The sequence below is a fragment of the Cyprinus carpio genome, chromosome B21 (assembly GCF_018340385.1).
Source record: "Cyprinus carpio isolate SPL01 chromosome B21, ASM1834038v1, whole genome shotgun sequence".
Lineage (NCBI taxonomy): Eukaryota > Metazoa > Chordata > Actinopteri > Cypriniformes > Cyprinidae > Cyprinus > Cyprinus carpio.
In genome coordinates this window covers 19760119-19904297 of record NC_056617.1, presented here as the reverse complement: position 1 = coordinate 19904297, position 144179 = coordinate 19760119, and the positions used below count along the sequence as shown (strand labels likewise).

General features: G+C 37.5%; 6 protein-coding genes across 16 annotated transcripts in view; 1 reads left to right on the top strand and 5 right to left on the bottom strand.

The window, feature by feature from the left end:
• LOC109053038 (lipase member H-like) overlaps positions 1 to 4052 on the bottom strand; it is a 15818-nt gene extending 11766 nt beyond the window's left edge. Inside the window, exons 1-2 of one of the 3 annotated variants that reach the window (XM_042747573.1) lie at positions 3902 to 3995; positions 3544 to 3609 (exon numbers count right to left, since the gene is read on the bottom strand). In XM_042747573.1, the coding sequence (XP_042603507.1) occupies positions 3544 to 3609; positions 3902 to 3904 (69 nt within the window). In that variant the 5' untranslated portion in view covers positions 3905 to 3995. Of the gene's footprint in view, positions 1 to 3543; positions 3610 to 3901 lie in introns of all 3 variants that reach the window. The other 2 variants (XM_042747574.1, XM_042747575.1) reach the window with 2 other exon arrangements.
• A 1962-nt stretch (positions 4053 to 6014) lies between these two features.
• poglut3 (protein O-glucosyltransferase 3) lies at positions 6015 to 14298 on the top strand. Its single transcript, XM_042747580.1, is given in 8 exon segments — positions 6015 to 6499; positions 7874 to 8068; positions 8505 to 8800; positions 9616 to 9826; positions 10139 to 10335; positions 11069 to 11263; positions 11448 to 11552; positions 12786 to 14298. Coding segments are annotated over 8 exon segments (1572 nt in total). The 5' UTR covers positions 6015 to 6267; the 3' UTR covers positions 12927 to 14298.
• A 9721-nt stretch (positions 14299 to 24019) lies between these two features.
• On the bottom strand, positions 24020 to 36404 carry LOC109050975 (E3 ubiquitin-protein ligase RNF14-like). Its single transcript, XM_042747935.1, has 7 exons — positions 36210 to 36404; positions 35896 to 36056; positions 32380 to 32510; positions 30104 to 30595; positions 27657 to 27885; positions 25956 to 26125; positions 24020 to 24712 (listed from the first exon to the last, which is right to left on the bottom strand). Exons 2-7 carry the CDS (start codon positions 36044 to 36046, stop codon positions 24578 to 24580), a joined length of 1308 nt encoding a protein of 435 aa, XP_042603869.1. The 5' UTR covers positions 36047 to 36056; positions 36210 to 36404; the 3' UTR covers positions 24020 to 24577.
• Positions 36405 to 38687: 2283 nt separating this feature from the next.
• On the bottom strand, positions 38688 to 46445 carry endou2 (endonuclease, polyU-specific 2). 2 transcript variants are annotated; one of them, XM_042747936.1, is made up of 7 exons: positions 46284 to 46437; positions 45902 to 46013; positions 45194 to 45299; positions 41522 to 41643; positions 41238 to 41349; positions 40534 to 40688; positions 38688 to 39127 (listed from the first exon to the last, which is right to left on the bottom strand). In XM_042747936.1, the coding sequence occupies exons 1-7, from the start codon at positions 46394 to 46396 to the stop codon at positions 38876 to 38878; spliced, it is 972 nt and encodes a 323-aa protein (XP_042603870.1). In that variant the 5' UTR covers positions 46397 to 46437; the 3' UTR covers positions 38688 to 38875. The 2 variants fall into 2 exon arrangements, with proteins under 2 accessions (XP_042603870.1, XP_042603871.1); XM_042747937.1 differs by having other exon boundaries at positions 38989 to 39123; positions 46284 to 46445.
• A 6609-nt stretch (positions 46446 to 53054) lies between these two features.
• Positions 53055 to 117881, bottom strand: LOC109046927 (gamma-aminobutyric acid receptor subunit gamma-2-like). 4 transcript variants are annotated; one of them, XM_042747926.1, is made up of 10 exons: positions 117528 to 117881; positions 107125 to 107267; positions 102943 to 103010; positions 100414 to 100634; positions 89624 to 89706; positions 78184 to 78321; positions 63282 to 63434; positions 60544 to 60749; positions 58975 to 58998; positions 53055 to 57038 (listed from the first exon to the last, which is right to left on the bottom strand). In XM_042747926.1, exons 1-10 carry the CDS (start codon positions 117644 to 117646, stop codon positions 56757 to 56759), a joined length of 1437 nt encoding a protein of 478 aa, XP_042603860.1. In that variant the 5' UTR covers positions 117647 to 117881; the 3' UTR covers positions 53055 to 56756. The 4 variants fall into 4 exon arrangements, with proteins under 4 accessions (XP_042603860.1, XP_042603861.1, XP_042603862.1 ...); XM_042747927.1 differs by having other exon boundaries at positions 53055 to 57035; XM_042747928.1 differs by lacking the exon at positions 58975 to 58998.
• A 17401-nt stretch (positions 117882 to 135282) lies between these two features.
• LOC109046570 (gamma-aminobutyric acid receptor subunit alpha-1-like) overlaps positions 135283 to 144179 on the bottom strand; it is a 22840-nt gene continuing 13943 nt past the window's right edge. For all 5 annotated transcript variants that reach the window (XM_042747933.1, XM_042747931.1, XM_042747932.1 and 2 more), the window contains exons 9-10: positions 137377 to 137579; positions 135283 to 136336 (exon numbers count right to left, since the gene is read on the bottom strand). In XM_042747933.1, coding sequence (XP_042603867.1) covers positions 136019 to 136336; positions 137377 to 137579 — 521 coding nt within the window. In that variant the 3' untranslated portion in view covers positions 135283 to 136018. The remainder of the gene's footprint in view (positions 136337 to 137376; positions 137580 to 144179) is intronic.

Below are 144179 nucleotides of genomic sequence, written 5' to 3'. Positions count from 1 at the left end.
GACTGTGGTACTTGACACTGGACTTCAGGCATTTTGGCATTTCCTTCTCCCCAGTCTTCCTCCAGACTCTGGCACCTTGATTTCCGAATGACATGCAAAATTTGCTTTCATCCGAAAAAAAGTACTTTGGACCACTGAGCAACAGTCCAGTGCTGCTTCTCTGTAGCCCAGGTCAGGCGCTTCTGCCGCTGTTTCTGGTTCAAAAAGCACACGCCTGTGCACGATGGCTCTGGATGTTTCTACTCCAGACTCAGTCCACTGCTTTCCCAGGTCCCCCAAGGTCTGGAATCGGTCCTTCTCCACAATCTTCCTCAGGGTCCGGTCACCTCTTCTCGTTGTGCAGCGTTTTTTTCCACACTTTTTCCTTCCCACAGACTTCCCACTGAGGTGCCTTGATACAGTACTCTGGGAACAGCCTATTCGTTCAGAAATTTCTTTCTGTGTCTTACCCTCTCACTTGAGGGAGTCAATGATGGCCTTCTGGACAGCAGTCAGGTCGGCAGTCTTACCCATGATTGCGGTTTTGAGTAATGAACCAGGCTGGGAGTTTTTAAAAGCCTCAGGAATCTTTTGCAGGTGTTTAGAGTTAATTAGTTGATTCAGATGATTAGGTTAATAGCTCGTTTAGAGAACCTTTTCATGATATGCTAATTTTTTTGAGATAGGAATTTTGGGTTTTCATGAGCTGTATGCCAAAATCATCAGTATTAAAACAATAAAAGACTTGAAATATTTCAGTTGGTGTGCTATGAATCTAAAAAATATGAAAGTTTAATTTTTTTTCATTACATTATGGAAAATAATGAACTTTTTCACAATATGCTAATTTTCCTTTGATACACTTCTGAACCTAAAAAGATGCCTAAAAACTTAAAACCATCTTCACATTTCCAGGAATAACAGGTAAAGGCATTGTTCTTTTATCATTACAAGAAAAAGGCTTCTGTTTTACTCCACTTCAGTTTTGCACATGGTGCTTTCTCATATAAAGAGATACTGTAATTAACAATATCAATATCTCTTTGATCTTTCACAATTACAGTAATATCATCTGCATTGCTGTTAACTTAAACGCACTGCAGTTCCCATCAACCTTTAAACCAGACAGATCTTTTCTTAATAAAGATAGGAGTGGCTCCACTGCTAAAGCATATAATTCACCAGACAGTTGGCCTCCTTGTCTTGTACCTTTAAATAATCTTATTGGTTTACTTAACCCATCACCTGTTTTTAAAATACAAGGGGCATTCATGTATAAGAGTTTGATCCAAGAAATAAAAACATCTCCAAACCCAAAAGCACTCATTGTTTCAAACAGAAAGCCAAAACTCAGAACAATCATCCTCCATCAGTTCTTCTTCACTATTTTCATTCTCCACAGACGCATTAGACTGTGACCCGCTTACACTCGGAATCACCTTAAACACCTTCATTTTCCTTAACAGCAACAACATCATCATCCTTCAAAGCATTCGGGCCAACAGCATTATCACCAGCTCACATAGATTAAATAAACTCACTCACCTCTAGTTTTGAACTTGGATCTATAGCACTTTGCTCGGCTGAAAAACCAGCCTGGGGAATAACGCTGGGTTCACCTGCCGAAGCCTAAGCCTCCAAATCCTCATCATTAACCCCATTTGTCTTCTGGTTTTTTTTCTGGAATCATTACATCCTTTACAGCTATATGCTCTTTTCCTTTATCTCGACTTTCACTATTTTCGCTTTGATCGGTTTGCTCATCATCATTTCTAGCATTCTCTTTATTTTCTGACTGCTTCTTATGCGGACACTTGAACTTCTTGTGTCCCAAATCGCCGCATTCAAAACAACGCAAACTATCTGTCATTGCAAAAATCATATAGGAACCATCACCGTGTTGAATGTGAAACGAAATATCCAAAGACTCAGACTGACTTCAGACTTCGAAAAGACAGGACATGTTTTAAAATGGCGTTTTTACACCTGAGCAAACCATCTTAATGGATCCAGAAAACTTTCCAAAACGACTCAGTTCTTTTTGAATTTGCTCATTAGAAATGAATGGAGGCGCGTTTGAAATGGTGACCTTAGTAGCAGGTACACGCAAAGGCATTACTTGCAGCAGTGTGTTGGAAACAACAATTCCTTTTTCAACAAGGCTGTTTACGAGTTTCTCGTCTTTAAAAAACACCACCACAGCCTTGTTCATTCTAGAGGCCCACACTATATTTGCATGCCCTACAAACCCGCCCATTGCTAGAAGCACGTCTTCTACCATCACTGCTTGATCTGAAAAAAACTTTACATCCATTCCTGATAGAGAACCCCGGCGCTCCCTCACCTGAGAGAGATGCCATGGCTTCCCTTATCAAGGAAGGAAATCACACTAAACTAAATAATAAATCAAAAAACGTGATAAATTACCCCCCCCCCCCCAAAAAAAAAAAACATAAATAGAAAAAAAGAGAAATTAACCTTGAAAGCCAATTCAAGTGTGCCGCTCTCACACCCCACACCACACTTCCGCTCCCAGCATGCAATCCACGCGCAGAGAGAGTGAGAGAGAGAGAGACAGACACAGACACGGACTCAGACAGAGAGAGAGAGAGAGAGAGAGAGAGAGAGAGAGAGAGAGAGACAGACACAGACACGGACTCAGACAGAGAGAGAGAGAGAGAGAGAGAGAGAGAGAGAGGAACCTCAGAAAGTGTGCTGCGGCGGATCTCACACACTTCTCATCTAGCAGCCTTTTCTCTCACTTTACATGCTATATGCTTTTATAGAGCAATATTAGAAAAAACGCCTTTGCTTTCTTATTCAGTAAAACTATTAAGCAGTTTTTGGAAAGCCACATATCACATCTTGCTCATGATGAAACCACAAGTTTCCAAAGACCCATGCTGACACACATACACACACACACACACACAAACACAAACACAAACACAAACACAAACACACACACAACACACAGTTTCCATGAAACTCATTACTGTACAATAGGGTGTGTGATGTTTTAGTATCATTGATATACCATTTGTTCATATTTTGAATTAATTTAATTTTTTTGTGCTCTTTTTTAGTCATTTTGTTGTAAGTTTATTTTGTTTATTTGTTTCATTAGTTTTTTAGTTTTGTACTTAAACTAAATAGAAATGAGAAATGTTACTTTGCTGATTAAATATATATATATATATATATATTTATTTTTTTTTGTTTTATTTGACTTTATTTTAGTTCTTGTTTATTTATACATTTATAAAATTTTTTTAGTGGTTTCAGTTTTAGTTCTCAATCGTTACCCTGACGTGTATGTCTCAGGTTTTGCCTAAATTTTGCATTTTGGGGACCAAATGTAGTACAACTAAAACATTTCCAATGACAAAAACAGCTTACTAAATACAAATAATGTTTACTTTAAATACTGATAAATAATGTTTTCATTAAAACGTGAAAACAAATGCAAGGTTTGTGTGAGGAGCAGGTTTAAGGGATACAAACCAGACTAAATATTATTAGCTCAGGATTAAAACCACAGAATTCAACAGAACAGTAACTCACAAACGTCTGTGTGTTTGGAGACTCATTGTGTGGTTGTGTAAAGGATTTTTCAGGGACTCTGAAAAGCTGAAAAGAAGACAAACTGGTTTGAAGCTGCTGTCATGGGGAGGAAATAAGAATGTGCTTTCATTCAAAACAGGCAGAAGAAATCCCAGGAACATTTACATCAACCCCGTCCTCAGTTCAAACCTGAAACAGCATGCAGTGAACCTGACTGACCACTCATGAGAACAATCACACAAACACACACAGCCAGCCATGCACTCATACGACCAACACACATGAACACACACTCAGACAAAGAGCACATGTAACAACTATCTGCTACAAGACAGAGTTCACAAGAGAGACGTCTTACCATGTTGGACGAGCGAGCAGAGGTTTGTGTCTGACAGTGAGGCTGTATACTGTCAGGGTCGCTGACACTTCATCTGAAGACTCCAGGAAACAGTAAGATGACACACTTACACAGCTCCACCCACCACCTCCACAAACATCCGCCTACAGGTGTCACATTCCTGCGCTGAGGAGCAGCAAGACCAGACCAGACGCTCAGACTAGTCTCAGTACGGGACTGCGGTTGCTCAGATGCATTGCATGCAGGACCAGCATAGCTTTTAAAAAACTATCCAATTCAGAAATTCTTAATACAGGCTGGGGGTGTGCGATAGTGACAAATAATCATATCTCTATATTTTCTGGGATTTTATCAGTAATGATACTTACACGAGTGTGTTATTGTGCTGGTATCTTAAGGACTGCTGTGGACATATGAATCCTGAAGTTTTTCATATTCTTCATATTCTGTGTGATGGTCAGTTCACACTGAGAAAAATGAATCTTTTCCAATAACTTATTTTTACATTTTATGAGCATTTTTACCTTTATAAAGCCATTTTTTTTTCTAAAAGTGTTCATTATCTTACATTTAATCAGTGAATTATAATAATAAGACATCTGGGCTGTTACCAAGCAAATGAAATCAACACAGAAGCTGCGTCTGAAGAGGGGTTTAAATGCGTTTACACACTGTTTAGTGCAGGACATGAATGCATTTAACCTGCAGTTACTAATGCTTAGATAATACTTTGATATACTAAACATAAAACATTGAATACTGTTATTTGAAATTATTTAAATAATAAAAGATACTTTAAGTGTGAAATTAAAGCCACCAGTAGGTGGCAGCAAGTCACTGTTAATAAGTGAATCATTGTGATTGAACCGAATCATTTAAACGATTGATTCATTCAGGAACGAATCACCATCCTGTTGCTCAGATGTTTCGAAGTCGGGACGCCCGTAGTGCAATCAATGTCGCTGACTTTTATTGTAATTTAAATTTAAATTCGAGTTACATGTTTATAATTTTTGTCAAAGTTGTTGTCAATATTTATAAGTTCACACTGAAGATTTATCAGAGCCACAGCAGGTGTAGTTCATCACAAACTATGAACATGTTCCACTAGAAGAAACAGAGATTTAATTTAAATTTCACCAAGATGATTACTCACTAAAAACTCATGTTTTCAGGCCGTTTCGAGTCTTATTTTGGGGCTAAATCTAAGTGTGTGAGTTGTTTACTTACTGTTTTAAATTAGTCTTCCCATCAATGCCTTTATATTGTTCTTTCAGACTGATTCAGGAACGCGCATCAACACAATCACAGACGAGTAACAGTCAACAACAGTATAATAATTTGTGTAAAATGTGTCTGTTGACACCTTTTCAGCTTTGAGCAGAGTTTAAAAATGCACAACTTAATGAAAAAAGTCAGATCAAGCAGTGCATTTCTCACCTAATGAGGAACACCTCAAGAATGTGTTCAGTCCGTGTCACATTTTACCTAAAATAAAATAACATTTTCTAAAATACAAATAAATAAAAGATAGGCGCATGCATTTTGTTCATTAAGCACCATTAAAATAACTGCATTGCAGTTTTATTGATGGAAACAAAGTTTTTCGCAGCTCTGAATTAAATGAACAAATTACAAATTAAAACAGCTGCTTAAAACCTTTCAGAAACAATGAAAAAAAAAAAAAAATGCATAGGCGACATGTATGTTATATGGTTGTGCATAATGATGATGCCTTTTAAAAACTAGGCTATAAATGTTTTAATGAAAGTGTAACACATTAAATAAATCTACAAATAATTAAATACCATTAACTAAACATGATGGCTGTGTAAAAGTAGTCTTTTTTAATTTCTAGTCCTTGTTTTGTGTGTTATTGGGCTGGGCTTGGCAAACGAAATATAAATATAAATAAATAAGTGTCATCCTTTCTTTGTGTTATTCACGCATAACTATTAAAATGTGTGAAATTATTTAAAAACAAAGCTAGAATGTAAATCTGACCCAGCATCAGTTAAAACCAAAGGCGCTTCACATCCAGCGGCGAATCATCGAAATGAATCGGCTCCGACTCACTGATTCGAAACAGAAGATCCGGAACTCTTAAATACGTTTTGAATCTCGCCGGATTTATTTTTGAGGCGCACCGCAGCGCAAGCGCCACACTCAAAACCCACCCTAATGATTTCTTAACGTGTTATTTTCTACTTTAATGCAACTAATCCCTTTCTAAAACGCTCAGAAAAGCAAAACACGTCTGTATTTATTATGCCAACAAATCATTAGTATTTGTGCAGCGAGCTTTAGCTGTAATTGAGTGTTTTTTCAGTGCCCCGGTGCTCTGATCCACCGGAGCTGCAGTGAAAATGCTCCCTCATATAAACACCAGAAGCGCGTGCTCGAGTGTGTCTCGTGTCGCCGTCGCCTCGCTCGTCGCTGCAGTCTGTGTACATGTGGGGTGTAGTGTGAGTCCAGAGATAGATGCGCGGAGATGTGTGGTTTGGGGTCCTGGACTGAGTCCCGATGCTGTACTTCCGGTCAGATACTTCTACATCCAGAGCGTGGACTCAGAGGGACACAACCTCAGCGCGTCTCCCGGTGAGAGATACACTAATATCTGCTGGAAACACTTATCAACACATACTGGAAATATATGATTTTCTTTTGTGACCAAAATATGCCAAATATATTGTGGAGCTCAATGAAATATATTGTTAAAATTGAAAATATGTTTAGTTTCAACCCTCATATACAAATAATAAATAAAATATATAAATAGTAAATAAAAATATATTTTAAAATGTATTTCTAGGCTAGATTCAAATGTGGATGGAATAGCCAAGAGATAAAAATAAATAAATAAATAATAAATAAAAAATATTTCTATATATATATATATATATGTATGTGTATATATATATAATATATATATATATATATATATATATATATATATATATATATATATACCCCAAAATATATTTTTCAATGTTTAATATATGAATATATTTATATATATATATATATATATATATACCCCAAAATATATTTTTCAATATTTAATATATTACTATATATATATATATATATATATATATATATATATATATATATATATATATATATATATATATATATATATATACACCCCAAAATATATTTTTCAATATTTAATATCTTACTATATATATATATATATATATATATATATATATATATATATATACCCCAAAATATTTTTAATGGTTAATATATATATATATACCCCAAAATATATTTTTTCAATATTTAATATATTACTATATATATATATATAGAAATATATACCCCAAAATATATTTTTCAATATTTAATATATTAATATATATATATATATATATATAGAAATATATACCCCAAAATATATTTTTCAATATTTAATATATTACTATATATATATATATATATATATATATATATATATATATATATATATATATATATATATATATATACCCCAAAAAATATTTTTAATGGTTAATATATATATATATATACCCCAAAATATACATTTTTCAATATTTAATATATTACTATATATATATATATAGAAATATATACCCCAAAATATATTTTTCAATATTTAATATATTACTATATATATATATATATACACCCCAAAATATATTTTTCAATGGTTAATATATTAAAGATATACATACATAAAAAAAGCAAAAAATATACTGATAGAAAATATATTTATGCAGATATTTTTGGGTCTTTTTTATGTATATTTTAAAATATATTTAAAAAAAAAAAAGTAAATTATGTATATATATGTTATGCTGTTTATGAATGTTCTGAATAGTTTTATTAAAGATGACCAGACTTTAGTTGGTGTTTGTTTGTTCTTCTTTCTTAAAAAGTAAATATTAAATAAGTGTGGTGTTGATTTCCTTCGTGCGGTGTTTATGTGTGTTCTGCTGGTTTCAGCTGCAGACTCGTTCAGAGTGAAGATCTGGTCTCTGGAGAAGGAGTTTGTTCGTGTTCATGTGCCGGCTCCGTTAGACCGGGGCGACGGCTCTCTCCTGGTCAGATACAGACTCTACGGAAGCTCCTCGAAGGGTCTGAAGATCGAAGTCTTGTATCAAGACAAGCCCGTGGCAGACTCTCCATACACTCTTCAGGGTAAAGGGATTGTTTCTAGCATTGATAGATACGGTCCATAATATAGACTCAGTTTTGTTTTCACACAAATATAGGTATTCTTTAAATAGCACACATACCCTTGTGAAAAAGAAGTGAACTTAATACTCGCAAATATAATCCAGAAGAACAAAATGCTTCCAAAAATGAAAAAATAAATAAATAAACAAATACATTTCCCCTTAATAATGCATGCAACATAATGAGTGCTATTGTTCTTTTCATTGATGTGCAAACTGTAAAAAAAAGCCTTTTAGTGTTTCCTGACTCTTTAATGAAATAAAAGGGCTCTTGACAGCTCTCGTCTTTAAAGTTGAGCTAATTGCATTTAATGTAAATTTAATTGCAATTAAGTGATGGCATCTAGTGTGTTCCTCTCGGATGATGTGCAGTTCTCCTGGTGCTGTGTCTCCGTCAGGTCCGGTGTATCACGAGTCCTGTGTGTGTCCCGAGCGGGATCCGTCCGTCTGGAGGAGCGCTCTGCAGTGTCCCGAGGACGAGCCGCAGATCCAGCAGGACTTCCTGTCCTTCCCGTCCATCGACCTCCAGCGGCTCCTGCGGGAGGTCCCTGAGCGCTTCTCCAGACGCGGAGGACTCCTTCACTACAGCCTCGTCAATAACCAGCTGCACCGCCGCTCGCTGGGCAAGTACACCGACTTCAAGATGTTCTCCGACGAGATGCTGCTCTCCCTCGCGCGCAAAGTACGACTCACAGCTTTTAGTGTTAAATTAGTGTTAGTGTCCATGACCAGCGCAAAATACTGCCTGCTTTAAGACATGCATTTATTTTTCAAACCATTTTTTTTTTTTCTTTGTTGTTGCTGAAATTGTAATGAAATTGCACTGGGTGGCAGTTCAGAAAAGGCTTGATTTATTCGTGTATAAAGCTTTTGATAGTATTGCACCTACATACATCACTGACTGTCTGTCCAAATCACAGATTAACATCTTCTCACGCTGGTTTGCTGTTAGTCATTCTGAATGTTTGGAGTTGTTTACCTGAAGAAGTGAAACAGGATCCTAGCATTCATGTTTCTGAAAGACGAGTTGAAACACGTCTGAACTGATGCGGTGTTCAGGATTTATTCAGCTGGTATTCTGGAGTTTTTAGACAGTTTCTTAGTTTAATTCATATTGACCACACAGTTTCACACAATATCAGTGTTTTTTTGTTTTGTTTCTGCGCCCGTGAAGCACTTTGAGTTGCAGTCCATGTATGAAAAGTGCTATATAAAATAAAAAAAATATATATTATTAGAAAAAAAAAATATTATATTTCATTAAGAAATTATACTACTGTTGTAGCAATTGTGAAAAGTAAAAAGTTGCATTACATTTTTTTTTTTTTTTTTTTTTTTTTTTTCTCAGAATCCAAAATAATTTTTTTATTTCCAGGTTTAAGTCATATTCTGAATGCCCCCCTTGTCCTCAGACGTTTTGGGAATATTTGTACTGGTTATGGTGGTTATTACTGGTTATTTGCGTGGTTGTGGTGGTTAATGTCCCGTCTCCACCAGGTGAAATTATAGGATGTTGTGTTGTTTTTTATAGTAGTAGGAGTGTGGGATGTGGAGCAGGAGGGAGGGGGGTGAACTGGACCCGGGCCGTTGCCCATCATCTCGTGGTGTGGCTCCACAGACACGCGTGACATCATCCTCCCCACGTATGACATCACACACTCGTCTCTGGAGGCCATGAGAGGCGTCACCAGTGACCTGCTGTCTGTCCAGGGCCACACAGGTGCACATCTTCAGCACTGTCCAGCAGGGCTCTAACCATTAATACTGCCATGTGAAGTCCAGCAGGCCATATAAAAAAAAAAAGACAAATGAAGAATTGGAAAATTTTTTTTATGATTTTATACATTTTAAAGTTAAATTCTTCTATCTAGTGTACTTTGAGAGTTCAAATCTTTTATGTAAGAATAATACGTTTAGTGATATTCTAAAATTGTTTCAAATCGTCATGTGACCTGATAATATCAAGGCTGTTATCAGGATATTGATAATACTGTTACGTCCAGCATCTGCGGCCTCTTCTCCGGTTCTCCAGGTCCTGTGTGGTCAGATAAAACGGAGAAGGCGTTCTTCAGAGGCCGGGACAGTCGAGAGGAGCGCCTGCGTCTGGTAGCAATGTCCAAAGAAAATCCAGAGCTGCTCGACGCGGGAATAACTGCTTATTTTTTCTTCCGCGACCGGGAGAAGGATCTGGGAAAAGCCCCGCTGGTGGGATTCTTCGACTTCTTTAAGGTAAGTGACGCAGTGGCTGGGAAGTTACCCACAAAATATCATTATTGTGCTGAATGAGAAAGTATCATGTAGACGAATATTGGTTTTAAAATAAATACTTGATTTGATTTAACATTAAATGTATTACACATAAACGTTCAGGCCTGACTGTGGAACATAAAAAGATGATTTGAGAAAAATCTCAGTATGTTTTGTTCGTACAGTGACATTAATAACCAAACAGCTTTGTTATCAACAGTCTTCAATACCTTCTTTAATGTTGTGCAAAAGTCATACAATGTAAGGGTCATTGATGACAGAAATAATTTTTTTTTGTAAATAATTTTTTTTTTTTTGTTTCTGAAATTAAATTATATTTTAAATAAGAAACTAAAACTAAATGCATTTTTGAGTCATTCATTCTTTTGATTCATTCAAACAAACGGCTGATTCATTCAGGAATTAACTGATTCACACGATTCATTCAAAACATGGATTCATTCAGACACTAAACCATGCATACATCTCAGTTTCAGAAAACTGACCCTTATGACTGGTTTTATGGTGACATAAATATGAGACAGAAACTCATACAGGGGGATTTTTGCCACAATATCTATCTGCATTTATGCATGCATCATATTAGTAAACAGCCAGCTGTATGAAACGTAAGATGACATGCATGAATAACAAATTAATTAAGTTAATGCATTAAACTGACAGCCCTCAGAAAAGCTTTGTTCTTGTCTTGTAGTACAAGTACCAGGTGAACGTGGACGGGACGGTAGCGGCCTACAGGTTTCCGTATCTGATGCTGGGGAACAGCTTGGTGTTCAAGCAGGACTCTCCGTACTACGAGCACTTCTACACGCACCTGAAAGCAGGAGTGCACTACATCCCCGTGAAGAGAGACCTGTCTGACCTCCTGCAGAAGATCCGGTGGGCTCAGGTACAAACACTGCCCCTCGGACCCTCGGACGTCACAAGTGTGCATTCCACAATGACAGGATTGCAAAAGCTGTGTAGTATTTTGTGAGCACACACACACACACACACACACACACACACACACACACACACACACACACACACACACACTTGTGTAAGTCTCTCGTGGTTTGATATATATGCAGAAGAATGACACGCAGGCAGAGGCCATAGCGAAGAGCGGACAGTCGCTGGTCAGAGATCTGCTGCAGCCTCACAGACTCTACTGCTATTACTACAGCGTACTCCAGGTAAGAGACCCTCGTTTACAGATATATGAGGGGTGTAACTGTACACAAACATGACGGTTCGGCACATACAGCAGGGGGGAAAAACTAAACATAAAACATGATTTTGATTTTAATTATTAAACAGGTCAGTTATAATAAAAATGCTAGGTTGTTTCAATCCAACTTTGGGTCAAATATGGACTAACCCAACTTTTGGGCTAAAAATTAAATGTAAAAAATTACATTTAACTCCATATTTGACCCAAAGTTGGATTGAAACAACCTAGCATTTTTAAGAGGTTAAACTTAAATTACTATTTATTTTTTAAATATAATAATATGAATATAAAACAATAAGCACTCAACTTAAAAAAAAAAAACAACTATGCAAATGTAATATATAATGCAATTTTTAAATTAACTTCTAAATCATACAGTTTCTATTTGTTGGTGAAATATAGGCCTGTTCATTTCCATGAAGTCATAACTTGTTTCATAACAGATTTATTTAAAGATACATTGAATAATTAAGACATCACTAACAGTTGAACACCTTTTAATTAATAAAAAAAAGTTTCTAATTTTAATCTATTTCTAATTTTACTTGAACGACAGTGAAACCACTGTAAGATTTTTTTTTTCAATATTTATGAGAAATTTTATTTTAATATATCTTTAGTCGTTTTTAAAAAAGTAATTACTTGATTGAAATCAGTTGAATTCCTTGCTGCTCGAAACCACTGCAAGTTTATGAAACCTACATATTATTTTTCTAACAAAACCAGAAAAATAAAATTTCAGAATGTTTGTTTTCTAAGAAAAAGCCCTGTTGTTCATCTGCGTTTGGTCAGTTACAGCGTGCAGGTTTAGTGTAAACAAATTGTCTTTTATAATGTACATATTCAGGCCACATATGATTTATGAAAGTATTTTTTTGAGACCGGTATATAAAAATGTAAAGCTAAAGTTGATTGCTGGCTGGGTCGAAATGCACCTAGAACATGAGAGGTGTGTTACAGTGTACAACATAATGATTACATTTCTTAAAAAAGAAAAATATGCAAAAAAATGTTGTATGGTTTAAACCCGCAAATGTGAAAAAGGTCTATAGGAGGGTTAAATGCTTAAGGCACACAAAAAGGAATTCTTGCATGAAACATGCTGCTGGATCAGTTTTCGAACCTTGCGCACCTGTTTGTGTCCAGATGAAGGTCATATGAGGTCAGTGGTGTGTTATTTTCTGTGTTTGGTCAGACGTACGCAGATCGTCAGAGCACACGGCCTGCGGTTCATCCAGACATGGAGCTGGTTCCTCAGCCGTCTGATCCCAGCGCTCTGTGTGACTGCCAGCGGTCCTCAGAGGAGCTCGACCCCCTGCAGAAGAACGAGCTCTGAGGACAACACTCAAACAGTGACACACATCAGAATCAAGCTGCGCTGGGAGTGATTGTGTGCATTAATAACCCCACCGGTTTAAATTATCTTCTTTTCTTTTTCTTGCACCTGATTTCTGATATCGTTTGTTTACTTTACAGAACCGAGTTTGTTTCTGTTTCGCCTCTTGTTTAACCTTCCTAGGGTTTATTGGTGTGTAACAAGGATGATGGATATCATGTCACATGAAATGAGTTTGGTTTTAAACTTTCTAATGAATGCTTTAAATGAAGCACATGTAAGCTAAGCATTATTTTGTGCATGGGCCACACACAAGCTGATGATCACAATATCACACTGAAGATATCGAACATGCTTTGATTCTGATGATGTGTTTTCGACTCTAATTTCCGTCAAAGGTCTGTGAACAAAGCGAAGTCTGACTGAAGTGATGTTTTATGCGCTTGCCTTAAACTTAAACACATTCCATTGGTTTCCAGTGTTCATTTGTGCCAGATCAGCTCCAGCTCATGGGAAAACAACTACAGTATTTTACCATTTTGTATGAATTTGTGCTGTGTGAATCATACAAAAACGTGATTTTTAGAAATGTAGCAAGATTAGACAAAGTCATACAAATAGCCACCAGTTCGCCAAAATGTGAAGGAGTTAAACTGCCATGACTTTTGAAAAACTCTTATTTTGTTGTGATCTGGACATACTTTTGTATTAATGTTTCTATGTTTGCATTAAAGAAATATTTAACCCTCCAAAAATACAAATTTGCTGAAGATTTACTCGACCTCAGGCCATCCAGGAGTAGGATGTTTCTTCATATGAACAGGTTTGGAGACCCTCTGCAGTGAATGGGTGCCGTCAGAAGAGATAATTACAAGAAATAAAGACTTGTAAGAAATACTCCCGGCTTAAGCTAGTCCCAGCCTAAAATGCACGTTTGAGCCGTCTCAACGGAAAATATCTTGCTTAAAATATGTCCGTGTCGAGATGCACACCTGTAATGTTTTCTTCGAAGGCATTTTTATTAAAAAAGTAAACTCACAAGGGCCCTTCATGAAGGAATTCAGTCAGATGTTTACTTTAGTTTGCATCATCTCATAGACATGGCATCCCCTTCAAGGCACAAAAACACTGGAATTCACCTGCTGAGAAGAAAAAAGTCTGCAATTGATGATTTTTATTTTTTTAAGTAAGTTGCAAGACCAGCTCCTGCCGCATACTTGAACAAGGAAATACTGTAATTTCACGCTCCTTCCGAAGACACCATTCTTTTCACCTGCAACGGAGCGCTGCGCATTAACAAAAGCCTGCAGCATTTTATTTTCTGGTCACCAAGAGATGAAAAAGCCACACACTCAGACAGATGCATTCTTGATTTGACTCGCTCCGCTCACGGTCACACAAAAACACCAAACCATTAATGGGTACAAAGAAAAACGTGTGTATTGCAATGCAGTGCTTCTGTAACACGACCAACTGCAGTCTCTATGAATGGATGACTGAAAAAAATGTGTTGCTCTGAGAAACAAACTGATCCGGCTTCGTTTGAAACTATTTAAATTGGTAAAACATGAAACATAATAACAACATTGTGTCTAAAATGTAACTTGCTCAATATTAACTTCTCGTTTGTTGAATTTTTGTATAAAATCGATGCAACATTCATGATCACGATGACGTGCTGATAATCAGGAAAACAGCACTCGTGTGTGATATCACTAAACTACATCTGGTCTCAAATATATAAAAATTATCTTTGCTTTCATAAAGTAAATTAAGGGCATTCTAACAGGCTTCATCACACAATCAATGCTTTTGGACTGTCAAGACGTGTTTTTTTTTTTTCTGGTTTGCATATACTCAATGTCAGCTGTTAAAACAACAGTTATGATACGATCATAGATGAGAAATATTATATAATATAAACTGACACCAGTATGAGATACAGAAAAAGTATTTTTGTAATCTGCTGAAGCAGGTTGTGAGGAGATATAATATTCATTAACAGGTCTACTCTTATTAAAAGTTGATATTGTTTCAGAACATTTTCAAAATGTGTTAAATAACATTGCTACAATGTACTTCTTTGTTTAGGAACAAGAGCAATGTCTACGGTAACATTCTAAACTGTAAAATGAACCAAAACAGCGTTACAGTTCAAATAATAGTGTTGACAAAAACATATTTCACTAAAATTAACTTTTTACATTTCAGCCTTCAACCCATTTTTAAAGAAAAGGGGAAATCATAAATGATATTATAAAACGGATAGTTCCGGTCCTTGATTCTGATTGGCTGAGCTGTGTTTGAAGCTGTTGTAAATTACTCTACAAAGTAACACACACCTTTGTTTACTTCTGTGTGTTGCTCGGCAACCGCTTGTTGCAACCACAACTGTGTCTGAGGAACTACATTGTTTGGCGGAAGAATATTGTTTTTATTAATATCATAACACTTTATTTGCTCTGTTTTATTTTATGAAACCTTACTAAGTATATGGAATAACCGTTTTATAAAAGCAATAAAAACCCTTTGAAGCCGTGGTTTACAGTGAATTTATAACAGCTAAAAGGCTTTGACAGGCATGATGCGAAGCGTCTTATTGCTTTAATTTATACTTGTATGGTGCTCATGGAAAAGCAGAATTGAAGCCACGACTGCAATTATAAAGCAGCACGGTGATTATTACACAGAGACAGGCTGAAAGCAAACGCCATCAGTTCCCGTCAGAGAGTGTGTTGAGGACGCTTCACACGCAGAGACAGATCTGTTGAGAAAGTGTTGGGCCGTCATGAGATCTGCTGGAACTCTCCAGCTGCTTCTTCACACTGTAGTGTTCCCACACACCGGCCTCTCCTGCGATCATGGGCTCACCTGCACACACACACACACACACACACACACACACACACACACACACACACACACACACACACACACACACACACAGGAGCACCAGCATCTCAAACAGCTTCACAGGTGCTGTGTTTCAACATGTGGAGGCCTAAAACAGTCATTTAACTCATCTTTTAATCAAATGAAAACCAACTTTGTTTAGGTCAAACATGGGAGAAATATTCCTAAATCAATTTGTAATAATGTATTAGTAGTAGTAGTATTACGTACAATCTACTGCACAGTAATATATTTCTGACACAGGGCTCAACAGTGCAAGCATTTCACTCGCATTTAAGACTAAAAATAGATCTGTATGAACTAGAAAATGTATTTAGGAGCATGAGTGTGAATACAGTAACAGCCCAACTTACACAGTACCCTATAACAAACGTATTAATGTCTTCAGTTTATTTATGGAAAAACAGTGATACAGCCTCATATGATTATTAAACTTTTAAAAAGCACAGATGAGAAGAAAAGCGGAGAACACAATGTTTATACGCTATGTACTTATGCACTCAACCATGTCGTGTATGAATTATGTACAGTTATTCTCTGATAGCCCGTAATTAAACCTTATTTAAGTGCATCATCCAGGTATTTAAAGTGCACTAAGCTATTTATTTTCAAACTTAAAAATGTTTTTCTTTTAATCTAACCTAAAAACGTGGCCTATATATCAATTGATTTGTTATTATTGTTCGGTAACACTTAACAGGTGCCATTTACATTAGTACACTACATTAGCAGAAATAACAATGACTGCATTTATTAATCTTAGTTCATGTTAATTTCGACTTATAATACATTACAAAATCAAAAGTTGTGTCTGACTGTTGTGAAAATTTGATACTGTCACATACCTAATGTACATACAATTTAATAGAGTAGATATAATTACATATTTAGCCTATTAAATACAGTCTGATGGAAAATTATTTTAAAACCTTTAAATAACTTAAGTACTTTCTGTATTCTGATAAATTAAATAATTGTGCTGGTAAATGTCTCCTTATATCCTAAAGCACTTAATTGGAAAAATTTGCATTGTGCCCCCGTTGTTCATGTGTTTATGTCCTCATTTAGTGAGACGGCAGACGCTGAAATCACTTCTTATTAATTCATCCAAACTTTGACAAGTTCCATGACATTCCGTGTTATACAGTAAATCCAGTTTTTACGACATGGCAGAAATCATAGGGCCCTAATACATGTTTAAAGATGATTTGTGTTTTCCAGTACCTTAGGGATGATGAGGAGGGCGTCAGCAAACGCCTGCACACCCAGCTGCGCTCGGCCCTTCACTTCGGGCTTGTGTTTGACCAAAGCATCAGCTGCAGCCACCTCGAGCGCACCGTGAGAACACAACGCTCCACATCAACCTCAGCATCTCTACACAGCGTTACAGACATCTGATAAGAGTGGCAATGAAAGTGTTAAAGCAATATAGATATTTAAAATGTATATGCTAGCTATGGAAGGAAATGGAACACGTGCATATCAAAACCATTCTAAATTTCCAGAAGAGTCATCACTTCTAAAGGATTTTTTATTTTAATTTAATCCATGAGTTTCACCTATAATGTTAATTTTTTTTTTTCAACCCTTGAGGCCTTTTCACACTGAACGCAAAAATTCAGCACAAATGTTTGGCACGATGATGCTTTTAAATCTAAACAATAGAGCCCTATTGGGCTTCATCGGCAATTCGCCTCGCTTTTTCACCTTTATTCTGAGCCTCCGTATGAATGATCAGTTCAACATCAGGGAGCAGAGCCATTAACCATCCAGGGGTGCGTTTCTCAAAAGCATTGTTAGCTAACTATGGCTGTTAGTTCCATTGAACTCCATTGGTAACAACGGAACATTGGTTCCTTTTTGGAAAATGCACATGTTAGTGGGCGGATCCATTGACCAACTGAATGCCAGTGGGCGGAGTCATCAACCAACAAAACATCAGTGGGCGGAGCCACAACCATCCTGGGGTTGCTTTTCCCAAAGGCATCGTAAACAAACTATAGTCGTTAGTTCCACTGAACTCTATTGTTAACCATAGTTCCTTTTGGGAAACAAACCCCAGAACGCCAGTGGGTGGAGCCATTAACCAACTGACTGCCAGTGGGCGGAGTCATCAACCAACGAAACATCAGTGGGCGGAGTCATCAACCATCTTGGGGTTCGTTTCCCAAAAGCATCGTTAGCCAACTATGGTTGCAAGTTCCATTGGAGTCTTATTAGTTACAACGGAACTTGTGAACGTAGTTGCTTTTGGGAAACGCACCCCTGAAAATCAGTGGGCGGAGCCATTAACCATCCTGACTGTCAGTGGGCAGAGCCATTAACCATCCTGACTGTCCGTGGGCGGAGCCATTAACCATCCTGAATATCAGTGGGCGGAGCCATTAACCATCCTGAACGTCAGTGGGCGGAGCCATTAATCAGCTGTTGTAATGTTTGTCTCCCTACCATCTTCGATGGCATTCTTGACAGCTCTGAGTCCGTCTCTCACGGCGTGTTTGATCTGAGTCAGGGTCTTCTTGTTGGGTCCTTTCACCAGCAGCATCACAGAACCAGGGTTGCCGCTCTTCTCGATGAACGTGTATTTCTCCTCTCCCTAATGCAAAAGGCCAAATAAATGAACAATGAACTAACATTCAGATAGTTCTGAGCATTTAGTTTAGAATGAAAGCCCAGTGCTGACCAGTCAGCCTTACGGGAAAACAACACATTTCTTCATTGAATAATCACGACATAATTGGTCAGACTATAAACATAAACTCTTTCCCGTCATTGACGCTATTACACATCTTCTGAGAGTCTCTGCATCAAAACACTTACAGCAGCAGCTCAAACAAGCGATCGTGTACGTAAGCAGATGCATATGCAAAATAATACAATCATCAAAAGCATGTAAATCAAGACTATCTAACGTTACTGAATGAAATGAATCCAGGAAGTGGTTTAGGACTGAACTTTGAGGATGTTAATGGACTCAATCTACTGTGCCATTTTCTCAGCTTTTTGTTTAAAATGTTGCTTTTGTTTATTTATTTTTTACATGAAACTTACATTCAGGTGTTAATGAAAAAGAAAAGAAAAAGCACGAAGCTAGAATAAAACATTGTTTTGTTTAAAAGCAGAGGCTCAATTGTTTTGACACATTGCACGTTCAGATAATCATACAATAAAATATTCTGAAGGCCATGAAAAGTTTAAGATGATGATCAATTCTGGCTAATTTAAAAAAAAAAAATGGTGGAGAAAGACTGCATTCTTAATTATATATACTTAATTATTTCATAATAAAATGTAAACATAATTAAACACTAACTTGATAATATTTGGATTGGTACTTAATATACTATGTCAGTATATTCTAAAAACTAAAAGAATAAATCTCGATTACCTTCTGGTTGATGACCACAAAGTATCTTAGTATCTGCGCACACTTTATTCTTCAGCTCGATGATTTTCATCACGCGATCTTCGATGAGCTTCCTCTCGGCCTTCACCAGCTTGTCTCTCTCGCCTGCGCTCTTGTAGAAGAACCCAGAGTTCACCTCTCTGAGAAATCACACGATCACAGATTTACTAAGTCACAGAATCACCCAGCAATCTAAACACGAGCGTCCGCAAAGCCTACGTTTTCTCGTATTCCAAGGAAACGTTGCAAGTGAGAACGAAAGCGACCTTCAGTGTGTTACAACACAATGAAAATACAGGAATCGGCGAGCAACAAAAATGAAAGCATCGGTTATCGGACTCGTTCTGAAAAAAGCGGTATCGGTGCATCCCTAATATATATATTTTATGTGATAGTATGGAATTTTCATAGACTAAATAGGCAATTTTAAATGGATCACTTACACTGTTTTGGACTGTTTACTTGCCAGACTGATATACTAACTTTTTAAATATCTATAGAAATAATAATAAAAAAACAGCTTTTTAAATATCTGAAAGTACACTCTTAACATCACTCGGTCAAGCATTATAATATTACGATAATCAAGTATTATTTATATTATTTAATGACATAACTTCAGTAATTATAATTATAACCATGTATGAAGACCATGTATGAATACAGGATTCTTAGACGTTTTTCAAAGTAAAATTCAAGCACTTTTCCAGCACTTTACAACTGTGGTAAATCACGTTTACATAGACAAGATGGTTTCCCGTAACAACTTTATATAAAACTGCACTGCGCTCATTAAAGATACACTATCAGACATTATCCACAGGCAATTTCATTTCCCCTTTAAAAGCAATGCAATAATCACAGTTTGTTAGCACAGAAACTCATTGTTGGACCAAACAGGATTCATTGCTTGCATCACATCACACCTGACTGATGAGTGTCTCTCTGTCCATCTCCTTCACCACCTTCACCTCCTCCAGCACCTCGAGAGCCTTCTCCTTAGCACCCTCGAAGCCCTCAGCGATCACCCGGGGGTGAAGACCCTGTGGACAGATGCACACGACTTCCAACTTAAGAATAAAATAAATGAACACTGAAAGTTTCAACCGTTTACTGACAAAGAGTAAAATGGGAGAAAATCAGACGCATGTCTGTGTCCCTGGAGCACAAAAGCAGTCATAAGTAGCACAGGCATATTTGTAGCAGTATCCAACAATACATTGTATGGGTCAAAATTATCCGTTTTTCTTTTATGCCAAAAATCATTAGGATATTACCGTATTTTCCGGACTATAAGTCACACTTTTTTTCATAGTTTGGCTGGTCCTGCGACTTATAGTCAGGTGCAACTTATTTATCAAAATTAATTTGACATAAACCAAGAGAAATGAACCAAGAGAAAACATTACCGTCTACAGCCGCGAGAGGGCGCTCTATGCTGCTCAGTGCTCCTGTAGGACTGAGAAAGACTGAATGCAAACAAAATGCCCCCCAAAAGAAAATCGTATTTTTGACGTATTTTTGTGATATCTACCCTTATGACTGGTTTTGTGGTCCAGGGTCACGTTACATCCATGCATTAGGTCTTAAAGTGACAGCAGCCCAAGTCATGCAGGCCTGGCAGTGACAATACAATGGAAGTCAATATGAAACAAAACAGTTTGCTCACCAAAATTCACAATATCTTCCATTAGGTCCCACAGAACACCAAAATTAACCAGTTATTAACTGCATTTCAAGTTTTCCAACTTAAAAAAAAAAAAAAAAATAACTTGTTCGGTTCTGAAAGAACTACAGATGTGTTTTTTCTGGTTTTCTATTATGTCCTGAAAAAAATAAAAGGTGATTCCTCATTTAAAGATTAGAAGCAATCCGTGCCATCATTGAAATACAAAATATCATTGATAAAAAAAAAAAAAAAGAAACAAAAATGTTATCTTTCACAAGACTTGTAACTGTTCAGTTCTAGTGTTGTCAGAAGTACTGACTGCAAACAGACAGAGACATGAGATGAACTGATTCTGGAGAAACTCACGCAAGTCACAGCCCCACTGCCATCTGGGCCAAATGCCACAATTTTACAAATAAATGCACGCACCAACATGAAGCGCAGCTCTTAGCATCTCATGCAGCAGAACGTTCCCATCTTTGGTGAGCTTGATGTCTCCTGCACCAGACACAAGCCTGTGAGAGGAACACAACAGACGTGACACCTTCAGCAAGTGTGCTTTCACTTCATACACATTCACTTCATAATCATTTAGGAAGCAATCAAAAAAGGTTATTTCTGGACTTTGAAGTCACGCTCAAAGCACACACCTGTAAACTCAACGCATCAGTGTATGACTGATCTGTGTACATACTGCTAAACATCACTGAAGACCTACGTCTCAGTTAAAAAGACAGAAGAGGCTCCATACCAGAAGGAAGAGGTGCAAACTCTGAAAAGCGCAAATCATAAATGTTCTGTTCTAGGTTGTACTCACCATTTTCACATTCTATGCAAGAAATGTAGAAAATACTTTACAGTAGTAGTATTTTTATTTATTTATTTTTTGCTCCATAACACTACAGTACAACTGTTTTCAGAAATGCATGCTGTCTTTTGTAATGCATATATACAATTAAGATGAGTTTTTTTGCTATATTAAGTAGTAGTAGTAGTCCTTTTTTATTTAACGCCATGCATCAAAAAAAAAACCTATTTGTAAAATACAAGTACAACAAATACAATAAAAACCAGCAAACAAACAAACAATATTTTGTACTTTTGATATATTAAAATGTATTATCAATTGTTTTATTGACTGCGTTAACAGGACACCTATTTATTTATTTATTGACCAATAACAAGGTGTCCTTGTTCCAGTGTAATTATACACTGATTAATATCCATAAACTGCATGTACTTACTATATGGTTAGGGTGACTTGCATGCAATTATGCATAATCTATTGTTATTATAATAGCATGTACATATAACAAGGACACCTGAAAATAAAGTGTTACCTAAAATGATGAAATTAAATAGCCTACAGTTAATTGCCCTTGATGCATGTGTGTGGTATTTTGGTTCATGCATTCTAGGGATAAAATGACTAATTAACACATTTGATGAGAACGCTAAATGATGCTAAATGATAAAGATAACAATATATGTATTAATAAACAAATATGCATTTCCATAACAGCATGTAAAATGTGTCTCCAGGACATCTGAATGCGTGAGGAGCCAGCTGATGCTCACTAACCTACGCTTTCATTAAACAGACAGATTTTGGTCTTTCTCAGTAAGCACCGGAGCACGTGTTTCCAGCTGTTCGCAGTCTAGCTCGAGGATAATAACGACTAGCTTCCGCAGACCCCCAGCCACGCCTTAAACAAAATAAACAAACATTTATTTGATAAAAAAAAATAAAAAATAAGAGGTTTATTTTTTTTCATGATCTACTATGTGCTCTTGACTACCAGAAAAAAACAAAAAAAACACGGTTTTGTGAATTCAGTATTTTGTCACGTCATTTCATTGTTTAGAGCACAAGGGAAAATAAAATTGTTGAAAAATGATATTTTTATTCATATGTTATGCCATTTCCTCTGCAGAGGACATCGGGACTTTAAAAAGTTCTATTTAAAAAATAAATAAATAAATAAATAAAAAATAAGAAGAAGACATGAAAAGGCAACTTTTTTTCTTGTTTGTTTGTTTGTTTTAATCACACATCAGTTTTCATTTATTTTATACCAAACTTTATATAAAGATGATTCTCAACTATGCTATTTTTTTATTTTTATTTTTTAAAAACATTTTCCTTTATGCAAAATGTGTGTAAAATGGCCATAAACAAGTTTTCCCATACAATGCATAACTATCTAATTTGCATATGAATGTGTTTTTGGGACAACATAGATCGAACAAATTAGAGCAAAAATGGGAGTAATAATTTGCAAGATTTTAAACAATATCTAATATTTAATATATTGTCTATTAATGTGTTGTGTAATAAACATGCTTTAAGTCCTGGAGTATGAAATTTATGTCCTGTCATTTTGATTTGAAACCCCATCACATATTCCTGAGATGTTGATTTATAGAAAACTATTTGAAGATTACAAAATATGATCATATTTAGTATCTCTGTACAGTACTCTGACCTAAAACTGTGACACGTGACATAATGTCATAATATAATGTCCTATATTAGTCAGGAGGATATAAGATCAGTGTTTAAAGTAGGAAATATCAGTTAAGATTTCCAAACATTCAATGTTTCATTAACTGTAATATTCCAGTGAGAAACACAAAGGATGCTCCACCAAATGTTCATAGAAGTTCATTGATAAAGAAAATCTATTCATGACGTTAGTTTTGACAGCATCTTTATTTCCCAGCGTTTTTACACAAGTGACTAAGCTTTTAACAGCACTGGAGCTGTCTGCTGTTGACTCATCCCATACAGAAACACACGTGTAAAAAGTTATGAAACATATCAATCAGGAATTCAGCTCTTCAGACCATGCTGGCGAAGATCAAACCTTTTTAAAATCTTGAGGATATTAAGTAAAGATCATGTTCCATGAAGATATTTTGTAAATTTTCTACCGTAAATATATCAAAACTTAATTTTTGATTAGTAATATGCATTGCTAAGAACTTCATTTGAACAACTTTAAAGATGATTTTGTCAATATTTAGATTTTTTTGCACCCTCAGATTCCAGATTTTCAAATAGTTGTATCTCAGACAAATATTGTCCTCCTAACAAACCATACATCAATGGAGAGATTATTTATTCAGCAACAAATAGTCTTGATGAAGGTCTGTCCACCAGTGTTGGGCTATAGTTACTAAAAAGTAATATATTACTAGTTCATCTCATTTCAAAACTAATATTATTAGTTTACTAGTTACTTTTTCCTTCACCCCACACATAAAAATCCTCTAAAATGTTACTAACAATATATTTCTGCCTCATCATTTGACCAAAAATCCACATTGGATCACAGTCAGATGTTATTACACACTTTCTGAAGATCATGTGACACTGAAGACTGCAGTAATGATGCTGAAAATACAGCTGCGCATCACAGAAATAAATTACAGTTTAACAGATACTCACACAGAAAACAGCTTTTTTAAATAGTAAAAATATATCACAATTTTACTGCCTTTACTGTACTTTGGATCAAATAAAAGCAGGCTTGGTGAGCAGAAGAGAAAAAAATGCTAAAAACGTTTGACTTGTTGTGCATGATAAAGAGTTCCTGTGATTTGAGCAGAGATGGTTATGTCTGAAGTGAATGTAAGAAGCCTCAGCAGTGGAGACGGTCCTCACTTTAGGTAGCAGGGCAAGCTGGGGTCGTTGTAGTGACTGTAAGGGTCCTCCCTGCCGAGAACTGTCATACAGATCCAGCAGAAATAACTCTGACACAACGAACAGGTCATCTTATTACAGCCCTTATTCTTCTGCACCAGCGGGAAAAACCAGAACACATGTCATTCAGGAGCATCTTCACGAGAACATACACAAAGAGCAGAGCTTTGCACAACACACAAGGTTTTTCTTTAAATTGTTTTATAGAGATCTCTGGCGGTTTTACACGGATTTAATAGGTGTATATGAAGTACTATTACTATAGCAGTGACTAGTACTTTTCCACTTAAGGACCTTTCTCAGCAAGTCGTCATAGTTTGGTTAACTTCAAGAGCGGGACGGAAGAGAACCACAGATCTATTTTTTGCATCCCATTCGCTGCGTTAGAAACACCAGCGCATTAGCAAAAACTTTTTTTTACATTTGTTTTGTTTTTGTAATTTGATGCAAAGGTATTATAATACAAAGAATAGAGTTATAAATGTACATACATTTTTTTTTCTTTTTAAACACAAATCTAAAAAAATTCAAGGATGTGCAATGCTATCAGTTTTGTGGAAAAGGTCCATAGCTCTTAATCACTGGACCAAAAACATTCCTAATATACAATTTTGATATAATTTTAACTTTACATATTGAAATTAAATACATTGGCCTAAAATTGGATGAGGTGCTCTTTCTCAGCAACACCTTGATTTATCAAAACAAAACTTCATGAGGACCTGCTAAATTTGGCACCACCTACAGGTCAAAATATCCAAAAATAGCTATTTTTGCTCAAAAGTCTTAAACGCTTTGGCGTATTGGCATTAAATCACTGTCAGCTTGTCCTGAAGAAGCCTGTTTAGTTTAGACAGCAGCACCTAGCATTCAGAAAGATATAAAGCGTTCTTTGTTGATAGAATTCTTGGATTTGTTATGCAATGGGTTGAACTGAAACACCCTAAACCCTTCATTACTTGGAATAAAATTGATTTATTGTTTACCATGACCTTCCTTACCAAGTTTTGGTTTTGTGGACCATTCTTCATGCCTATAGGCAGTGTTGTGGAAAGTTACTTTTGCATAACAATACTGCATTACTCCATAAATAACAACTAAATTCATTACTTAGTATTTATTGAAAGTAATGCATTATGTTGCTTTTCGTAACCTGAAATAGTTTTGCTTATATCTTATAAAAGTTATATTTTATATATCACACCAAAAGTGAAATTAATAAGCCTCAGGCTGAAGGAAGTGCTTTTACACCTCACTACAGAGTTTCTCTCAGGACAGGAAATATGTCAGTGAAGAAATGGGAAATCAATGTATGCACACGTCTTTAGTACTGACCTGTATGTTAGTGCCACAGCAGGGGCACTGTTTACAGTTATCCTTTAGCCAGTCTGTGCTGAAAGAGTCCAACACCTTCTGAATGACCTGCCGGCCAAAACGCTTCTCAAGGAACTTCTTCCTCTCTTCGCTCGCAGAATTATACTCAGCCCGCATACTACGATAATCATCTGGTAAAGAAACACACAGCTTTTCAACAAACTAACAAAGTGTGTGAACTTCACATTCTGTAGCACTGAGCATCTAATATACTAATATCAGACACAAGCTACTTATTAAGCCTCTGGTGTTGGGAGTCAATATTACTAATAAATATATATGTAAAAAATTATGATCAATTGTCCAATTTAAAAATTCTATTTTTTTTTATTACTTTTCCATTATGGCAGTATTTCATGTTAAAATAGAGACAATGGCTATATTTACATGCACACTTTTTGGTTCAATCGGACTGAATTCATTACGATTGATGAATCTGATTGTAGTATTTACATGAACGCTTAATAAAGTGATCGGGGTTGATGTGCGCGTTTATATGTCACAAGCTTCAAATCGGAATAGATTTTTTTTGACATGCGTACACTGCTCAAATAGTGAAAGTGAAAAGTGAAAGTGACATATAGATAATATCGAGTTTCTCACTGTTTGCACATAATAATTCTCTCCTACACAAGTGTGACTATTTTTTTTTTTTACGACCGTTTAATTTTTTCGAATCAAGTCCACAATATTTTTTGTGTGTGTGGTTACATAGCGACTGCCGTAAAAGCCATTCTCAATCAGTAATAATTTTTTAGGGATGCACCAACATAAAAATTTTGGCCGATACCGTTAACTGATAATTTTTTATATATAAAAAGCCGATAACCGATATGTTGGCCGATAAATCTAAATCCCAATTTTTATGTTATTTTTGAGAGCTTGATTACAAAAAAGTCTCAACATTAAAAGCCACTAAACACTTCAACATAAATCAAACATAAAGCAGCCTTACAAATAAATAAAACTATGCAATCAAGTCACTGGACAACATTACTAGGTATCAAAAAAAAAAAAAAAAAAAAAAAAAAAAAAAAAAAAAAAAATCATACGCCATGGATACATTTAATGGAATAGCCTCCACACTAACAATAATAAAATTATTTTAATTAAACCATATGAAACTAATAAGATAAAAATAAAAGTGGTGGTTATAACTAATAATATATCAATGATTTTGGAAAAGAAGTATCTTAAATGAATAGCTACCATTGTTTCAGATAGCAGCATTTGTATTTAAGCTGCGTGTGTTGTTGCTGAAGAGCTGAATGAACAATGGTAAACTGTAGCACTTTGTTAGTGGGTTAATTATGCTATATGACGATTAGATATTTATAAAACATAAACATAATATAACAACTTATATATGTACAAAAAGACACAAATGCACAAGTGAACTCAAAGTAAGTTACGTGCTAACCAGAATATAACTTCTGTTGTGAAATAACATTATTTAATATCGGCTTTAATATATCGGCAACATTTTCTTATCAGTTCGATAACGATAACATTAAAATGATCATTTATCGGCCGATACCGATATGGTGGTTGATATATCATGCATCCCTAAATTTTTTAAATGTAAAACAAAAATACAAAATCCAGTCTAAAATGACCGAACAACACCAGAGGGTTAAGCTGCAACAGCTGTGAATATCTCACCATCAGTCGGTTTGCAGTGATTGAGGCCGTGATAGCTCCGCTTACAGAGCGTACAGAAGGCATATTTGCAGGCGGGACAGATGCCCATGGTTGAGTCCGGCTCCACCATCACCGCCATACAGCAGCTCTTACGAGGACAATACACCACATCCTTCATCAGGTCCAGACTCGACTGCAACAGGAGACGATCATAGCGGGCAAACTCGTCTTCGCCCACGAGAAGTTTCACCTGTTATATGAGCAGACTGATCTCAGACTGATTCATTCAAGGTTCAGATATTTACTGCCATTGCCACAAAAATAAATAAATGGAAAGAATTGCTTTGTTGTCTTTGACTCATGATTGTAATAAATAAGGTTAAGGAATCAAAATTGTAGTCACCAGTAGGAGTGTGTGATATTTCTCCGATATATAGCCTCTTAGAACAGAATGTAGTTAGAATGCACAGATAAATATCCCTGTATGGGTTTTTGTTTTTTTTATATTGGTAAGTTATGATGTAGTTAAGTAATATCATACAAGGAAAAGTGACGCTAATTTTCCTGAATATTAGCGCTTGATTGCGATAGCGAATGTGATATTAATTTTATACAACAGTTCAAAAAACTGTTCATGAAGATAGCCACTTGCTTTGTTTCTAAATGAATCGCTGTTTGAATGAATCACTTGAATGAAAGATACAGATAAAATAAAGATTGCTTTTCCAAAGAGGTCTAACAAGATATCCTACAGAAATTTAATAATCAAATATAAAATAACACTACAGTCTGCACTGCATAGATTAATGCTTATTAAAGCCACAAAATTATTCAGTCATGAGCAGTAAGTAACTATCTTTTCGTTTGTTGATTAATGAGATAAACAGCAGCAAGTACAGGTGCTTCTCAATAAATTAGAATGTCGTGGAAAAGTTCATTTATTTCAGTAATTCAACTCAAATTGTGAAACTCGTGTATTAAATAAATTCAATGCACACAGACTGAAGTAGTTTAAGTCTTTGGTTCTTTTAATTGTGATGTTTTTGGCTCACATTTAACAGAAACCCACCAATTCACTATCTCAACAAATTAGAATATGGTGACATGCCGATCAGCTAATCAACTCAAAACACCTGCAAAGGTTTCCAGAGCCTTCAAAATGTTGCACAAAAAGATGCACAACCAACCGAGAGAACCGCAGCCTTATGAGGATTGTCAAGCAAAATCGATTCAAGAATTTGAGTGAACTTCACAAGGAATGGACTGAGGCTGGGGTCAAGGCATCGAGAGCCACCACACACAGACGTGTCAAGGAATTTGGCAACAGTTGTCGTATTCCTCTTGTTAAGCCACTCCTGAGGCGTCTTACCTGGGCTAAGGAGAAGAAGAAATGGACTGTTGCCCAGTGGTCCAAAGTCCTCTTTTCAGATGAGAGCAAGTTTTGTATTTCATTTGGAAACCAAGGTCCTGGAGTCTGGAGGAAGGGTGGAGAAGCTCATAGCCCAAGCTGCTTGAAGTCCAGTGTTAAGTTTCCACAGTCTGTGATGATTTGGGGTGCAATGTCATCTGCTGGTGTTGGTCCATTGTGTTTTTTAAAAACCAAAGTCACTGCACGCTTTTACCAAGAAATTTTGGAGCACTTCATGCTTCCTTCTGCTGACCAGCTTTTTGAAGATGCTGATTTCATTTTCCAGCAGGATTTGGCACCTGCCCACACTGCCAAAAGCACCAAAAGTTGGTTCAATGACCCTGGTGTTGGTGTGCTTGACTGGCCAGCAAACTCACCAGACCTCAACCCCAGAGAGAATCTATGGGGTATTGTCAAGAGGAAAATGAGAAACAAGAGACCAAACACTGCAGATGAGCTGAAGGCCACTGTCAAAGAAACCTGGGCTTCCATACCACCTCAGCAGTGCCACAAACTGATCACCTCCATGCAACGCCGAATTGAGGCAGTAATTAAAGCAAAAGGAGCCCCTACCAAGTATTGAGTACATGTACAGTAAATGAACACTTTCCAGAAGGCCAACAATTCACTAAAAATGTATTTTTTTTGTTATTTTTTTTTTTTGGTCTTATGAAGTATTCTAATTTGTTGAGATAGTGAATTGGTGGGTTTTTGTTAAATGTGAGCCAAAATCATCACAATTAAAAGAACCAAAGACTTAGACTACTTCAGTCTGTGTGCATTGAATTTATTTAATACACAACTTTCACGATTTGAGCTGAATTACTGAAATAAATGAACCTTTCCAAGACATTCTAATTTACTGAGAAGCACCTGTATATTACACTGCTGTCACTTTAAGACCTAATGCGCAGATCTAATGGACCCTCGAAATTTGAAAGTGTTTTATATTTGGATTTTTAAAAAAAATTATGTACATTTTTAACACAGTATGAATAGATTACATAATCTATTCATTCTCACACTAAGGCAGAATTATATCAGAGCAGACAGGAGATACCTGTGAAGGAGTGGCCATGGACACACACTTTGCCTCAGGGCAGTTAAGGCACTGGACTTTTCCATCTCTAATCTGGATCTGAAAGTATTCCTTCATGCAGGCCTTGCAGTACACATGCTGACACTCTTTGAAGAGCAGTGAGTCGGATCCGAGCTTCTCAGAGTAACAGATGCCGCAGCAGAACACCTTCCCATCAAACACCTTCTGCTTCTGAGCTTCGTCAAAATCCAGCAGCTGACTCAGTATATCTGTGCGAGCGTCGACTTCTTGCACAGCTCTTGGGTCTAAATCTTGCACTTTACATTTTTCTCCAGAAACGTCCGCTGCTTGTTGTTGGCCAGATTCACTCTCAGTGCTCTGGATTTCCAGCGGTGACTGGATTCCCAGGAAGTCCAGAGTCTCTTCCTTGAGGAACCGCATCCAGGTAAAAAGAACCACGTTGCCTTGGTTCTCCTCCCAAAGCTCATCCAGTCTCCTGCAAAGCGCAGTGATCTGATGGAGTGAGAGCAGAAGGATATTGTAATCAACCATGATTAGAAGTGGCTAAATGAGACGTGTTTCAATCACTATTTTTATATTCATTCCGTTGTCTTGACAACAGAAACAGCAAAATATATATATCAATGAAAACAGTTTTATTGAGCAGTTGGCTGCATCAAAATACAATATGTGGGCATAGAGAGGCAAACAAAGGTAATAATAAATAATAAATGTACATTTTGCATGTTCAGGAGAATAGCATGACAATCATGCTATTAATTGCAATTTAATATTTTAATCGACTGACAGCCATTATAATGTTACAAAAGATTTCTATGTCAGATAAATGATATTTTCTGAAAAAAAAAAAAAAAAATACAATAACTAAACATAATAATAATAAATGTTTTAGAGCAGCATATCAGCATATTAGAACGATTTCTGAAGGATCGTGTGACTGGAGTAATGATAATGAAAATCCAGCTTTAAACTCACAGGAATAAATTAGATTTCAAAATATATTCAAATAGGAAACCATTATTAAAATAAAATAAAAAAAATAAACTAAAAATATTTCATATTACTGCTGTACTTTGGATCAAATAAATGCAGGTTTGGTGAGCAGAAGAGACTCAACATAAAAAATCTTGCTGTTTAAAAAGTGACTGGTAGTGTACTCTTCTAAAAAAGCTGCCTTATCTCAATTAGATGTAATTAGTGTAAATTAGTTTACACTTGTTAGAAACATTAGGATAGAGAAAACCATTGGAGAGTTTTAAAATCATGATGACATATTCTTTACACTTTTAAGTCTACATAAAATTGTAATAGTAAAAAGTATATTTTTCTGTATAAATGCAATATTACAAGTACTCACGTTTTACAAAAATGCTTGTAAATCTCGTTATGCTAAATAATCACCAAATATAGGATTAAATTTAATCATGTTTACTTTAAATAAGGACAGATTTTGTATTTACTTTTCAAACAGATTGATCTGAGCCTCAATGATTTGATGATAAATAATTTATTTGAAAAAGAAAAGCTGTAATGCTCAAAATAGTTTGTTTGTGTACATAAACGTGTGTGTGTGTGTGTGTGTGTGTGTGTGTGTGTGTGTGTGTGTGTGTGTGTGTGTATAGCTCAAGTCTGCATGGATCCATGCACAGGTCCAAGACCTTTATGATTGCATGCACATATGAATATATATGTGAACATAAACATGCTCGTGTTTTTCAGTCTCCCCAATTTATTCATTCATTGGTTATTTTTGACGGAGAACACCACAAGCATGACTTTGTGTCATTTTGTACAAGACAGAAGCATTTTAAAACAAACTTACTGGTTTAACATTAATGCACACTAGTGGGATAATTGTTCATATTTTACTAATATTGACAAAATTATCAACAAATAATGCTTTTATATATGACCCAAACACTCAGCTTCACAGTGATGCCATAGAAGATTGTTTTTGTCTAAATGGTTCCATAAATAACCTTTAACATCTGAAGAACCTTTCTGTTTCACAAAAGCTTCTTTGAGGCGAAAGAAGGTTCTTCAGATTATAAAAAGAAAGGGATTGTTCTTTAAAGACCAAAAATGGCAATGACATTATGCACTATTATTTTTAAGAGGGTACAGTAGTGAAGTGATGTATTGTCTGAGTGAAACAGCTTAGTGAAACAATATTTGATTCAATATTACCAATTAAAAAGAATGAATCAGAATGATAAAAGAGCAAATTACAATAATACAATCACACAGCTTTCAGGACATTACTAAACAGGACTCACCTGGACTCTTGTGAGCCAGTTGGAGCTTAAAGTAAAAACCGGAGCCGAAACTGAAGGATATTCAGCCGGGAATCCAAAACTCAGAACCAGTGGACCTAGAAATGATAGATGATGCTCTGTGGAGTTCTGTCCTGGAAATAAGAAGAAAACAGGGATTCCTTTAGCCTTTTGACATTTGCATATAAATGACAGAATCTGGCCCTGTGGTATACAGTTTTATGGGTGCTTAATGGCAATGTTTACCCCCATTATCTGGAAGATACTGAACAGATCAACTCTTGGGTCTCCCCATCCGACTTCTTATGGACTTCTTCTCAATTCACAACACACACACATAAAAACTTTTCTTCATTTAGACTATAATTAATAAGTTACAAATGTATCTGGTATATGCATGTGTTGTTTGTATGTTTCACTAATATAGTAGCCTAGTTACAATTCTTTATTTGTATTAGTTTTATTACTCTCAATGCTTATATTTAGGTTAATGTGTGTATCTCTGCTTTAAGATCTTCTAGATGTATTGTCCTTGGTATCAAAATGATCTGCTTTTTATTGCTCAGACAATTATGTACACTATGTGATTGTCAAATGCATCATACTATTTGTACCATAGTTTGGGTAAAACTCAATTCTCAATTCTCAATTCTCAAGACTAGCTATAAACATGCAAATGGGCCATAAAACAGAGACAAAGAAAGTTTCTCCCGCTCAAAATGCATGCCTCTGATTGGGCATTCCACCTAAAAGGTGGGTGTGAATAGAAATTGTTAAAATTCATTATCGTTGGATAATCTGTGCTCAGAAACCCTTGCTTTTCGAGACAAACACTATCCAAGACTCCTCAAACTTTCCTTTTGAGTTTGATTTTCCGGCAGTTTTTTTATCTTCAAAAGAACTCTGTCAAACCGCTGTGGACTTTCCTATCTTCAGAAGAACCAGAGGAAAATCTCCAGCTTACTTCTAAAAGAACTCATCAAGAACCTCCGTTGTCTACTGCATCAGCACTCTTGTTCAGGAATGCAGCCAATGCAAGTAACCGTTTACAACTATTTAGATGCGTGTTTAAGTTTGAGCCCCCTTTAAGGTGATTTTTGATTCTTTGATGATTCTCATTAGGTTGTGGTTAACTGATGTGAAATACTGCCATTCATTTGCTCTTCCCTTTCTCTTCCTTACTTTCCTTCATTCTGTATATGTACATCTATGTGTCTTTCTTGGTTTAGTTATATGTTAGCTATAGGTTCATTGATTAAATCCCTTATATTCACAATTGATTTGTCTCTGTGTGCTGCTCACAATTCGAAGTCACTGAAAGGTTGATTTCTTGCTACATGCTAATCTACTGGTAGTACTGCATAAAGTAGTATTGTTATTCTTCCTTGGCCAGGAAAATAACCATTCCTAGAATTGATAAATGATTATAGTGTCTGCTCGGTGGATGGACAGATCAAATAATTGTTATATCAATTCTACTACAGTTATTTCTAAAATCTAATCTAAATATTCATTATTAATTATAACCAGTTATAATTAATCATAAATATTTCCTTTTTGAGCTAATTTGCTACACATGTGATAACAATTCTAAAACTTTTTTTCTGGCAAAATTATACTAATAGTTTTCTACATCCATTAATAAAATATGTTTGACAGAAAGGGGATATAGACACTATGACTGTGTTAGAACCAGTGTTGGGGAGAAACTAGTTATTTTAGTTATTGTAATTCAATTACAAAATAAATGTAACTGTAATCAGGTACAGTTTCTGAGAAAAAATGTCTACTTAAATTACAGTTACTTTTGAAAATGTTAATAGTTACAAAGGGGATACATTTGAATGTTGTTACACACACAAACACACCCCTACACACACACACACACACACACTGTCATGATCCGGTCATTGAACTTCTGGTCATCATCCACAACACAGACTCTCACACTACACAGTACACCCTGGACTGGATATCCCATGCTCCATTGCACCAATCACATTCACCTGATAACTATCACACATAGCTGCCACCAATTACACACACACAGCACAATCATCAGACACGCTTTAGAAGTTTTGGACTTTCTTTCACACACAGCCGAGTATTGTTCTGCCCATATCCCTCTCCTTGTGATAGCTGCGATACCAAGCCATTCTGTGTTTGTTTTCATAGACTTGTTTTGGTTCATAGTTTTCATAGTCTCGTTTTGGTTCATAGTTTTTATAGTCTCGTTTTGGTTCATAGTTTTCATAGTTTATTCTTTTTCTTGCCTTGCACTGTTACTCGTGTTTTGACCCTTTGCTCTGGATTCTGGATTACCCCTCTTGCTTGGCCCTCTGGATATTGTTCGTTCATCGAAGACCCACGCTTGCCCTAGGGATATTCTTTCTTGCCCTCTACATACCTGTTTGCCAGTGTTTGACCCATGCCTGTAATAACCACGTCTCTGTGTAATTAAAAGCTTGCACATGGATCCGCACCCATTACACATAGAGACACACCTACACACACACAGCAACACAAACACACCTATACACACACACTTTAATTGATTTCTTTGATAAATTGCATGGATTGCTCTAAAGTATAAGACACCAATATTTCAGGAGTTTAAGACACATGCTTATTTAATAACTGATTTATTTAGTTAGGTTTATATATATGCTTTATTTCTAACATTGTTAGATACCAATGTTTCCTAGCTATGCAAAGATTTGATTTCAAAAACAGTATCATAGCTACTAAACTATTTCGTGTTAAGTTTTTAAATATGTATTCAACCTCAGAATAATCTCAAAGTAATAAGAGCACTAAAATCCAATTTTGTGGTGGCTGTTTTAAATTAAATGATTAGAATATTAATTCAGGTGATGAAGGTGATCAGTGTTGAGCACTAACTGTAAGGTTAAACCAGCCTGGTTTACATGTTTGAAAACATTAGATATTTAGAAAAGTAATCAGTTACATGACTTTAATTGACATCGAGTCATTTAGCGCAGTGGTTCCCAACCACGTTCCTGGAGGCCCCCCAACACTGCATGTTTTCCATGTCACTTTAGTCAAACACACCTGATTCAGATCATCGTCTCATTAGTAGAGACTCCAAGACCTGAATTGGGTGTGTCAGACAAAGGAGAGATGCAAAATGTGCAGTGTTGGGGGGCCTCCGGGAACATGGTTGGGAACCACTGATTTAGCAGATGCTTTTATCCAAAGTGACTTACAAAGTAGAAGCAATCAGACCAACGAGAGAGCAAGAATATACAAGTGCTTGTCTCACAACAAGGTGTTTTATTGTTTATTTTTTATTTTTTGTTTGTTTTGTTTTTTTGTTTAATAAATTAGACCAAAACGAATAGAATAGAACAGGTAAGTGCTAGAATTAATTGGTAAGGTGATGGCGAAAAAGACATCTTTAGATGTTAATGAAGTAACTGAAATAGTTATATAGGGTAACCAAAGTAACCTTCCCAACACTGGCTAGAACAAAGTTCGAACACCCGCTGATAGTCTCACCCTTGACTAGTAGTCTGAAGTCAGGAGGAAGCTCCAGACACAGATGGATCTCGCCCTCCTTCGCTGCCTCGGCCCTGCGGAACTCTTTTTCATCATAGATGCTCGCTAGAGCAAGCAGCTCATCTTCTTGTGCTTCCTGGTCGGTTGACATCGCAACATTCCTGGGATGAATGGGAAACCAAGTATTTAATAAACTCTAAAAAACAATATGTAGAATAAACAGCTTTACCATACATGTTCAGAACTTATAAATGCTGTATTTCTGACTGAATCTGAAGAGAAACACATAGGCAAATATGATGTAAGTTACTTGCCTTAAGTATATTTACTTTCTCCTTCTGTTCTAGAGAGGTGACAGTCTTGGAAAGATATTAATACCGCAGTAAGTTTACATAATATTCAACTATTGTACGCAAACATACTAAAATCTGCTGCTTATAGCTGCATATTATTTATACTCGAGAGTGTTCTGACCATAGACTGTATAAAAATAGGTTTTGACACGTCATTGTGGCACAGCGCTTTAGGGACCGTCTCAAAAATCCAATCAGTGTCCAGGGGAGTGTTCACAAAAAATGAAGTCATCATTTAGTCACCCTCATTTCATCCCAACCCCACAAGACTTTTGTTCATCTTTCCTTATCCTATTATAGCATCTATTTTAAGTTCAAGCAACCAAAACTTACAACCAAAAAGTGTGCACATCACATTGGTTTACATAGAAGGTGGGGTTTATGAGCTTAAACCACAGCCAGCCACTAGGGGGCGACTGAAATGTTGCTTTTTGTTTTTTTTTTTTTTTTTTTTTTTTTTTTGGTGACGTTTTTTTTTTTTTTTTTTTTTTTTTTTTTTTGTTGTTTCTTATATATCTTTATTTTTGTGACCATCCCTTCATAAAAATACAGTCCTCTTAATAATATATATATATATATATATATATATATATATATATATATATATATATATATAATGTTAAAATTAAATTAAAAAAGGTAAAATATGTTAGTATAGTTCATATACTTAATAATTATTTCAGAAAAAAAAAAACACACACTAAATTTTGTACTACCCAAAATGAACCACAGTCTTTTTATAGGGGAAAATTGTGCCAATATAGTCTGATATAATAATCCATTTATACAAATACAGTATAGGAGGGGAACAAACTATATTTCACCTAAATATATATATATATATATATATATATATATATATATATATATATATATTTCAAAAGTTGCAGTAGCCTATGTTTTCAGTTAGTGCTGTCAAATGATTAAATCGCGACAAATCGCATCCAAAATAAAGGTTTTGTTTACATAACATATGTGTGTGTACTGTGTATATTTATTGTGTATACATAAATACAAATATACAAATATATTTCAGAAAAATATGTTGTTTAAAAATTAAATATATTTATATATAACATAAATTACATGAATTTAAATATATATACATTTTAATACATTCAAAATAGATACTGTATGTGTGTGTATTTATATATAATATTTTATTTTGCATGCGATTAGTTGATTGACAGCACTGTAGTGCTTAACAGAAGCTGTGTCCCAATACTGAAATAATGACTGGAGATGGCTTACGTTTTGCACTAAGGGTGGAATTTTCAGACGATCCCTTAAGAAGAACACCAGAATATCCAGCGGAATAACTAGCCTCACCCTACGACTGCGGTCCAAAGTTCAGTTCAGTTGGAAGGCAATTAAACAATAAAAACATTTATCAATGCCATTGTAAATGTATATCTAGATTACATCTGTATGTAGATGTAACAGGTTCAACTGAAAAGAAAAGAAAAGAAAAGAAAAGAAAAGAAAAGAAAAGAAAAGAAAAAAGAAAAGAAAAGAAAAGAAAAGAAAAGAAAAGAAAAGAAAAAAGAAACTCTAGGTACACAGGCCTTAGTGGTGAGTCATTTGAATCAGTTCACCAAAAAGATTTGTTCAGTTTTGTTAACGGATTCATTCCATGATGTTACATATTAACCAAGTGTTGACAAATGAGTGTTTTTATGTGTTATGATGACAGAGTCTATTATCTTTTATTACAATCGGCATGTCTATGAATGTATACTGAGGGTTTCCAGCACTGTGTGAACTGCCGAGCATGACTTTGATCAAGCTATACCAAAAAGAAAATACATTTCAGTAGTGTCTTTATCATTATGTGTTGTCAGTATCATCAATCTCATTTACACAACCTTTCTGTCCTTGTTATGAAAAAAAATTACTCATTTTTAGTTACACAATCGAAATGCCACACAAGAGCAGTCAAACGAAATATACACCTGCTTTGCCACCTTGTTAAACAAGAGTGCTCTGTCTTTTGCTCAGTTTCCAGTTTTAAGTTCCAGTTTTACATTTGTATTCCTAAAGCATTCAGGCATTGCCAAGTCAATCAGCAGAACGAGACGTCTGATGCACCGAAGCTCAAACCCAATAAACTCACAGCCCACACTTCAATACTCTTGGTTTTGGAGAAGTCACACCTGCTGAGAAAAACAATAGAAACCAACAGAGATATTCTAAGGGTTTCCACTACAAATACCATTACAAACCATCAACCCCTAACCATTAAAACCATTAAAAATGGTTTTCTGTAGTGTGTCTTTGGGACATATTCCATTAGGATTTAATGGTTTTAACAAGCTACTAATAAAAGGCAACCAATTACCAGTAGATTACAGTTTCCATTAAAACCAATGCAATTCTCATTACAAATTCTGTGATGTGTCTATTGTTTTTTCAGCAGGGACATGCCTCAGAATAGAGGGGAGGGACTTTGGGATTTGTTCAGAAATCACGACCTCAGGAACACAGAACGACGGTGACTTCAGAATTCATCGAGACACTACAAATGAGACTATGGCACGAGACTATGCTCTTTTGGTTTATTGTTTTTAAATGAAAACATGAAAGCAGTAGCCACTATGAATGCATGAACTCTGAATCCCTGCAGCTGGTTATACATTGAGGTATCTGACGAGCACAGGATAGGTGGTGCTGATGTGCTTCTGGTTGTGGTGGTGACAGACGATCTCCACCTCGTAGACGCTGAAGGAGACCTTGACTCGCTCGTTTGGAGATGTGAGGAAACACAGAGTGTACAGAGCAAACTCAAACTCAGGGCTCACACCCATGAAGATGCTTCCTTTGGGCTTGATTCCATTCTTCCAGCTGAACTGCAGAGCCATAATGTGCTTGTTCTCATCTGGCTGGGAACGAGATTGAACGTAAAGTATAAGGAAATTGGGAACAATATGAATATGCTCTACATATTAGAGTATTAGACACAAGTGTACTTTACATAAAGTAGGCCTATGTCATTTGGGACAGGGCCGAAATGTCATTTGAGGATGAATAAGCACTTAAATTTCGCTCTGTTTATCAGAGGGATTTACTGCTTCAGAAGATTTGAAGTTGCATAAAAAGTGTTAAAAAAAAAGCTTTTGACTATTATAGTGTGGACCGTGTGTGTTCAGTTTTGTTTTGCACAAGAAAGAAAATCTATAGCTTTGCAACGACGTGAAGGTGATTAAATGATGACAGAATTTTCACATTTTGGTATGTTTTAATGCTAATTTATCTAATTTGTCTTCATTTTTTTTATTATTAATTTTTATTTATTTTTTCTTTTCTTTTGTTTCCTTTATTTTTCTTTCTTTTTTTATTTACTTCTGTATTATCTATACATTAAATTTATACTTATTTATAGTAATAATAATAATAATTAGTATTTTATTATTTATTTTTTGCGCATATTTTATTAAATAAATAGATGTGAATAAAATAATAAATGAAATATGCACAAAAATAAATAACAAAAATACTAATTATGATCATTATTACTATTATATTAGTATAATAATAATAATTATAAATGTAATAAGTATAATAGATAAATATAATACAGAATAAAACAAATTTAGTTAGAAAGAAAAATAAAAGAGGAAAAGAAAAAGAAAAATAGTAATAAACAAAATAAAATGAAGACAATAAATAAATAAAATAAACATTTGTGTGTCCCTGCAGCACAGAAGCAGTAATTATTTGTTATGGTATATTTGTAGCAATAGACAACAATACATTGTATGGGTCACAATTATGCATTTTTCTTTTATGCCAAAAATCATTAAGTAAAGATCATGTTCCATGAAGATATTTTGTATGTTTCCTACCATAAAAATATCAAAACTTAATTTTTGATTAGTAATATGCATTGCTAAGAACTTCATTTGGACAACTTTAAAGATGATTTTCTCAATATTTAGATTTTTTTGCTCCCTCAGATTCCAGGATTTTCAAATAGTTGTATCTCAGACAAATATTGTCCTCCTAACAAACCATACATCAATGGAAAGATTAGTTATTCATATGATGTATAAATCTCAGTTTCGAAAAAAAAAAAAATTGACCCTTATGACTGGTTTTGTGCTCCAGGGAAACATATTATTGCTCTTTTGTTGATTTTGATTGCCTCTATTGTCCTCATCTGTAAGTGGCTTTGGATAAAAGTGTCTTCTAAATGACTAAATGTAAATGTAAATAATAAAACCACCACACAAAGACAAGCCCTGAGGCAGGTAAACGAATCGAGCTGCTCTGTGTTCCCGTCACGTACCTGTGGCGAGTTAGCATTCACTCGGTATCCTTTGTAGTCAATGTGTCCTAGTTTCTCTTGTAAGTACAGCTGGATCCAGTTATGAAAGCCAATGACAGTATGACCTCCTCGCGTCTCTCCTACAAAGACATGCTCGAAACCTGATGAGTCCGGTTGTGTGGAGAGAGAAACGAACAAAACATGGCTTTCACAGCAATCTCGCCTCAGTATCATTAATGAAGCACTAAATGAGGAAACTGCTTTAGAAGAACTCGAGAGTATGTCAAAGTTATATGTCTGTGTGACCAGAAGAAATTTTCTTGAGAAAAAAAAAACATCTTAAATTTGTGATGTAACAGAAATAGTGACAGATCTTTTCTATTGTAGTGAAAAGAATAATCGAAGAAGAAGAAGAACATGTTGTGCGGCTGGCAGATCTGAATGCAAGCGTGGTGTCTTGTGCCCGTGATATCTAATTAACGTTACTGAACATAATTAATAATTGCTCTTTTTAGAATTTATCTTAAAGAGATGGTTCACCCAAAAATAGAAAAATTCTGTCTTACATCTTTTTTTGCATTCCACAGACAAAGCTGTTTGGAATGACGTGGGTGAGTCAATTATGACAGAATGCTGATTTTATGATGAATGATCTCTTTAAGAAATCTTGTGAATCGTGCCCCAAATGATCTCCTGTAAGTTGTTTTGAATCCGCTGTACTTACTTACTGGATCCTCTCCTGGCGTACAGCTCAAACCAAATGTGATAGAGCTGCTTCTTGAAGCCTGCGGTGTCCTCTGGAGAGAGACGCTTCCCCACGAGATATCTGTGGGCCATCTAATACGAGAAAATATACATTTGTTGCAACTTACTATTCAGCACAGTTTCTTACACAGATGATGAGGAATCATAGAATCATTTCTCTTTTTAGATTGAAGTAAAACAGTGTCTTATGAAAAACAGAATACAGCTGATCAGTGATAAATCTTTTTCTTGACCCGTTTATTACCTTCATAGTGGGGGTCTTCAGGATCGAATCCAGGAACTTGTGGTTTTCCAGTTCTTCCTCTGGCGTGACAATCTCCGGTTCACCAGTATCACTTTCATAGTTGTCCAGAAGTGAAATAAAAGCTGAAATGACACATATGCAAATATTTCACCTTCATCTCTGAATTAGTACCTATACTTGTTTGGATTCATATTATTTTCTTTGAAGGCTGTCTTAATTAAACCAGTGCTTAAATGTCTTTTTTACCAGATGTTTTGATACCAGATCAGGTAAATAGTAGTTGTTAGAGGGGTCAAGATATAAGAAATCAAATTTGCCTTGATCTTTTGGCATAAGAGTATTTGCATTATAAACAAAGCATTTATTTGATCTAGCTCCAAAAACACAGCTCGTTTGGATCCGAGGGGCAAGATTACATCACATGGGCACAAAAATTTGCATAATCACGCCTCCAGAGCTAGACATCGACGAATAGTCTTCTTCTCAGCATAGGCCCCGCCCACTGGAGCTCAGTCACTAACGGTCAACACTTGATCACGGTGAATGTGTCAAAATTAAATAGAAATCACAATCACTGCTCTCTCTAGTCTACACTGGACACAGTCACAGATATGAGTCTGCGGACAGGACAGACGCAGTGAAGGATCCCTCGCTTTGTCGCGTTTGGTTTAAACAGCACATTCACGTCTTTGTCAAGTCAAGTCAAGTCACATTTATTTATATAGTGCTTTAAACAAAAAAGATTGCGTCAAAGCAACTGAACAACATTAATTAGGACAACAGTGTGTCAATAATGTCCCGGTGGTCGTCTGAGACAAGGTCTTTACAGGGAATCTGTCTCTGGGGCTCTAGTTGTCCTGGTCTCCGCTGTCTTTCAGGGCTGTAGAGGTCCTTTCCATGTGACAGTATTAAATCTAGAGTATGATTTCGACAATGAGTAGGTCCTGAGATGTGTTGTCTAACCCCAATAGAGTTCAGAATGTCTATAAATGCTGATCCCAATGCATCTTTTTCATTATCAACATGGATATTAAAATCACCAACAATTAAAACTTTATCTGCAGCCAGCACTAACTCGGATGTAAAATCAGCAAACTCTTTAATAAAATCTGTATGGTGCCCTGGTGGCCTGTACACAGTAGCCAGTACAAACATCACAGGGGATTTATCATTAACATTTGTTTCTCTGGATAATGTTATATTAAGCACCAATACTTCAAACGAGTTATACTTGAAGCCTGCCCTCTGAGAAATCCTGAAAACATTGTTATAAAATTGAAGCAACACCTCCCCCTTTACCTTTTGGACGTGGCCTCATGTTTATAACAGTAATCTTGGGGTGTAGACTCATTTAAAATAATGTAATCATCAGGTTTTAGCCAGGTTTCTGTCAAACAGAGTGCATCTAGATTATGATCAGTGATCATATTATTTACAAAAAGTGCTTTCGTAGAAAGGGACCTGATATTCAATAAGCCCAATCTTTATCATTTGTTTATCCGTATTGCATCTGTTTTTTTATTTGTTGAACCTCAATTAAATTGTTGCTTTTAAATTGGTTTGGACATTTTTTTTGTATTTTCTAGCCCCGGGGAACAGACACAGTCTCTATAGTGTGATATCTAGGTGAAATAGTCTCTATGTGATGAGAATTAACAGACTTCTGTGACTGGAGGCGGCTAGCAGACGGTCGGTTTAGCCAGTCTGCCTGCTTCCTGACCTGGGCCCCAGTAAGTCAAGTACAAACTCTAAGACTATGTGCCATATTTCTAGAAAGAAGAGCGGCACCACCCCAGGATGGATGTCTTTTTAACAGGTCAGGTCTGCCCCAAAAACTTGTCCAATTGTCTATGAAACCTATGTTATTCTGCGGGCAACACTTAGACATCCAGCCATTGAGTGATGACAATCTGCTATGTATCTCACTCACCACGGTAAGCAGGGAGGGGACCAGAGCATATTACAGTGTCTGACATCATGCTTGCAAGTTCACACACCTCTTTAATGTTATTTTTAGTGATCTCCGACTGGCGAAGTCGAACATCATTAGCACCGGCGTGAATAACAATCTTACTGTATTTACGTTTAGCATTAGCAAGCACTTTTAAATTTGCTAAGATATCAGGCACTCTGGCTCCCGGTAAACATTGGACTTTAGTGGCTGGTGTCTCTATTTTCACGTTCCGTACAATAGAATCGCCAATAACTAGAGCACTTTCATCAGGTTTCTCAGTGGGTGCAGTACAGATATCAGAAGGATCCCAGCATCAGGAACAAGTAATATTTTATTTTAATGGAGTCTTTGATTTTGTTTTGTAATCGAGGCACAGTGTCATGGAAAGACACAAAAAACATCACAAAAAAGGATTTCATAATGCTTTGTCTGGAAATGTTGTCAAAACATGCAATAGTGAGGGGAGTTGATACTAGTGGTCGACCGATATTTGTTTTTTGACAGCCGAGGCCGATATCTTGGTAAACAGGGGGGCTGATAGCCGATATAAAGCCGATAAGATTTTTTTAATTATTATTATTAATATTTAATAAATTTGAAATAATTTGACAATGGATTAAAAAGTAAATGTGTAAAAGAAACATGCTTATACTTTAGATGACAGTATTTTTCACAAATAAACAAATATTTAATACAAATATAATTAAAAGGAAAGTAAACACTGTAACCAACAGGGCACTCAGTATTCTGAGAAGTTTGTGTGCATTGGGAATCATATTTTTCAAATAAAGCCAGGGTAACCCTCATTTTACATACAGCACACAGTGAAAATGACATGAATACAACAGTGGGCAAATGCATGAAGTGCATATCCATGTCTATCCATGTTAGACAGAACTGTTAAAGATGACGGCGAGCAAGAGAGAGAGTTTTTTAATTGTGTTTTATTTGGAGGTGAAGTTATCAGTGTAGTCAAAATGGGAGTATGGGGGTGTGTCAAAATACACATCGGTCAAGCAGAAAAACTTATTGGCCGATGCTGATATTTGAAAAATGCCAAATATCGGCCGATATATCGGCCATAGAGATATATCGGTCGACTACTTGTTGATACTGTTTCCTATGCAATGATGTTAGCCAATCATAACAGCAGCTGATTACTGACAAGCCTTAAAGGACATGCCCCTAAAAACAGCTCGGGTCAGAATGAGGGTTGAGAATTAGCATTTTTTCCACATATTTATTTGTTTATTTGTGAAAAAAACTGACATTATAAGTAAACCTCAAGGAACATTAAAATAAAATAAAAAAATCCATGTCATGACCCCATTAATCGTCTCTTTCTGGACTGATTAGGCAATTCCTCCGTAAAACACAGAAAACAAGCCCTACAAAAAAAAAAAAAAAAAAAAAAAAAAAAGGCTATATATAATAATGGTGTTTTGAGCGCATCAAAACAGTGAATCATTTTGCAAATCAATTGGTTCAGTTGATTTAGAGTTTTAAAAAAAAGTCGCTCCTCATTGGCACGAAGTTAAACTTTTCACCAAAAGTCTCAAACTCTCATTAAAAATTAATGGGATGATGTCACTTTGTGAGTTGTGTGTGGAAGGGGCAAGAACATGGTTTAAAACCCAGATTTTCTTTTCTTTTGTGAAAAGTCTTCCACAGTCTACTTTTAAATAAACAAAATGTTAAGATATTAGCTTATTTCTTACCCAAGAAAGTCTCCTTTTTGAAAATGTTTTCATCAACAAATGTGAACAAAGGCAGCCCTGCTCCATCATTGTCATCAGCAAAACCTGCCAGATCACCCGCTTTACCCTGTGACACAAAGCAAACCTTGAGGAACTCCCAAAAGGTATTTTCTGTCTGTTTGTTTTTACCTGCATGTCTGGCATAAGTTTAGACAGGGAGTTTATCACCAAACCGGAATAATGAAAAAAAACAAAAAACAAAAACAAAAAAAAAAACAGAACTGTTTCAATTGATGGTTAGTATGTAAATAACAGAATAGAGGTTTAATCAGAATATGGACCTTGATCAGAATATGTTGTGTATGTTAAATACAACTACAGTTAATTGACTTTCATTCTTACTGCAGTCAATTAATTGTGATTAAACCATATAATTACTCTATCATTAATGGTATAGTAAGCATTCAATTTACATTATGCCCAAAAGTGTCATTGTGAATGATTTTCTAAACACTGCACTGAAGAACAATGCTCATCTCAGTTTGTTTGCGCTTTCTCTGACCTTAAGACCTTAGGTTAATAAACATAAATTAGCAAATAAATGTCACTTTATTAAAGTACAGTGTAAAGGATGAAACAGAAAGCAAGTGTTAACTATTATTCAGAGTTCACTATTTATCTATATCTAGTGAACCTGTGAAATTCACACGGGAAAGATGTGAGAATTACCTGCAGAGATATGCGATAATCAATCCCAGGTCTCAGCCGATTGATGTCATTGTCCCAGAGCTCCTGAATCAAAGCTGAAAGTTCTCGATCACCTTCAATCATTTTTGAATTCCTAAGGATTCACGACAGGTGTTAAAGTATACTTTAAAATTGAAATGAACTGCTTTACTTAAAATACAGTGACAATATTCCATTAAAAACAGCTTGAAAATACTAGTCTCAATTTAGTTAGGGGGAGAATAAACTAGATAAATATCAAATCCAAGAAAATTAATTAAAAAAAATTTTCAGAATGCCTACTGCAGTTTTTTAGACTAATACATTTCTAAACATCACATTCTGAACTGAAACTTTAACTATTCAATATATAAAAAAGACATACCTGCTCCTCTCAGCAATATGGGTTAGTGGTATATTTTGGATTGTTTTCTTAATAGTGCAGTGGTGCTGCTGAACATGGACTGGTTGGTAAGATGCATGGCCTTCCCACATCATGAGAGAGGCCTATTCTAAAGGGTTAGCCAGTGTCAGCAACTCTAGCCAAAGGGATTAGAGCAGGGTGAATGTGCTTCTACAGAGCAGACCAGTGCTTTGTGTTTGTTTTCCTGAGGTATTGTCCCATTACCTGATGCTGTGTACCTTCTTCTAAAGCCTGACCAATGCCCCAAAACATTCAAACTTCATTTCAAATGGAAGCGATTGTCTATCAGTCTTACAGGGTTAATAGTTACCTTTCTGGTAAAATTAACATAACGTTTCAGCTTCCAGAATTCCAAAAAGTTAGCTTCATTTTTTTTTATTATGATTTGATTATTTTTCTTATTCATTTATTTTGGTCATACTTATTACACAAAAGTACAGTTATAACAGGAAATTATTGGAAGAACAGGGGCCGATAGGATCAGGAATCCTCGAAATCTTGTAGAAAAGGTTCTCTGTGTAATTCAAGCAATAAGAAATGAGAGGGAATGCTATACTGTGACTCTTCCCACTGTTCATAGCAAGGGGCATTCTTAGAAATGACACAAACAATGAAATGCCTGAAACCTGTTAGGGCCATTCTTCAGTACGATCGGAAAACAAGAGGCAGAATTTGTAAAATACTTCTTGAACTATAAATCTGAGCTATTTTGGAATGTTTCTAGCCTGTTGTATCTCTGTGGCTCATACTTTATTTTAAACTATGACTATTGCCTCAATAAACTCCTAATTTGCTACTTATTAATAGTTAGTAAGGTAGTTGGGGGGGTCTAATGGTGTTTCATACATTATGAGTTATTTACACTGCTAAAGAGTTGGATTCTCATGCTAAACGTGGCCAAAGTTTCAAATAACGATTCGGACGTGTGAGAGTATTTCTGTCCCAAATACACTCCTTCTGGGCTCATATAAGTTTTTGAAAGGTTTTTTTTTTTGAGCATGGCTCTTCATGACGTCATGAAGGGAGGAATTCCTTGTTTGGGCATTTCTCCCGGAAGAGAAAACACATGGACCAGAGTGAGAGAAAGAGAAAGAGCAGCCCATCAACGTCATCTGCAGCGCTGCACAGGACTTCATCGAGAAGAGCTGTTTTCGTAAAGCTGTATCTTTCTTTTATAAATCTGATGAAACTAAACACTCTTTGGAGATATGAAGGATGCTGTAATCTATAGGTACTCAAGATTAACATGAGATTGGGCGAAACGGTGTGTGTTATAATATAAATATAACATTAGATAAATTTTCCATGGATCAAATTGGGGCAAATTGCTACATTAAAGAGAATGATCAAATATGATTAAAATATACAATCCAGAAATGAAACGAATCCCTATGCAAGATCTGCATAACACTGCCCAGATGTTCACGCAAAGAAAGAAGACATAACTTTAACTCTCGCTGTTGCCGCTGCTGCCATGTTGTGGAGACACTCTATGCAAGATCTGCATAACACTGCCTACTTTGTTCCTTCCAAAAGTGAACACAACTAGAAATCAGTGGTTAAGTTTTTTTTATAACACTGTTCCAGAACAGTTCAACCCCAGTATTCAGATGTGAGCAGCACATTTTACGGAGGACGAGGACTGTTTCCTGCAAGAGTATCCTACAATGCCGGTGTCTGTTTCTATAAAGTGGGGCAATAACAACTTTGCAAGGACAGTCTGGTGCTTCTGACGCACAGCCTGTAAGTACGTTTTCATATTAAGAATTTGCCACTGATGATTCAAATGCGAGTTTTGAGCAGTGTAGAGTAGCGTGCCGCTGCTGCCATGTTGTGGAGACATGGTTTTATATTTACGCAGCGCGATACGCAACGCAACATGTAAAAAGACAGTTTAAGTCATTATAATCAGTTAGTATATCTACACTGGATGCAACAAATTCCTTGTTTATAATGGGTTTTATTGGTTTTGTCTGGTCGTGCCGGGAGACGCATCACAGTATGTTGAGGGGTGTAACATTTCCGTCACGCGCTTGAGGCATTCGGCCAATCACAACACACCTCGCTTTTCAGACCGATGAGCTTTGTAAAAATCGACGGGTTTCAGAATGCCGTGCATAGAGGAGGAACAATAATATACAGTATGTGGAAAATATTGTTTTTTTTTTTTTTAAATTAAATTAAAAAATTTCATTTTACCAAATACACAAAATAATGTTCTTTTTAGCAGCATCATATGACCCCTTTAATTCATGTCATCTCTCCCTCAACAAGTGTATTCAACTGTTCTCTGTAAACACTTTTTTTTTTTTTTTTTTTTCTCGAAATGGTGCTAACTCTCGTGCCTGTGTGTCGCCAAAATCTGAGCCGGTGAAGGGCTGCTGCTAACTTCAAGGACTTCCATTGTTATACCTACCCGTCTCCAGCGATCCCCAGTTACCTCCTGTGTCTATCGTGAGTGTGTGTGTTTTTTGTGTGTTTGTGTTCTCCACTCTACTGCTACCTCTAGGATCTTCACTCTGCTCTATACAAGGACAGTATCATTATACTCTCACTCTTCAGTCACCATTATCACTGCTGTTTTTTCACCTGTGTACCATCCTCCATCTGCTTGTCATTAAACTACCTTAACTGTGATCTTCCGTCTCCCACCCATCTGTATTGTAAAAAAATTAAATTAAACTCAGTATTATAACAAATAAAATCCATTTATGCTATGCTAGGCAAAAGGAGTTTCCATCATGTCCTTATGTTGCGTTGCGTTTAATAACGAAAACCATGGTTCCATTTACATTTTTTTTAAAATGGCCTAAATGTAAAGAACTCTTTATTAAAACTTAAACTTAAATACATTCTAAAATGATTCTAAAAATATATTTCTGTTTAGTGGTGCATATTAAAATACAGTTGCATAAACTTAACCTCTAAGTTAAGACAGTATCTTAAGAACAAGTAGACCAACTAGCAGTCAGCCAAGGGGTAATCAGGCTTATTTTTTGGAGTCAACTTAGTCTAATCTACATTTTTATGTAACTGAATTAAAAAATATATATAACCAGTTAAGACCAATCTTAATCGTTTATGCAACCGGCCCCTTTCTTTCTTTCTTTCTTTCTTTCTTTCTTTCTTTCTTTCTTTCTTTCTTTCTTTCTTTCTTTCTTTCTTTTTTTCTTTCTTTCTTTCTTTCTTTTTTTCTTTCTTTCTTTCTTTCTTTCTTTCTTTCACTTGTGGGAATATGTGAGTTTGCATTTATGTGTTTACATATATTTCAATAATTCACCAAAGTCTCATTTGCATTTAAAGAGGAGTGTCTTGTGCTTTTAGTCTTTGTCTTAAGCACAACTACAGTGCCATCTAGTGATTCGTCAGATTTACAGCAGAGATGAAGCTCCATGGATGTTGTTTTATTCTGTAGTGTACAAATAACACTAGCAACATCTTCTTTATATGTTTATATATATGTATCTTTTATGTTTATCTTTCATGTGGCAATTCATGCCAACATAAGCCAATATCAGTAAGTGTAATACAAAACAGTTATAGTTATAGTTCAATAGCAGGCTGTGCAGTCTTATGCAACGCTTCTCACACCTTTTAAGTAATTTAATAGGAAAACATTCTTTTTTTTAGAAGATAAAAACTCATCAAATTTTACAAATTTTCCTCAGTAGGGGATGTTAGTACTGAAGATGTAAAATTGGCAGCATTACTACTTCTATCCACTTGGTGGAGCAGATCTGCTGTACATCTTCAGAATGACCTTGGTGACTTATTAGCTTGAGAAATGCAGTTGTTTGCAATTCTGTTGAATGACCGAGCATGTCCTGCAGCGATGGATGATAGCTGTCCAGAAGATGACATTGATCAGTGTGATAGAATTATGGTCAAACTTCAGCAGAATTCATGCATAAATCATCTTTTTCTGATTGAATGAAATAAAAACCATGTCAACATTTAATCAAATTATTACTGTTACTTTTTTTGTTTTGTTGAAGCAAGCGAAGGTCAGTGTTTTTATGTGTTCTTGGATGTGCCTTGTTCCTGTAGAGAGCAGTGAGAGGAAGGCGTTAGTGGTCTGATCCGGCTCCATTAGCCACTGCTGACAAACCCTGGCAGTCAAATCCGCAGAATACGGAAGAGGGGTTTAAAATTCTTCTCAAGTCAACAGCCAGTGGACCAAAAAATGTTGCAAGCCGAGTGATAATCAGTCAAGGTCACGGCATTTTGGATGAATTATAGAACAGGCTGTAAAGATGGGGAACACTACATTTAGATGAAATCTCTTGTGGATGTTATCAAATCAGATACTGCTGTTAACACGATTCATATTGATACACATGGTCATCAAAATACTCCTTAGGACTGCATTTTGCATTTGATGTAGGTGATTTAAAATTAGCAGGCCTACTTCATTTAAATTTCAATAAATTATTTTTGGTTCTGCTTCAAGCATACAAGTGAATAATTGGAGTATAAACCACCACAGTTTTTCATAATAAGAGTATTAATGGAAAATGCTTGTAAGTGGGAGCGAAGATGTTTGCACATCATGCATACAATTCATTAAATTGAAGAGATATATATTTTTTTAAACAATTCTGTTCAAATGCATTTCTTTCCTCCGTGGAACACAAAAGATTAAATTTTAACAATACTGGAACCCACTGACTTACACTGAAACTGTCACCATGTGTAAAGATTCACTTGAGATCAATTTTCTTCAATAGAGGACCTGGGACAAACACGACATGAAATAAACAAGATATTAAATGGAAACAGCAGGTGCTTATGCACAATCTTCTCTCTGCCAGTTGGAAAATACTCTTAAAAGGATAGTGCACACAAAAATGTGCACTATCTTCATGCCTCTTTGATCATGGTTGGCCATTAAAACTTTATTTCCCACTCAAGGTTGTGAAAGGTGAACCTCTGATCCTCCGCTTATAGAGTTTGGCACGATGTGTCTGTTCTTGGGGAGTGTGTTTCTGGGCAATTTCTGCAGTTGTGCTCAGAAGTCATGGTTGCTGGACCCTCAATCATCTCAAAGGACACGATGTCTACTTTTGGCCTCAGGGTATGCTGGAACATAAGGGGCCAATCCAGTCGTTTCGTGTACAGTAAAAATGCAACTGAATGTCTTTAGAAGTTGTGGTGTATCTGTACTGTGTGACTTTCAAAGGCCAGCCATCTGAAGCAAGTTCTTAGTGATTTTACGTTTAAAGTTTTCATCTGACTTTGAGTGTTTTAAGGTTTGTCATTTAAAAAGCTCAAAGTGTGAAGGTTTTCAGGTAGAGTCTTACAATCATTCATATTACCACAGATGTACTGGGATAAAAGTTTATGTATATAAACACTGATGTCTATGGTGGCGACCAAAATGGAGCAAATCAATTTGTGCAAGTACTTGGTGCTTGAAATAATATTTGTGTTGATAAGAGACTGTTAAAAATGTATTTGTCATTGAATCATTAATTCAAGAGATTTGTTCAAAACCACTGATTCATCCAGTAATGAAGCAAGTGAAGTATTTATGAGCGAGTCATTGAATCATTCATTCAAACCAACTTTTGAAAAATAAATCATTCAAATAAATTAAAGATTTAAAGAGGTGGTTGACTGTTTTTTTTTTTTCAAGGCTTTATTGTGTTTATGGGGTGCAATCTAACATGTTAATGCTTCGTTTTTTTTTTTTAAATGCATTATTTATTTTACATAATTTGCCACTATGTCCCTTCTCCAATGAACGTTCTTCTTCTGTGGATTTACTGGTGGGTTGCAAACCAAGTGGAAAGGTGCATACCGCCACCTACTGAACTGGAGTATGATGAAGATGGAACACAAGGAAGATATTCTATATATTCTACAGATATTTCTATATTCTGTTCTTTAGCCCGCTATTTCTCAGGAGCTTCATTAAAGCTGTAATTGTTTTATCAAATTATATTCCTACCTTTAACATATTATATAAGGTAAATTCCATAATACCTAAAGCTTGCATATCTCTTATAAGAGCAGTTCTTTCCTGTTCGTATTTGTTTTTTACACCTAATCAAAACATTCTCTACAGTTTCCATTTTCTGACATGCATTACATAAACCAGAATTATGTTTGCTGATTATATTAAGTGTTGCATTAAGATTAGTATGACCCATTTTTAATCTTGTAAATATAATAAAGTCCTTCCTATTTATATGATTAATTTGACCTTGTTTTGTCACTTTGTATTCTATAAAAATGTCTTTTTTTTTACATGCTTTCCAGTATTTCTGCCATTTACTCCGACAAACTATCTTAATCACAGACTTTCCTTCTGCCCTGCTTAAAGTGACTGCTACGGTAATATTATCCATTTTCAGTGCTTCTTTAGCCACTTTGTCTGCTGTTGTATTCCCTTTCAACCCTGCATACCCAAAGGTATTTTGTTATGAATATTGTAGTGGAATACAAACACAATAGTCTCTGATACTTCTTCTCATTTAAGAAATATATCCATACACCTTATGAATGCAATATTTTATTGAAAAATTCCACAGCTCTGTGCTTCTCCTTTAAGAAAAGGATTTCAGTACATATAATAATACAATGCAAATCATCAGTGTCCTTTTAGTACACTACTCCATAAATATATAGATACGCTGAACAGCTGAGAGCTTACTTTCAATCTTTTTGCTTTTCAGCTTGTCATCACTGCTATAGAAGCATGGTAAATGATTTAGTGTTTCCCACAGGCAATAAAGTATGTAACAATATTTATTATTTACATGTGCTCTTCACAAATGTTGTATTTGTTACTAAAACACTTTCAATTTGTGAGATTTATCCATTTATATATCTGATTATATTTGTGCAATCAAGTAAGAAAAGAAATCAAAATGTCACCCTGCAGGGGCAAACAAATTCAGAATTTAATAATGCTTTATCCATAGGAATAATTTTCGGTGCAAACAATCAACTGCCGCTTAAGTGAAATTATACAGTATAAAACCTTTGAACAATTTATATTTCATGTTTGGAAGATACAATTAGCAATAAAGCTGTTACAATTATTGTACTAAACAAACAAGATAAAAGAAAAAAGATACCACATTAGATCAGATTTCACATAAAAAACAAAATAAAACATAAATTTACTTGAGAAACAAAATTGCATAATGTAATAAAACTCAATTTAAAACTATTTCCCCCCTTTGTTTTAAGCATGAATATAACAATCTCCATTCAGGGTTATATGAGGAAAAAAAGGTTAAAAATCAAGTCTTCATATCTTACATTTTCTTCTCAAATAGTGCATTTTTTTACCTGAAAACAAGACTACAATTCTGATTAAGTGTGGGAGGCATGTCAGCAATGTCAGCAAACAACCAAACACACACACACACACACACACACACACACACACACACACACACACACAATTGCCAGTAAGTGCAAAAGATGTTAAGTCTTAAAACATGATTTGTGATTTTTTTTCTCCCCGATACAACATTACTACAATATTAAAATGTTCAACAAAAGTGTATTTTAATCTGACTCTAAGCTGGCAGAGCTTGAGACTGTTTGATCTGAAAGAAAATCTAAATAGTTTACATTTTCATTATGAGGTCTGTCGTAAACAATTATTAATTAATTTTCCTAAACAAGCTCTCCTTGAAACAAGTTTATAGTGTAATTTGATATTGTGAAATTTGATATTTGATAAAGTTTTTCTTTATGTCAGAAAATAATAAAAAACATCCTCAAAACAACAACGAAATAGTGAGAACAGAACAAAAGTGCTGGTTAGCTCTATGAAAATCTCTAGCAATGTCCTGATGGTGGAATCTTATAGTGAGTCTTTATTTCTGGCATTAAATTATAGCATTTTGAGATTAATAGTACTGATTACATGTATTAAAATAGAGGTTTAACAACCACATTTATCATGATTGATCAACAGTATTTCAATACAATGCAGACAAAAGGGCTTTTGATTTCACTTAAGGTCGCACTTGACATGGAACTGACAATTTTACATTACATTAGTAATATGGCCATTTTTCTTTTTGTATTTCATAAAAAAAAAAAATGAACTGGATAAAGCATTGGGTGTAAAAACAGGAACCTTGCTGAAATAAGCAATTTAAATGATGGTAGAAAGCAAAACGATTCATAGTTTGGCACCAAAGCGATCCACATTCACACAGTTTGTATTGCTACCACATCCATGTGTCCTACAGTAAATAATAAACAGTACATTACTCATGGCTAGGTGATGTCTCTGGGGTGTGGCTGTTGATTTTCAGGACAAACATCCAGAATAACTATTCAAAAAAGAAACGAATCGAGCTTTGCTAAACACAATTGTGATTATTCTAGTGTAGGTGGCACACAAACAACAAACTGATTCTACAAAGGGCTGATACTAGAGTTGATTTTCAGGGGACTCCTATGACATCTAATTTCAATACGAGTATAAACTAATCAAAAATTAACCATGCTTACGTGTATGATGCAAAAATATCAAGATGCATACATAGCCACAAAATGCAAAAGCGTACCGTATGCTGGTTTGTTCGGCTAGAAGGTTAATGCATAGGGATTGGAAATCAAACTGTATACTGGTCTAGATTATGTATTACTGATGTAGCAGAAACATTTTGCTTATCTGTCATTTTTGCTACCAAAAAGTTGCACTTGTTGATTTTTCTGGAAGAAAAAAAGCATTGATTTTAACTGCAGCAGTGGAGAACAAAACTATCTGTAGGTCTGATTTTACCCTCATACTTTGGCACGTCTCCGATTTTTGTCCACAGTGTTTTAGTTGCATTTGTTTTGGTGTTTTGTGTTTTGTATGTTTTTCAGTGATAACGCTTGAGCAGCGGTGCCCAATTATATCACAGGCATAGTTACTAACCTGGGGTGAGATTTCTAATGTTGATGGGTTATTAAAATAGAAAGTTGGTTGTGCTTGCATATGTTACATTTTATTAATGACAATTTGTAATTTGTTTCCCGTGTATACAAGTTAATGCTCTATCTAAAGATAATATTTACTACATGCATGCATGTCATTTTCTAAATGCAACGAAACTGAAGCTGAGTAACACACACATTAACATACCCATCTATTTACTAAATTCACTGAAATAAGCTGTTTTTGTCAACTGAAATGTATAGTATTGAGTGCAAGGGTGACCCTCCTCCTATGTTTGAGCCCAATTTATTATCAAACATAAATTAATACGAAATCAAAAATAAAAATGCATAAAGACATTTTGTTTGACAACATTCAGTTACACGCTTCCAAAAAACCTAAGACGGTGCTGGTAAACCAAAACTTTTGATAGTTTTAAACCATCTTAGTTCAAACAAAATAAAATAACAGCTCAACAAAATAAATAATACCAAAAATAATAAAATATATATATAAATAATACTCATCCCAGCAACTTGTTAAAACTGAAAGAGGAGCAGGACTAATTTTTTTTATATATCCAAGAATGGAAAGGAGGCTCATACCGAGACCCAAAATGATGCAAAAAATTGAATACAGTACTTATTTATACATGTAACAATATCATTGTGTATTTACTGTAGAAATGACTGACATCTAATAGTGGCAAGAAATTATGTAAAATGTAGCCTGAACTGTTCCAGTTATGCTTTCCTGACCCTTTTTTGCTTTTTGATGACAATAGAAGACTTTTGCTAATTTTTGGCCTACAAGGTGCATGCAGTATGATCACTACATTATACAGTATTCATCTATTTACAACATCTGTACAGGTGACCGTACGTTTTACCAGCTGTGTCCACACATGAAAAACCGCAAGGTTACAAATGGCATAGAAATGTCAAACACTTCATTTTTACATTTGCGCTTTAGAATGCACAAATAATAAGAGCAAATAAGAGCGTATACAAATAAATCCTCTTGACACATTTATTTATATTTGATTGATTGCTTTTACCTCACATAGGCCTGACAGCCATGCATTCGAAGAAGGTTCCCAAAATTGCTTTAGCGCTTGCTCTTTAGGGGCTAAAAGGACATGTAGGCATGCAGTACTCAGATCTTCTGCTGTTTGCTCTACACGATTCAGGAATAATCTTACAGATGCAGGCTTTCTTTGACCTCCCCTTCTGCGCTTTTTTGTTTTCTTTTTTGCTACAACTTTTGCTTTATGCACAATGTATTTTTACTTTTTAGAAAAAAAAGATGTAAACATAAACAAACTGACAATTCCACATTACATAAATGCACAAAAACAAAAACAAAATCTTAAAATGTACTTTCGAAAAAAAAAAAAAAAAAAAAAAAAACATTACATAGACTAGAAAAACAACGACAACACAATGCAACTTAAATGTTTTCAGTGGGTGCATGTTTCCAAGAAAGGGTCTTGCTGGAATCTGTAACATAAAATAAGGCCAGCCTATTTTTTTCTAACTATTTTAAAGATAGAGATAGGAAAACCAGTAAACTACGTTGAATAGACCAAATGCAGTAGGAAAGAAAATGCGGGCGTAAGAGTCTATCTTAGTGACACGGATGTGCAAACGGCCGTGCCGCCACGCTCCTGAGCGGCAGTCCTCAAAGCAGCAGAAGAAGCTGGAGCAGTCCTTCCCATCCAGACACTCGTAGCCGTACTCCTCGTCCCGCTCCTGCATGTGGGTGGCGTTGTTCATCTGGATGGCGGTGGCTGAGCGCGGGCGGATGTCCACAGTGGGGGCCTGTTTTAGAAGAGAAAACAAATCAGTAAGAGTCCCGTCGAATACACAGGGCATCTCGACCAGCTGTCAGGGGCTGCGTTCAAACGTCTGCCAGTGGATACTTTGCACCTAATACTGCAGGTAGAATGCATTGTGCAGCTGCAATAGTTGGCTGTAAAACAGCCTTCTTGATTTTTTTTTTTCTTTAATCCTTAAAAAGTAAATTATGTATATGGCTTTTCATTGCACAGTTATCTGCCTGTGTTTTATATTGTTGTGCAATGATTATATTACACTAGTATATGCACCATGCAAAAATAAAGCATAACTGCATTATTTACTTACTAGAATGGGGTCCCACTTTTTATTAAGTGGCCTTAAATCCTATGTACATACATCAGAAAATAAGTGCAATGTACTTATGTTGTTCATATTGTACTGCAAAACACATTACATGCAGGTATTTTTAAAATATAAGTACATACATGTATGTACACAATAAGTGCATTGTACTAAATGTTTAATTTAAATGTAAGTACACAGTAGTGAAGGCCACTTAATATAAAGTGGTACCCTAGAAGTCACTAAAGCAACGTTTCCCATGTGAAACCACATGGCTCTGTCTAACACGGTACTAAGTGTCAACACAGAATAGTTAAATAATAAGGTATTAATATACTTTCAGTCTTATATCTTGGCCAGCAACAGTACTAAAGTATAAGTCTAAAAACGCACTTGCAATACACAAATGTTATGAGACCTCCATGTAAATATTTCCCATCAAAACCATGGGATCATTGGGACATATCCACATTTCTGGATTCACAATCATTTTGCCTAGCACTGGAAGAGTGCTTCAAATCCCTTTGAAAAACGAAGCATGACCAGCTGTTCACGCTGGCTTCTCTGGGTACACATTATGTAGCATTTAGGACAGAGCCACCTGAGGCTGTGCGGAAACGGGTCATGTGACTCGCTTCTCAAAGGGTTTCGCAGAAGCGTTTGGAAAGCACAAGAGCACAGATAGCCTGCCATGTGGAAAGAAACAAATACAGTGGAATTCACAGCTTTAACTGAATGAAATACGACAACCTTCAAAGAGAAAGTTCCTCTCCTGCCTTACATTATTAATCTACATTTATGATTTTATTTTTGTTTTGAACTGTGGTTCCCAACTGGTGGGCTGTGAGACAAAAATAGATTGCACATCTGAAAGGATCGCGGGGGGAAACAATAAGCACATTAATATGTAATATGAAAAAATCTCTCACTTAGAATAGCCTACTAGAAATTAATAATTAGAACAAGGTTAAGAACACATATTTATGTGCATACTCACATAAAGTGAGTATGTGAATTCGGCAAAATTTGAGATGTCATTTGTGTAGAAACTTGAATAATTTGTCACATTTTTAAAAATCAAGGTCCTGAAGCAAAACTAGTTGAGAACCACTGGTATAGTCTGGTATGTTAATTTCACATTGATCTAATTTCCTCTTTTCCGAATTCTTGAGAACTATCTTTTAATCCTTAATAGAAGCTAAACGTAGGCCTGTGCCCTCATGCACATTGACTTTTAAAAGATAACTACGGCTAAATCTGCCAAAGCCATCAGGCTCATGCTCTTTAATTGGGATTAAGCTAATCAGTGTGGTTGTCTATTTCAAGCTGTTAAGGCTCTGCCGACTATTTCTGTCAGGTTTAAAGCCTCAAACACGCAGAGGAGAAGGAAGGCGGCTGCTTTTTAATTAAAAGAATAAAGCAAATTTTTCAGCCATCGCTGTTGTTTTATTGCATTGAAGTAAAATAAGAGGTGAGTGTGCCCCACTGCTTTTAGGAGGTTCAGTGCTAAACTTACTAGATGTTAGTGCAGTGAATCTAAAGATCAGACACAAGAGCAGTGTGTTTGCGCAGAATGCAGAAACATGCATGATTAGTGAACTTTACATAAGCAATATACCTTTGAGGAAAAGAGCCGCAGGAGTTTGTCCACACAGGAAACAAAAAACATTAGAAATTGAAACAAACAAACAAATACAAACAAACCAACAATAACAACAACAACATAAAACGGGCATACAGTATAATGCAAAAAAGACTCTGAAAGTGGAAAGAGAACAAATTACTCCAACCTCACACATATACATAGACACAGAGTAAGGGTGTTCAAGGCAGCATATATTAACAGGTTCACTGCATATCGTAAAATACAGACAAGAAATGACTGCTCATTCCTAAGGAGAGCACATCTGCAAAGTGCATTAATTTCACATATGATCAAAAATGCAATCACATATAGTGTAAACTATTAGGCCTGTCAGAATTTAGAGCTTTTGGAAAATCAGGTCTCTAATCATATAAGGGCAAACAATCACTGCCAAAGAACAAAAGACCAACATAATCATCTAAGGAGGAGACTGGTACTCTTCAACTCTGCAGAGATCAAAACGCTTCTTCAGCAAAAGCTTCTTGGTGTTTTATTTGAAGAGTTTTATTTCAGAGCGTACCTTTGACTGGGAACCGAACTGTCGAATGTGGTTTGAAAATCATTACTCATTAATCTGCCTGACATTCTAAACCCCCAAATCAAATAAGACATTTCTGGCACCCCTTTAATCATCTGAAAGTGGAACGACCCATTTGCTGAGTTCAGCCCTCCTCACGCTACGGATATGAGCGCCCTGCTGAGATGAAAATCTAAGGCTGCACTTCAAACCTGCTGCTGAAATGATTCAGATTAAGGACATCACTGCTCAGTGACACTGTTTGACAGAGGTGGTCCACGATTGCAAATCTGACCACGTGTAGAAGAAGTTCAGAGAAAAAGGTTCTAGCATGCACACTTATCTTCCAAAACCTAGTGAGCTGTCTCACTGTGTACCGCCTACTCAGGCGTAATGGAAACCCATTAGTGACTGATTAGAAACGCTCTTCATAGACAACCAACGATCACACTTAGCTGCATCACAAATAGCTTTCCTCACATGAAGCACTCAAAGTGGATTCCTACAGAGTTAACAATAAAGCCTTAATTGCTAAGCTAACAACACAAAACTGTAGCACGCACACATAACTCACATGCCTGCTGGCCGCTTTCTGGATGCTTTTTGGCAGGTTTAGTTCACTACAAAACTAATTTTACGCATTTAGACAGACTATCTTTTTTTTTTACACTGAACTCAAAGTATTATCATTCTCATCCAGAAGTGATGCTACCTAAGCATTTCACCAAAGCGAGGTATCATCTTCACATTGGGAGCACTCTAAGCCTAGAAATGCTACCTAGGTAGCTTGCTAACTTGTGGAAGAGTGTTATTATTTGGAGTACTTTGAAGAACTCAACCTTGGATAGACTTTAAAGTTAGCAGCTAATCCGACCCTAAAAAAACCCTAAAAATTGCAGTTATCAAATAGGCTAATCTTAGAATTAGAAATAATAGTAGTAAATAGAAATACTAGTAGTTAATACACTTTATAATATTGTTGTATTGGTAGATGATAATGTGAATTGTTTAGGAAGTGTACTCACGGGATTTTTCCTCTTCTTGTCTTTGTTTTTGCTGGGCTTGCGGTTGCTCACAAAGTAGTGGAGCGTTCCGTACTCAATCAGAGCGGCGAAAACAAAGATGAAGCACACTGATACGAAGAGGTCCATAGCCGTGACGTACGACACTTTGGGTAAGGACTTCCTAGCAATGGTACTCAAAGTGGTCATGGTAAGCACAGTCGTGATTCCTGGGGAGCAAAGTAAATAATACTCAAATAAGAACAAGGAGATTTCAATGTCTGTTGCATATGGATTACTGAGGTTATATCTGTGATATGTATCTTTTACATAGAAAGTACATGTTCATAGTTTGGCTTTTATTTCCCACTGTACAAAGACAAGGCCAAAAGCAATAATCACTTAAGAGTCAGAATTGTGCCAAACCCAAAGCCTCAATATCTTCAGCTGAGGATGCCAAAACCTGCACTGGGCCAGAGAAAGCAGATCTTTCCTGAAAGGAATGAGGTTGCTCCAGAATTGACACTAAATCCGGACTCTTCAAAAGGCTTCTGGGTGGAGGCTCATTTGTGTAAAGGCATACAGTTTGGCTAGTCATGTGCTAGTGCATCCGAGCTCAGCAGTGCTCGAGGAGAAAGCCAAACGGGACACTGAGTCATCTTGAGTGAACAGATCCAAGTCAGATTTGCGGAATTCCTGTTGTTGTAGAATTTCTGGCTCACAATCTGAGGATGAAGCCTCCACTCCCTGGGCTTCAGACCTTCTCCTTCCCACAACTCCAAACTTGCTACAGCAGTGTTGAAACCTGGGATGAAAAAAGTTATTTGCCCTGGAGTTGTTGCCCCTTGCTGAGATGGACAATTCACTAACCAGACTCTACCAAACCCAACATCTGGCCTTCTTGAACTCCTCTGTGCCTGGAAAGAGGGCTGGCAGATGCCGTGGAACATGATGAGCCACAAAGGTAGGGCTGTAGACAAAGAGTCCAATGTTATCCAGGTACCATTCCCCAAAAATGGTCCACAGGATAAACCAGAGGCATTCGTGGTCTCATTCGAGAATACAACAGAGGCATGTGGGTGGCCGCATGCTCAGTGACAGGGGTGCCTCACCTGCTGGTGTCTGAAGTAGCATCTCAAAAGCTAACCATGAATAACTTCCTAGATTATGAACCTCAAGCAGGTCATCCTGTGTGGTCCACTACCTAAAACAAAAGCAGCAGTGTGTCCGTCGAACTGGGGAAAAACTGTCAGCCGTTCGGGATGATCCAGCAGGTCTGTGACACCAGCTGATCTGGAGGTCCAGCTTATTGCTGAGCTTCCAAAATATGTAGCCAAATGGGTCCAGTGCCACCACTCGACATGCACCTTTTCTCTTGGTTTACCTCTCCAGCCCTTCCCGTAATCCCTTTCTCTTCTCAATCTCTCCCTCTACCCAGGTTGTGCAGTAGCATGCCTCCCTGACTGTTGCAATTGGGGGTGAGGCCTGACAACTTCCAAGGCTTCCCTAGTTTCCAAAACCACCCACCCGGGGAGGCGCACTGGCTGGAACAGGGGCTTCCACCTCTCCTTTTCCAGCTACCCTCTCTCTTCACCAGACTATTGCCACCTTCCTGCCACTATGGCAGTGGGGAAGCCAGGATGGCTTGCCTGTAAGCTGGTGTGTGGTGGGCGATCTGGGAGCAGAGCATGTCAAGTGTATCACCTCAACCTCCTTAAACAATGCAAGGAGGTGGTTCTGATTGCACTGATGATGGCAGTGATTGCAGTGGATGATCTTGGGACAAAGGCGAATTCAAAGTTCAGTTCTTTCCAATGTGTCCACAATAGGATCATCTCTCACTCTCCTAGCTCACTTGCCAAACTGCAAGATGAATTTACAGATGTAGTCTCACCAGTTGTATTGATCTCATACGGCAGCAATTTAAAATGAACCCTGGATTGGTGGTGCATCTACTTATTGCCTCAGTCCAAACAAAAAACAGCCTTCACTACCCTCTTTTGATTACACCCATTTGTGATGCTTCTTTTCAGGATCTTCAGGGAACCGACACCCACCACCTTAGACAGAATACTTAGGCCAAACGCTGCATGTGCAGGACATCACCGTGTGGATCACCTGTTGGTATCTGGCACTACAACCCTTTCAGTTCAAGGTGGGCCACAAGATGGGGGCACAGATGGCATTAGCAGACCTCTCCAGGAATGAGGTGCTGCAGGCCGGACGGTTTACTGGCTTGAGTAGGGAGGTTGGTATGTGGCAGAAAGGGTGTGGTTGAGTGAGGCTGGCAACAGGAGAGCAAGCAGTCTGAACTGTGAGTGCTTCATTATGAGGCATCAGTAATGCAATACCTCAGTGGGCAGAGCTTGTGCCATCTGCCAATAAGTTAGTGTAGACTGGTGTGTAACTGCCCATCATTTTGCACATCTAGAAGACTCAAATTACATGTTAATTAAACAAACATTAGGAGTTTAGCGCCGATATTTATATTTTTATTTCAACATAGCAGATAATTTAGGATTCTCAATAATAAAACACTGAGGTCAGGAGTCACTGCAGGAAAGATAAACTGCTGAATAAGACAAATGGTGTTTATAGGTAAGACAAGATAAAAAATAAATGATGTTAATTATTGTTTTTTAAATTAACCTAATTTTTATTCTCAAGTCAATTTGTTTTAAGGATGTTTATATTAACTGTATATAAAAAGACAGATAAAATAGTTGTTTCATATCATGCAGAATGTAAACAGAGAGTCTTACCCAAAGACGTTCTGGCTGGCACTGCATCCTTGTTGATCCAGAATGAAACCCAGGACAGAACAACGATCAAGGTACAAGGGATATATGTCTGGATGGTGAAATAACCCATTCTTCTGCTTAAGTCAAAGAAGACGGTCAGAACCACATAATCTCCTGGGGAAAAAAAAATCACATTATAAACAAACGTACACACATGCTCTCTCCCTATTATTTCAGTTTTATTAAAACATCTGTCAAAACCATCCCAGCACAGCCTAGCACAGTCTGGAAATTCTATTAACCAACTTCATTCCATTAACCAAGGTGAACAACACTACTGAGTCACCATGTTTCCTTTAAATCAAAGGGATTTTAACATCACAAGAAACAAATTCAGTCAAGTGTGCCCAAATATTTGATTGGTAGGGAACCTTTGACTGAATGTGGAAAGACTGTCGGACACAGGGACTGCTGTTGCAGCAACTGACCTATCAGTAATGTAAGAGCCATAATTTAAAGAATTAAAATTAACATTAGTAGATATTATTAATATTAACATTAATATTAATATTAGTAGATATTATTTTAATATGTTTAGGTTTATATGTATATTAGTTAAACACAGATTTAGACTTGAAGGCTGCAGGTTCGATTATCAGTGCTGGCAGTACTGGGTACGTAATTCAGACACAATATCAAGAGCTCGTGAGAAGCACATATTCAAAGAAGCAGAAAAGGGTAATGGAAGTGTTTGTGGATGCTGTAATGTGAAGCTATCCAGCTACAGAAGCAAGGCTGAATGTGATAAAGAATCAGAAGGCAGACTCCATCTGTGCTAAACTCATCGAGAACTATACTGGCCTGAAACAGAAAACCTGCCCATTGCTAAAGACCTGCTCCTCAGAGGCCCAAGAACTGTGTTTCCCCATGCAATAATTCTTCATTAACAATTATTCGGTTATTTGTAATGTTAATTGTAAAAAAAATTGAAATTAGTTTCAATGTAGCCAGCTACTTTTTGATAGTAACTTGTAGTGTAGCTAGGTACTTTTTCAGAAGGGTAGCTTGAATGTAACTTAACTACTTTAATTCATGAGTAGCTTGTAGCAGGGTCAAGCTACAGTTTCAGAGTAGCTTCTCCAACACTGAGTAAAGCAGCACATCTCAATGTCGCCACAGCCAACACAGACATTGCAGCCCGATAAGAAGCATTCATTCGCCACAGAATTCCAGACACCGTTATGTCTGATAACGGGCCACAGTACTGTTGTACACTTTATAAAGTACAGGTTCACACACTTTACCAGTAGTCTAAGATACCACAAGAAAAAGTGAGGTGGAGTGTGCTGTGGCTACTGTAAAGGACTCTGGAAAGGGGGAGGGGAAAAACAACATCTTTCTCCCATCCGAACATCAAAGGATTTAGGAGTCAGAAAATCAAGCAAATGAAAAACAACATGGCAATACAATCTGCACGTCCCTCAACAACACTGCAGTCTGCGAAAAGCATGTGGCTTCTAAGAGAGGAATCACAAGGAGCAGTCATTTGTCAAGCAAAAACACCCAGCAAGAACACAATCCCAGACACACTGACATGGGCAGAGAACCCTATGTGACAAGTTCAGCAACGAGAATAAAAGCCATGCCTTCTTTCTTTGCGTGAACATCTGGGCGGCGTTATGCAAATCTTCCCACATACTGACGTAGTGATGTGGGGGCGTGTTAGAGCGAGTCGTTTCAGGGGGGCGTGGATGAGTGTTAATTTTTATAAAGAATATCTCTTTGGGTTTGAGACTTTACTCTTTGCAACTTCACAGATCTTCTTTATTCACCAAGAGCTTGTAACGCTCCAAAGAGAGAGGAAGATTTGAAATCGCATCATATGACCCCTTTAATAAGTGTTACATGTTACATATACTTAGTATTATAATAACAATAAATGATGCATAATTACATACAAGTCACCCAAAGCCAAACCCTATTCCCAACTCTAACCATATAGTAAGTACATGTAGTTAATTAATATTACTCAGTATAATTACACTGTAACAAGGACACCTTAAAATAAAGTGTTACCGTATCTTGCATGTTACTGGACAGACCTAATTTATTTATTGTAACATATCTTCATGTGTTCTATAGTAAAAGGCTATACTGTGCACACCATATCTGTCTAGCTAATAGTAATAGTCATGGCACAGGCTTTGTTTGTTGCTTTAACTTATTGACTGCAGTATCTCTGCAGATTTTCTGTTTTTGAAAATAATCTTACCTAGTGCACCTTTAAAGACCTCCCTTTTTAGAAAGTTAATGATGAGAGTGAGGTAAGCTATTTGTGCTTTTCTGACAACACTTCCTTCCTTATTTCTCGCTTACTGATGGTATCATTAGGGTACCTACACCTGCAGTGTTTCATAAATACTCTTTCTACTGACAGGGCACTTTTCTGATGGACTACTCCCAAATTATGCTTACCGTGGTCCACCATTTCAATTTGTATTCATTACGACCTGCATTAGATGAAGCCCCCTAAGCAACAGTCTTTCTTTTTTTCTGCTGGCAAATTGCTGTAAAAACACCCTAATTTAGCATACTCAGCAAAGTCAAAGTCAAGGACCATTACTGTCTGTGTTTACTAATAAGGCATCTCCCTAATGGCTCCCATGACCTGCTGTCAAAAACATTGGCTGAAAGTGTTTGATGGGTTTTGCAAAACTCATTAGAGGAGACATTCATCTTGGGGGAACATACTGATAACACTCAATCCCATTAACCAATGGCTTAACAAAGTATTGGCGATGAAAGAAGGATAGCCGGATAGCTGTCAAACGGACTTTCTATAGCCAAAACTATAATTGCTGTATGTAATTTTATGATAAAAGCTTTATTGATTATAACAAGTGACAGTAAAAAAACAACAACAACACAACACTGCGTAAACAAACACACATGTACAAATAGAATCACCTCTCACCATTTTCAGAGTTTCCTCTTTTTTAGACCAGTGGTTCTATACAGTAACCAAAAACAATTTTTTTTTTGGAGTTTTGTTATGGGTTGTGGACCAGAGGAAAAAAAAATGCTACATGCAATTGATATAGTGTAACTGGAAATCAGAATAATTATTCATGACCATCAGCAAGTGCATTTTCTGTATCGTCTATACTGCAGTAAATTGCAAAGTAATCAAGGAGGGTAATATATGAATTAAGGAGTTTTGAAATGTGATGAATTTTGTAGCCCTTACGCATAACTGATCACTGATGTCAAAGCTGCAGAGGCGGAATGTATTTTTGAACTAAAAATTATTTCTTCCTGTTGCTGTTTTTTTTCCAAATGAAATCTAGAAGAAGGTACAGGGAAGTGTATCTCTCTCAGATGCTGTGAATGTTTGACTGAAGTAGCTGCGTCATCTCCACTGCATTTATCTCATTCTCAGCTCACGGACTTCAAAGCAGCCCAGTGCTTAGATTGTCCCTAATGAGAGCACAGCGCAGCACCTCAAAGGCTGAATCTGCCAGGAGATCTCATCTGACAGTCTGTTTGCCTGTAATGGAACAAATGGTGCACGAAAAAAAAAAAAAAAAAAAAAAAAAAAAAGATGATATGAGATGTCTGTTTGCCTTTTATCTCTGCACAGTGGGAACATTCCCAGGCTTCTCTTTGAGGGCAGCGTTTTTTATATCTCTCTTTTCCTTCTGTCTCTTTCATGCATTGTTGAGACCTATATGCAAATCACAAGCAACCATGAACAGAAAGAAAGCTTGCCAAAAGACGGTTAAAATAGCTTCAGCACAGGCCAGGGACCTCTATGTACAAATGTTACTTATGCACAAAATGGTCAATAAAAATGTATGCAATTTTGCATTTAGATATTTTTATTCAAAAATTATTTTAGCAATGTAATAGCACAAATGAGATTTGCAGTCCATATCTCATATTTCCTTAACATCTTGTAAGGTTCCCAACTCTATTTCTGGAGCCCCCTGACATTGCATATTTTGTAAGTCTCCCTAATCAAAGGCATGTGAATTGTTTTAATCCTTGTCCCTTGAATTTGGAAAAGAACATAATAATGATTAAGCATTTCTGTTAAATTGCTTGCATTTTAAAGGCCTTTTTAATAGGAATTTGGTTGACCTTCAAATGTGGAAAAACCTTATTTTTCCTCGGCTTTACGTCTAAGCTCCATGACAGTTCCATAACTAGCTCTGTCAAGCTGTGTTGCAAACCCATCCAGACACCAAAGATCCTTTTTATTCTCCCCTTTTTAACTGGTTTAAAAGAGGCTTATCTTCACAGAACAATCAGGGCGCTGATGAACAAACTAATCCTGGATGTGCTGGGGGAGAGAAAAATAATAATAATGTGCATTTCAAACAGACGTGATCTAATTAGTGAAAAGCAAAATTGCTGCAGCTTTAGTCAGTGATAAACTACAGGCTCTCGTCTTATTCACAGAATATGTTACAGAAGCTGGGATACTGTGAAATGTTCTGTGAATCTTATATAGCTGTTTATATGCTAGAAAAAGAAAAGAAAATTCTGTATTTTATGCACCTTCATGTCGTTCGAAACCTGTATGCTGTTGTTTTCTTTTACAGAAATATTTTCTTGGACAGTATTTATTTGTCTGTCAATTTAAGCTGTTATTAACCAACAATCTCCTCCTCCACTGAAAAAAAGAGGGATAAAGTTTAGATTTATTTGGCACAAAGCAGTCAGTGTCTGTAGTGTTTCTTCAATAATCTATTACAGAATAAAAAATCTCACAGTTAGAAGGTGTGGATGACGTCAGATGAGACGCACTGCTGATTGAACTGAGAGAAGCAGAGATGCAGGCATTGTCGCAGTGATTATCTTATTGCATAAGAAAGCGAGCAAAAGGCAGGGGTTTAGACACAAATAAAAGCATTGGATTCTCACTCTGTCAAACAAAAAGTTGCATGGTTTTAAAAACAAGAATCTAAATCAACTAATTCATGGGGTGGGGGTGGGGGGTAATGAATAGAAATCTGTGATTTAGGTTTATTTTGGTTGTTAATGTCACCAAGTTTTTTAATTGCATAAATGTATACTGATGAGCTCAGTAACACCAACAGGCCAGTCTTATTATCAAAGTCCAGAGAAGACTTCATGAAAGTAAAAAAAGAGGGTTTACTACAAGGTGCAAAGCAGTGCTAAGCATCAGGAACAGGAAGGCCAGTATGAATCATTTATTATGCATTATGTTGTGAGCTGGTAGATAATAATAATATTGATGCACTGCTCGAATGCACTTCGGATAAAAGCATCTGCCAGATCAATGAATGTAAATAATCCATCTTTGAGAGCAGAAGTGATAAAGGTAGGTAATAGGTGCATTACCCCTTATGCTTAAATGCTTTAAAATGTTTTCCTACACTCCAAAACTCCATAACAACAAAGCAAAAAAAACTAAACAAAAAAAAAAAAACAAGTCACTGACACTACTGTGAGGGAGCGAGGAACGAGGAGTTGAATTCAAACACTGAGACTTTAATAATCTTTGCGGAACCAGGAAATCACACATAACGGGAAAGACGACATTCAAAAGCGGAAAAAGAAAATAAGAACATGAAACACTTTAAATACACATGACTAGACGATGGGATGATGAGACACACATGGAACTAATGAAACATAATTAAACATGAGGGAAAACTGGGTCATGGAACACGTGTGGAGCAAAACACAAGACAGCATAACTTTAAAATTTAATCAAATGAAAAACCTGAAATGTCACTTTGACATTCAGTATTCAGACTTTTTGCTATGGGTCATCCAGGGTTAGATTCCAAGGGAACATGCATGCTAATAAAATATGTATACTTATTACTTTGAATGCACTGCATGTTAGTTTGGATAAAGGTGTCTTTTAAGTGTAGAAAAAGCATCTCCAACTCACTGTAATACTCTGCGCTTGAGTAAAAGGGTATAACACTTTTCAACCATTCCACCAGACATAAATCATAAGTCCTTTTAAATAAAGTAACAGGGATGCATGCTTGTGAGACTTCAACTCACTGTTGCACTAAGTAGGCTGATTACATAAGAGGGGAGAATAGTGTCATGGCTTGCATATTCGTTCATTCGTCTGTCTTTATAAGTATACCCATAATTTTCACACTAAAACAATTATTTATGCAGTCTTAAGTATAGGTTGCAGTTATTTTAAGTGAATGCTCAAGGGCAGCCTAATTACCTGTAGGTACAGTTTAGTTCCCTGAGAAGGAAACGAGGCGCTGCATCCCCTTGGCATACTTCTGGCATGCCTGTGAGTGACTTACTTAAGCCAATGAGAAGCTGACAATGTTTTGATGATGATACTGCTAGAGAGCCAAAAGTGATTTAATTATTTTCAGTTATAGGTATTTGGATTAAATAACTTTTTTGAGTTACTGGCAGAATCAGTCTCAGCGATCCAGCCAACACTTGTCCAACAAATGTTTAGTAATAATGTCTATAGACTATAGTAGGATATATTACTCTCTTTGCCATAGATAATAATATTCTAATATTGACCAACATTATCTAAGAGCATGCAGCAACAATCGGCATTATTAGGGAAATTTAAGCAAATCAAAGTTAAGGAGAATAAAGAATAAAATCATGCAGTTTTGCCAAAATCTGCAATTCAGCAGATCAACAGCCTGAATGAATCATCACTGTCTTAATTTTAACACATCTTGTGAAAAGAGGTGAGTAATTCTTAATGCATCAAATAATAAGACTAAGCTTGATACTTGCGTGTCTCGACCATCTGAAAGAGAGAGTCCTGTGTCAGTTTGTTGAGGCTCCAGTTGATGTTTGATGAGAGAGAGGGAGAACTGGTTTGATGCAGAAGATCTTTGATAAACGAAAAACTGCAGCCTTGAGAAGCTTAAAGGTTTGTGAGGCATCATCATCATCTTCATGTCAGAAATTCTAATTCTTCCTTTTGTGTTCTTAAGAGAGTGATCTGCGGTGACTGCAGATCTAAACGAGATGAGATAAAAGCATGTATATCTTTTTGAAACTCTGAAAAGGCTAAAAAGCACTTAACCTTTGCTAAGAGTTTTAACTGCAAAAAACTAGAGTTTACCACTGCATTTATCTGCTCATCATATTTCAAAGTAGAATCAAATGCATCCCTTTTTTGTTTTTACTTAGGATTTAACATGGCCAAGATACCCAACATTTGATTTATGCTACCTGCTGTAGCTACAGGCCAAAACACTATTGCTTTATTCTTAATCTCATTAAAATTGAAGGTTTAAGGGCATCCCAGCTTTCATATCCTACAGACACAGGGAGGTAAGAGCTGAGATATTTGATGTTGCTTTGCCTAAAAGACAGAAATTTGAGTGTAGTCAGAATAGCAATGAAACAGTACTCTGTGCTTGTTAAAATCAGTATAAAAGAGAATAAAATAGGGGCAAGAATAGAGCCTTGAGGGACCCCACAGGTCAAAACTGATTTTGTGAGGGGAAAAAAATGGACAGAGAATTAGAAACTGGCCTAAAATTACATTTGAGACTTTTCAACACAGGTCTAACATTCATGTAAGTAAATTATTTAGGGATGGTTCTTTCAACAGGCTTGTTTATGGAAGATGGAATACATGACCCAATGTCATCAAGAGTCTGAGTGAAAAGGCTTACTAGAACAAAATTTAGAAGTAGTGGGTTTTAAAACTGTCAGAAAACCAGGGAGCACTCATCACCTGTGCAATGGCATTTCAACAGTGAAGGGGGGTGGGGTAAAAGGAAATATGAACAAATGAAAATACAGACGAATTCTCAATGAAAACTCAGTCCAAAGTGCTCAGGACCTCTGACTGTGCCAGAGGTTCATCTTCCAACAGGACAAGTATCCTAAGCAAGCCAAGACAATGCAAAAGTGTTTTAGGGATGACTGTGAATATTGAGTGGCCCAGCCATAGCCCGGATTTGAGAAAATCTGTTGAAACCTGAAAATGTCTGTCCACTGGCAACCTGACACAGCTTGAAAGGATATGCAGAGAAAAATGGCAGAAAATCCCCAGATGATTAAAGCTTGTGGAATCATATCCAAAAAGACTTGAGGCTCTAATCACCGCTAGAGCTGAGTTACAGGTCAGAATACAATCAAGTTATTTCAGCCTGGTTTCAGAGGGGTTTTGAACACTTTTTTATCTGGTCAGGCTGGGAGATTGCAGTTTAAGCTTAATTCAGTGACTGATTTTTCTTAGGCACAACACTCTTTTTAAAACGGATGAATGACCAAACTACTGAAAAAATGTCAACTTAATTGCAGACATGTTCACAAGTCCCTAAGGTCAAAGTCCAATCCAATGTAAGTTTTTATTAATATTAGTAGTAGTATACAATAATATATTATACTGCAATTTAAAATAAATGTTAATAAAAAAGTAATCTTTTATAAATCATATATTATACAGTTTTACAATAGGAAAACTACATTTTTTTTGTCATAATTTCTTCACTTGCTGATACTTTTTTTCATGCAGAAACGTGCAGTTTCAGTAAAACAGGTTTACAAATGAGTCTAATCACAAATCTGGTTAAATACTGTAATAAACCATCTACAATAATTTTGGAATTAACGCAAATGTGAAAATAATGCGTAACTGTTGGTGTTGTGTGCAGCTGAAGCCTTTCGCGATGTGGTAAGGACACAAAGCCATATCACACTTTTGATTTTAGTTTGTTTGACAGATGCTTCAAATACAGTTTATGTTATTAAGAGAAGTGTAAAAACATCTTCTGTTCTTTATGAAACTTTGGCGGCCGCCAGAGAAGGTGATAAATGGGAAACACTGGATTGCATTTCAACTTCAAATGACATCGTGTTGCAAGCGGCTATCTCCCCGTGTGCCTCAGCACTAAAAGAGCATTTCCTAAAGAGCGAATTTCCTCTAAAAGAGCTCCACGGGTGCATCTTTATGAAGACGATGGATTGCCCTTCTGGGTGCGGTCATTATCTGGCACTGGGTGATGGTCACGATCACTGCCTCACTTGTCTGGGCTTAAAGCATGCTGAAGTGGCCTTCATGGATGTGTCATGTTCCCGCTGAGGGAAGATGACCATCTCGGAGCTGATCCCCCCGACCAGATGTCGATCTCAGCATCGGAGTGAGAGATGTCGAATAAAGATTCGGCCATGCTGCCGCCCTCCGGGATGGTGGCAAAGCCTGAAACGGATCCTGAAATGGCAGCTATGCTTTCCCGGGCCATCGAGAGGGTAGGTCTCGAGTGGAAACTTCCATCGCGTCCCGATCCCTTGAAGCTGGATGATTGGTTTCTCGGGGTGGCGCACGCTGGTTCTCAGTGGTTCAGAACTTGCCCCAGTGGCTCCTCCTCCCTCACTACCCTCGATGCTTCAAGGTTCTGTGCTGGGCCCTTTGTTGTTTAACTTGTATATGCTTCCCCTTGGACAGATTATTAATAGTTTTAAAATAATATCTTATCATTTATATGCAGATGACATTCAGTTACTTATCTCGTTTAGGCCTGATAGTCTAGATAAACTGTCAGTTCTACAGGAGTGTTTAGTCTCCATTAATAAATGGATGGCAAACAATTTTTTGCAACTTAATAAGGATAAAACTGAAATGATGATCTTTGCTCCTGATAATATTATACCTAGGATTAAGGAGGTTTTGGGGGTTTCAGCCACTTCAGATTGTAGTGAAATAAGAAATCTAGGTGTCTTTCTGGATAGAGCCATATGTTTTAACAGTCATATAAAGTCTGTAGTTCGCTCATGTTTTTTCCATCTTAGGAACATTGCTCAGATTAGATCGGTGGTCTCAAGAAAAGAGATGGAGATGCTTGTTCATGCCTTCATCTCGTCACGTTTTGGACTATTGCAATGTTCTGTATACTTGTTTGAATAAGTCTTCTATGGAGCGACTACAAGTTGTACAAAATGCAGCTGCAAGGCTGTTGACTGGTACCAGTAAGTGGTCTCATATAAGACCAGTTCTAAAGGACCTTCATTGGCTCCCAGTTGAATTCAGAGTGCAGTTTAAAATTTTAGTTATCACTTATAGAGCCTTGCATGGTCAGGCACCTCTCTATATTCAGGATCTTTTACATAAACATTCACCGGGTCGGCTCTTACGGTCTTCTGGTCTGGACCTTTTAATTGTCCCTAGAACATATCTTAAGACTAAAGGTGATCGTGCTTTTTGTACTGTGGCACCGAGGCTTTGGAACTCACTTCCATTAGCACTGAGAACTATGGGTTCGGTCAATTCTTTTAAAAAACACCTGAAGATGCATCTTTTTGAACTCGCTTTTATTTAACAGCAGTGGTTTATTTGTCTTTTCATGTTTGTGAAGAGTGTTTCTGTGTGTTTGTGTTATTGGTAGATTTATTGTATGCATGTTTGATCCTTTTTATTAACAGATTGTAAAGCACTTTGTGACTTCTTGTCTGTGAAAGGTGCTAAATATATAAATTTTTTTTACTTACTTACTTGGCGTGCCTGTAGTCGTTTGTTTTGTCTAGATATGTATTGAGTGTGCGGCCTGTGGGGAAGCTGCTTCCACCTTACACGCTATGGCGTTACTGCAGGTGCACCAGGCCAAGGCACTGAAGGACCTTCACGAGGGTTGTCATGATCCGGAAGTTCAGAAAGAACACCGAAACGCCACTTACCTTGCGCTCCGTGCGACGAAGGGCCTTCAGGTCAACTGGGAAAAGAGCAAACTCTCCCCGACACAGAGGATCTCTTTTCTCAGTATGGAGTTGGATTCGGTCGAACAGACAGCACGCTTCTATTCGTATATGTTCAAGGGCAGGGGTGCGGTTGAAATGTTTTCTTTTGTTGATGGTGCTTGTGGTTGTGGTGGCGGCAGTTGCACTTATAGTGCTGTTACTTTTGAGTATGATTCAGCACTGGCTTTATGGCCGAGTCCCGAGGTGGGCGTGGAAGTGCGGCACTCACCGGGTCCAAGTTACACCGGCTTTTTGCCAAACCCTCACCCCGTGGTCAGATCATGCATCCCTCCGGGCAGGGGTGCTGTGGTTTACATGGATGCTTCCACCACCGGCTGGGGGGCCACGTACAATGGGCATGTAGTCTCAGGGGTTTAGACGGGCCCGCAGCTGCAGTGGCAGTGGCACATCAATTGCCTAGAGTTGTTAGCAGTGCGCCTTGCCTTGAACCATCTCAAAGGTCACTTATGAGGCAAGCACATGCTGGTCCGAACAAACAACACAGCAACCGTTGCATACATCAACCGACAGGGTGGTCTGCACTCCTGTTGCATGTTGCAACTCACCCGCCACCTCCTCCTGTGGAGTCCTGAGGTAACTTCGTGCTGTTCACATTCCGGGCCTGCTCAACCGTACAGCTGACAAGCTGTCTCGAGCAATGCTCCCGGAAGAATGGCGACTCCATCCCCGGTCCAGCTAATTTGGAGTCATTTCGGAGCCACTCAGGTAGACCTGTTTTCTTCTCCAGAGACCTCACTGCCAGTTTTTCTACTCCCTGACCTAGGGAACTCTCAGCAAGGATGCACTGGCGCACAGCTGGCCATGGGACCTGTGCAAATATGCGTTCCCCCAGTGAGCCTTCTTGCACAGAAACTGTGTAAAGTCCAGGAGGACGAGGAGCAAGTCTTGCTAGTGGTGCTATATTGGCCCACTTGGACCTGGTTCCCCGAACTATTGCTCTTCGCAACAGCCCCTCCTTGGCCGATTCCTCTGAGGAAGGATCTACTGACTACTGACCTTTGGATACTCCATGTCTGGTCCCTGGAAAGAACACGGAGGTTCTAGGTGACCTACCCCAGGAGGTAGTGAACACCATCACTTCGGCAAGAACACCGTCTATGAGACACGCTTACGCCTTGAAGTGGAACCTGTTCATCGAGTGGTGTTCTTCTCACTGAGAACACCCCCGAAGATGCCCGATTGCAGTCGTGCTTTCCTTTCTGCAGCAAGGGCAGGAGCGAAGGCTGTCTCCCTCCACCCTCAAAGTCCAGGTTGCTCCTGTTGCTGCGCACCATGACCCTGTGAATGGGTAGTCTTTAAGTAAGCATGACCTCGTCACCAGGTTCCTTAGAGGGGCCAGGAGGTTAAATCCTTCCTGGCTCCCCTTGATACCCTCTTGGGACCTGACTCAGGTGCTAAAATCTAGTAGTGAACTTGCAAGCGCTGCCCCTGGAGGAGGCATACCCAGTCCTGGCTTTGCTCTGTCCCGTCTGAGCATTAAGATGCTACATAGAATGGACACAAAGCTTCAGGACCTCAGACCAGCTCTTTGTCTGTTACGGAGTCCGGCAGAAGGGGAATGCCGTCTCTAAGCAGAGGATGACTCACTGGATTGCGGATGCCATAACCCTGGCTTATCAGGCACAGGTTGTGCCCTGCCCGTTCAGGTTGCGAGCTCATTCAACTAGAAGTGTTGCATTCTCCTGGGCACTGGCTCGTGGCACCTCGCTGACAGATATTTGTAGAGCTGTGGGCTGGGCGAATCCTAATACGTTCGCTAGATTCTATAGCCTTCGTGTAGAGCCGGTATCCTCCTGTGTTCTCACCTCAAACGGGTAGTGGCACCGAGAGGCCCCGGTTCATGTCAGCTTGCTAAAACTGCTCCAGAGTTTCCATACTGTAGACCCTGTTGAGTTCCTCCATCACCCAAGGCAGCTGGACGTGGTGGAATGTCCGGCACCAGGCCTTCATGATGAATCCGTGAGAAGCGTGGAAGGCTGGGTTCCATATTGAGACCTAAGCGGTACTCGTATGGGTATAGTCCACGGTATAGCCTTAGAGCCCATGTTTCCCTGGCAGACTTCTGCCTTCCCAAGAGGGTTTTAATCACCTCATGTTTCTCCATATACACCTAAATGGATGCTATATGTGTATTTGCTTCCAAAAACTCCTTCGGGAAGGATGGGGCTTCCACAGCATCCCTGTTCCAAGCGGAACAGGAACGTTTTCCCAGTGTTATCCAATCTCGCCCAGTGAGGTAGTGCTTTGACAATGGAGAGTGGAACTACTTGTTCCGAGCCCCGGCCTACACCAAAAACCTGGTATGCATTGCACCTGCTGCCTTCTTATACTCACACTGTGATCAGCGGCAGCTGGATGCAATAATTGCATGCCAATGTGCATTGGCTCGTTTAGTTTACACTCAAAGTAGATTGGTCTATCGAAGCGATATCCCAATTTGTTGGTGACCGACATGACGTCCCCCTTCAGGGAATGAGGGTTACCATACGTAACCGAGAAAACGATTTTTCCCAGCTGATGAAAGATAAAAACATTGACAGCCAATCAGAATCAATCCTGCTATAACAAGCTCGAGAATTTAAAGCGACAAATGAGCATGCACTTAGAATAAACAGAAGATATCGTCCGCTGGTGTGGATGCTAATATCGTTATCTTTATAGTTATTGTTCTTGGTGTGGACAGGGCTTAACTCAAGTCTCAAGTCAATTTTTAAGTGTAGACTTAAGTGTGACTTGAGTCCAAGTCACAGTTTCCATCTTTGCTTAATAGTGTGGCTTCTTTCAGACACCAGCTATTGTTGTCTTTATGTTGTAGCCTGACGAAAGGAAACTAATGTAGAAAATATTAGTCTGTATGGTGGTAAAAGGGCATTTCATATCTTCTGTAAATCTGAACCAATCAAGACAGCTGGGAGCCTAAAAATGTTTTATACTCATGCCCTCAAAAAGAGGCATGTTCATTCACCACCACTGCCTCCAGATTAGCACCGCCAGAGTCTCATCTGCAAACCGTGGGTGTCTGTAAACGGAGAAAGAAGTTGATGTGTCCCAGGGCATTCACGACTCGAGCCAAATCACACAGACTGATGCACACAGACAACAGCGCGACTGCATGCCACAGCATCAGGTCACTCCGAGAATAGCTCTAATCCGAAAAAGGAAGCCTGTATCTACACTTACACCTTTCTCAATCTTTTTAGAGCGATTCCCATGATGCAAGAGAATGGCTGCTGACTCCTTCCACGAGCCAATCACCGCTCTCTCCTGTTATTTTTGTCATAGTCTCTTTCTCACTCATTATTCATTATCTCACACCACCCTGCAATGATTTTGGTACATCTTAAGCTAAATGCTGGTAAATGAGATCACATTTGCTGTCGTACGATGTGGCTGTTTCACCACAGCTGTGATTCAGCCATAGGCCAATGCACTGATCTCCATGAAGTGAAGAATTAGATATACCCCAAATTAAGTATATCTCATGTTTAACCACTACAGAGACATCTGAGCCAGCGGCAAATGTCAGAAGGACTTGCTGAGATAAGGCTGTTCTCGGTGAATCGTTCGGTGAACACTTTGTCCTCACAACTCTGAAAACACTGGAGCAAATTTTCAAATGGGTGCTATATTTATAAATGTACCTCAGATTTCAGTGTACATTGTAACGATATTCATTCTTGCCCAGAGCTCTTAAAATGACATTTTGTGACAACAACACTAGTATTTAAAAAAATAAAGTGGGGTTTGCCATTGCTGCTCACTGTGAGAAATGCTGAAACCCAGGTACCAATTGGTAAAACACTTGTTTAAAAACTCTGGACATCACTATCCTAGATATACATATGCCAAGATACTAGATTTGTAAGCTATTTGATCAGATGACCAGGTGTACATAGCATAGTTTATTATAAAAGATCAGTTTGCGACAGCTATTGGCCAAATAGAAAAATCTATTATACTGTAAATATATGCTTGTCAAGACATACTTTAACATATTATGTATTTTAACTCCCCATTACTGTTGCTTCAATGACAAATGGTATTAAATAAAAAAAAATAAAAAATATGGGTCCTTCTGTTCAATTAAACTTGTTTACGCAAACAAGTTTGCAACCAATTTAAAAAAAAACAAAAAACATGCGAGTATTTAAGATGTAATACAAATCTGAAACTGTACCTGACACAGTCCTGACAACCTCTGTGGTGTTTCTCAGGCCAACAAAGGAGAACTGGTAAAGACGCCAAGAGCGGATGTCTCCAACCTCCACCGAGCTGCGCTTCCATTTGTATACAATCTCCTCCTTGGGGTAGCCATCTGCACAAACAAAGATATGGAGTTGGTCCAAATAAAACAACAAATAGCTGCACAGTGGCTATTGGAAAGTAGCAATAAAAAAAGTTGCTTTGGATAAAATGTGTAAGTGCATAAATGTATATGTAAATGTCATTCAGCGAAGACAATAAATTATCAATAATAATAAAAAAAAAAAGATGTGGATGTTTTCATTCAGCTTTCTTTTTTTATAATCTATATTGAAATCTACAAAAAATACCAAAGATAAATGAGAAAAAAAATAATTTATTCAAAGCCTAATATCAATAAACAATTACATGGTTTTTCCATCGATTGTATAAACTTTTGTAAATTGAGATTATGAAATATTTGATGAATCTTCTATGTGAATTATGCAAATAAGATGAAGAGTATCAGTGAACAGCAACATCCAGGGGAACTCTGAAGTGGATTCATGTCTGGGCTTTGCTGGTCCATTGTGGGATTATTCTTTTTTTTTTCATACCTTGATCACTTTGCTTTAGGCCATAGTTATTCTATAAAACAACTTGGCTCTATTTGCCTGTTTCTATGTCAAAACGATTTTGAATATAACACTATCATTATGCTTCACAGTAGTAAACATATTGTATATACATCAGAAACAGCCTTACGTTTTCAGTACACCAAGGGATAGTTCACCCAAAAATGAAAATTTGCTATTAATTTAGTAACTTTTTGACCATCCAAGATGTCATTGATTTTTTTTTTCTTCAGTAAAACAGTAAAGAAGAATTTTAGCTGAAACCATGTTCCTTGGTGATTTATAAAATGCAACTCAATGGCTATTACCACTTTAACACAAAATGAATCCCCATGGCTCTTGTTGATATATTGAGGTCTTATGAAATGGAACATTATTTACAACATTATTACCTGTAATTCAGAGCCTCAGCCAAACGGGGAAAATCAATTCTTTTCTATGAACTGATTCTTTTGGACAGTTCATTTCAACTAACCAGTTCAAATAACTGATTCGTTTACATAATCACGCAATGATGAAACATACACAATTTTATTTTTTTAAAGCACTCAATAATGTGAAATCTTATATAAACACTTTATATAAAGCATATAAAGTGAATAAACTAGTCTTCATCATCTCATCTTTTTACACAAACCATGAGAAACCATAAAAATGTTAATTTGTCGTCTTCATTCATGTGTTGGGTTCACACATGCGCATATCAGCGGCTCATTGGTCCTCGGTCCAAGTTGAACTGTTTCCTCAGTTCAGAGACTGTTGGAGAAACTCAGTTCTTTCATCAGATATGCCAGTATTTTGATTCATTTCCAGTCTGAGTGACTGTCAGGTGTCTGAATGTGAGTTTTGATTGAGCTGCAAACCGAACGTATGATTTTCGCTTTATCTCTTTTGCACTCAAAAGCGTGGAGCTGAACTGGAAGCTTGTAATTTCTTTTAGCTTTTATATATTTTGTTCAACTGCTGCATCAAACTTTGATGAAATCAGGAAGCATGGCCTTCACTCGCTATGGGCTACAAAACATTTGGCTCGTGTGTTTGGTTGCTCAGTTACTGATACTACTCTGTCACTGCTGCGTTTCGTATGACAACAATTCAACTGTGCAACAACACCCTCAGAGCTAAGGACCTGTGCTTTAGTTTACACAAACAAACTGCTCTAACAAGATGCCCCCATGGTGCATTCTGGACCCCTTATATTGAGTAAGGCTGTACATTTCCCATTTTGTGACAGGCTAAATTGAAGAACTGTGTCAGACCTCTGAAGCACATCTGCCTGTTTTAACGATGTCCTCGGAGCACAGGAGTCTCTCAGCTCATGGCAGGAAATGCCTTCCCTGTTGGAGAAAGGAGCTTTTCCTTAACAAGGAAATGAATTTCATGTCATGTGGGCATCAGGATGGACAGCATGTGTCTAGTCTAAGGGGGCTTTCAAATTAGGTACATTTGCTGCAGTCCAAACCAGAGTGTGATTGTTCTGGCCCACTCCACAGCAATAGACAACACATTGCAGGTCAATATTAGGGTTGTCAGGATTCCTCGATTCCAATTGAGTACTCAATTAAAAAAAAAAAACCTTGATTGCATTTTGCTCATGTCGATTAACCGGCAAACTACTGGAAGTGGTGCATTCCACGCACGAGAATCCATGAAACACATTATTAGACCATTTTCCTGACTGCATGATATATTAAACCCATTTAAAAATCATAATAAAGCATTATGCCATGGTAAATTCAAAACGCTATGATGCAGTTAAATAAATATATGCAGTGCAGGTTTAATATGTGACCTTATTATGTGTAATAAGGTGGCACATTTTTGAAACTGAGATTTCTACCTCATCTGAAAGCTGAATAAATAATATTTCCATTGATGTATGGTTTGTTAGGAGGACAATATTTGGTCGAGATACAACTATTTGAAAATCTGGAATCTGATGGTGCAAAAAAAAAAAAAAAAAAAATCTGATTATTGAGAAAATCGCCTTTAAATTTGTCCAAAGAAAGTTCTTAGCAATACATATTACAAATAAAAAATTAAGTTTTGATATATTTACGGTAGGAAATTTACAAAATATCTTCATGGAACATGATCTTTACTTAATGTCCTAATGATTTTTGGCATAAAAGAAAAATCATTACATTTGACTCATGCAACGAGAATACATTAATATCTCTCAATATGCTAACTGTTCATCACAATTTCAAAATAATATTAATATTTACACAATATAGCGCTGTCAAACGATTAATGACAATTAATTCCATACAAAATTAAAGATATATATGAAGTACATTTATTATGTTTATAAAAATACACATACAATATATATTTTGAAAATATCTACATGTGTTTACATGTCTATATTTATATTCATATAAATTATATTACAAATACATATATTTAATATATAAACATATTTTTTTTTTTAAATATATACATGCATGTGTGTGTATTTATATATACAATACATAAAAATATACACAGCACATATCCATATATAATCTGCTGTGCGTCGGGTGGTTCTTTGCCTCCACGTTGTGCATTCAAATCGTTTAATGCACAGCTAGCTGTTGATTATCCCGCTTATGCCATGGTCATTTGCCAGCATTAAATAATACAGATGTTAATAATATTTGCGCTGCAATATTTGACCGGAACAATAAAAATGACGGATATTTTCGTCAGTTACAACTTATTAGATGTAGCCTTCTACTCACTTTAAATACGATAGATCAGACAAATATATTAAGCAGTGCAGTAAGATTACATTTATTTGAATGAATTATAGCATTTATTTGAATTAACTGTTGAGTGAGAAAGAGATGCGTGTGTGAAGTAGCCTACCTGCGCCATGGTGCTACTTTCGCTGATGAGAAATATAATGTAGCAATTTAAGCTTAGATATTTTATACAGGAGCAGGGCAGTGTTTACAACAGCTTATGTGCTCCTGAATGTAATTCAGACACAGTTGGGTGGCAAAATTGAATTTATTTGAATGAATTATAATAAGTAGCTACAATAGTTCTTCAAATACATAAGCTCTCCCCATTCAAAATAAAGACAAATAAATAAAGCAGTGTTACATTAAGTTTAATGAAATGCATTTAATTAGATAAAAACGAGAAAAAATAAAAAAATAAAAAGCCTAGCTGAAAGTTTTGGCTGAAAGTTTTTTTTTTTTTTTTTTTTTTTTTTGTTTACATAATGGATGTTGAACTCCACATTTCCATTGATTGTAAATTAGACATGGAAAAGGGTAGGGTTATTTTAGGTTTAGGCGTGGAGGAGGATGGATCTTTGCTTGTTGAGGCTCGAGATGTAAGAATATTATTCCATAAATAAAATCTTTTTTAGCATATTGCCGAGGTAGTTGATTCCCATCGGCTCCTTGGTGAACCACATTGCAGTGTCCTCGAGTTTGCACAAAGGGATGCACCTGGGATGCAGATAAAAGGCTCCAGCATTGACAGGACACTTTGACAGGTATTTTTTTTTTATTTTTTCCGGGGGAAAGTTTTTGTCAAGGGGGCTCTAAAATATATATTCTTGTATTTTCTCTGTGTGATGTGGTGTGGTATTTTTGTTTTTTTTTTTTTGTGTTTTATGTGCCAAGGTTAGGTATTCCAAGCCATTCTCGTCTTGTCGGAGAACGAAAGACTCTTTAGATAGTTTGTGGTTTCCTTCGCTCCCCCTCCATGTGAAACACAGCTGTATGTCAAACCAAACTTTCCGTACAAGCCCGATGGGTGTAAATGGGGAGAGAGCAGGTGAATTTTTAATTTTTCTCCAGGTTGGAGTGATGAACGCTGGTGTCTTTTCCATTTTTCCTGTAGCGCTTTATAACTGATTTAAAGATGGCATTGTTTGATTTAAAGTTTTTATCATTTATGATCTTGTGTTTCGTGATGTAACAGTTAATATCTGCTCTGATACACTTCAGGCTTGCAACACTGTATTCACAGCCGGTAGTAGTCTGAACAGAGGCATAAAATTCTCGCAATGTTTCATTAAGTTCAAAAGCCGAGTAAGTCTCAACAGCATCATTTTTTTTCTTCTGATACAAAAAGTCTTTGAATGTGGTAATTGCCCATTTAGTAGTCTTTTTTGTATTAACCTCATCCTTGTCGTCTTCAATCTGCTTCAGCTCTGCTGCTGTTATTTCCTTGTACTGTTTTCAGTTCATCTTGTGCCTCTGCCCATTTATCAAAATTGCCATAATGAACATATAAGCTAAATGACACGTGAAAATCATCCATTTAGCCCAGCTAAGTAAATTGGATATGTTTACTGAAACTGTCTCACTCTGTATTACTATTCAACTGTAACTGCATGTTACTATGGTTACCAATGTTTATAGGAAGCGCATTAATATAGAATGTGATTAAACTGACCTGGAACTACCTGTGCAGTTAAATTAATTTAATCAACACCTGCCAGCCAATCAGAATCGAGTATTCAGACAGACCATGGCATAAGTAAACAAAAACATCTCGGGTTACGCATGTAACTGTGGTTCCGAGAGAGATCGAGACGCTGTGCCCCCTAGAATGGGAAATGCCGCCAGCATGACCAATGTCTGTAGCATGTGTGAAACAATGCCAATCCTATTGGTGCACATGGCCCATAACTTCATAGGTGGGGTGCCTGGAAATATAAAAGGGCACCTGCTGAATATGTCACCAACTTAGCTGTCTGGAGGAGACGTAAACAGGCAGACCGAAGCAATGGCAACGGGGCACAGCATTTCATTCCTTTTTGGGGAACCATGATTACATGCGTAACCCGAGATGTTCGCCTTTTAGGGAACTCCATGCTGCCTCCCCCCCAGGGGGCACATTGGGGAATGAAATCCAACTATGCCATGCCGAGGCATGTGCCTGTCCACCTGGTGGGAGAGCACCAAAAATGCAAAAGGCATACGCAAAACCTTTCCTCAGAAAGGGGCCAGGCCACTGTCACCACGGGCTGTTCAAATAATCTGGTAGAAATGGGGAGAACCAATTAGATCAAGGGGAACACCCCAACCAAGTTAAGACCACAGCTATCCTCAGATAGCTATGCTAAGAAACTGGGGAGGCCAAAGTCCAGGAAAGGCGATAATTGTGATTGTGTCCCCCTTGGTTGCTCTCATGGAGGATCAGGTTAAGGAGGCAGCAAAACTTGGTCTGTGTGCTGCACAGCTTGGTGTGCACAATGATCGAGAAATCATGAAGGGGAATTTCAGCCTTATTTTTGGTAGCCCCGAATCTTGGATTCTCAATCCAAAATGGAGAGCTATGTTGGCATCAACCCTATACCAAGACAACCTCGTCGCCATTGTCATTGACGAGACACACGTCACATACAAATGGTGAGATTGCATACACAGGTTTGGTTATTAACTGATCACTGTCACCACGGGCTGTTCAAATAATCTGGTAGAAATGGGGAGAACCAATTAGATCAAGGGGAACACCCCACCCAAGTTAAGACCACAGCTATCCTCAGATAGCTATGCTATGTAAACAATACTAGCCTAGATACACAAGACCACTGAAGAGGCTAAACTTAAATTAAATTAAAATTGTTTAATGCACAACTAGCCAAGCATTAGCCTGACTACGTCAGACTTCGTACCTCCGCTCAATTACAGTTTGCTTCTGTACTCAGTCTGAGGTAGCAAACCAGCTCCCAGATTTTCTCCGGCTCTGCACCAGCCGTCCAATCAACGAATAGAGGGCGGGCTGAGAGCCGTAACGTAGATGCTAAGCGAATTTAAGATTGTATTTTAGGTTAGGAAATTCGAAAACGACAGTGGACATGGAGACACGGGATGCTATTCGCTCTGTTGTGGTGAAAATTCCCGGCCTTTGCCAACTGAATCCCAAACAAGAAGAGTGTTTGTTTCTCATTTTGAATCGAGGTGATGTTGTGGCCCTACTCCTGACAGGTTTTGGGAAAAGTTTTATTTATCAACTGTTACTGATCGTCAGTGAGAAACTGGGGAGGCCAAAGTCCAGGAAAACAATAATTGTTATTGTGTCCCCGTTGGTGGCTCTCATGGAGGATCAGGTTAAGGAGGCAGCAAAACTTGGTCTGTGTGCTGCACAGCTTGGCATGCACAATGATCGAGAAATCATGGAGGGGAATTTCAGCCTTATTTTTGGTAGCCCCGAATCCTGGATTCTCAATCCAAAATGGAGAGCTATGTTGGCATCAACCCTATACCAAGACAACCTTGTCGCCATTGTCGTTGACGAGGCACACTTCACATACAAATAGTGAGTTTGCATACACGGGTTTGGTTATTAACTTCAACAAGTTCATTTATAACACACGTCATATCCAAACGTTATGTGATTGGCTTACGGGTACAACAATGATTTTAAACTTCAGACAAGCACCCCCTCCCCCCCACGAGAAAGTAAACGCTTGTCAATTATGCTCTTCCAGGCTCTATCTACTGTACGAAGCAAAGCGAAGTAGCAGAGTTTGGTATTACCAGGCTAGCCAAGCATTATCCCATTTATACCTTATACTTATACCGTCATTTGCCAGCATTGATAAGTTAAAGCTGTTAATGATGTTAGTAGCGCAATATTTGACCAGAAGGGTAAAAATTATGGTTATTTTGGTTAGTTATGGCTCATTAGCTCTAGCATTCTGCCTGCTTCTGCATATGCTTTTTATTTTTTTTCTATGTGGCCACATAAGAAGTGCACAGCCACACATGCATGTAGCTTAGAGGAAACATTACTGACCATCACCCAGTGGGGTAGTAAATGCATCAAGCATAGCCTGTTTCCCTTACTTTCTCTCCCTGCCATCACACTGACCTTCATGATGTTGCAGGGTGATTGTGAAGCAAAGACCAATGCCCCATTATAAAAGTGGAAACTGCCAGGCAGTACTAAATACCAGTGAGTGCAGCAGGGGTATTGGGTAATAGCCGCAAGGAGGGCGTGCACAGGGAAGCAGTATACTGACCCCAAGTGACCACCATGATTCAGGGGTCAAAACCTCACTTCAGGCATCTGCTAATTTGGTGGATGAACTGGCCTGTGTTTTCGCAATTATCAGGGAACATGTGTGTGAATGCTTCTCAGGGGACAGAAGACAGAGGCATGAGGGTGCAGCTCGGGCTGGGAAGGGTGAGATAAAAAAAGGGGATAAAATGTAAAAAAAATAAAATAAAAAAAAGGTCCAAGTAATAGATGGACAACCCCTGGTTTTGCAAATATTAATAACCTCACGTGACCCGAAGAATGAATACAAAAGACAACATGACCTAGTTGTTATCACCACAGAGCCTTTAGAAGTGTCATTCATGGCAGCTCTCCATAATCCTATGACAGGATTTTACTGACCAGGCATTTGCAGTAAAGATCACAGATGGTGGCAACTTCCCGTGAACACAAAAAAGCCCCATTACCTCAAAAGCACCATTGTGTCCTTTCCCCTTGATTGAGGTCCCATTCAAGTGAATTTGTATGGACTTTATCAAGCCATTAGACGACTCAGCACAGGGGCATCACTCTGCTAGACTATGCAAGCTGATGCCCAGAAGCAGTAGTGATCTGTACCATTGCAGCAAAAAATGTAGTGAAGGCTAGGTTTGTGAATATATCTATACAGTATCTATTTATATATACACACAGTGTACATGCCACATCCTCATTTATTTTGCTTTTGTGTATACTAAATATTTTAGATTAACAAATGAAATACAACATAACATGATTAAATACATTTTTTAAAGCAATTTGATCACCCATGTGAAAAAGTAATTGCCCCCTGAAACTTAAAATCTGGTTGTGCCACCTTTAGTTTGTTTGCATTTGCATTTAATCATTTAGCAGATGCTTTTATCCAAAGCCACTTACAAATGAGAACAATAGAAGCAATCAGACCAACAAGAGAACAACAACAGTATACAGGTGCCATGACAAGTCTCAGTTAGTCTAGTACAGAACACGTAGCCCGGGTTTTTTATGCTAGACAAGAAAATAAAAGGTAAGTGCTAGTATTAGTTGGTTAAGTGCTGGTGAAAAGTTGAGTCTTTAAATGTTTTTTGAAAATGAGTAAAGACTCAGCTGTTCGAATGGGATGGCACCACAAGGCGTCGTTTACTTGCAGAGCGCAAACTTTTGGAGGGCACAATAATTTCTTTAGCAGCAATAATTGCAACGAAATGGGTCAAAATGCTTCTGTTTTTCACAGTGCTTTTCGGCCCAATCTTTCTGCAGAACTGCTTTAGTTCAGCACATTGGGTGGTATTTGAGCATGAACTGCCAATGTAAGGTCTTGCCACCACATCTCAATTACTTTGGCTCATTGTCTTGCTGCATAAGCCAGATCCACTAAAGCCTCAACTGACAGAATGAATCAGTAGTCTTCCATGTTGTCTCTGGGTCTTTTGTGACTTCTGGATGAGTCCCCACTATGCTCTTGGACAACATTTTGGAAGTTCGGACACTTCTGGAATGATTTCTACAGCTAGTTTTTCTATTTGGAGATAATGGCTCTCACTGTGCTTCTCTGGAGTCCAAGAGCCTTTGAAACAGCTTTGTAACCCTTCTCAGACTGATGTAGTTCAATCACCTTCTTCCTCATCATTTCTGGAATTAGTTGTAACTGGCATAGTAAAAAAAATAAAAAATAAATAAATAAAAAAATGTCCCCACAAGGACAAGGTATAAAAATTTGCTATTTTTATAATTCATATACACCTAGTATGCCCTGAGGGTAGGTAAATCATAGGCTAATTTTAATTTTTGGGGGAACAAACCCTTTAAAGGCAATAAAAATGAATGTAGCACTGAATTGTAGCACATATATATATTTGGCCTGTCAAAATTAGCATGTTTATGCAGGCAATACATTTTTTCAGTGTTAAAACGTGTTAAAAATATTTAACGCAGTTAACGCAGGGGCAGGGCTAGGTTTGGCCACCCCACTCACAACTGCTGCCTCTGTCTGCTTTTTCTTGACAAGAAGTGCATTTATTTAGTCGTAGAACATCTTTACGAGCACATCAAACCGGAGATGTTTCAGACGTGTGCTCCAACGAGAGCGAAGACATTACTGTGCTTGCAGCGCGTGTTCTTCAATTGCACGCACAAAAGCTACAGCGCGTGCTCTAGCTTTTATCATTTCATATCAAAGCGCAAAATAAACTATACGTGAAAGCAATGCTGTGGTTAGTTAAGTCATGAAGTTACCAAAAAGGCGATTAAAGCTGCCTTAAAACTGTGCATGCATGTAATATATTATATATGAGTCACATTTAAGAACATGTATCTGAAATGGTTTTCAAAACTGTCCTGGAGCAGCCCAGCGCTGTCTCCCTCATCTAACACACCCGATTCACCTTTCAGTTCATTAGTAGAGACTTTCAGACCTGAAGTGGGTCAGAAAAGACAAAGAGAGTTGAGAGAAAATGCGATGTGTGTCAGATCCGTGTCACATTCAGCAGCGGCAGCTCTTAAAGTAATAGCAGCAAAATAATCTAGAAGATTGAAAAGAAGATGAAAGCAATAACTTTAATTGCATTAAGGATTCATCTATATTTCATTTAGAATTTAGTGTTTGATCACTTTATTCAATTTCTGTATATTTCTGCTGAAGGGCACAGGTAGGTAAATATGACATTTATTGTAATGGGTTTATGTGAAGATTGTTTTAAGTTCATTTAAATTAGAAATTATTTTTTAAAGTCTAATAAATGTTAAAATTGATAGCTCTCATTTATACTGTCACGTTCAATGGCTATTGTCAATGGTTAAATATTAGGGGGAAAAACAATTTTATAGAGACGTCAGTAGTACTGGTATCAGTGACACTGGCCTTCAGTAATAAAAAAAAGATGCCATTAAACAAATATTAAAAATATACTGTCTTTATGTTGTGTGTACATTAATTTGAAGATTGGCTGTGAAATTATTGCAATATAAAAGTATATTTCAAAACTTAAATGTTAGGTGGGATTAATCGCGATTACTTGCTAATAATTGCAGAAAAAATGAATTTTTTTAAATAGATTGACAGCACTTATATATATATATATATACATACACACACACACACACATATATACATTATATGATTTATTTATTATATGTTTTATTTATTTTATTATTATTTTTTATTTTTATTTTTTCAGAAATAGCCTGTTTAGTGCCCTAACTGTGTATTCCTTTATTAAACAGCTGCAGAACTTCAAGACATCAAAGGATTGATACCTTAAGTTCTTTTCCACAAACTCACTGTCAGTCCATGTGGGTTGAGAAAGAAGTGTGGTTTTCAAAGCACGAGGAGACACAAGCTCACTAGCTTCTTCCCACTGATAATCTACAAGAACAATTTGAAACTCTCATAAAATAACACAAAACCACTCTGTTTTTTCATTTCTTTTGAAACTACAGATGATGCTATCCCATTAGACTGTCCACGGTACATCTGCTGCTTCATTATTACCATCATAAACCATTTCCCCACATCGTCTCCAAAGTCAAAAGACAGGAAGAATTCCATGGCAGTGGTTTCTTCCTGGCACAGCTTGCTCATGTGAGCATGTGAAGACACGTCTCTCCACATTAGGCCAAATTTTCACTCTCCTCATTATCTGTCCTTCGTATTTCAGGATGAAAATAGAAGTGCAATGTCTGTATTAGCATCCTAAAAATGGTTTCTATGCTCTCAGCTGCATCTGAGTGTGGAGGCAGACATGAGGTGTAGAAAACTGTAGAGAAAAAGCAATAAAGAATGGAAGAGATGTGGATGGATTTGCATGTAGGGCGTATGGCCAGACTTACAGCTTGAGAACTCCAGGGGACATGAATGTTCATCCATCGGAAAGTTATTCAGTTTAAGCTGGCACTCTGCATCAATGGTCAACCTACAGACAGAAATTTCCTTAATTACAGTTCTTTTTATAAGCCCTTTCATTAGCTCACCCCTCATTTATATGGATGGCGCTAGAATACGCTGATGCACATACAGCAGCACAATAATGAAACGACTGACAAATCAAATGCTATCAGCTGCAGACATGCATCATAATTGTTATAACTGGATGAATTCTTCCTGAAAGCAATTAATCAGACTAGAGTTGCATAGTGAATCAATTAAACAAGTAAGAAAGAACATCAAACCGTGATCAGCTGTGAAGTGTTTTATCAATGGTACCCAACAAAAGCTACCCAGATAGCAAGGCAATGTTCAGTTCTCATCCAAACCATAATTTTGTTTAAGAATGACATTATCATGTTTAAAGCATGTTGGATCAGCATTGAAAATCTGATGAAAAGGCACACATGGGAGAAGACAGTGACTTCTGTAAAGCTACTATCCTATTTTAAATTATAGCATTGTGTTTTATGTAAAATGTATAATGTAAATTAAAAATTACAATACTATTTTTGACCATTTATGAACGTCAAGAGAGCAGTGCAAGGACATCTTTTGATGTTGTTTAAAAAATAAGAAAACAGAAGGTGGTCAGAATCAGTATTTCATGACATTCCTTTGACGAAACATTAGAAAGAGCAGCTGACATCAAGTACATTCAACGAGGGATCCTCGTTAAGGTTGCATTTGGTTACTGAAAACAAATGCAGTCACCAATGTTACGTAAATGTGTTTATGTCACACCCAGGGGCTGGCTATGCTTTGACTAAGCCACACCCCTTCTCAACTTCCACCTCGAGGAGGTCCCAAAAGCCAACCCAATGGCCAAACAACACGAGAACAAGTAAGTGATAAAACAATCTTTATTTAAATATTTAAAAATAACTTGGGGAATAGGGAAAGGGCAATTAAAACTAAACTCTGACTCGGCCCTCCAGATGGGCTATGGCCGGGAAGAGGTCAGGGAGAAAGGGGGCCACGGGGATCCGGGGCGTGGGACTCGGGCCCCGGCCTGAGTCTTAGGTATCCGTAGCGCCCTCCTTCTTCCTCCTCTTCGCTGAATACAGCTCACGGTAAGTACTGGTTCACACAGTTTCGTTCTCGGGGTGCTCACTCACTCTTTCTCTTCCTCCACAGGCAACGGCTGGGACACAAAGGCACAGTTAATTCGGCTTGGTTTTGCTCTCACCTCTTCGCTGATTGCAGCTCACAGGTAAGTACTGGTTCACACAGTTCGTTCTCTGGGTGCTCACTCTCTTTCTCTTTCTCCACAGGCAACGGCTGGGACACACAGGCACAGTTAGTTCAGCTTGGTTTTGCTCTCACCTCTTCGCTGATTACAGCTCACAGTAAGTACTGGTTCACACAGTTCGTTCCTTGGGTGCTCACTCGCTTTCTCTTTCTCCACAGGCAGCGGCGTAAGTACAGGTTTCCTCGGTCTCTCCTCGTGTTACCCACTCTCTCTCCTTTTCTCTCCACAGGTATCAACTTGGGCACAATAGCACAGTTAGTTTGCTTTGAATGGCTCTCACCTCTGGGCTGGACACAGCGTACTGTAAGTACAGGGTTCGCTCTATTCCTCCTCGTGTTATTCACTCTCTCTCCTTTTCTCTCCACAGGGCATCAACTTGGGCACACTAGCACAGTTAGTTTGCTTTGAATGGCTCTCACCTCTGGGCTGAACGCAGCGTACTGTAAGTACAGGTTTCCTCTGTTTCTCCTTGTGTTACTCACTCTCTCTTTCCTTTTCTCTCCACAGGTATCAACTTGGGCACAATAGCACAGTTAGTTTGCTTTGAATGGCTCTCACCTCTGGGCTGGACACAGCGTACTGTAAGTACAGGGTTCGCTCTATTCCTCCTCGTGTTATTCACTCTCTCTCCTTTTCTCTCCACAGGTATCAACTTGGGCACAATAGCACAGTTAGTTTGCTTTGAATGGCTCTCACCTCTGGGCTGAACACAGCGTACTGTAAGTACAGGTTTCCTCTGTTTCTCCTTGTGTTACTCACTCTCTCTTTCCTTTTCTCTCCACAGGTATCAACTTGGACGCAAAGCACAGTTACTCTGCTTTGGATGGCTTTCACCTCTGGGCTGGACACAGCGTACTATGCTATCTCCGGAGATCTGAAGCACGCTCACAACATATACTGTACTGAACTAGGCTAGGACCAGCAGTCTCCTTGTCCTCCCGCGACGAAGTGCGTGAAGGCGGGGGTTTATCTGACAGGGACACACGGCAATACACAGCAGCCCACAGCAATATACAGCACCACGTCAAAATTATAGGTTTTCACAGCATGAAGACTCACCCACCACACTCAGTGTACGAAAAGGACACCCGTCTTCCTTCACTTCGCTTGGTTCGGATCTGGCGATGGAATATGCGGCCTAGCTAGTGATGTCGTCGTTGTGACTACTTCAATAAGTATTCCTTCGGCTCTCCCACCACGCTATATTAGGGGTAGGGCCGCCCTCCTCCTCCTGGAGAGATCTACACAACGCCAGGTCAATATACAGGGCACTTTCGACTGGCTCTTAGTACTTACATCAATGCCGCTTCCAATCCCCTTTTTCACGTCGTCTCAGTTCACCGTATAATCCGTTCACTTCTCAACCTTTAAGGTTCGCGATGTCTTCACAATCATACAATTCCAGCCTGAGGGAGAGAGAGAGTTAGACAGCCGCCAGCAGCGCACCAAGACGGGCACAACACAGTGCTTCACACACACCAGAAAGAGCGCCCAGACTGTGAAATAACTTGGCCTTAAGTACTGCCTTGTCCAGCGTATCCTCCAATCACCAACCGCTGTCCCTAACTAGGCACAGGTGCATCGAATTCCCTGATTTTCCTTCTTACGGCGCTACCGGAAATTCCGGTGTTCTGTTTTTCCGGTCCGGGCGGAAACACTTCCGGGCGGAACCAAACTTCCCGAATTTTGGTTCCGCCCCTAAAGATCGTCACCTTGTGACATCCTCCCCCGCCAATCCGTTCTAGTCCCTAGAACGTCCTCGGGCTGTCCACTCCCCATAGCGGGCAGGGGGTCGGCCTCGGTTCTCTCGCTGGGATCGTCCCACTGGTGAATCGGGCTCAGCTTGTTCAGGGGCTGCTTGTGGTTCTCTCGGGGGGCGATCGGGGGTGGTGCCACCACGGGTCTCCCTGGTACCACAGCCCAACCTTCAATCCAGGGGGCCGCTGGTACAGGTTCCGTGGGGACTTCTTCCACGGCTTCTTCTACGGGGTAGTTAGGGCATGGGCGAATCATGTTCCGGTGCACCACACGGTCGGGGCCTGACTTCCCTTCTGGCCGGATGGTATAGACCGGCTGTCCCGGCCTCTGCTGCCGGCAGACTACATAAGGGGTGGCCTCCCAACGGTCACTCAGTTTCCCCTTCCCCTGCCGCCGATTATCTCTCACCAACACCCTCTCTCCTGGCAGTAGAGGGGCTTCTCTAGCAGTCCGATCATACAACCGCTTACTTTTCTCTCCTGCCGTCTGTATCCTTTTCGACACCTGCTCGTAGGCGAAATGCAAGCGCTGGTGATGGCGCCCCACCCACTCCGTTACACTTGCTTCCTCTTGGTCGGCTGTCACTCCTAGGACCAGGTCAGTAGGCATTCGTATGTGTCTGCCAAACATCAGGTAAGTGGGGGCGTAACCCGTAGTACTATGTATACTGTTGTTATAGGCCTGTAGGAGGTTTGGCAAGGCACTCACCCAATCGTCCTGCCGTTGTTGGTCCAAGGTCCCCAGCAGCCCCAATAGGGTCTGATTGAATCTCTCACAGCCGCCGTTCCCCTGAGGATGATACGGAGTGGTGTGAGTTTTCGTGCAACCGTACAACTGGCATAGTTCTCTAATTACCCTGGACTCAAAGTTGGCTCCTTGATCGGAGTGCAGAAACTCCGGGCATCATGAACGTCTGGAAGACGGCCCGCCATAAAACTGTAGCGGTGGTGGTTGCAGTCTGGTCGAGGGTGGGGATAGCCCAAGCGTACTTTGTAAACAAATCCGTTATTACCAAGATGTTCTGGTAGCGATCTCGTGGTCGACCCAGTGTCAAGAAGTCCATAGCCATGATATGAAGGGGGGCCTTCGCATGGATGGGTACCATTGGCGCTCGGACCTCCCGTCTGGACTTAAACAATATGCATCTCGGGCAAGCTTGAATTAGGGCGTGCACCGATGCCTCTAGCCCGTATGCCAAAAGAAGAATCTCCTAAGCAGGGACACGGTCCTCTCCTGTCCCTGGTGCCCCAACTGGTTGTGGTAAGCCGAAACTAACGCCGTTACCTCATCTGCGGGGTACCACGATCTGGCGTACTTCTTCGCCCAACTTCGTGTCACTGACCCTTCTGCACAGAACGCCATCTCTCAGCTCCAGCCTGTCCCATTGCCCCAGCAGCCTCCTCCCAGTATCCGTCTGGGCTAACCTCTCCGCTGGCGTCAGCCGTCGGCCCTGTTCCAGCCATTCTCTTACCAGCCGCACAGGCCAATACCTTTCCAGGATCTACGGACACTCCAGCCGCACTGACCACGTGGCCCAGAAAGTTGACTTCTCTCCGTAGTAAGTGACACTTATTGGGCTGTAGTTTCAATCCGTACTTCTCCATGGCCCGAAAGACTTCCTCGAGGTGCCTCAGGTGTGAATCAAAATCTGGGGAGTAGACAATCACATCATCCAGGTAAACTAATACTGAGTCCATTAACTGACCTCCCAAGCACCGCTGCATCAGCCGCTGGAAGGTGGCCGGAGCGTTACAGAGCCCGAAAGGCATCCGGTCCCATTCAAATAGTCCAAACGGGGTTGTAAAGGCAGTCTTCTCCCGGTCTGCTTCGGCCACCTGCACCTGCCAGTAGCCACTGGCCAAATCTAAGGTAGAGTACCATGCCGACTGCGTGAGGCTGGCAAGCGAATCTTCGATCCGTGGCAAAGGGAAAGCGTCTTTCTTAGTCACGAGGTTCAGCTTACGGTAGTCCACGCAGAATCTCCAAGCCCCCGTCTTCTTTTGCACCAGCACTATGGGGGCCGCCCACGGGCTGCTGCTTTCCCTGACAACTCCTTGCTTCAGCATGCCTTGCAGGAGTGTACGTACCTCGGTATACAAAGTGGGCGGAATTGGGCGATACCTCTCCCGGCTGGGCCCTGCATCCCCGGTAGGTATATGATGTTGTACCACCTGGGTGCATCCGTAGTCTTCATCGTGGGTGGCGAACACATGCTGCCATCTCCGAAGGAGGGCCTGTAACTTCTGTGTCTGTGCTTGCTCTAAATCCTCCCCTTGTAATGACTCACCCGCCAGGTGGCTCGGCACACTCCTCTCCATACCACCCCATGGGGTGTCTACTTGTGTCAGGGCCACCTCGATGACAGTGGGGCACACCTGACGAAAACTAATATCCCTCTCTTCCCTTACTTGGTGGGGTGTAACCGTTGTCAGACGGGCTAATCGTTGGTGCCGATGTAGTTAACACCGCGTATGGGTGTACATTCCGTATCCTCACGGGGACTCTCCCCCGCCGGACCGTCGCTAGTCCTCGTGCCACTTCCACTTGTGGACAATCCACATGGGGCTCCACCAGCACCCACTCTTCTGGGCCCGCTCTTCGGGGCGGTACTCGCGCCCACACAACAGCCTCACTTTTTGCGGGGACAGACAAAGCAAAACGACACATCACTCTTCCTACCTCTTCCTGTTCTCTGCGGACTTGGCTCATTTGCACCCTTCGACAGTCAGCTACCACACACTCCCACTTGGGCCTCTCTGCAGGTGGTATCTTCGATACGGGCCTAGCCCGAAATAGCTCTTCCCAGCAATCACGCGAGGACATTCATGCCCAACAGGGCTCGATGTGCACCCAGACAATGGTCTTGCACGATAATCACACCTTTCTGGGGGACCATCACTCCGTGAACCTCTAGGTCCGTCAATCGGTAGCCAATATATGGGATGTCGAGGCCGTTTGCGCCCTTCAGAGTAAGCCAGGGGGCCTCCGCCCCTGGTGCCCCTTGTTTCCCAAACACTTCTTCGGATAAACTCTCAGCAAATAACGTCACTTGGGAGCCTGTGTCTACCAGGCATTGAATCTCCTTGCCGCACACTCTCACCTTCGCCACGGGGCTACGCCCAATCATCTGGCTCCTAGAGCCATATCCTCTTCCAGGGTCTTCTCGAGGGGTCCCGGCCACACGACCCACAGTGGCCGGCCGACCTTAAAACCCCCCTTCTGACGCCCTGCGGGGCCCACACTGGCGGCTATAGTGACCTGGTTTGCCACAGCGGTTGCAGATAGGTCGCCCTTGCTCGTCCCATTCAAAACGGGGCCGGTTAAAGTGGTTCGGGCGCCTGAACGGCTCTCGGCCTCCCTCTGAGTACACTCGGTCTCGGGGCGCCGGCCGTGGTTCCTCCCGCGCCCGTCCTTGGCGCAATTCTCCTACGAGGGCTTTAGACAGTTCAGACATCTGATCGCGGACATCTTTCAAAAGTTCAGCCTTCAGTGCTTGCTTCCAGTCAGGGCCTCCGGGTTGTGCTGGTGCTACTTCACTGACGGCCGCACACACTGGGGGACCACTCACCTCAGTCTCATCACCTTCCAGGGCCAGTGCCTCTTTCTTCAGATCTTCGAACATAAGACCCGGGTCCCTTCGAAACTGGATACGTAGGCTCTGTCTCACCGGACCCTCCTTCAACCCCAGAAGAAACTGGTCCCGCAATAGAGTCTCTCCATCTCCCAACCCGTGGTCCCGACGGGTCTGTAGTCGGGCGAATTGCTCTTGCAACCTCAGGGCGAAAGCTCTAATCGGTTGGCGGGGGCCCTGCTTACAATTGAAGAACTGGGAGCGAAGGACAGCTACGGGGGTGTGGTCACCATACTGTTCAGTGAGGAACTGGAACACGGTTTGGGCGTTGGCTCTAACGGCTTCGGGGGCGGCATGCACCTCTCGCCGCGCTTCTCCATCCAGGGAGTTTAACACAAATTGAAGCCGCTGGGCTGCACTAAGGCCCTGTAGGTCGGCCAGGTACTCTAGTTGAGCCTTCCATTCAGACAATCGTACCTCGGATTCTGTCCCCCCATATTTTTGGATCCAGGGGCTCCCCATAAAAACGGGCATGGCACGGGGTTGGGCTGAAGGCCCCGCGTTGTCGGTCATTGGACGACCTTGGTTACTCAACTCGAGGTGGAGACCCTGCCGACTACGCCAAATCTGTCACACCCAGGGGCTGGCTATGCTTTGACTAAGCCACACCCCTTCTCAACTTCCACCTCGAGGAGGTCCCCAAAGCCAACCCAATGGCCAAACAACACGAGAACAAGTAAGTGATAAAACAATCTTTATTTAAATATTTAAAAATAACTTGGGGAATAGGGAAAGGGCAATTAAAACTAAACTCTGACTCGGCCCTCCAGATGGGCTATGGCCGGGAAGAGGTCAGGGAGCAAGGGGGCCACGGGGATCCGGGGCGTGGGACTCGGGCCCCGGCCTGAGTCTTAGGTATCCGTAGCGCCCTCCTTCTTCCTCCTCTTCGCTGAATACAGCTCACGGTAAGTACTGGTTCACACAGTTCGTTCTCGGGGTGCTCACTCTCTTTCTCTTCCTCCACAGGCAACGGCTGGGACACCAAAGGCACAGTTAATTCGGCTTGGTTTTGCTCTCACCTCTTCGCTGATTGCAGCTCACAGTGAGTACTGGTTCACACAGTTCGTTCTCTGGGTGCTCACTCTCTTTCTCTTTCTCCACAGGCAACGGCTGGGACACACAGGCACAGTTAGTTCAGCTTGGTTTTGCTCTCACCTCTTCGCTGATTACAGCTCACAGTAAGTACTGGTTCACACAGTTCGTTCCTTGGGTGCTCACTCGCTTTCTCTTTCTCCACAGGCAGCGGCGTAAGTACAGGTTTCCTCGGTCTCTCCTCGTGTTACCCACTCTCTCTCCTTTTCTCTCCACAGGTATCAACTTGGGCACAATAGCACAGTTAGTTTGCTTTGAATGGCTCTCACCTCTGGGCTGGACACAGCGTACTGTAAGTACAGGGTTCGCTCTATTCCTCCTCGTGTTATTCAATCTGACTCCACTGTGTGACCCTCTCTCATCAACTTGGGCACACTAGCACAGTTAGTTTGCTTTGAATGGCTCTCACCTCTGGGCTGAACACAGCGTACTGTAAGTACAGGTTTCCTCTGTTTCTCCTTGTGTTACTCACTCTCTCTTTCCTTTTCTCTCCACAGGTATCAACTTGGGCACAATAGCACAGTTAGTTTGCTTTGAATGGCTCTCACCTCTGGGCTGGACACAGCGTACTGTAAGTACAGGGTTCGCTCTATTCCTCCTCGTGTTATTCACTCTCTCTCCTTTTCTCTCCACAGGTATCAACTTGGGCACAATAGCACAGTTAGTTTGCTTTGAATGGCTCTCACCTCTGGGCTGAACGCAGCGTACTGTAAGTACAGGTTTCCTCTGTTCCTCCTCGTGTTATTCACTCTCTCTCCTTTTCTCTCCACAGGTATCAACTTGGACGCAAAGCACAGTTACTCTGCTTTGGATGGCTTTCACCTCTGGGCTGGACACAGTGTACTGTGCTATCTCCGGAGATCTGAAGCACGCTCACAACATATACTGTACTGAACTAGGCTAGGACCAGCAGTCTCCTTGTCCTCCCGCGACGAAGTGCGTGAAGGCGGGGGTTTATCTGACAGGACACACGGCAATACACAGCAGCCCACAGCAATATACAGCACCACGTCAAAATTATAGGTTTTCACAGCATGAAGACTCACCCACCACACTCAGTGTACGAAAAGGACACCCGTCTTCCTTCACTTCGCTTGGTTCGGATCTGGCGATGGAATATGCGGCCTAGCTAGTGATGTCGTCGTTGTGACTACTTCAATAAGTATTCCTTCGGCTCTCCCACCACGCTATATTAGGGGTAGGGCCGCCCTCCTCCTCCTGGAGAGATCTACACAATGCCAGGTCAATATACAGGGCACTTTCGACTGGCTCTTAGTACTCACATCAATGCCGCTTCCAATCCCCTTTTTCACGTCGTCTCAGTTCGCCGTATAATCCGTTCACTTCTCAACCTTTAAGGTTCGCGATGTCTTCACAATCATACAATTCCAGCCTGAGGGAGAGAGAGAGTTAGACAGCCGCCAGCAGCGCACCAAGACGGGCACAACACAGTGCTTCACACACACCAGAAAGAGCGCCCAGACTGTGAAATAACTTGGCCTTAAGTACTGCCTTGTCCAGCGTATCCTCCAATCACCAACCGCTGTCCCTAACTAGGCACAGGTGCATCGAATTCCCTGATTTTCCTTCTTACGGCGCTACCGGAAATTCCGGTGTTCTGTTTTTCCCGGTCCGGGCGGAAACACTTCCGGGCGGAACCAAACTTCCCGAATTTTGGTTCCGCCCCTAAAGATCGTCACCTTGTGACATTTATTCACAGAAAAAGTCAGGTTTTAGTCCATAAAATGTTGAGGTATTTTCCTATGCTAATGGCTCAAAATCAGCACTTTTAGCTGAGAATCGGCTGCTTTTATAATGATTACACTATATAAACCCTTCACAGTGCCCTCCGAAGGCAACGATCAATGTGTGTGTGTGTGTGTGTGTGTGTGAGAGAGAGTGAGTCTGGTGAACAGACAAATAAGACTATATATATAAATTATTATGAAACTTTGGTAAATATTTTAATTATTAAACAAATTTGTAATCATTATGAAAGGTAAGCTACACAGAAGAAATATCTGACCACACCCAAACCTTGAATTATTATTGTTATTATTTTTTTTTATGCAAACCTACCAAAGGTTTAACATACTAACGATTAAATGGAGTTGCTCTCAGGTGACATTTCATCAAAAACAAACAAACAAAAATAAATAAATAAATAAACAAGGAGGCGGTAGTCTAATGTAAAGATCTTTAAGGCTTGTAACTTTGGGCACTTGCATTCATAATACTGTAGAACTGGACTCCTGAAGCATTGTAATTGTTTATGTATGTATATATATATATATATATATATATATATATATATATACACACACACACACACACACACACACACACACATACAGTATATATTTTGAAAATATTTACGTTTATACATTTATATATTAATATTCTTATTTTATATTATATATAAATATATTTAATATATCAACATTTTTCTTAAATATATGCATGCATGTGTTTGTATTTATATATACATAATAAATATACACATTGAACACATACTATGTAAACAAAAACTTTTATTTTGTATGTGATTAATCGTTTGACAGCATTAATATTTATACATATACAGTATAGTATATTAGGACTAGGGTCCTTCTGGTCCCACTTTCACTGTTTTTTTTTTTTAAAAAACAGTGATTTAGAATCGCAGTAAAATGTTGATTCAGTGACACTACTGTTGTTTTTTTTTTACATTGCAGTTGATTATTTTTGTTAATTTCAATGATCATTCAAAATCAACAAGAATCTAAAATTAACATCAGCAACTACTGAAACTGTAACACTGTTTCAACATTATCTGAGAGTGCAGAACTGATATTAAACCAACATTACTTCGTAACTAATTCAGTATAATTTGCGTTCAACCTTGACTTTGCATTGTTTTAATGCTTGCTATCTGGGTACGTCCGGTTTATGCATGACAATTCACAATTAAAAAGTGCATTTACCTTAAAGTGTAAAGTATACGGCCGTCGTTCCATATCCGAAGCATGCGATTAGGTGTGGTGATCCAGTGGGCGTCTGCCTTCTTAGAGTTGCGGAAAAACGTGTCAGGGATCCAGATTTTTCCTACCATGTTGCTGTTGAGACGCAGAACCTTCATGGTGCTGTTGAACTTCAACCGCCTGTCATACCATGTCTGGGCGAAGAAGATGTCAATCGTGTACTCCTAAGGAATCAGAAAGGGCAGACCTTTCAGACATTTGTGTGATTGACAAAGACAAAACCAGTGCTTGAATGCATAGCCCTTAGTCCCAATGAGAATAAGCACTCAGCTTTGAGAAGAGAAGGGAATTGGATCATGAAATGTGGAGGATTGGCTGTTTTAAACAAGTTTGGCACAAATGAATCAATACATAAACACTGTTTTAATGTGTTAAAACCTAATCCTGGTGCAAATAAAAACGAACACGGGAGAAAACAGACATGTCAGCAACAATTGTAGGATAACACTTGTTATCTGTTTCGTATCGTTTCAGATGCACATGTTTAGGGACTGTCACAGCCCAAATTCCTTTTCTTACAGATGCATACCATACAGAAAAAAAAGGTGACAGTAACACTTAAGTTTATTTGGAGAACAGCCCACATCTCCAATGCATTTAATGGCAACAGGCCAAGCAGCATTTCTGTCTATGTTACAGAAAATGGGGACATTAACTGAAAATAGGAATTATTGATTGCTAACACATTTCATTATATTCGATAAGTATTTGGGGTCTGTTTCAAAATGACAAACAATGTCATGTCCACAGAAATGTTAACATGTATGGCTTTTGCCACCTCTTAAACTCTCTATTGCTCATCGGTGTGACTTTTAAAGAGAATGACAGGCCTGTAGTTCTAAAAAAGTGCTGATCAGAATAAACAGTATATAGAAACAAACATTAAATATATGAACCCCCTTGTTTTCAAATCAAAAATATCACCACTTTATTAACAGGTCAATCTTAATAATAGTTTGATTTGTATCTAATGATTTGCTGTATTACAGACATAAGCCCCTTTCACACATGCAGACTTTACTGGAAAATCACCGGTAAATTGCCATAACCTCAGTTTGAAGTTGTGTTATGCAATGTCTCTGGGCCAAAAGCAGCTGCACAAATGTGAACGTTTGACACAAAAATGATAACATTAACAAAAACAAAGATCGCGTTCACCCCTCCGTGTTTACAAACACAACTCCGGGAGCTGCAGCCGTATGAGATCATTTCTGGTTAATGGTTTCGCAGAATTTACCAGTATGTTGAAACTGATGTGTGAATGGTGCTTCACCAAAAAAAAAAAGACGGAACGCCGTTGCCTGTGTCAACAGTGCAGTTTTGTATATATGTATTTTTGTTTTTGTATTAAAGTTATTCCGGTAATTTTACGGCAATTTACTGGTATTACTGTCTAAAATGGGGCTATAATTTCCATTTTGTTTCCATTGTTTCGGTATTCTCCTTCTGTGTTTATTTGCTGTTTCTGTTAGCTTCCATGGTTTCTGATTATGTTCACCTGTGTCTTGTTTAGTTGCTTGTTTTCTCTTGTGTGTATATACTGTATACTGTATAGCCATATGTTTCAGTTAATATTTGTTCATTAATTGTTAATTTGTTTAGCTGTTATGTTTGTGGTTCCCTTTGGGTTGTCTCTTTGTTCTTGAATGATCTTCTTGTCTAAAATACTCACATCAGTCCTGGGACTGACAGAGAATACTGGACAGTATTCACTCCTTTAATTGTAAATCTCCCAGAATTACCTTTGTTTGGAATATGTCCAATTGTTCAGTTACTGCAGATATCCTGAATGAGTATAGAAGCCCGTTTCTGCCATTGAATATATATACAACGGTAATTGTCACTTTCTTTCTCAAAACTGTAATCTTTCTTCTCACAATTTGGCTTGCAATTGAAAGTTATAAAGTCATTGCGTGGTATGAATTCAAAAAATCAGAATTGTGAGATATAAGTTGTAAGAAAGTATTTTTGTTCTCTCAGAACTGGACTTTATAACTCACATTTGCAAGTTCATATCTCAAAATTCTGAGAAAAGTCAGAATTGTGAGTTTATATCCCTCAATTCTGACTTTTTTTTTTCTTGCAATTGCGAGTTCATATCTCACAATTATGACTTTAGAACTTCATATCACACAATTCTGAGAAAAAAGTATGAATTGTGAGATGAAAAGTTGCAATCACCTTTTAATTTTTATTCAGTGGCAGAAACAGGCCCCAATACTAATCATTATAGAATGTAAGCATTAATAAACATCCAAAATAAATATGCTACAAAAAATTGCATTGCAATTTGTAATATCACTCTGACATACAGTATATGTAAGAACATCAGCTTCACAGCTTTCAGTTTCTAATGTTAATAACATTTGTGTATAAAAAATATGCTAATACATTATAAAATAAAAATGCATATCCTGAAAGAAACACTATATACTTTTATATTCATAAAATGTGTTAGACGATATCTCTTACCATGTTGATGGCGTTTACTGGACCAATACTGTTGACAAACATGTCTGTGTGGATCACGGTTGGCTTGACTGTAGAAAGCAGAGGAGAGAAACAAGAATGTAAAATTAGTTTGGTTAGTTCAAAGTAAATTTAACAAGGTTTATTAAGGTAATAACAATGGAGTAAGTTTATTTATTTATTTTTTAACAAAAAACAATCAGAGCACATGAAAAAAGCCAGATGAACATATTATCTGACACTCTTGTTAAAGTAAATGACAACGTACTGCCATTATTTACTGACTTCAAAGGATATTCATTAAATCTCTGTTTGTGTTCTACAGAAGAAAGTAAGTTATAAGACAACATAAAATTATGACAGACTTAGATTTAATGAGATTTTTTTGGTGATCTATGCATGTTTCAATAACATTACACAAACAGAAAGTTCCTAGAAAACATTTGTCGACACTAAATCTGTGGCTGTATAATTTAAAACAAACTTCTCTTGTGGAAATGTTTTGCTTGATATTTCAATGACGTGCCATTAATCGATCTATGATTTAATTGTTTGTGGTCATTTCACAGCCAAATCTGATGTGCGATTAATTTGTGATTAATTAGATTATTCGGCACATTGTGTAATTAATTACATTTAGAGTAATTAATTACATTAATTTGATTTTCAATCGCTTGACAGCCCTAGAATACACTTTAGAATTAAGGAATGCACAGCATTTTTTTCTTAACGCTATTCAATTTTTATCTCCATTAATCGAATAACAATTATCAAATGTTCACTTTTTAATATTTTGGACACTGCATTCAAAATCCATTTCACTCAAAAACCCGTGGGGTCACGAGCGCCTGTGTTAAATGATGTAGTGCACTGGAGATCAGGAGTTTGTGTAATCACATCTCATCTAGGGTTTCTGTAACAGTATATCTTTGCCTGTCCATTATTCTGAGTGCAATGCATGCTGAGTTTAGTACATAAAGTAATTACATTCTTTTCATGCTGAAAATGTAAACCGCAGAAGGCTGTGCACTCAGATCTCATCTCATGTGGTCCAGGAACGATAACTTTATTACTTTTTTCTGTTTCTCCAATGTGTGTTTTTGGCCCAAAGATGCAGGCATCTTTTACTCTTTTACCATGCAAACTACATAGATAAAGTTTGCTGATGGTTTGATGTTTTTGGCTTATAAAACTTTGTCTAAAAGTTTTAATTTTGAAGGTTTTATGGTCAGACAGACAGAGAGTAAGTTAGATGAAGACCGGAAAATCAATAAACACTATGAACACCACATTAAACCACTTTAGAGCCCATTAAACTTCAACTGACCCCTCGGAAACCACATCAAACCAGTTCAGACCCAAATAAACCTCTTCAAACCCATTAGACATTATAAGAGCACTAAGAAATCTCAAAAGACCACATCTAGGCATTACTTTCATGTTTCTATAGTTAACATGTAGCTAGCATTGATAACATATTTCAGGATGTTTGGTGCTTGGCCCTAATATAACTGCTTGCAACTCTTGTTTTATTAGGGGCCAAGCACTGAAAGGACTGTAACCACTGATATAATTATTATTCCTCCCCAAATGTTGTCTATGGCAGCCCTATGAACCGTAGGAAGGAGAATAATGAAATTTGGCACACTTAAAGGGATGGCCCTCAATAGTAATTTGATTAATTCTGGTGTCTCTAGGGCCAACTCTATTGTGCCACCACAAGTTTAAATATTCTTAACTTTGGAACCCTTTGTCCTAGAAACAAACTAAGATCTTAATTTATCTCATGCTGATCAAAGTCAATATGTTACACTAAGGCCCCATCCATTGCAGTAGTTGCCATTTTGAAATGCATCATATTCCATTTTTTCACTACCCCTCCTTCAAATTTTGTCAGATGATTAACATGTGGCTCAGATTACTGGACCAAGCTGCACAGAAATGACTGGACAGCTTAGCATGGCTTTTATTATAATATTAATTTTAATTATGATATTGATAATAATAATAATAATAATAATAATAATAATAATAATAATAATAATAATGTTCTATTTATATAGCACCTTTCAAAACCAAAGGACGTGTTACATAAAGTTAATAGATAACATGAACACAAATACATATAAACAGTCACATGATCAAACAAATAAAGCAGACAGAGATTATCTTATGTTCTAGATAAGTAATACAAGCAAGCATGGCATTGAAAAATGAAGCAGACAGTCAATTTTGAGATAAGTTTTAAAGGTCTGGAGTGAAGAGACAACAGCACAAAGGTTTTGAGAAAGTTTGTTCCAGAGCTTAGGAGCTAAAATGCTGAATTCCCTGCCACACACACTAGAAAGTCTGAACTTGGGTCCTGCAAGCAAATTTCCAGAACTCGATCTTAGAGTATGCGTAGGGACATATTGTAAGGGTGAATTAATTCAGAGAGGTACAAAGGTACAGAACCATGACAAGCTTTGGAAACTAGGATGAGTATCTTAAACTGAATATGATAGATAATGGGGAGCCGATGTAATTGCTGTAAGACAGGAGTGATGTGGGCTGATATTTTGGTAAATGTATGGTCACAAGCAGCTGCTTTTTGAATTAGCTGTAAGCGATTAAGGGGTTTGTTAGGTAGGCCATATAAAAAGGAGTTACAATAGTCCAGGCGCGAAGTTATAAAAGCATGAATAACAGTTTCAGCATATTTGAAATTTAGTGAATGTCATAAACGGACAATATTGCGAAGTTGGTAAAACCAGGACTTGACAAGCTGGATGATACGGTGTTCAAAGCATAGTGCAGAATCAAATAGTACACCAAGATTACGTACTGAAGGATGTACTATAACTCTGTCGATATTTATAGAAAAGTCAAGATTAGAGGAGACCAAAGATTTAAGGCCAACTAACAGAATCTCATTTTTTTCAGTATTCAATTTTAAGAAATTCTGACCCATCCATACCTTAAGATCATGTAGGCAAGATGTTAAAGGACTAGGAGGAAAAACAGAGTTGGGGTGTGCAGAAAAATTTATTTGCGTATCTTCAACGTAACTGTGGAAATTTAGACCATGGCACTTGACCCAGAAAAAGCATGTAGATAAAAAACAGAAGTGGACCAAGAACAGATCCTTGAGGCACTCCACGAGAAGAAGTGACAGAACAAGACTTGTGTATCAATGCTAATATACTGTTGCCTGTCTGAGAGATGAGCTTAGCCACTGCAGGACAGACAAACGAGACAGGAGTATAGAATGGCAAACAGAATCAAAAGCTGCGCCCAGGTCCAAGAGGACTCGAAGACTGACAACACCAGTATAAGAGGCAAGAAGAAGGTTGTTCAATACTTGTCCTTTTGAGACTGTAGTTGTGTGGCGACCACTTTTTCTAAGAACTTAGACAAAAAGGGAAGGTTGGAGATTGGTCTAAAATTAAAAATAAAAAGTGATAGGTATAATGAGGCAGGGCCAAACATTTTTGAGCAGATGTGTTGGTATTGGGTCTAACTGACAGGAAGAGGAGTTAGAGTTCATAATCAGCTGTTCAACCACGAATGTGTAAAGTTAGAGAGTGCATAGGGTATCTGAGAGGCATAGGCCTGAAGGAGCAGAGGAAGAAAAAAATTGATAGATATTGTAAATTTTGTGTATAAAAAATCTGAAAGTTTTCACAGAGGTCAGAAAGATCCATTATGAAATGGAGATGGTGGTTTGATAAGTTTGTTGAGCTCAGAAAATAGGGTTCTGGGTTTATACCTTGCTTTGTTAATTGACTGACGGTTCTTAAAAGTTTAATTTGTTGTTATGCTTTCAGATGATATCACAACTGAACATCTTCATAAAAAGATAAGAGAAGCAGATTTGTTTTTTGGAAAGTGATTTCGAAAATTAAAATAGTATACCCAACACAACTCAAACAGAAGTAAAACCCCAGCTGAAAGAGTAAATCAGAAAGATGCAGTATTCCCACATAATACGTTGTATGCCTGGACAGTCAAACGGACACTAGCAAACACTGAATCACAGTTTGTAATTGAGAGGGAGTTTGGTGTGTTATTAAATCAAAATGTAAAGAGGTTCGGTATTCTTGGAGATTAAACATGCATTTGAGTCAGTTATTAAACAAAATGACACACTTGCTGAACTACCTTCAGTAGCTCAGATCTGAATATAAAAAAAGTAACAGAACCTACCTCCGATGTCTGGCCGCAGCTTGTTATCGTAGCCATCTAGTAAGCTGTTCAAAATATGTGTGACATCGCTCTCGTACACTTTGGGGGTCAGAACCCACGTTTTGTTTGTCACTTCATCATCATCACTTTCCAGCTGGACAGAGCTAAAGGGGAAACAAAAACAAAACAACTTAAAAAAGGTGAATCAAAGTTGATAATCTGTCACTCTTTTAACTGTCCTACTTTCAACATTTACGTAAATGCACTTTTATTTCTGTGGTCTCTAGAATGTAAGCTCATGTTGACATTGGATTGACATCATAGCAAATGTTCATCTGAGCTGGTTCTGCTCTTGTTAACAAACTGACAAACGAGTATACTGTAAATCTTTTTTTCCATCTGAAAGCAGACACATTTTGCTGAAATGTCTTCCAAAGAGCCACTAACGAATGTTTATCTAAATGACACAGTTTGTGAGGAAGAGGCTTCGATGTCCACTCAGATGAAGAAGAAAATAGTTTTCTTTACTTGAAATACTGGAGTGCAATCATGCAGTTTCTCCTTGTTAAACTTAAAATGCTCAATTTAACATATAAACCAAAATTAAAACCCTTTGCCATGACTGACAGATTTTTTTTCAACTGTTATATGGTAGGAGGCGCTATTACACATCTTCTGAAAGAGTACTATATCTCTGGATCAAAACACATGAAGAAGAAGCAGAAACGAGTGATCGTGTATGTAAGCAGACGCTGTATAGTATCTTAACCATCAAACATTAAACCGCAAATAAATCAAATCTGCCTTATGTTACTAAATGAAATGTTGACGCAGGAAGTATAACACCGCTGTAAAGCTTTGGATGTGTTGATAAAGTGATCAACCCCATCTACATTTTGATCTCCGTTCTGAATCTGATCCGGACAAAAACGTGATTTTTCCAGCTTTTTGTTCAAAATTTAGCTTTTTGATTAAACTTGCCCACATTCAAGTGTTAAAAAAGAACGCATGAAGCTAGAATGGTTTGTTTTGTTTAAAAGCAGAGGCTTTTAAACAAAACATGTTCAGATATTCATGAACATTTTGAACATTTTGTGAAAATTGCTGGCACCTAATAAACTACAGTCATTATTTCAAGAACACTTGACTACTCTCTGAATCTTTTGCACAGAGCACATGGAAATGTTAACAATGTTCATCAAAACAGAGAAATCAATTACATACAAACACAAGGTATCTAAAATAGCAATTATAAATGACAAAAAAAAAAAAAATGAAAAGCAATGCTTCTCCTGGGCTTTACACAACAGATGGAAGCAGATTCAGGATGCACCTGTTCTTAACTCCACTGAACTGAAAATGGCTGCTGTGATCTCCATAATTGGACATGTGACCATGAAACTCAACAAAGTTCTTTAAAAGACCATTTAACTAGAACCATAAAAAAGTGTGCCATCTAGAGGAGGACAAAGATAACGTTCAGTCTTTGCAGAGAGTGGGTGTGATGGTGGAGGCTGGAGACAGACAGACGTACAATAATAATGTTGCATTAGAGGTGGAAATGTGCTCTCGCTCCGTCTTTCTTGCTGGAAGCACTCCCAGAATCAGATTGTGAGGGGAAGGTGCGACAAACGCAAGCCTCTGTTTTGCATTTACAGCATTATCTCATGTGTTCTATGAGAATAGGCTATAATCATTTTAATCACATGCTAATGTGTTTCATAAACTACCTGATTGGGTTAAGAGTAGAGTTTATGTTTGAATAGCAGTGCATGGCTGCTATATATTTGACATCTTGAATGTCTGTCTGTCTATCTATCTATCCATCTATCCATCTATCTATCTATCTATCTATCTATCTATCTATCTATCTATCTATCTATCTATCTATCTATCTATCTATCTATCTATCTATCTATCTATCTATCTATCTATCTATCTATCTATCTATCTATCTATCTAACTGATTAAATTATTAACGTATACCAGAGGCAGAGTGATGCAATCACTCTCAAATGAATGCTGAGGTCCTTTGCAAAGCAATCAGACAACAATAGATGGTGTGAGGCAGTAACCATGGAGTCAGTAGAAGACAGAAAAGCACATCCTTGAGAGAAACATGACTGAGAGCTGTGCTGCTCTGGCGACTTCAGAAACATTTCAGAAAGGGGAGACTATAACACTTTCAAGGCATTTCACTGTACATTAATATGGGGACCCTAGCGCAAAATAAATATACTAAAATGTATTTGAATGTATACATTTATTTCATGCTAAGTATACAAATACATTTTCATATTTATGTACTGAATAAAAATACCCAGCGATTTATACTTGAACTGGTATACTTCAAGTCTGCTAAAATGAAACAAATAATTTTGTGCTTAATGCACTTGAATTGTGTGGAAGTAGTGCTAAAGTCCAACTAAAGATATACTGAAGTATATTTGATTGTGCTATAGTGGAACTATTGCAAGTATACTTCAGGTACACATTAAATATCTTGCATTTAAAGGCTGATATAATTCAAAGATCATACAATCTTCATCAGCAGTGACATTAAAACACATTTTTAGGCTTAATATTAAGAAATGTGCATTGTGCAAAAGTAGTACTCCAAATAAAGTTTAATTATATTTTTTATATCAGGAAATCTTGAGCAATATGTGTCCCTGCAGCACAAAAGCAGTCTTAAGTCTCTGGGGTATATTTTTAGCAATAGGCAAAAATACATTGTATGGGGGCAAAATTATTGATTTTTCTTTTATGCCAAAAATCATTAGGATATTAAGATAATTTTCAATGAAGATATTTTGCAAATTTCCTACCATAAATATATCAAAACTTAATTTTTGATTAATAATATGCATTGCTAAGAACTTCATTTGAACAACTTTAAAGATGATTTTCTCAATATTTAGATTTTTTTGCTCCCTCAGATTCCAGATTTTCAAATAGTTGTATCTCAGACAAATATTGTCCTCCTAACAAACCACACATCAATGGAAAGATTATTTATTTATATTATATATTTATATATTATTTCAGCTTTTACATGATGTATAAATCTCAATTAAAAAAAAAAAATTGTACCCTTATGACTGGTTTTGTGGTCCAGGGTCACATATGTCAGTCAATATGCTAATAGATTTGACCTATACTTAGTATGAAATAAATGTATTTTCAACTTTTTTTTTCTAGGAGAGGAGGCACCTCATCATGACAGTCTTTTCAACAACAAAAACCTTCCTGCTGAACTCTGTGCATATTCATTTTAAGCAGTTAACAAAAATGAAGACTTTTAGCATCCCAGAACAATTTGAACAATAAAACGAACATCAATTAGACCTGTCACAATGATTACATAATTGTCTCATCAAGATGTTAGAAGAATTAGAAGAAGCGCTTTGGTGGATGGATGGACACTGAATTCCAAATAAATGATTTTGTAAGTGACTACTAGAAATGCTTTGAGATTTCAGACCATGTTGAGTTATTCTGAACACAAAGCACTACAGGTTTATATATATACTGTCAACATTTTGATCTACCATACAAAGATAATGCAACAACATTTTATCCTTAAAACAAAATGATATAAAATATAACATATACAATAATGTGTACGTATATAATTGCATTATTATTATACTGTATAGAAAATAATGTAATATATACTCAAATACAGAAAGTCTTCTTTCATGTAAAATGAAAGCTTGTGGGTTTAACTGGACTGCCTTAAAAAGAAATTGCAAGATAACTGCTGCCTTTCAATTAATCACTGATCACAACAATTATCATATAATAACAATTAATTACATGCAATAATACTGATAACAGCATATTAGTGAGAGGCCTAATATCAATGAAATTAATATATTTCACACGTTTTTTCAGCAGTTTAATTGTTGCGTCTGTAATGTGAAACAGAGCTGGAGTGCACTGGAGCTCCTCTTCTACTGAGAACACTAGAAATTGAGAGATTATAATACAATATACTATATTACACATACTGTATTACCAGTACATTTTCAGATGCCTGCTCCAGTAATTGTCATATTAAAAATAAAAGAAAAAAATATAGCCTCAAACGGTGGTTTTCAAAGAGCAAGGACAAACGATTCAGTAATACGATGGCCATGCAAAAAAAAAAAAAAAAAAAAAAAAAAACACATTATAGAAGTATTATAGTATGCATTATAGCAGAAGATACAAATAATACTGAATTTGTTTCAGTTGCACAGCTATCCATCTTCTTTTTCTCCCCATTAGAACAGCTGTGGCCATTTGTAAATTGAATGTGTCTTGCTTCCGGTGTCATCCGCTTCCAGCTATTTGCTGTGCAATATTGTACACCAGTGTTTCATACCATTTTATTTTAATGTATTGTCTTAATTATAAACACACTGGTTTGAAGCATAACTGTTTTACCATTTACTGCACTTTTTTTATTCTTCTCGTTATTACTCTACAGCGGCTAATAAATCGGAAGACTGACATTCACAGAAAACAGCTTACTTCTGCGTTAAAAAATATGTTTTTAATATCATAAGGAATATAACAATATATAACAATAATTTAACATTTCATGATCTACAGTATATAAGCATTTTAGACATCACAGATCTCTCTCTCTCGCTCTCTCTGTATATATAAATAAACTACATGTCAGTATATACTGAACTATTTATGGAGATTTTAACCTGAGACCTAAGAGGATTTCCTATCATGTGCTTTCCTCTGGACAGCATTAGTTTTACAGCTGTTCTTTTAGAAATCACTGTTAGTCCCAGGAGCATCAGGGTAATTCATGAAATGCAGCAGGGATTCTAACAATCTCACCAATCTCTGTGACTGTTTCTGATGTACAGATGCTTGCAGGGAAGAAAAAGAATAATAATAACTAGAAAAATAAGAAAAGAAAGTCAGAACAGCTATATTCACAGCTTGAACCATTAATAAACACTCTTGCCTGGATTGGAAAATAAGCTTTTTAATTAGTCTTTAAAAATTAAAAATTCCTTGCAGTGTACTTGAGATGCAGGTCTTCATCAACCCCCTAAGCACATAACCAATGACAGAACAGAAGTAAAATCATAAGATTTTTACGAGTTTAATGAGTAGACATTCCACACCAGCATTTATTCAGGATCAGTGTTGGGGAAAGACTTCTTAAAACAGTAACTAACCACGTTACTTTGCTACTTTTTATGAAAAGTAATTTGTTACTTTTTCGTTACTTTTTCTTATCTGGGCTGGGCTTGCATGTTCTTTTTTAATATAAAAATTTCTTCTTTTTTTTGCCAAATGTAAAAGCCCTTTCACACCAAATGTGAAATGAATAAGCCTCAGGCTGAAGGAAATGTAAATTCACATCTGTACAGTAGAGGATGCAGGAAAAGAAAGTTCAACAATAATAATAATAAAAAAGATTCTTATTTGTATAGTATAGAAGTACAGTAAGGTCATGTTCACACAGCGCACACATCTGCACTTACTCTGATTTCTCTCAACATGCAGACAGGAGAGCTGTCAGACAATACATGGAAAAAGTACATTAAAAAGTAATGCGTTACTTTACTAGTTACTTGGAAGAAAGTAAACTGATTACATGACTCATGCTAATTGTAATGTTCATTACCACCAGCACTGTTCAGCATGCAATGTTAAGCTCAAAATTAATTAGAGTTAACCCAACCTTTCTTAAAGACACATTAAGGTCTGCGCCGATAGTCTTGTGGGCAGCTCGTCCACATACATACAGTATTCCTGGTTTAATGTTTTTTGAAGGAAACTAATGGGACATGAGCTACCAAGTCCAATGTTGGCTACCACAATGTGCATTTTCTAATTTTCTTGCAGCCAAAGGTCCTAAAAAGACTTCATTTTCGTCATGCAAAGTATAATGGTACGATGTAATGGTATACAACAATATAGTATGAAATTGTTTCAATTTTTGCAATGAACTATGTGTGAGGAAATAACTGCGTGGCTCAAATGGCTTCTGTGTGGTGGTAAGAGCCATTGCATCAGATTTTCATTTCATCCTTATTGGGTATAATGAAATAACATGTCTGCTTACTGCAATTCAAAAATCAGCCCATGCAGCGATGCAGGAACACGCTCACCGTAACCCTTTTGTGATGGTTCTCAGTATAAGAAAAGGGGATGATATTTCCCTTGATGGGATGCTGATGCCATTTTTGTTTACTGGGGCCAGCTCCTCCACTGAATTACATTATCTGATGCATGTAGCCCGCAGAAGAAATCAGATGTCCCCATCTACACCGTCCTGAAGATAAGGCACTATTAACAATACATCAGCTGACCTGTAATGTCCTTCTGTTCCCTAATTAGATGACCTTTAAACAGTCTGGATATTCACAGATCTTAAAACTTAATCCTAACTAAATAAGATCGCTCACACTTTATTCTAAGGTCCAATTCTCACTATCACTAACAATAAACTAGAACTATTCAACAATAAACTCATAATTTGCTGCTTATTCATATTTAGCAGGGTAGTTGATAGGTTTAGGTATGGGGTAAGATTAAGGGATCTAAAATATGCAGAATAAGGCATTAATATGTGCTTTATAAGTAATTAACAGCCAATCTGCTAGTGATGTGCATGCTGGATAATAGTTTGAATTGGTTCTTAAAATTGAGTGTTACCATAAGATGAGTTTGGAGTTTAAATAGGGTCAGATTTAATTTTCAAAAAGAATTCTTTGAAAAAATTGATACATTATTGCAGCTTTTGTTGAGTGGTTCCGCTTCAGGCCTGTTTATTTTGCTCTTTTAACTATGCATTTTTATATTTTTTGGCCTGCAACTCACCAAACTGAGAACCACTGATTTATGAATCTGGACCAACATTGATTTATTTTTTATTTTGTAAGTACAGCCAATTTTTTACTACTACCCTTTTCGATTTGTTTCAAGCAAGGAAATCAAAGACATAGCACATATTTGTATTTATGGATCAGTAACACTTCAATAAACGTGCTTTTACTGTATTCTGGACACTTGGGAAGATGAGATTCACTTCTGAATATCATAACGTACGGTACATCTGCAACACACCGCATGCATTTGGGAGTCAACTTTCAAACATCTGAGCTTTGGTTCTGAACATCTTACGTGATAGGGTTGAGGTGTTACTACAGGCCTTGCTCTTAAACCAGCATGCTGAGAGATATCAAAGGCAGCAGCAACCTTTCATCACACCACTAGTCAGTGTATATTAGTCCCTGTGGTGCGACTCCAGATGAAAATGTCATGTGGTCTTTGGGTGCCACCGACACGTGTCACATTGACAGCCATCTGATGAACTTTAGATCCCCGTGAATCTGACACCTGCCTGCTATTCCTTATGGGTCAGAAAATTATACCCTCGTATCATTCAAACAGCCTAATGAACAAAGTAATTTAGGTGCAAAATACAGGTCCTTCTCAAAAAATTAGCATATTGTGAAAAAGTTCATTATTTTCCATAATGTAATGATAAAAATTAAACTTTCATATATTTTAGATTCATTGCACACCAACTGAAATATTTCAGGTCTTTTATTGTTTTAATACTGATGTTTTTGGCATACAGCTCATGAAAACCCAAAATTCCTATCTCAAAAAATTAGCATATTTCATCCGACCAATAAAAGAAAAGTGTTTTTAATACAAAACAAAGTCAACCTTCAAATAATTATGTTCAGTTATGCACTCAATACTTGGTCGGGAATCCTTTTGCAGAAATGACTGCTTCAATGCGGCGTGGCATGGAGGCAATCAGCCTGTGGCACTGCTGAGGTGTTATGGAGGCCCAGGATGCTTCGATAGCGGCCTTAAGCTCATCCAGAGTGTTGGGTCTTGCGTCTCTCAACTTTCTCTTCACAATATCCCACAGATTCTCTATGGGGTTCAGGTCAGGAGAGTTGGCAGGCCAATTGAGCACAGTAATACCATGGTCAGTAAACCATTTACCAGTGGTTTTGGCACTGTGAGCAGGTGCCAGATCATGCTGAAAAACGGAATCTTCATCTCCATAAAGCTTTTCAGCAGATGGAAGCATGAAGTGCTCCAAAATCTCCTGATAGCTAGCTGCATTGACCCTGCCCTTGATAAAACACAGTGGACCAACACCAGCAGCTGACATGGCACCCCAGACCATCACAGACTGTGGGTACTTGACACTGGACTTCAGGCATTTTGGCATTTCCTTCTCCCCAGTCTTCCTCCAGACTCTGGCACCTTGATTTCCGAATGACATGCAAAATTTGCTTTCATCCGAAAAAAAGTACTTTTGGACCACTGAGCAACAGTCCAGTGCTGCTTCTCTGTAGCCCAGGTCAGGCGCTTCTGCCGCTGTTTCTGGTTCAAAAGCACACGCCTGTGCACGGTGGCTCTGGATGTTTCTACTCCAGACTCAGTCCACTGCTTCCGCAGGTCCCCCAAGGTCTGGAATTGGTCCTTCTCCACAATCTTCCTCAGGGTCCAGTCACCTCTTCTCGTTGTGCAGCGTTTTTTGCCACACTTTTTCCTTCCCACAGACTTCCCACTGAGGTGCCTTGATACAGCACTCTGGGAACAGCCTATTCGTTCAGAAATTTCTTTCTGTGTCTTACCCTCTCGCTTGAGGGTGTCAATAATGGCCTTCTTGACAGCAGTCAGGTCGGCAGTCTTACCCATGATTGCGGTTTTGAGTAATGAACCAGGCTGGGAGTTTTTAAAAGCCTCAGGAATCTTTTGCAGGTGTTTAGAGTTAATTAGTTGATTCAGATGATTAGGTTAATAGCTCGTTTAGAGAACCTTTTCATGATATGCTAATTTTTTGAGATAGGAATTTTGGGTTTTTTCATGAGCTGTATGCCAAAATCATCAGTATTAAAACAATAAAAGACCTGAAATATTTCAGTTGGTGTGCAATGAATCTAAAATATATGAAAGTTTAATTTTTATCATTACATTATGGAAAATAATGAACTTTTTCACAATATGCTAATTATTTGAGAAGGACCTGTATAGTCTTAAGCAGATTAGAGCGATAACCCTGAGTGTCAGTATTAGCAGCTCTGTCAATGCTTTTCCTTCAGTAAGTCACTGTTAATCAATCAACGATTTCAGCACTGTTAAATACAATTTCTGCTCCTAGGTTTGCACAGCTCCTGTATTGACAGTTTGAATCCCTCAATAACTGTACACAAGGTCTAGCTGTCCTTTCCCAATCAATTATCGCTAGCCTATCTCAAATACAGGTGCCTTTCTGGACGGACGCCCTATGTGAAATTGGCTGGGATGTACTGTATGACAGAAACTTGTTATGACATCAAATCTGTGACTGATAGCCAAAATATTTATCGCATTGTCCTGACAATGGACAGCAAGTATTAAATTACAAAGTACTGGAACATAAGCAGGCTTTTACTATAATTACAATAGATGTCTTTGTCAATAATCTCTTTGAATGTAGAAAGCCCATGTGACAGATGCATCCTAAAGGTCATAAAATGCACAATGTTTTTATTTAAATTTGTATCCTTAGCATCCCCCCCCTGTCAAAATCCCCCCCCCCCCCCAAAAAAAAACAGAAGATCAGAAGATTCATTAATATGGGTGCATATCAAAATAATAGCTTCATTTCAAAATGACTATTAGTTTTAATTTTGCACACACAGCTCAGGGAACCAAACATAAAGTAAAGCCATCTCAACAAAACACAACACTTAAAACCCCCTGATATTCATTTTATTTCATTATTTCAGTACTTTAATATTATTATTTGCTTCTAGTGCTTGTGTGATGTGTCCACGCTCAGACTGTGTAGTTACAGGCCAGAATTGTTGCTGATTCTTCATCAGCAGGTGGAGAGGAGGAGTCAATCCCTGACTTAAATCTTCTTAAAACAAACGTCTTGACTGAAATGGCGTCACGTACACAGCAAAGCTTTGAACTTTAGCCCTTGGCTAAACACACTGAGAAATAGCATGCTTTTGCATCTGTCCTAAATCTGTCCTGAATTTGGTTTAATGGTTGTTTGAACCATGACACACCTCCCGACCGAACACAGTCATTATATGACTAGTATTAATTGTATAATTATTACGAATATTATAATTATTATTACGCGGACTACTCGATAGCTTCACGCGCCACTGTCTCATTTAGTGATTTTCTGGAGCTTACCAGAAACGTAAAAAATAACAAAAACCCCGGCAAGCTCCAATGTCGACAGATATTCATCAGATTTCATCTTCATACTGTCACAATCGGCGATCTGAAAGCATGCATCCATTCCTAGACTCTAAGGAGAACAGATTAGAGGAATTCATGTGAAATAGAGCAGCACCAATCACCGCAGACACTCACAGCCACATAACGTTTGCGAAGCAGCACATTAACATGATCAATTCGTCTGATATTCTTACCTCAGAGGAAGATGGGCGATGAGGAAAGCCCACAGACAGAGCTTGAGCGAGATCGCGGGGATCGTCATCGCATTCGAGCATTTAGAGGAACAATGAAAAGAAGAAGCCATGATCACCATCTTGCTCTCTTCACGCAGACGGACGCGTCCCCTTTATTTACTGCCTCTCTTCGCTGTGACACATAGCAGATCGCGTTGGCTTTCGCGAGCTCCTTCTCTACTGAAATATTACTGGCAGCTATCTGGAAAAAAAAAGAAGCAAGATCGGCTCCGGAACAACTGCTAAAAGTGTGAATGGAGATGAAGAGTGTGAAAGCGGATCTGATGCACGTCGCTGCAGCAATACAACACATGCGTGGTAGAGATGCAATCCAAACTCACATGCTTCTGTTAATACAATCTCTCCATTATATCCAGATTATATTCTAACCACCACGCAAACAACGTCTACAACAAAGCATCAACTCATGCATATTAAGGAGTCTTAATTTTTTATTTATTTTTTTTGCTGTTAATATTCGATTTTAGTCTCTATTATTATTAGTATGAAACACAACGATATTTAATAAAAGGGAATAAACAAATCCGAATTGTTGGCTGCCGAGCGACTATGTGCGTGTTTATCGCGGTATTTAAGTTTCATATTCGATCAGAATTTATATGATACTATTTTATGTAGGCTATTTTGTTAAATTATTAGAGGCATTTATTAATATTAGTATTAAAATAAGCTGTTCTTTGACGAATAGGCTGGCTCTCTGCTTTTTTTGTATTTAATTTTCTTTCTAGCTTGTTGGGGGTAAATGGATGTGGAGCTTTATATAAGAATTATTTAACATGTCCATAAATGACAAAATTAACGGTTGTGTGTGATTTGGAGTGTGTGTGTGTGTGTGTATATATATATATATATATATATATATATATATAGATAGAGAGAGAGAGAGAGAGAGAGAGAGAGAGAGAGAGAGAGAGAGACAGTTTGAGAGAGAGAGAGAGAGAGGCTGAGGAAAAAGAAGAGCATGGTAATACCACGTGATGTAGGCGACCAATCGCTGCATACAGCTTACAGATGTCACATATCTGAGGTCTAAACTGAGGTAGAGTGACAGGATTTTAGTGACAACAGCTATTTATGAGAAGAAGCTCAGTTTCAGCACCATGTACAAATCTAGTATCAAGTGGAGGGAATTGTATTCCAGCACCATGGACAGCTCCTATACTGTCTCCACTGTGAAAGCTCTGAGACTAGAGGGAAAAACAGTTGACACTATATTTAGGGTGGTACGATATCTATAAATCAATGCATGTATGTGTTTATTTATTAATTCACTACTGTTTTGCAACCCTCCTAAAAATAAAGAGATAAATAGGTCATATTATTTAATTTAAGTTAATTTATCCTGTAGCAATGGAGAAAACATTAGAATATCCATTATATAACATAATGTGTCTAATGAATTAGCTAATGTTTTTAAGTGAGGCATTGTGGTTGAATGGTCCATCCACTTCTTTTAGCCACTGGGAAGGAATAAAATAGAAAACAGATTACAATTCACGCTCCTGGCCTGTTCTACTTTCCACTGATGTCAGCTTATGCCATGAACGCTCAGTATTAGTGCTCAGTGCAAAAGTTAGCTGCGGGATGTTTCGTGCCTGTGGTCATGCTTGGTTAGCACATGAATTCATATTCCTCTAATCTGTAAGATTATCAAAAATCATTTAACTCAAATGCATGTTGGCAACTCCTGCCCAAATGTACTACACACTGTTGGTGAGACCATTGCTTGCATATTAAAATGTTGAACTTTTCCATGTTTTCATATAATCATGTGCCTTGCTTCTTAGTTTCATAGGAGAGGTAAAAGGGAAAGTTTGCACAAAACTGTTTAAATAAAATAATAATAAAAACAGATATAACATAGAGAAACTTATTAAAACATGCCAAACTATGACATACACATCCCTGTCAAGAAAGAAATGAGCATCTCTCCTGGGAAGAATTCTGCGGATAAATGATAATCATAATAAAACATAAATAAATAATGATAATGCCTTTATCCCATCCACTTGTTAAATTAGCATGCATGGCTGTTTGTTTCCAAAGGGTTGCAGAACAAAATAACATATTTGTCATGAGGTGTAAAGAGTCCATGAAAACCTACTTGAATAAAAGTACAGATGCCTTACAGGGAAAATTACTCCAATACATGTTACAAGTCACCAATTCCAAAACAACGTGAGTAAAAGTCTTAGAGTGTCTCATTTACAATACTTACTTATAATAAAAATAGCCTCAAAGATGCGCTAGTCAAAGAGACATGCCAGTGAAAAACTGTAACGTTGTGGAGAAGCTGAAGAAACAGGCAAAGGCAAGGAGCTATGCGCAGGGATTTAATAGAAAAAAACTAGAACCACAGGGAACAAAGAACAGAATGATGGACTAACAGACAACCATTACATTCAACAACTCACAGAAAATTAAAGAGACACTAGGGCTATATATACACAGGAGGCTAACAAGTTGAAAAACATAAGATACAAACTGACTACAAACACCACGGGAGACAGGAAGTGACATAAAAGTCCAAGACAAGGCACAGAGAGCATGTATCAAAAACAAGAAACAGTTGATTTGTTTGGAGATCGATTTGATTTATATTCTTAGAATATATTATTTTTGAACACCTCAACATTGCAAAAAAAAATAAAAATAAAATAAAAAAATAAACAATTAAACAATGGAGTCAATGCCTTCTTGCACTGGATGAGCTGGTTTCAGCTGCAGTCATGTCCTTGCCTCATGTATAAAACACCTTTGATTCACAACTATTTGCTAAGGTGCTGACATGCACGTAAAGTAGCCTTGGCTGAGTAAGTGCAAAACTCATAAGATGTAGGACTTTCAGTGCCCTGTAGTTGGCAGTATCACGTCTTTTGTAGCAGAAATAAACTGCTGCAGAAAAAGTTAGGTCCATGCAAAATGTAATGTGTAACAGCAAAACTCATTTCAAATGTAGTGGAGTAAAGAGTACAGATACTCATTCAAAAATATAGTGAAGTAGAGAGTAAAAGTTGTTAATATCTTTGATACTCAGTAAAACTACAAAGTATCCAGAAATATTTTCAAGTTACTCCAATACTTTGCATTTCTGTATTTATAGCTATTTACATTTGGAATTATACCTTTTTTTTTCAAAATTAATATAATTCTGATGCAATATAAATGAAATCTGAATTGCTATCAGGATAAGAACGGTTTTCCTCAACAAAGATGCAAATTCATGCAATGCTACTCAGCTCCACAGCCTGGACATAGTTATTTTACAGCTTCTGCAACTCTTGCATTGCTGGCCTACATTTATTCGTCCCCTTGAATGCATCAACAGTGCAGCTGCTGAAACATTGCCTTTATTTGTACAGTAACTGCAAATGATTCTGCAGCGTTCTTATTAACATTGTTTATTTCAAATCAGTTTCAACTTAAACGATGGTTCAAATTAACATTTAATGCAACTACATATACAAGTATCACTCAATTCATATGCAAACTGTCATGCTGTAAAAATCCACAGAATTTGCACAGTGCTATAGTCCCAAACACTGCTGTTTTGAAAATAAAAAGATACGCTCCTCAGCTTATTCAGCGAAAAACACCTTTATTTCCAAGTATTCATAGCCTAATTTTTGTGTAATTAACACAAGTACATTTTCTAAATCAATTCACAGCCCTAATTTATTGATTTTATGGGTAAAATTATTAATAAAAAAATATATATAAATGACAATGAAAATATTTGTTATTTGTTGCCCCATTGAAGACACACTGAGAGATAGATCAATGAGATGGATGGATATGCTGTCATATGGCTCAAGATATTTCTAATGAATAATACAACAATGTGTGGTAAAAAGAGATACTTACTCAGTTCACACACACCTCCCAGTCTTTCAAATGTGCTTTCTGAAAAGGAGTAAAAAAAAAAAAAAATAGAGATTATCTTAGACACTAACTGCTTACTGGTGCAACCAGTTTATATTCTTTCAAGTGATCAGTATACTTGACCTCTCGGGGCTTAAGCATTATGTAAAATTGTTCATTGTAAACGATTAAGAGTTCAAATGTTTTAAACCCGTTAAAATCTGAAAGTGGCCAAGAGTTTAACAGAATATATTGTTATTCTTCTGCAAGTAGTCGGAGAGTGAGGACTGTATGCTTTGGCCAGAGGGTGGTGCTTGAGGAAAAGTCATAAGTCTTCAAAGAAATGAGAAGGTTCATCTACTGAGGAGCATGAAGCTGCTCACTGCTTTCACTTCGAGTAAAGTTCTACATGGACAACTGACAAAGTCACACTTAAGACTCCTCAAGGAAACTTGTTAGGAGATGTTGCAATAATTCCTATATGTTCATGTGTATAGTTTTTACAATTAGGGACCTAACGGCACCCTAAACCCTCACAGTCTTCCTCTGAGTCCATGCTAATGAGATATAATGCCGCTTTGACTGTTGGGTAGAAGTCGGGCTCAGCAGAAGTGTGCATTGAGGGTGGATTTTTGAAGCATGTGACTTGGTTGTCTTCTGCTGGTGCATCTCACTGGGTTGGAACTACTGAACAAATACACCATGCTTCAGCAAATCGGTCATCACATTCGCAAGTTTTTTTCTGTAAATCTTGAAAAAAAATCATGCAAATTTTGATGTATGGATTAATGAAACGATGTGCTTATCTGTTGCACCTAATTAATAAAAATGACTTTTATTTTCGACTTAATTTCTTGCAACTGGGCACTGGAATTTTCAGATGCTAACTAATGGAAATGATATACAAACAAATAAATCCTTGTAGCTGAACATTAGAGTTCGTACTTGTGCTATGCTCCTCTCCAAACTTGTGAAGAGTAGAGCATCTCTAAAACTCAGCTCCTAAATCATTCATATCATCATCTCTGCAGGGAAACATGTTAAATATTTATGAAAGATTATCTGAAAGAGAGAGAACGAAATTATAAAGCTTTAATATCATGGGGATGGGTATAAGATGATTCATACTCGAACACTTGGGCACAAGTTTCTTTGAACTTTGGTTGAATCCAATGTAAGATCATGTTAAAAAATAAGCCACTAATTATTTGAGACTCAAGTAAATGAAATGTAATAAATACAATACATTCAGGAAGCATTCAGATCCCTGCGTTTCTTATTTAACTATATTGTAGCCTTTTATAAAATGCTTTAAATTATTTTTTCACATCAAACAATACATACTCTATAATGACTTGAACCAAACTGGACCTCTCCGGACAGACTGAAAAATGTCCACCAACTCCTCAGAGAAGAAAAGCAGAAAATCCAAGAATACTGAAGTGCAAAGCTTGTCACTTTAACATCTACTTAAAAGTCATGTGGAAATTGCTACCAAAATATGAGAAACAAAGGTATGCTTTAAATGATCGCAGATCCTAATTAATGTCATCTTTATTCAAATAACGAACATGAAACAATATATATTAGATAATAAATTAATGTATAAGTAATTTTCTACTCTATAATTCTTCATATATTCAAATATATTAAGTAAACAAATATGTAATAATAAAATAGAAGTAACATCGTCAGTCCAGAGCTTGACTGAAAAGTTTCAGCCATGGCAGAATCTAAGTTACAAAATTAAATAAGCATCACACATATATGCATGATTTTTTTTTTTTTTTTTTCAGACAACCTTTTGGGAGAGTGGTGCTTCTCTCACTCTGAACGGATGTCTCTAAAGATGAGTGCTTTCTCATGTCCTCGACATTCTTGACGTATTAAAGATGTGCAAACTCATGATGACTGTCACTGAGTGTTGTGTAAAAGGCACTGAGCTTTCAGGAAAGTGACGCAGGCCATATTTAGTATCATGCTGAGCAGTGTGCAATGGAAGAGATACCAACGGGAAGGACCTTGAGCTGCATGGGCAAACTGGACTAAAACGAGAGAAACAGAACAAGACGAGACCAGACATGACTGAAGTGAGTGAAGCATGAAACAAACAAGAGGACAGGAACCACAGGTGAGAACAATTAACAAATAGCCTAAACGACTTTCAGATCAACCGCCAATCATTCAACAACCGATTAATTGAGGTCCTGACATGCATTTTTTACATTTCACTCATATATGACAAGGAAGAAGTGTCCATACATTAAATTCCACATGAACAAACATTCTTTAACATTGAAAACCGTGGGAAAAGTAAAAACACTGCATGGCCAGAGTAAAAATATAAAGTAAAATATGCATGCAAATTACTGCGAGATGCAACAGTTACTGACGGTGTTCTGCAATGGTAAAACAGTTCATTCTGAATTGAGTAAACTCAGAGATGTGGATTCACACAGCAATTCAGTTCCAGCACGATGTTTGTGTTCAGAGTTCAGAACCACAGGTCTAATTTACTTTATATACATGGTGTAAAACTACGGAGATAATTTTCCCCAGTGATGCTGATAAAGGTCTAAACCCTTCAACAGTCACAGAATATGCTTGCATTATGTGAGAATTTATACAGTTCAGCATTACAAACAGCATCCATGTGTGATAACAGATCAGACCAGTTATGTTTCTAAATAAAAATCAGTATCAAAAGTTATTGCAAAAGCAAATTCTGTACATTTTTGAAGCGGAGTACAAAACCGATTCACAAAACCACAGTCTAGTTGTTTTGGCATGCGTGTGTTTGGATTACATTGTAAATCCAAAACGATGTGAATTTGTGCATTTTAATAGAGCCATGTATTCAATCACCAGCTGGTGCTTTTTTTGTGAACATACAAAGTCAGTCTCATTGACTCTGATGACAGAACGCAGAGCATCATTGCTGATTTGTGGGCACCAGTCCAACCACCACCTCGCGGCCTCGCTTCACTCGACAGGCAGCCGACCGACCGACAGAGAATCAGATATCACACTAACAGGGCAGCCGAGGGCGTCGATATCTCAGCAAAGCCCAGAGAGCTTCCGCTCGAAAATGCTCTGCTTTCCAGCTCCTGAGAAAGAGGTGAGAGGATCCATGAACCTGAATAGTTAAATAATCCATCTAAGGTTTGAACACGGTCCAGAAAAAACATTAAAAAGTTCTTAACTAAATCCATTATGCTTCAGTGAGGCAGTTACCTCTGTCTAAATTGGATCACAGGACCGAATAATTGCTCTCTGGCTTTAAGAAAACGGAGCTTCTCTTTCCTTGATGTTGTAGAGAGGGCTCCGGCTCTTAGACTTCTGGATCAATTAGACTGAAAGCATTTAATGTGGAAAGACGGAGGCTTGTCTAGTGTTATCAAGGCCAGCATGTACACATCAACATGTTTTTCCATCTTTTTTAATATGGTAAACAACTACACGGCTTCTGAAACTTTAGCACTGACACTCAAACCACCAGAACAGCGCCTGAGAATTCTTGCAGCTCTAGCCTTCAGCTTGAATGTAATGAATACTATGACTCTTTAAAGATATATACTTATTTTTCTATTCTTTAAATCCTTCGCTGCTTTAGCCTGTAGAATTTCAGACAACGTTTGAAACTTTGTATCATTTTGAATCTTTGTGCTTCTCATATTTCTATCTGCTTAAGAAAAAAAAATCCATTTATGTATACCTCACTTTGCATAAATGCAGTTACTAAATGAGTAATATGTACTGTATATAATAATACCAATCAATTATGTTTCTATAAATATATTAACCAAGATGCAATTAAATTTCCATTTGGAACAAGCTGAGTCAATTTTTATCTCCTAATATTGCATATGTTTGCATATTTTTCTAAGTAACGATCTACCAAATTCTGGAGTGTTATTTATGTAATGTAAATTCATTCCAGTCAGTTGCTGCAAAATCATTGCTGCTAGATCAATAGAGGGCCTTGTCCCAAAAAATAGTTTTGATATGCACTTGCATAGCTTGCAATTTTACTATCCACCCTTGATGTTGGCCAGACCAGCAGCAATACTTTTAAACATCAGTAACACTCACTGTTTCTTCTCTTTTTTAAAGCAAGTGCACATATTTGTACCGAAGTCGTTCGTTAAAATGCTTGTAACGTAGCAGCCAGATCGTAGAACATTGGTTACAACGTGCATATAGAGCCTGATGCAATTAGTAACTGAATGCGCTCGAAATTATACCTTAACTGCTAACAAGTCTGCAAACTTCAATATTCAAAATAATAAAGAAAATAATTATACTTCTATTACTTGTTTATGTTTGTAAAGTTTTTCATATATAGAGAACATGGTTTAAGTGTCACAGAACCAGTTAAAAATAAGCACTTGTTAAAATTAACTTACACATTTACGATGTACTATGTATTAATATATTTCTTTTTATTTGTTTAATTCACATAATAGTGTTGTTGATTACATCAAATCCTAAAGGCGATTCTTTAGCTTAAGTTTTAGTTAACAGAAGCTTACAGAGAGCTAATTTTTAATTTACAATGTCCCTGTAAGCTGGCTAGGCTATCACACATTTGCAGACTACTCAACAGAGAGGAACAAGACTGCAAACTTTCTCATTTAAAGTAAAAAAAAAAAAAAAAAGGCTCAGAATACACTTTTAATAAAATATGAATTGCCTCCCACAACCCACCCAAGGTTTTCATGCGGCAATGTGTATATATAAGTCTCTATATTTAAAATTCAAAAAGACAAGATAATCTATACAGTATGTGACCTGACCTTTCCATGAGAATGGAAATGGGATTATGGGCGAAGCTGCAGCTATAAGCTCCAGTGTTTTCTGGAAAGTCTTGATGGGAACGGACTTCCATAGTTTGAAAACTGAAAGAAAGAATGGATGCATTGTATAGAAAAAAAGAAGAGATTATACAGAGAGGTACTAAATTACAAACAGAACATATAGATACAGTTCTAAATAATTACAATTTAAATGCAGTAGTCGGGAAGTTGATCAATTAAGATAAAATTGAATTAAATGGTCATGGCATTTATTTAGTCGGTTGCCACATGTGGTCAATCTGTGCACTTGCTGACAGTTATGTAGTCTGGACGTCATGAATGCATGAATTAGTTGGCATCAGAAACAGAAAGCTTGTGTCATAATGTAGCAATGTTTCTGGGTTGAAAGAAGTGAGTGTCAAAAGACAGACTGATATCAAACTCAACACCCTGTAATCATCTATAAAGAATGATAGCAATGTACTGTAAACTGACTCCACATAGAGGTGGGTAATCAGACTATATAATATCGTGGTGACCATATAATGTGAGATAATGCATCAGATAGAGATTTTGCCATTTTGTGTATGTGTATGTAAATATATCCGTGCAGCACAGAAATGCTACAAATGTTTTTGCCACATTAAAGCAAAAAATCAACATGCACGAATGAGAAAGTAGCTGTTATGCTCACACACAGTACAGTTATTTATTGAAGCAAGAACTGCATTGTGAAATAAAACACACCCGTAAGTTTCAATTTTCAGAATAACCCTGCTTTGCAGCTACATGTCAGCCACCAGTCAATAGTCTTAGTAGACTGTCTGCTTAGTACTTGCTCACACTTCATCTTAATGGTCCACCAACACCCTTTCATCTGACTATAAGTAACTTTGCAATTACTGTACATTATTTGACTGGCCCTAACCTTACTAGTTAGTTGACATGGAGTTGCAAAGTTACTTAAAATCAGCATCATTTCTAAAGGGGACCATTGAAATAAGTGTAACCATTTAGGTCTGACAGATGAACTCCCACTTCTAAACTTCTGTCATTTTAAATATGATAAGACTTGAGAGTTTATGGGCATTGCTATCTCCAGTGAAATGACACAACAAGCGAAATGTTGATATTCAGGCTCAGCCTACGCTGTTCTCAGTGTTTCATTCTCACAATGACTCTGTTTCACCCCCCCCCCAACCCCCAACCCCATTGAGAGCTGGCATTAAGGACTTGGTAAAAGTGATCTGTCCCAGGAGAGCATGGACAGATGAGCAGGGCTGATTGAGAGGATTGTCCTTCTTGCTCTGTGTCTTTGTCTCTGTTGTTTTACTGGACAGCGATCGGCTGTTGAAACACCTCCCCCTGCTGGATGTTCTGCATTGACAAACAAAAGAAGCCAACCAAGTCTCTCTCTCTCTCTTTGACTTCTCGTACAGGTTGTTTTCACACACGGTTTGATATGCACTCCATGTGCAAACAGAGATATTGCTTTTTGGACAGCGCAGTATCAAATGCAATCAGAATGCTGGGCTGTTGTTTGTCAGCACTGCCCGTTGCTCATATCCCATTGCTTTTTTTTCTTTCCACAAAGGGCACTCAAAAAGGGTGGGTAAATGCAGAATTTGCATATTTTTGATTACAGACTGCTTCAAAAATGTGCGAGGGAACCAAAAAGCTGTCTTTCTCCCTGCCCCTGCTTTTCTCTGTTTGTCTCACTGCTTCTCTCAGTCAGTCATCTGCATTCTTCCTGCAAACCTGCAGACTGTAGCACGCACTTTCAAAGCAAAGTCAAAGGTACAAATGGAATGAAATTCAATTTTGCTAACGTGATAAAGATTGCAATTGGTTGCCTCTCATTCGCTGCTGTGAAAAAAGCTGTGAAGAGACACACTGGCTTACTACGGTTTTGACCTGAAGGTTAGGAAAGAGGATGTACCCAACAGCGCTATTAAAGAAGACCTGCTTACACCAACACGGAAACCAGCATAAACTTTGTTGGTCTAGTTGTTGGATCAGTGCAGCCATGCTGTTCATCCACATAGGGACTCATCTCATGTTGCTTATATATACACGCTGTTCTGTTCAACTACAAAAAAAAAAAAAGGTAAATAAAATATAATGAAAAACATTGCCTGCATGAAAATAAGCTATGACGGTACACAAACCCATCACTTAACTATGCATTCTTACTTATTTCCCCAAAATATTTGTGTTTTATTACTGTGTATGAAATATTAAGTAAACTAACACATATATTCACTAATCAGTTTACCCCATTAACATTGCCACCAGGTTGCATTTATACCTTCAAATATCTTATTAAAACAGGGACTGTAAAAAACAATCATAATAAATGACCTTGATTAATTAAAAGTGTTGTTTTATCTGGTAAAAGTGTTTGCACAAACTTGGAACATGCACAGATAGACCACAGTTGATGCACCTGCTAGCTTGGCCTTTTTGCATGACTTTTTTTTTTTTTTTCATCTTTTTGCACGTTCTAATTTTGCTATACCACTACTGTGAATTTAAACCCCTATTAATAAAATATCCCAATAACTAAGCCCTCCATTAAGCTTAACAACAAGCAAGCTAGTCTGGCATGGGTTTTATATGGCATTGTGCAAGGTCATAAATGCCACCAAAATGAATAAAAGGCCCCCAAAATTATATGAAGATATGAATTTCATATGAATATGAAAATATAAAATTGTTAAGCAATAGCACATAAACGAGAGGGCTATTTTCCCAAATATCAGCACACGTTTGCCACAACCTGCTAGCAGTTTTAGTTTCAGTTTTAGTTATAATTAAAACATTAATCTCACAACATTATTTATGCAATTGCAATTGCAGTGTAAATGGATTTTGTTGACAGAGATTTCATTAACACAGTGAAAGATGTTGAACAGTATGAAACTTTATTTTCTGAATGCATTCTCTCAGTCTGCAGTGAGTCAGCTCCCAGCATTGTGTTTGCTTCTCTTTAAATGGCTTGTTTGCTTTGGCTCTCCTCACGTGTCATCTTGCCAGCATGAGGCAGATATTTATGCAGGATGGCAGCTCTTATGACTCTCTTTGTTTTTTGAATGTGGTTTGGCCTCCAACTATGCCTCAGTCCAACAACCCCTGTTGTGAATTATTATTGTAAAGTCTGGTGCGAAGAACCACAGAGCACAGAAATATGTCATGAGAGTCTGAGCACATCTCCACTGTAACATTTGGAGAACTCAGAGACAGGGCAAAGCAAATGCAGAGTTTTATTAATGTAATATCAAAAATACAATTAATTCAGCAACTTGAATACAAAACACAAACTGAGCACAAACACAACATCTGTGATAGAACAATAACAGACAATTTAGAAAACACTAGAACTACATACACAGGGAAGCTAGTTGAATAACAAGACAAAGGGAAACAGGAATCAGGAACAAAACTACAAATAGTCCAAATTACCAATTTATTTTTATTTTTTTGTGGGGATTTTATGGATGCATACAAAAATATTATAGCATTTATAGCAAATCAATTATTTCAGTGAGTCAATAACAGCTGCTTCACATTATTTGAGTAAAACCAATAGCCAATAAAATCCGATAATTCATGTTTGAAGCTGTTATGATGCTGATTTAGCTGTACACCTGTCCCATTACACTGCCATATCACTTTTATTATAAAAGGTGTCTGAACTGGAAGTTCCTGTCTGTGTCACAGTTTACAGCATTTGCTATAGCTTTCTGCTCAAATCACATCATTGATATACCACTTTATAAACTGTAAAGCAGGATTTTGGTTGATGCATCTCTAACACCAAATGATATAAATACCATCATACCACAAAGTGCATAACAAAGAACAAATGTCAGGGCTGTATGGCTATTTATATACTGTGAAATTCTGTAACAAGAATGCAGTTGCTGGGCAAACCAGCAGAATCAGTATCCTACCTTGAATTTTTTGGCACTTCCTTTGGGAAAAAGAGCTTGCACACAACAGTGTGAATAAAAACAGAGCGCCGTTTTTAATTGCGTTACATAAGTTGGGTTATGTAAGCCTGCCTCACAAACATAGGTATTCATGAACTAAAATGAGGAAATGATATTGGGTAGTGTTTATATCCCGAGGGGAGACGCATGCGACAACAGCTTCTGCCGTGAAGGAAAAATTGTTTACCTTTGCTGTAACCGATATCTCTTTTGAACATGACAAAAACAAACAGAAATCACCAGCATATATCCTGAGAAAGATTCAGCAATGAAAGAACAGAGCAATGCATTAACAAAAACTAACACATTCAACTATATTTTACATGTCTGCAAACGATCCCATGCTTGAGTGCTACAAAGTGCACTGATTTCATGTGAAAGGGTATCACGTAACGTGTCGAGTAAACATGCACGAAGTAGATGATGAAGTCAAATAGTCTTTAATTAATCCACAGACAGGCAGGCAGGAGACACACGTGTGGATATAGTAGACCGGACAAAGACACACTGAATAGACAGGAACTAAATACACTGGCAAATAAGTGACAAGACACACCTGAACATAATGACACAATCAAGGGGAGACAGAAACTAGGTCAGGGAACACACGTGGAAAACAAACTCAAAGTCCAAGATAACTAAGAGGAACAGAACATAACTGTGACAAAGGGACATTTCTTATAATGTCCTGTTTTGATTCAGGGACAATGTTCTTGAACAACGAAATTATTGCTGCTTGTAGTGCAGAAAAAATAGCATTAAGCAGACCTCAGAAATTAAAAGGTTACACTTTATTTTGATAGTCCACTTTAGACATTCTTCTAACTTTAAGTAACTTTGCAACTGCGTGTAAACTAATTCTGAGTAATTTGCAGCTCCATGTCTACTAGCTCTCAGAGTAGACTGTTAGGTTAGGTTTAGGGTTAGTAGAAGAAGTTGACATATGTGACCCTAGAGCACAAAACCAGTCTTAAGTCGCTGGGGTATATTTTTAACAATAGCCAAAAAAACATTGTATGAGTCAGAATTATTGATTTTTCTTTTGTGCCAAAAATCATTAGGATATTAAGTAAAGATGAAGTTCCATGAAGATATTTAGTAAATTTCCTACTGTAAATATATCAAAACTTAATTTTTGATTAGTAACATGCATCGCTAAGAACTTAATTCGTGTTTAACTTTAAACACGATTTTCTCAATATTTACATTTTTTTTTTTTGCACCCTCAGATTCCAGATTTTCAATTAGTTGTATCTTGGCCAAATATTGTCAGATAATAACTAATAAACCATGCATCAACAGAAAGCTTATTTATTCAGCTTTCAGATGATGTATAAATCTCAATTTCGAAAAAAAATGACACTTAAGACTGGTTTTGTGCTCCAGGGTCACATATACTTGCAAAGTTTCTCACAGTCAGTGTGTTGAATGTTGTGGACCCATCAAAATAAAGTGTTAGAAGATATTAAGCAGATAGTCTACTAATACTCTAATGACTGCTTACTGCTAGTAGAATGTCTAAAGAGTTGCTAGTTATAATGATTAAAAAATGTATAACACAGTTAAGCTGCAGTCATTTTACGAGAAACCACATATCTGACCTCAGATCATGATTTAAAGAGAACATAACCTCCTCTGATCAGCATCCTAAATACCACCATTTTCTTAACTAACTAACTAACTAACTAACTAACTAGCACGTTCAGATTATTACACGGTGTGCACTGTTTGTAAATGATGGTGTGTAATAACAGTCCCTCAGACTCCCTGCCCTCCTCTGATTCCTCTTGCATCATGAGCAGGGAAGTCTGCGAGGGTTTGAGTAGACGAGGTGAGCACAGGAATGCTTTACTGAAGGAGCACCATGCTTACGTAACCGTCTTCAAGCATGCCTCAGCTGCTCTGGAGGAAGAACAAGCTGTGCTTCACCTGAGGTGGGGGTTTGCCGAGTGAGAACAGACTCATCTATGGGTCTCAACTAATTAACACTTCATCACCATAAAAATGAACTTATTCACAGAGTATATTACGACTGCCTGTGCACTGGAGATGACAGAAAGAGAACTGTAAGTACTACGAATAAAAAAACCTTCAGACAGTACTCTATTTACTAATAGAGTATTTATTTATTTTGGTCCTTCTTTATATCAGGTGGCCTTAACTTTCCTTTCCTTCTGTCAGTTTTTTTAATCTGCTGTGAAACAAAGGTTGTTGCACTGGGTGAGGGATGTCATTTCTGTTGCTCATTTCGCCTCCTAGTATTTCAGCTCAGTACTCAGAGTGTTGCTTCTTCTCAGACATTATCTAAGCGTGCATCTTTGGAGGACAAAAGAATTCAGATTTTATAATCTGCAGATGGATTTGACTCCTGGTTTCCTCCTGTTTGAACAGGTGTCAGTTCATATTTCTCTATGTGCTGTGGTGTAGTGTTCCCACTGCATTAGCTACTGACACAGTGTCTAATGAATCTCGTTCACTACTCAGGGATACCCTCAGAAAACAAGACAAAAATATGCATCAAGCAAATTAAAGCAACAAAAACGACCAAAATGGATCGATTTCTTTTTTCTTTTATTGTATGACTAATGAAGATAATCAAATTCTACAGGGCCATAACATTTAAGAAAGCAAACCTTTACAAAGACGATTTCCCAGTGTACAATACAGAATAAATCATACTTTGCCTCTGGACATTGCTGACCGTTTATGCACATGTTCAACTTTTGCCAAGCACAAATGTAGTTTTTTTTTTTTTTTTTTTAATTACACTATGTGTTGGATTTCTTCAGTACATTGCAAAATCAAAAATGTAACCACTTTTACAATCTGGTATGCATATGAAATGCTATAGTCTCCCATAAAACAAATAAAGTAAAATTACAAGTTCTTAATCCATAGCACAGGTCATCAAAAATATATATATATTATTAGATGCAACAAAACAATCTTAATATATCTATTATTTGTTGTGTAAATAATATAATACATATAACTGAACTATTCTTTTCAATCTATCTTTTTTTTTATTTATTGCCACATTACCCTGTCTTTAAAATGGATTATTCCAGATCTGAAGCACCCGTCTGTACATGCTTTCAGAATGACAAACAGTCATAAACAGCTAAATAGGGTGAACAGTTCGTAAATGACTTTTTACAATATATATTGGAAATAACAGTGGGGAGGTGTGTGAAGCTAATTAATATGGTTCAGAGCTATCCTTGCATAGCACAAAGCTGACTACATAAATATTAAATATGCCTATAATGTGCAAAATGCATAACAAGAGGTTGGTACAAATAAAATGTTGCATCTTTAGAACAAGTATCATAATGGAATGTGTGTGTGTGTGTGTGTGTGTTTATATATAGCATCAATGAACTCATAATTTTACCGCATTCACAAAAGTCTGGCTCCAACAACTGTGCATTTGCATACTGTTTCACACATATTCCAGAGTAAACTTTCCGTCTTTGCTCAACCTGGCACAAACTCAGCAAACTCTAGATACTGTCAAAAAGCTCTTTGTGAAGATCAGAGAATAAAATAAAGAGGGATAACACAACATTTATCTACGTCACATAGTCCAGATAATGCGACAGAAAGTTCCTGATCCAGTGGCATACCTCAAAAACATCAGTTACAAAATTTTGTGTGTGTATGCCTTATTTTGAAAAAGAAAAAAAAAAAGGTGCATTTTAAACACAAAGTAACTGCCAACTTATAAGAGCTTCTTATTTCAGTCATTCATAAACATACTAAGACTATTTGATCCGAATGGTGTGCCTTTTATCACTTTCTGTCACAAAAAAGCCCTTACTAACCTATATTGCTACATCAAAGTAAAGTATGATAATGTCAAAGTTCCTCATTTAAGAGAACTTTTTTTTTTTTTTACTCTCAGTCCAAAAATAGAGAGTAGACTCTTTATAAGTTTGGTTTCTTTTCAAGAGGAGCAACTGACATGCCACAAACATATTAAAAAATTGGCATTGTTATAGCACTACAAGACATATTTATATGTAGAACAGTGTATTCACATACATGGCTAATCGCTAGACATGTGTTCTTTTAGTTTTCATTAACGAGCAGCGACAAACATGTCTGTAATGGAATATATGTTCACTATGGGCTGTGAGACAAAAGGCAGTGTGGCTGATACTTTCTTCAGTGATGTTTTTGAAAGGTTGCCCATATCTAATTCAAAGAAACAAGGAGAGCGCCTTCTAAGAAAGTACCCTCTTAACTTGCAAATATATACAAGGCACTACTCTTGATCCGCTCGGACTCGTTCACTTTAAGTGATGCTAGCGAGTAACCCTAGTGCCATCATTTATATATCCCATATGCGCCCGCCACAATTTCTCTTTTAAAAAGCATCTACTAAAATAAATCAAGAGTATTTTAATGCTAAATATAAAATAAAACTGTATTACGTCATGAAGGAAGTTTTTTTTCATTTTTTCTAATCTTCTTTTTTAGTTCCTTATTATAATAGTTTTTCACTTATATCGGCAAATCAAAACTAGTGTCTACTGGATCTAGAAAAAAACATAAATAAAAATAAAATCAATATTCACATACCCGAATTTCCTTGATGAGCTGCGCAAATCGAAACAACGCTCTCGCTCTCTCTCTGTCAAGCACTGAGTTTGTACCTTGTAGTTACATTTAGCAAAGCTCAAAATTAATATTGACATCTCTTCTAAGATTTTATAATATTTACATGAAAACTAAATAAATAGTATGCTTTATGATATACACATTAACCTGTTCTCTACACTTTTTATATCCATGAGTAAATGATTGTTTTTTTCCCCACTGAGACATGTTTTATTGCTGTTAATGGAATCCTAGTAGAATATAAGGTCAAATAACAGAACACAGGCTAAAGAGAAGAAACAGAGGAACACATGACTGTTTAAAACTGGGTATTCTGCATCACCCATGCAAACGTATTCCATGTACATTGCTAATGTAATGCAAAAACATATTTTATGTTAAAAGAATCTTAAAAGAACAGTTCACCCCGTTTTTTTTTTTTTAAATTTCTCCCTCATGTTGTTTTAAACCTATCTGCTGTTTCTGTCTGTTTTTTTTCTTCTGAAACACAAAAGTAGAAGATTCTTCAGAATGTTTACACATACAATAACACATTCAGCACATATGTCCAAAAACAAACAAACAAAAAAAAGACAATGAGAGCGGCATTAAAAAAAATAAAAAATAAATAAATAAATAAATAAATAAATAAATTGCATACAACAACTATATTTCTATGTGGTGAGGGACACATCAGGAAACTAGGAATAAAGTGCATGATTTGCAAGGACTATTTTTAATTTTATACTGTGTGTTGTTGTTGTTGACAGACATGGTCACTAAAACTGTGTCACCTTTTGTGTTCAGCAAGAGCATATAGGATTGAAACAACACGAGGGAGAGTATTTAATGAAATATTTTTTTTTTTTTGGGTTAACTATTCTCTAAGGAAGGAGTTTTAAACTATAATTCTATGTGCATTTGCAGAATAGCATTCTCTCGGGTCTGATATACTGTGTCTGTTTGTATATATAGTATGAGTTTCCTTCCAGTGCAGTGGTTTGTACATAATACAGTCCCTCTGGTTATCATATAGGAAGATACAGTATGTTACATATGTCGACACAAACTTGAAATTGGGAGCTTGACTATCACTGAAACAAATCGTTTCGCTTCACTTCTTTTTTGTCATTGTTTAGAAACATAAGAAAGAAAAGAGAGAAAAACCGATTAGATAGAATTAGTGTGGCTGCAGGGCGCCCTGTAATTTGGGTTTTTTATTCAAGTAAGTTGCCCAGTATACCAAGTTAAAGGTTCCGAAGAGCAGCGGGAAGGCTATTCTGGCGATCCTGTCGATCTTGCTCACGCTGTTGAAGGTCTTCTTGGCCTCGGGGGCTTTGGGTTTTGGCTCTTCCTTGGGCTCGGGGGCGGAGGGGGGGGCACTTTTAGCAATAGTTGCCAAACCAGGGTCTCTGGCAATGTTCGGAGCAAACGTCGTCGCCGTCGCAGCGGTGTAGGTGTTGTTCTTTTTCAGCAATGACTCCTTCTTCTTCTTTTGCTGTAAAGGAGGTCAACAGGAAGGATGTCATCAGCTCTTACTATTGCTGGTATTGCTGATACCTGACTATAGCATCATTGAGCGTCATTTCTTCATAAAATGCGCTACAAATGAATAAAAGACTATGTACAGATACAATATCTTTAATGCTATAATGATACTATAGATTATATCTGAATGAAAACAACTACTGTGCATGATCTTCTCACATTTATATGGCTTTGACCAGATGTCGCTAACATAATTATTAATTATTAGAAGGAAATGTCTCATTATTATGGAAAACATTATGAGATACTATGTCATTATGAGAAATGTTATCATTATGTGAAAACTTCCAATTTTTACAAGATACTAAATTAGATTAGTCATTACAGTTCATAGTCATTATGATGAGATTTTAGATTATAATAATTGTCTCTAAATTTCACAACATGTAATTGTAATTATGAGAAAGTTTCTCATTATTATGAAATACAAAGTCATAATTATGCAAAAGTTTTCTATTATTATAATAAGCTGTATTAAGTTATTTTGGTAACACTTTACAATAAGGTTCATTGGTTAACATTAGTTAACTACTTTAGTTAACAAACTAAGAATGAACAATAGTTCTCCAGCATTTATTAATCTTAGTTCATGTTAATATCACCATTAACTAATGCATTATTAAAATCAATAGTTGTGCTTGTTAACAGTTAATGCACTCTGAATTTACACGAACTAACAGTGAACAACTCTAATCTCATTAACTAACATGAACAAAGATGAATAAATACTGTAATAAATGTATTGTTCTGTCATGTTAGTTAATACATCAACTAACATTAACTAATGGAACCTTATTGTAAAGTGTTACCATATTATAAGTAATTTTCCTAATATAATATTATAAGTGATATAATTGTAATAACAATAAGCACAATACACTTTCAATGTATGGAAAACAGTAACTTCATTACTGTTATTTCATTTTCATTCCATGTATTACTAAAACATTTTTTTTTCTCTCTTTTGTTTGAAAACTGAAATGGCTTTACCTTTTCTGGCACCACACTTTTCCCGTCCCAGGCGTACCCCCTCTTGGTGAAGTAGTTTACAGTGGCAAACTCAATGAGAGCAGAGAAGACAAAGGCGTAACAGACGGCGATGAACCAGTCCATGGCCGTGGCATAGGCCACCTTGGGCAGAGAGTTTCTGGCGCTGATACTCAGGGTGGTCATGGTAAGGACAGTGGTCACTCCTGCAGTGGACAAAGCATGAGAAAAGCACTTGCATTAAACAACTATGTGTCAGGTTTTAATCAGTCTGCCAGAAAACTAAACAGTGTTTAATAGTGTTGGGCTCCTTTTGTCTTCAGAACTGCCTTAACTCCTGTTTTCATCAAGGTTTTCACCAAGGTCATGGAAACGTTCCTCAGAGATCTGGGTTCATATTTACATGCAACCCAGGCTCATCGGAAAAACGTGCCTCTTAAGACAAGCGGAAACCATTCGATCTCTCTTGTGAAACCAACACGGAAGTGATTAAAACTGCAATTCAATGACTGGCCGCTAGAGGCTGACTCTGAAAGGGAGTCGGTCCCATAGACTCCTCATGTTAAAATGCCCAACTTTACAGCAGAAAAAAATATGTTTACAGACTGGTACAAAAAGTGGTTTTGGCTTATATAGCTAATTTTGCCCCTCATGACAACTGTGAGGAGGGTGATTTTTTTTTAAACTCATCCATTAAAATTATATTAAGCCTTTAATTAAGTTCTGCATAATTAAGGGCGTGGCCACTTGAGTGACAGGTGGATTGCCGCTGCTGTCACCACCGTCGAGCCAGGTGGGCGTGGTTTCACAACCAGCTCCACCCACATCCTGCCTCTTTGCCCATTTTCGATTATCTGGGAGTGACTCACTGCCAAGATGGTGATGGCCGGCTCCGCCCACTTTGAGCTTCAAAAACGCTCTTCAGAAACCTACGGGTAACGTCACGGACACTACATCCATGTTTTTATACAGTTTATGCTCTAAATACATTTCTGTAACACTGTTGTTATGTACCTAACCGCACGTTTCGTGGCAGTTTCAAAGTGAAATGCCCAGTGAGTGGCGCTAAAACACAGGTTCAATACGTAAACCCTGTCAATTTTTGATGTTGATATAGGCACATTTTCTGTATTTTTATTACGTTGCTTCAGGTACGTGTTAAGGTGGTTCATAATTAAAGTATCCGAGCAGTTTCGCTAAAAGTTAATGCTCTATCGTGTTGAAAATATCCCCTACACCAAATCCATTCATAAACCTACCCGATAGTGATAGTGAACTGCTATAAAAATGGATTTGTTGATGCAACCGTTGAATGATTTTGTTAGTGTGCTGCTATAAAAATGGATTTGTTGATGCAACCGTGCTATTTTAACTTCCTTTTTATTTTAATGTATTTGAGCTGTTCAAATCTCGCAGCATGGTTAAAATCATTTTGAAGTCATAACATAATATTTTCCTCAAGTATTTATGGAAAAATTAGGCTTTATTAATTGAAACTCTGGCCCTGTAAATCATACTTTTTGAGAAAAAGAATTAAAGTTGTCAGAGTTTTACTGCCTCTAGTGTTCATTTTAACTGGAAACTGCAGCGATTCTTGTGTATAGGTATGTTTATTTGAGTTTCGCAGAAATGTAGGTAAAGGCATGTATTTCCGATGAGTCTATGTTGTTTATATGACAGCATCTCGGTCGTAACGAGTGACCTCTAGCATCAACAAGCCGTTTTCTCCCACAGGACTCACTGGATATTTTCTCTTCTTTGGACCATTCTCTGTAAACCTTAAAAGTGGTTGTGCATTCACAGTCTCTTAAATCACCTTTTCCCCCAATTCTGATGCTTAGTTGCTGCCATGCGTTAATATCTCCTGATATTTAAGAATATTTAAGGTATGCACTGTCAAAAATGGATATTAGTATGAAAGAACAATGTTTCATGTAGCTACTGTATATCTATTTTAGTCCTTAATCTATCCATATGTTGAAAATAATGTAATTTATGTAGCTGACAGCATCTACATTAAAGATTCATTCAAAGCTAAAATTACTGAAAATGTTGTATTAGAATGCTACATGAGTTCAACAATGACTTCTTTGCACAAGCATGTCTTTCAGACGAACACTAGCCTATATTAAAATGCAAATGTAGATTTTGGTGAATCTTACCGCATCAGTAAGAGCCTTCCAAAAGAATAACTGAAAATAAATACATGCTTCTATTAGAGCAATGGCCTCCACAGCCACCCGGTTTCTATCCTCAGTATCTTTCTGAGTGTTCATTTCTGCTGTTCCATAAATGTTCTAATAATTCAATAGCATAATCTGCCACCAATTCAATTCAGAGATCATTTATACCGACCTGCATGAAGTACAAAGACCTGCTGAGAGCTTTTTCTGTTTTGTGACCATGGTCCCTTAAAAAGAGCTCCTGTAATATGGCAGGATCTGCAGTAGACAATGTATTCAGTTCTCTAGACAGTGTTTCTATAAATTTGTGAGCAGTGACGGCTGGCAAACATTCGTTAGTATGAATTATGTGTCCTGTTGAATGTAATTAAACTGAAATTGTATTGCATATTTTATTACTGCTTTCTCTTCTGCCCAATACGTGCCTGAGCCTTCCTCCTGAAGTCAGACTGATCCTCTTGGCAAACACTGATTCATCGCTTCATTAACAATGTTTATTATCTGTTCTTAAGCTACAAAAGTAATACCAGAGAAAAATAACCCTAAATTGCTGTTTGCTTTCACGTGACAAACATGTCAATATGGTATCTTTGGTACTTCAGTACTATTCATAAAAATAGCTAAATATTTAGGGCAGATTTTGCCGAAAGTGTAAGCTGATAATCACAGTTATGCCACATGCTGTAAAGATACACCCAACGGTAAAGATCTTATTAGTTTAGCAAGCATGGTTATGAAAAATTTCCACTCATCTTGTGTAAATACTGAACATTTGTTAGGATGATCCGTATCTTTTCACAACATTTTCCTTGACACACACAACAGGATAAGAGCCAAATTAAGGAACAATGAATAATGATATTGCAACAAAAATTAAATTAACTCTCAAAGGTGTTCAGTAATGTTGTTAGGGAAAGAAAGCCTGTGGAGACTATAAATGATGGAGAAAAAAAAGAGCAAATTTTCTTTTTGGCAAGCATGTAATATAGCAATAAAATGTTGATAAAATTATATAAAAAAAATGTTTTTGAACCACAAAGGGGGAGATGTGGGAGTGCTTAAGAAACATGTCTGAAATAATTATTTTCGCTTTTCTGTTTGGTAATGCAAAAAAAAAAAACCCTGGCCCTAAAAAAAACAAAAAAAAAATAAAAATAACAAAAAAACCACAAACAAACACACAAAAAACCAAAACAAAAAAAAAAACAACCAAAAAAAAAAAAAAAAAAAAAAAAACCAAAAAAAAAAAAAAAAAAAAAAAAAAAAAAAAAAAAAAAAAAAAAAAAAAAAAAAAAAAAAAATATATATATATATATATATATATATATATATAGTAATAATAATAAATAATATATATATATATATATCTATATATATATTATATATATATATATATATATATATATTTTAATTCTAGATGTTTAAAAACAAATTATATATATATTTGTGCTGTCAAATGATTAATCACAATTAATCGCATTCAGAATAAAAGTATTTGTTTACATAATATATGTGCGTGTACTGTGTATATAATATATATACACAGTATATATAATTTTATATTTATGTGATATATATTTATTTATGGGATTTCAACAAAATAATTAATTTTGTGAGTTCCTTATGTACTATTAAACACTTCCACATCCTTGGCCTAATTTTCCATATTACTCTCAGAATTGCATGGTGAGCTTGTACTTTGGTGTTGAAGACTACTTCTTACAAGGGCCTTTTCAGCAGCTTTGTTTTGGTGTAATTTGAGTTCCGGCTGTCTTGAGTTATTTAGCCATTTCTCTTTCTCTCTACACTGATAATATTAAGCTTACAGTTCTATGTCTCAACAATGTTATCCTGGTCTTGAGACCTTTCCAGAAGCAATATGAACCTTCTCTCTGGTTTAATTTGCTTCGAAAACCCCAGGTCTCCAGAGTAATATCTTTGGTTCAGTATTTTGATGCTTGTTCTGTTATATTCTGTTATTTACAGGTATTTACCAATATTGATGGTCATCATTTTCCTTTAACATCATAGTCTTGTGACTTTACTGACTTCTTCACACTAACATAAACCAGACTATCGGCATTATGCCTTGTTATATATCAAGTTATGGAACTGCAGGGCTGTTTATCAGCCTGTTGTGCTATCATAGAGATTTACACCAATGTATCTTAAAGGGATAACTCACCAAAAAATACAAAAAAAAAGAAGAAAAGAAGAAAGAAAGAAAGAAAGAATCTTAAAGGGATAACTCACCAAAAAATATAAGAAAGAAAGAAAAAAAGAAAGAGAAAGAAAGACCAAAAAATAAAAAAAAAGAAGAAAAGAAGAAAGAAAGAAAGAAAGAAACGAACTCAATATTTACTCAATATTTACCCTCATGCTGTCCCAAAACTGATTCCAAGCTACTGGAAGTGGGCAAGACAGCTGTGGTCTTCATTTACTCTTATTAGAAAGAAAAGGAGCTTCTGGATGTTCTTCTACATACCTTTTGCCTTCTATTCAAAAAGAAAGTAATACCTAAGGTTTAGCAAATGTTGATGGAACAATCAAGCATGTACAGAAATAAAGAAATAAATGTACAGAAAATGGTTAGAAAACTGCCAATCTTTTAGCACCAATTTGTGAGGACAGCATTTTATTTAACTTAGAGTTTTTAAAAGGTTTCATTTAATTTGAATTCCAAAACTGCATAACGATTACTGTTTATTAGTGATGCATGAAATTGGATTTTTGCTGATCATTTTAAAAAACAACACCAAGTCTCTCCTGTGCAGAGATTACACTTAGAGATGAACAACCTCGGTTTTAAATTTATATATGGTTAAGTTATTTTTAAAATGAGGGTACATTTTGATGTTTACATTTTAAGCCTTTCCGATTCCGATAACATTCCGATAATATCGTGCATCCCTACTATTGATGCTCCCTGTATGTATTCAGATTGTGTCCTAACACTTGTCAAGGTTGCTCATACGAGATGTAGTTCATGCAGTTCAGTTTCATGAATCAAGATGTTGTTTCTTCTGCAGGCAAATGACAGAAAACATTCCTCAAGATGATGGACTATAAAGCTGACATTATGAGAATACCCTTCAGGTGTGACGACTGTCTGAAGCCCAATGAGATTTTTATCCTAGTTCATTAGCTGATAGCATTAACGTGCAATCAGTTCTCAGATCTCTTTTCTTCAGGAAAACAGTTATCTGCCCATGCTATCTTCAGAGTTTTATTGTGTTTCAGCAACTCACTTTAAGTGGAGTTTATGTTCCTTTAAAGTGGAACACAATGCTGTTTCTTTTTGAGAATGGAGAAAGCTTGGCCACTTGTCACAGTGGTTCTGTCTGTCTACGTTCGTTTTGTAATCTGAGGAATTTGACAGTGACGCTCTTCCTCCATGAGGATGCATGTACCAATGCTTCAGGCTATCAAAATTTGGCTCGTGAAGTCAATTGGTCCATGGCTGATTCTGCTCTGTCTGCTCTATGGTGGTTTGTATGATACTGGGATTTGCATTTGGGGACAAAGTTTACCAGTTCCAGTTCTTCCATTAGGCCTGGCCTTATCACCTTGTGTCTTCACAAAGAACATGGACACTGCTCTGGCTCCATTCAGGCTCAAAGGCATATGTGTTTCTAATTACCTCGAGGACTAGCTGATTTTAGCACAGTCTGAGAATTTTGAGTATTTGGAAAATTTTAGAATCCTGTTCTCGATCACCTACAGAGGCCAGGTTTAAGAGTGTGTCTTCAGAAGAGTGTTTTGTATTCTTGGGAGTGGAGCTGAACTCATGAACGATGCAGGAGTGATCCGAACTTGTAAATAAAACTTGAAATATTGCATATTTGCGAATAAGCACCGTTTCCATCCAACGAGTCAAAGAGAACTGGCACTATATATATCACTAAGAAAAGTAGGAGAAGCCACCAACTACTTGTGCCTCAGAGCAAGCAGATGAAACACAGTAAATGCAGTCATTGCTTGAGGCAATTATACAGAAATACTTTGATGATCTTTGAGCATTTCAGAAAAACCAAAAAATCTCAGATGCTGTGGAACGAGATCGGTCCCCTGGTTAGTCAGGTTTTGCCATCCCATAGCGCAAAGTCACAAGCCTTTTTTGATGCACATAGAGGAATTTACTTGGCAAATGCATTTCCATCTCCCATTATTAAGTAAAAATCCACCTCAAGCGACTGAAAAAACTTTTTTGTGAATTAAGGGTAATGGAAACATAGCTACTGCCTGTAACTTGAAATGGATAACTTTTTTAAGACCAAATAAGAAAAAAGAAGAATAAAAAATTTTAATGTTTGCTAAATTTGAACAAGATCCTCGAATCCTGTTCTGTTCCAAATCCTGATATCCCGACCTAGATATCGTACAAAGGATTTTCAGGATGTGCCTGAAGCTGAATACCTTAATCAGAAAGGCATGGATAATGACTTCTAAACAAATAATGAATTCATATATGAATATTCAGTATATGATGTCACTCCTTGTGCTTGTTGGGTGTCTGCGCAATATTTTTGAAAAATCAATGCTTTAGTGAATGTGTAAAGCAAACGAGTGTTAACTCTATGATTGAAAATGAGCAAAAAGACTTGTTCTGAAGTGTGTGAATTT

What these genes read in the sequence shown, in the direction of transcription:
- LOC109046927 (XM_042747926.1), bottom strand. Translation starts at nt 117,646, where the DNA reads ATGGTGATCATGGCTTCTTCTTTTCATTGTTCCTCTAAATGCTCGAAT. An exon ending in TCCCCTGGAGTTCTCAAGCT is followed by an intron (nt 78,322 to 89,623) that starts GTAAGTCTGGCC and finishes TTGTTTGTGCAG; the next exon opens with ATGGCTACCCCAAGGAGGAG. An exon ending in TGCGGCTCTTTTCCTCAAAG is followed by an intron (nt 57,039 to 58,974) that starts GTATATTGCTTA and finishes TCTCTTCTAAAA; the next exon opens with CAGGCCCCCACTGTGGACAT.
- LOC109050975 (XM_042747935.1), bottom strand. Translation starts at nt 36,046, where the DNA reads ATGTCAACCGACCAGGAAGCACAAGAAGATGAGCTGCTTGCTCTAGCG. An exon ending in ACTGGCTCACAAGAGTCCAG is followed by an intron (nt 30,596 to 32,379) that starts GTGAGTCCTGTT and finishes TCACTCCATCAG; the next exon opens with ATCACTGCGCTTTGCAGGAG. An exon ending in TCACTGCAAACCGACTGATG is followed by an intron (nt 26,126 to 27,656) that starts GTGAGATATTCA and finishes TTTCTTTACCAG; the next exon opens with ATGATTATCGTAGTATGCGG.
- endou2 (XM_042747936.1), bottom strand. Translation starts at nt 46,396, where the DNA reads ATGATGTGGGAAGGCCATGCATCTTACCAACCAGTCCATGTTCAGCAG. An exon ending in TGAAGACCCCCACTATGAAG is followed by an intron (nt 41,350 to 41,521) that starts GTAATAAACGGG and finishes TTCTCGTATTAG; the next exon opens with ATGGCCCACAGATATCTCGT. An exon ending in CGCCAGGAGAGGATCCAGTA is followed by an intron (nt 40,689 to 41,237) that starts AGTAAGTACAGC and finishes CTCTCTCCACAC; the next exon opens with AACCGGACTCATCAGGTTTC.